General features: G+C 30.5%; 10 protein-coding genes and 1 pseudogene across 27 annotated transcripts; 2 read left to right on the top strand and 9 right to left on the bottom strand.

Moving 5' to 3' along the window:
• Nucleotides 1-5,671: 5,671 nt before the first annotated feature.
• Nucleotides 5,672-12,784, bottom strand: LOC113851087 (annotated as a pseudogene).
• Nucleotides 12,785-19,211: 6,427 nt separating this feature from the next.
• Nucleotides 19,212-20,769, bottom strand: LOC113849882 (hydroquinone glucosyltransferase-like). Its single transcript, XM_027480104.1, has one exon. The coding sequence runs from the start codon at nt 20,748-20,750 to the stop codon at nt 19,305-19,307; it is 1,446 nt and encodes a 481-aa protein (XP_027335905.1). The 5' UTR covers nt 20,751-20,769; the 3' UTR covers nt 19,212-19,304.
• An 11,125-nt stretch (nt 20,770-31,894) lies between these two features.
• On the bottom strand, nt 31,895-33,708 carry LOC113849884 (hydroquinone glucosyltransferase-like). The gene has a single exon (XM_027480106.1). The coding sequence runs from the start codon at nt 33,568-33,570 to the stop codon at nt 32,143-32,145; it is 1,428 nt and encodes a 475-aa protein (XP_027335907.1). The 5' UTR covers nt 33,571-33,708; the 3' UTR covers nt 31,895-32,142.
• A 6,169-nt stretch (nt 33,709-39,877) lies between these two features.
• Nucleotides 39,878-44,104, bottom strand: LOC113849531 (protein trichome birefringence-like 25). Of its 5 annotated transcripts, XM_027479496.1 has the most exons (5): nt 44,037-44,055; nt 43,892-43,930; nt 43,473-43,764; nt 42,527-42,810; nt 40,144-41,267 (listed from the first exon to the last, which is right to left on the bottom strand). In XM_027479496.1, the coding sequence occupies exons 3-5, from the start codon at nt 43,741-43,743 to the stop codon at nt 40,494-40,496; spliced, it is 1,329 nt and encodes a 442-aa protein (XP_027335297.1). In that variant the 5' UTR covers nt 43,744-43,764; nt 43,892-43,930; nt 44,037-44,055; the 3' UTR covers nt 40,144-40,493. The 5 variants fall into 5 exon arrangements, with proteins under 5 accessions (XP_027335296.1, XP_027335295.1, XP_027335297.1 ...); XM_027479495.1 differs by having other exon boundaries at nt 39,878-41,267; nt 43,473-43,930; nt 44,037-44,104; XM_027479497.1 differs by having other exon boundaries at nt 43,892-44,085.
• Nucleotides 44,105-47,117: 3,013 nt separating this feature from the next.
• Nucleotides 47,118-52,194, bottom strand: LOC113849738 (protein ENHANCED DISEASE RESISTANCE 4-like). Of its 2 annotated transcripts, XM_027479862.1 has the most exons (6): nt 51,991-52,194; nt 51,676-51,797; nt 49,176-51,477; nt 48,709-48,769; nt 48,400-48,623; nt 47,118-47,519 (listed from the first exon to the last, which is right to left on the bottom strand). In XM_027479862.1, the coding sequence occupies exons 2-6, from the start codon at nt 51,788-51,790 to the stop codon at nt 47,465-47,467; spliced, it is 2,757 nt and encodes a 918-aa protein (XP_027335663.1). In that variant the 5' UTR covers nt 51,791-51,797; nt 51,991-52,194; the 3' UTR covers nt 47,118-47,464. The 2 variants fall into 2 exon arrangements, with proteins under 2 accessions (XP_027335663.1, XP_027335664.1); XM_027479863.1 differs by having other exon boundaries at nt 47,481-47,570; nt 51,676-52,194.
• A 13,596-nt stretch (nt 52,195-65,790) lies between these two features.
• Nucleotides 65,791-66,180, bottom strand: LOC113851088. Its single transcript, XM_027481573.1, has one exon. The coding sequence runs from the start codon at nt 66,178-66,180 to the stop codon at nt 65,791-65,793; it is 390 nt and encodes a 129-aa protein (XP_027337374.1).
• Nucleotides 66,181-68,604: 2,424 nt separating this feature from the next.
• On the bottom strand, nt 68,605-73,790 carry LOC113849948 (jasmonic acid-amido synthetase JAR1-like). 3 transcript variants are annotated; one of them, XM_027480215.1, is made up of 5 exons: nt 73,581-73,750; nt 72,140-72,454; nt 71,937-72,038; nt 71,042-71,853; nt 68,605-69,426 (listed from the first exon to the last, which is right to left on the bottom strand). In XM_027480215.1, exons 2-5 carry the CDS (start codon nt 72,430-72,432, stop codon nt 68,885-68,887), a joined length of 1,749 nt encoding a protein of 582 aa, XP_027336016.1. In that variant the 5' UTR covers nt 72,433-72,454; nt 73,581-73,750; the 3' UTR covers nt 68,605-68,884. The 3 variants fall into 3 exon arrangements, with proteins under 3 accessions (XP_027336016.1, XP_027336017.1, XP_027336018.1); XM_027480216.1 differs by lacking the exon at nt 73,581-73,750 and adding an exon at nt 73,765-73,790 and having other exon boundaries at nt 68,607-69,426; XM_027480217.1 differs by lacking the exon at nt 73,581-73,750 and adding an exon at nt 72,615-73,068 and having other exon boundaries at nt 68,607-69,426.
• Nucleotides 73,791-93,718: 19,928 nt separating this feature from the next.
• On the top strand, nt 93,719-100,705 carry LOC113849781 (mitochondrial adenine nucleotide transporter ADNT1-like). Its single transcript, XM_027479942.1, has 8 exons — nt 93,719-94,097; nt 94,778-94,826; nt 94,966-95,129; nt 95,414-95,451; nt 96,873-96,985; nt 97,175-97,288; nt 98,140-98,484; nt 99,126-100,705. Exons 1-8 carry the CDS (start codon nt 93,937-93,939, stop codon nt 99,207-99,209), a joined length of 1,068 nt encoding a protein of 355 aa, XP_027335743.1. The 5' UTR covers nt 93,719-93,936; the 3' UTR covers nt 99,210-100,705.
• Nucleotides 100,706-103,759: 3,054 nt separating this feature from the next.
• LOC113850411 (protein SUPPRESSOR OF PHYA-105 1-like) lies at nt 103,760-111,548 on the top strand. Of its 11 annotated transcripts, none has more exons than XR_003502200.1 (9): nt 103,760-103,832; nt 104,288-105,743; nt 106,173-106,330; nt 107,135-107,981; nt 108,135-108,281; nt 108,486-108,803; nt 108,881-108,940; nt 109,616-110,050; nt 110,235-110,577. XR_003502200.1 is itself a non-coding variant. In XM_027480950.1 (8 exons), exons 2-8 carry the CDS (start codon nt 104,346-104,348, stop codon nt 109,808-109,810), a joined length of 3,138 nt encoding a protein of 1,045 aa, XP_027336751.1. In that variant the 5' UTR covers nt 103,760-103,832; nt 104,288-104,345; the 3' UTR covers nt 109,811-110,577. The 11 variants fall into 11 exon arrangements, 7 of the variants coding, with proteins under 7 accessions (XP_027336751.1, XP_027336752.1, XP_027336757.1 ...); XR_003502202.1 differs by lacking the exon at nt 110,235-110,577 and adding an exon at nt 110,802-111,548 and having other exon boundaries at nt 103,773-103,827; XR_003502201.1 differs by having other exon boundaries at nt 103,775-103,827; nt 104,283-105,743; nt 110,148-110,577.
• LOC113850413 (mitogen-activated protein kinase kinase kinase 7-like) lies at nt 110,104-115,203 on the bottom strand. The gene is made up of 2 exons (XM_027480959.1): nt 112,073-115,203; nt 110,104-111,257 (listed from the first exon to the last, which is right to left on the bottom strand). Exons 1-2 carry the CDS (start codon nt 113,970-113,972, stop codon nt 111,109-111,111), a joined length of 2,049 nt encoding a protein of 682 aa, XP_027336760.1. The 5' UTR covers nt 113,973-115,203; the 3' UTR covers nt 110,104-111,108.
• Nucleotides 115,204-117,470: 2,267 nt separating this feature from the next.
• LOC113850050 (formin-like protein 1) lies at nt 117,471-122,518 on the bottom strand. Its single transcript, XM_027480373.1, has 4 exons — nt 120,424-122,518; nt 120,040-120,239; nt 118,809-119,053; nt 117,471-118,660 (listed from the first exon to the last, which is right to left on the bottom strand). Exons 1-4 carry the CDS (start codon nt 122,361-122,363, stop codon nt 117,857-117,859), a joined length of 3,189 nt encoding a protein of 1,062 aa, XP_027336174.1. The 5' UTR covers nt 122,364-122,518; the 3' UTR covers nt 117,471-117,856.
• Nucleotides 122,519-123,580: the final 1,062 nt, after the last annotated feature.

The raw sequence follows: 123,580 nt of genomic DNA on the forward strand, positions 1-123,580 counted from the left end.
AATTTGCAGCAACGCACTCGTCACTCTTTTTTCTCTCTCAGTCTCTGCCCCCCTCACATCAACTTCACAACAAACACTCATTTGTGATCACTCCACTCTCACATGCTGTTACGTTGTATGGTTATTTATTCTTTATTTTTTGTGTTGGGTCAGAGATTAGTACACAGCATGTGAGCGAGAACAGTGAGTCCATTAGGTGTCGTGGTTGCTGGTTTGGGTCCCAACACAAGTTAGCTGGGCAGACATTTACATTTTGGTTTTGAATATTCAAGTGCTACGCATCAGAAAATGAAAAATCGATAAATGTGGAACTTAATGCACGTTAATATTTTAGTAAAAACTATTAATAACTTAATGAACGATAATAAATTAAATACTGTATTTATTAATTATAATGCATTTATTACAACGTTAAAAATTAAAAATATATAATTAAATAGGAATTTAAATGTTTAGCATTTTATAGCCTAAATTTAATTTATAATAATATTTTAATATAATTCAATTCAAATTTATATTAATATAATAATATAATAACTTATTACTTCACATCATTATTTATTATTATATGCAATGCTAATAATGCAATTAAATGCTATATTCAACTATTATAATATATTTATTAGGAAAGTGACTCGTGAATCGTACGAATAAATTATTATGTTATAATATAATATTATAATTAATAATTGTAAAATAAAAAATAATTATATAAAATATTTAAATTATTTTAAAATTTAAAATTAATTAGTATATATTAATATTATTACTGATAAAATAATTTCATAAATTATATAAAGATTTATAATATATTTTTAAATATTTATAAATTAACTCTAAAAGTAAAAGGATTGAACTCAAATATAATTTAAATTTATAAAATATAAATTTAATTCTATAAAGTTTAAAAATACTCTTATAATTAATTTGAAATAATTTAACATGTATACCTACATACCACAACATAAAGATTTTTTATAAAAGAAATAAATTTTAATATATTTAAAATATTTTAAGACAAAAATTATTGAAAGAATAAAATTATATTTCTTATTTTATTTTACAAAATTATATAGCACATAATTTAAGGATAAAAAAATTAATTCTTTTATTAAATAAGCTTATTTTATGTTTCTGAAATCACTGTTATGTATCAAGTATCATAATTTAATTTCTTATTATTGAATCATATATTTATCAATTATATATATATATATATATATATATATATATATATATGTCACATAAATTTCTTTATATTGTATATTAGTATATACTAATATTATAAATTATAATTTAAATATAAAAATATATAATAATAAAATTATATTATGTTGAATAATATCAAATATAATTAGATTAAAAATAAGATAAATAAATTTTCATATGCAAATTTTTATATACTTTATATATTTTAAAATTTCAATTAAGATTTAAATAGAAAGTAAAAAAGAAGAATAATTTTATTAAAAACAAAAATGAATCCTTATAGCAATTAAAATTACACATGTTGATATAATATAAAATTTATGAGTCACATAAAATATAGACAAATATTATGATAAGAACAACTTTATAATAATATTTAATTAGCATATGTTAATATTATCATTAATAAAAATATTAGTTATTTGAAAGAAAGAAATATAGTATATAACTTTATAAAGTATTTTTCTTTCATATTGACATTAGTTAAAAAAAAGTTATAATTTTTATAATAAATTTAATTTATAATTAAGAAATATTCTCTTGTAATGTATTGATATTATACAGATAGTCAAAAGTTTTCTAATTAATTTTATATGAACTGATTTAGTTACGTAACAAATATAATAATATTAAAAGTTAAAGTAATAATACAATGTATTCATTTAATCAACTATTCTTCATTAATCAAATATCAATTAGCAGATTTCAATAATAAAATTTAAAGTAAACCATTAATATGAAAATTCAAAATTATCGTAAATTTTGTAAGAATAAATGCATTAATATATTAATATTAAAGTTACAAATACTAAATTAATATTAATTCTTATTATTTTATTATTTTATTACCTTTCAAATATATAAATTAATTATTTATAATTTATTCATTCTACTATTTTTCATGAATGATCCTATATGTTAATATTAAGGTTAAAAAGAACATACAAATATATTAATATATATACACATTAAATAAAATATAATTTTTTTATTTTTATTAAATATTTTACATCCATATAGCTCTCATTTGATTATTTATAACAAATTCAAATGTAACATTTACCTTTAGAATATATATATATATATATATATATACATTGTATGAAACCCAATTGGCATCTAAATTTGCTTTAGTAATTTTAACTTTGAATAGAAAGGACTTGAATAATATTGTATCAATTTTAGGAGAAAATCCATTACTCACATTTGCCTATAAGAGTAGAAAATAATTTTAAAATATTATAGATTAAAATAAATATAAAAGATTAAATGAAATCAATATCAACACAATCAACTTTAGTTATCTCTATTTTCAATTGTTTTGTAGACTTTCCAATGAACTTTGATAGAAATATTTTCAAATATTGTAAAAAAAGCAGAATCCATAACATTAACATGCAGCTTAAACCTAAAAAAAATAATTGGTCATAAGTCCACTAAAAATTTAACTAAATTAGTTTTAAATTGAATATATAGTTTATAAGTAGTAATGTTTATACTTGAGAGTATAAATGATATATCTATAATAATTTTCACAAAAAAACTTATGTCTATTTTTTTTAGCTTCTTGAAACACTTGAGTCATATTGCCATCCCTTCCATATTCAATTTCAAAAACTTGGGTAAAAACAACAACAAACGCAACCTTTACAAAGAGAAACTTCAAATTATGACTTTTATATATTTTAAAAATAATTATATGCATTTCACTTCATTATTTTAATACAAAACATACATAATTTGTCTCAATTATTTTATGTATGGTCATGTTTTGAGGTTGAAGCAAATTATCTTTCATTGAAACAGAAGAGTACCCAGAGACATCTAACTTAATAATTGACTTATACTTGCATCATTCATATCTATCCTATACCACAAATTAGATAGCTTATAAGTTAACAAAAATAGGAAATATCATGCAAAACATAATAATGTCTCCATAAATAAAAAATAATTAAAATACTTACTTATTCTTGTAATCAATAGTCTCTTTTATGTTGGGATTAATATACAACTTTATCCCATTATAAACATTTAATATGCCTAAAGTTTTTGAAATAATCATGAAATATAATTTGTTGATAACTTATACTTGCATCATTCGTATTCATCCTATACCACAAATTAGATAGTTTATAAGTTAACAAAAATAGGAAATATCATGCAAAATATAATGATGTCTCCATAAATAAAAAATAATTAAAATACTTACTTATTTTTGTAATGAATAGCCTCTTTTATGTTGGGATTGATACAATTTTGTTTCATTATAAACATTTGATATGCTTAAAGTTTCTGAAACAATCAAAGTAACATCGTACATTTTTTGAATATATAAAAACTGCTAATTAAAAATAAATGTATTTAACTGATTTGAATTAAACTATTCAAGACGGCCTTAAAAGTACTATTTTTTGTTCTTATTTTTATAATAAACTTAATTTAAAGTTTAAGAGTTTATATAATTTTATCAGTTATTAATTTCTAATAATAAAATTTAAAATAAACATTAATATGAAGACACCTTTTGAATATATAAAAACTGCTAATTAAAAATAAATGCATTTAACTAATTTAAATTAAACCATTTAAGACAGCTTTAAAGGTAAAGATATATCAAAACTGCTAATTAGAAATGAATGAATTTAATTGATTTGAATTAAAGCATTCAATATGACCTTAAATAGTAATTATTAATTATTATATAAAGATTATTACGTTGAAGAGTCAAGGCAAATTATCCTTAAACTCATTGTAAATTTTCCTTTAAAACTCATCTACTTTTATACATATAAAGATAAAGATAAAGATAAAGATTAGATGAATAACTTTAAAATAAAATAAAGATTAAGTTACTTCACTTAATTTTTTTATAAAAATTGAATTCAATTGATCCCATCATCAATTTCAAAAGATGTTATTGAATATATTAAATAAATTTAAGCAAATAATTATTTGTGCATGCATATGGTAAAAGATAGAGAGACGAAGAAAAAAACAAAAAATAATCAATACAAGGAATGTATATTAATATATATAACAATAATATGTGTATATATATATAAAGTTATATTATACAATCTAATATATTATAAATTATTCCAAAATAAAAACTAATATTTATTATTTTTAATTACAAAAACAAAAAAATTATCACTATTACGATTGATAATATGATAGCAAAATGTTTATTAGATGTACATTTGACGGAAGGAAAAGAGTTAAAAATATATGATTAGTAATATAATGAAAAAAATAGAAAAATACAACTAATAAATATAAAAGTAAAATTTGTATGGATAAATAAAGTGGATTAGTTTTTTATATATGGTATTTAGAAAAAATATATACAAATATCATATTTTTGAAAAATTACAAAAATATGAGATTTAAAATTATTATTCACAATTTTTTGTATAGGTGCAGAAATTTAAAGATAAAAAAAGAGTCGACACCGAGCATTTTTGGAATTTTCCTATATTTTTATAACTTTACAAAAAAAAAACTCATTTTTGTAATTTAAAAAAATGCCTAAAGTGAAATAATTTTATACTAAAAACTAAATTGTAATACTGTTAATTTTTTTTATTCACTTTTATTTGTATTTTATAAATTATTGAAAATTATTGTTATTTTAGAAGTTTATCCGTAATAATTTATGTTTATTTGACAGAGATAATAAATAAGTGAGATAATTAATATTTCTTTCGTCTCATATTAGACGTTCTTTATCACTTTTTATTCATTATAAATTATTTATTATTTTATGAAATTTAAAAAGTATTAATTATTTTAAGAAATAATATTATCCATTAAAAATAGTTTTTAACAACTAACTAAATCAATAATTCTAATATTATATTTTAAAAGTAATTACTATCATTTAATTACTATAACAGTTTTAACACTTTTAATAAAGATATTTTAATAAAATAAATTTATTGTATTATAATAATTGATAAATTAGAGTGATCCATAAAATGAGATGAAAGGAGTACAAGTTAAAGACGAGTATAATAAAAATTAAACAATAATTTTTTTATAAGATTAGAATACCTATTTTGTTTCTTAATTTCTATGCACAATTTTAATCGTCAAACAAAAAAAAAAAAGAATCAATAAATATTATTTTTTTAATAAACATTTACTATTTTATATGCTTAGAATAAGCCATTGAATAAGACTTATCTAAAACACCATGAAATAGATTTCAGTAGAAGCGTAGAAAATCGTTGCCACTCAACTTCCTCCTAACTTACTTTTCATCCTAGATATTTTCTTGAGAATCGATGTTGATTGAATGAACTGTAACACAGACAAACTCTAATCTGAAACTAAACTCAAATCTTTCAGCTCTGCCTACAGTTAACCTAACGCACGCCTTGCATTCATAGCAACGTAGCTGTGGAAGAATGTGAAAAGGCAACAAGAGAGACGAGCAAGAAATAAGAAGCGACTTCAATCACATGGATGCAATTGTTTCACTCTTCCACTTGAGAGCCAATTCGGAGATTTGCTTTGTTGAAGAGCCATTCTCACCTAAAGCTCTTGCAGCTGCCACCTTAAGCTCTTTCATAAGATGAAGAAGCTTCTTCCCTTCCTCACCTTCCATAAGCTTCTTCACAGCACTCGCTATTTCTTCTCTTTCCACCAATCCACTCTTACAAACCTTTGGTCTAAGAGCCACTTTTATGACTTCTGTGACCAAAACAGCATTCATCTTTCTGCTCCTCATAGAGCGGCCAAGCCACTAAGGGCACCCCCTTCGCCACACTCTCAAGGATTGAGTTCCAGCCACAATGGCTCACAAACCCCCCAGTGGACCCGTGACTCAGGACATCGAACCTGTGGGGCCCAATGTGGCACCACCAAGCCCCTCCCTTTGGTTCTCTCCACAAATCCAATTGGCAAAAAATCCAAAGGGTCAGCGTGAGTATCCACAGTGAAAAAACAAGCACGGGGACTCGGGGCACTTCACAACCCACAAGAGGCTTAATGATTAAAATAAAACATTTTTAAAAAATAATTATCAAAATAAAATTAAATTAAAACTTATTTCCTATCTGAATTTTTTTTGCCATGTCAGCATATATTTCATATATCAATCATACAAAATTAATTTTTTTATTTTAAATTTAATCATTTCGTCTAAAAAAAGAATGAAATATGTTATACGTTGACATCTATCACTTAATTCATATATAAGAACAGGTGTCAAGATACTAATAATTTGTCTCAATTCAAGACAAAAACATAAGATCTGGACAAGTGTTTGAATCTAATTATTTCGTCCACAAATGAGATGAAAATGACACTCATTTTACCTGCATTTGAAACGAAAAACATGTAATTTCACCTATACTTCAGGCGAAAGTCCTTTTACCCACTGGTCCGCTTACGCTACACCCTTTTATCCAGGCAAATTTTTCTATATAATGTTTGAAATATCCATATCTAAATCACCGTGAAAGTGAAATTGAAAGGAACTCCTAAACGAACGTTTGAATTGAAGATTGAAAGGTTAGTAAATTTTGAAACTTTTTCTAATATTTTTGTTATTAAAAAGTTTTAATTATTATAAATAGAAATAGTTAAAATTTATGAATATTTAATAAATATATTTTTGCGTATATTGAAATTAAAAATTAACATTTTAGATAATTATAAAAAAATATAAAAGTTTAGTAGATATTTAATATAAAATTGTTTAATAAAAAAAATAATGTTATATTTGTTGTTAATATTTTATTATATATATATACGTGGAATATGTATTAAAAATATAACGGTTTTTATAATATAAAATAATGTGAAAAATAATATTATGTTTGTGTGTTACAAATAATTTATTTATATTATTTATATTAATAAATATAATTGTAAATAATTATTGATATTTTTTTTTATAAATGCAGGATGAATGAGATTATTATTATTATTGTATATTGGAATAGAAAATTTGTTGTTAGAAATGAATGTGTAATATTTGAAAGTAACAAAAGAATGATAAAGATAAGAAGAAGGATAAGTTATATGAATTTAAAAAAAAAAGATTCATGACAAGTTGAATCTTAGTAATAATCATGTCATATCTAGAATAATTTCTCGTTTTATGGTTGATTCAAGCGCTAAACAATACAATGCATTGGATATATATGATGATGAAGACAGTGATTGTATGATTAGTACGTATCAACAACAAAGTATTACAAGTCTTATTAAATTATATGTAGATATTGCATTTGGTAAGAGTTCAAGAGGTGGGTCGAACATGTTGGACTTAAATGTCACTGCCTAACCCTATGGAAACGGTCAATATAAATGTTACAGAAGGTATAAATTATATTATTATAATTTATTTTAAAATTTTTTTTAGTGAGAACACATATTGAATAAGTATTTGTATTTTGAAGAATGTGAAAATTTATACAGTTATGAAGATGAAGATGATGAAGTCAATAGTGATGATGAGACAGATGATATTGATGAAGCACATATTCCGTTAGACAGCTCGTCAGGTACAGACATTGATGGTGATTTTGATTCAAACTTAAATTTACAACAAGAAAATGTTGGAGGTAACATTTAAAAAGTATATTGATTAAATTGTTCATTTTATTTTAATGATGAATATTGTATATTTAAATGTAGTTGTGGGTAAAATATCTTTTTGGAATATAAGTCCACACTACAAATATATTAATTAGGACCACCCAGACCAAGAAATTGAAGCAAAAGAAATTAGTGAAGATAATTCATGGATTATTGGAGATCCGTTACATGTGAATTTGTTATTTGACTCAAAAGATGAAGTTAAAAATGCCTTAAAACAACATGCAATGAGAATATATCATAATTTTTTTGTTATTGAGTCAAAACCAATAAAGTTGCATGTGAGGTGTTTAAACCATAACAATGGTTACTTATGGAGAATAAGAGCATCATTGCTTAAGAATTCAATAAAGTGAAAAATAATAAGGTGTGGGGGTAAGCATACATGTCTCAATCCTACAATATCTCAAGACCATACCAAACTAGATTCGGATTTGATTTCTTCATGCATAATTGGTAAGTTTTGAATAATATCTTATTTCGTGATTTCTTTTCTCTATAAAGATACTTAGTTCAATTTTTATTTTTGTTTTGTGTATGTATGGTTAATCTTGAACTATCATTGCCTATAAGTCTAATTCAAGAAAGGATGACTCAATTTGGATATAAAATTTCATACAAAAAAGCTTGAAAGGCGAAACAAAAGGCGATTGTAAGAATATTTAGTGACTGGGATGAATCATATGCTACATTGCCAAGATGGTTAGAGTACATGCAATTTCATGCTCTAGGTTCTATATATAAGATTGAAACAAAGCCATTTGTTGTTGGATATCAGGACGACAACAAATTTAGAGTATTTGAGCGATTGTTTTGGTGTTTCATCAATGTAAGGAAGCATTCAACTTTTGCAAACCTATTGTTCAAATAGATGGAATATTTTTATATGGTAAGTATCGTCACACATTGTTGATTGAAACAACACAAGATAGGAATAATTGTGTCATACCACTTCTATTTGCCATTGTTGAAGGGGAGACTCTGTCAGCATAGAAATGATTTTTAGCAATGATTTGTCCACGTAACAAGCAAGACAGGAATCTGTTTAATATCTGATAAGCATCAAAGCATCAAAAGTGTTGTTTCAAACCCACATATTGGATAACAACCTCCTAATACATACCATGTTTACTACATTCGTTATATTGCGAGCAATTTCAACCATAGATTCAAGAACATTGAATTGTAAAAACAACTGATAAAATTAGGTAACATGATTTAATTCATATTTGACTTCCTCTTACTTTATATTTATTTGAATTGTGAAGTCATGTAGTATTTGTACATTGCAGCATATATACCTTCAAAGCTTGTATTTGAAGAGAAGTTGAGAAGATTCCACATTGAATCACAAAAAATACGGAGGTGGATCAACAACATATCGAAGGAAAAGTGGGCTTTGAGTCATGACATCGATGGACGCCGTTATAGACATATGACAACAAATTTGTCAGCGGCTGTTAACAAGGTATTGAAGGGAGCAAGAAACTTACCTATAATTCCTCTGGTCTAATGTACTTATGGACGAATAGTTGAATATTTTGTGAAGCGTGGAGAGGACGTAATGAATGACTTGAACCATACAAAGATATTTTGTTCAAAACTAATGCTAAAAATGCAGAAAAATCAAGAGGAAACATCTTCGCATCAAGTGAGACGATATGATATAACAAGAACAACATTCGAGGTTGAAGAAGCCTTTAATCTTATCACGCAAAGGGGTGGTAACAAATGGATTGTTGTTATGTGTAAAAAATATTGTGAATGTGGAAGATTTCAGGCATATCGATTTTTATGCTCACATGTGATTGCTGTCTGTGCATGGTAAGTATTGACTTTTGGCAATATGTTGATGATGTTTACTCTATGTAAAATGTCGTTAATGCATATTCATTACAACAGTTCCCCTTGAGAAATGATGGTAATATTCTTACACGCAATGAGTGGAAGTTAGTTCATGATAAGACAAGAATCAGAGGTAAAGGAAGACCAAAATCATCTCGAATTAAGAATGAAATAGATTGGGTTGAGTCACAATCTAGAACCCGATGTAGTAATTGTCATCAAATTGATCACAATGTACGTCAATGTACTTCTATATCACCTAATAAGTAGTATTGAGAATATTATGTATGAGACAACTATTCATTTGTTAACTATCAGCATGTGGGTTTGTAGTTTGTATACTTGGCATACAATGTACGTCACTGTACTTCTATATCACCTTATTTCTTTTTATAATAAGCATGAATCACATAAGTAAATGTTAATTGAACGAGGAATAACATAAGTAAATGTTAATCGAACGATGACTAAAATGAAACAAAGTACCATACGTCATAAAACTCTAGTAAAGGTACACAAAATATGTATAATTAGTTTATACAGAAAGTCAAGCTCTATCCTCGTGCGGCTGGTTGGGCTGATGTGGGGTCAATATGCACTCCCTAAGCCGATCTTTGGCTCCACGATGTGGGTTACGACGTACCTCTCCAGGAGAAATATCTAAGGTTGCTTCGAAGTCAGCATTCAAATATATTTCATGACTATATGAGGTATCATATGATGTTCCAGTAACAAAACTAGCATAAATTGACACAAGTCTTGCATCTTATCAAATGCAAGCTTATTTAACCATTTCATATTGTTTTTAATTTTTTAAAATTATTTTTAAGTTGTCTTTTAATTTACACCTCATTTTAGTAGAATAATTCTAAATGCAAGCTTAATTTTTAATATAAATATCACTATAAATATTTAATTTTATAAATTTTGTTTATTTTTTAATTTCTATAATATTACCCAAATTATTTTTATTATATTTTTAATCTAAATATTACTATCAGATTTTTTTCTACACAAGCTAAAAATGTAATAAATTTAATTCTAAAATTTCTATTTTTAATATTAATTTTACAATTAAAATTTTTCTCATTAATCAATTTATTTTTTATCTTTTTCTAATTTTTTTAATCAAAATATAATCACACAAGTTTTTCTATTTATAAAAAATATAAAAATTATACAAAATAATCATATTGAAAATGAAAAAACTTGGGTTGCAAATTAAAATACATAAAATCAGAATTTTCCTGTGCACACTTTTTCGGCAAGCACACTTTCCCGGCGAGATTAAAATACATAAAATCAAAATGAAGGTACCTGTTGTAGTTTTTCCAGCGAGCACACTTTTCCGGTGACGGAGGACCTCAGTCACAGTGGTAGGCTCTGCAGTGTGTGACATGGCTCCCGCAACCGCCTCTACCTTTCTTCTCCGCTGTGGATGACGGCAAAACAGGTTGTCAGTTTTGCTAATATCCTCAACCGTCCTGTCCAAGAACATAGCCAACCAGCAATGGAAGTAAATCAAATCACAGTTCTGCAACAGATTAAGAACGAAATGACCTTGCTCACTCAAAAATTCTAAAAACAAACAAGATAAAATGATGCTGTGTGAAGGAGAAATTGGCTATCGCTTCCATTTTCAAACCAGACAGGGGAGAGGGAGAAGGGGCTTTGACAATGACTGTTTACTTGGGTGCCACGTGGACCAATGAAGAACTTTCGTGCCTATATTTCGTCTGAATCAGGGATGAAAGTCACTTATTTGTCCACGTAATCTTGAATGGCAAAATAAAATTCAAAATTTTACCCTTTTTATTTTTCTTATATACGAAATATTTAACACGTGTCATATCTGTAATATTTCATTTTTTTAATGAATTAAATTAATTAAAAAAATAAAAAAATAATTTTATGTAACTTTTATACAAAATAAGTATTAATGTGATAAAAATTTATTCAGACAAAGAATTAATTTTTTTTTATTTTCTTTTAATAATAAATAATTAAAAAAAATGATTAAGGTCATTAAGCCCCACAAGAACCTTTGTTCACTCATCTCCAATCCCAAAGCAAGTTCTTCAATTTGAGCACGTGATAGGGTCCCACCGCTACCAAAACAGACGAATACAACGCTGCCACGTGGCTGCTATTCCAACCACTTCAAACATAAACACTGTTCCTCGGTTTGAGCAGTGCTTCGTTAACTAGCGGTCCAACCGGATAAACCGGTGGTTTACCCGGTTCATTCTTTAGCAACCACTTGATAACCTGGGGTTCAAGTTCTGGGAAGCTGTTTTCTATGATTCCTTTGGCCATACCGTAGCGTTGCAGTGGCGGATAAAATACTTGTAGGCTTCGTCGTTTCGATCATGAACCGGGTCCATCAAATCATTGCCGTGAATGGGAATGCAACAGGGGATGTGAACCGGTTCAGGGAGGTCCTTGAACTCGCACTGAACCTCTCGGTCGAGCTGGGGAAAGTAAAAGACGGAGGACAACAGCATGGACGAGGAAGTGAAGAAGATGTAAGAGGGGGTATTGAGTTCGCCCGCGACGTCGTAGGCGTCGAAGGCCGTGACGTGGTGAGTGGCGGTGAGGGAGAGGAGGGAGTGGCGGAGAGAAGGGAGAGAGCGTAGGATAGTAAGGGAAAGGATGTTTCCCAATTTGGTGTCGGGTGGAAGGTCTGAGAGAGAGACTTGGGGGAGGAACACGTGCGAAATGGCACGTGGCAATTAGGTGAACAGGGTGAATTGAGGCTTTGGTGGAGGGGTGCTGGTGGGTATGAAGAACTTGACGTGGAGGTTATGTTGGCGAGTGAGTCTCTTTGCGAACCCAATCATTGGGATGAGATGTCCCATGCCCGTGATTGGCATCATGGCCACTACGGTTGGAAGTTCTTGTTTTGTGTTGGCAAGGGCATGTTGTTCTGCCATGGAAATATTCTATGCTTTTGTTTGATTTAATTTCTTTATTTGGGTTTGGAAATGTTAGTTGAAAGCAGTGAAGGAAAAATGGGTAGTTTTATACAGGGAGTTCTGGGTTGATTAATCTGTGTTGAGTGAAACTAGCTAACTTAATTCGTTCTTAGCCTTACTTGAATTGCATTAAGTTAGATTTTTATTAAGAGTTTTCTTTTTGGCCTTAATACTTTTGCAAGTGTTTAAATTCTAATATTAGTCCAGGAAAATATCCTCTCAAAGACATTGGAAAAAAAACACGAGAGACAGTGTGACAAATGATGTAACGTACCAGAAAGAAAATAAATAAAAACAGACAAAGGGTTTAAATGTGTAGGTAATTATTGCTCAAGTTGTGTTCGTCATTGACAACTCCTACTGCCACCAGTACACTATTCTGGTGGGTCATGACAGGATCTTTCAACTTATGCTATGTTCATGATGGGAACAAATTGGTTTGGTGCTAGGGTTCCAACATGGTCCCCCAGCGTGCTGACTTAGTCCATCCATTAATATGGTTGACGTATCTTAAATTGCGTTATGGTGAGGTTCTGAGATAAATGAGCTAGCTTTGGAGAATCATAAACTATATTACAAAAAACTTATTTATTTTTTATATTAATTTTTTTTGTATAAAATCTTATTTGGACAGGACCAAATTCGGTTTCAATAGGGTGAAAGTACTTCAGTATTGACTAAGAACTAAATTTTTGAGGCCTAGGTTATAACAGCCCCGTATGGTGACTGTTGCCTCAAACATCATGGGGCGTTCCCAATCATGGTTATAATTCAGACAACAAAATGCTTCGTGGCTGCACTCAAACCAATCACATAGGTTGTGGCCATTGGTGCACAAAGTAATGTAAGAGAAGACTGCTTAACGTGGACGTGAGCCCACGGTCCTTTCTTGGTGTGGACAGTTTTAATAATTTGCCATATTTTTATAAAAAGAGTAAAATAATAAGTGTGTAACGTTTGAAAAGAAAAATAACTTAAAATTATTATTTTTAATTAAAAACATTATTTACTTATATTTTTATTCCGTATCTTTGGGCATATTAAAAAACATAAAGAAAAAAGTTAAATAAAAGACATACGTGTGCTATAAAATTAAAACTCTATAACTAAAATTACATTAGATTCACATTAACATTGTTTTGGAAAAGAGTAATAGGATGATTGACATTTTAGGTGAGCGTAGCTTAGAGAAGAGGGACTAAAAATTATGATTAATAATATAAAAAAAATTAACACAAAAATATATAGACAAATTTGAACGCAAAAATATAAGTGTGATTTTGCACGCTCACTTTAATTATAGAGTTAGATTTAAGCATAAGAAAATGTATTAAAAGTAGAAAAGTGTAATATTGTGTCTGATTTTTCTTTGATACTTGAACAAATTTTTATTTTTTCACTTATTATTATTTTATAAAATTAAATAATAAATAATATTTTTTGTCCGATTATCTTTAATGAATTAATCTTTATTTAGCATAGATAATAATTAAGTAAAATATTATTTAATACTTAGATCACTTCATATTGTTAAATGCCAAACTTTTTTTTTTAACAATTAGATCTCACTCAACCTGTTTTTAACTTACTCTACACAATACATATTTTCTAGAGAATCAATTTTGATTGAATGCTCTATGAAACGAACAAAAACTAACAAATCTTTCACCTCTGCTCTCAACCTAACGCACTCCTTCAATTCATTATTTGAAGCTACCGAAGATTGTGAAAAGGTATCTAATATCGTAATAAATTGTTGCTATAACAAATTGTTGTTAATAAGGCTTAACAAACAGTTTGTTATTTAAATTCAAGCTGCTATATAGAATATATAGGAGTTGTTATTTTAGATTTGTTATTTTTTAATGTATTTGCTAGAGTTGTTAAATTTTCCAGCAACAACTTCATGTATTTATATAACACATTATTGAGAAATACAACATCGGAGAAAATCATTTTACATGGTATCAGAGCTTGGCCGAAAACCTTGAGACCTGCACATGGAAACCCTAAGAAATGGTGGTGAGAGTACTGCGACATCTTCAGCAATTGAAGATGCTCAAAGAAAGAAAACTTCCCCATATGATCTCAACTCCAGTGACAATCCTGGAAACATAATTACTCAAGTGCAATTGAAAGGTGATACTATGATGAATGAGCTAGAGCTATGAAGAGGTCATTGAGAGCCAGAAAAAAGTGGAGTTTCATTGACGGAACCATAGTAGAACCCAAAGAAGGATCCCCAGATTTTGAAGATTGGTGCACTGTCTAAGCCATGTTGGTTTCATGGATCTTGAATACAGTAGAACCAAAACTGAGAACTTCCATATCATACTTAGAAATAGCCAAGGAGGTGTGGGATGACATTAAAGAAAGATTTTTTTTATTATGAGTGGACCCCGAATTAACCAGTTGAAATTAGAACTAGCACAATGTAAGCAAGGAGGGATGTCCATAATAGCCTATTATGAAAAACTGAAAGCACTGTGGGATGATCTCACAACTCATGAACCAGTTATCATCTGCACCTGTGGAGTTGCTGCGAAACTTGAGAAACGCAAGGAAGAAGAAAGATGTCACATTTTTTTAATGGGTCTCGACGACACAACATATGGACCGATTCGTTCCAATTTGTTTGCGTCTGATCCATTGTCTTCATTGAATAAAATGTATGCCATTCTTATTCAGGAAGAACGTGTGCGCAACATCACTCAAGAAAGAGATGTACGACCCGACGCTATGGCTCTCACCGTTGAAGCAAATGTAAAGGCGAGGGATCGTGACAACAGCAAAGTGACTTGCACTCACTGTAACCGAAGTGGTCATGAGGCAGCAGACTGCTTTCTGCTCATTGGATACCCAGAATGGTGGGGGGATCATCCCCGCAATGGAGACCGCACCGCTGCGCGCTGACGCCCACAAAATGGCAGTGATGGAACTGGCTCTTGCTCTCCTAAAGGCCCTATCTGTGCCAACTTAGCTCAAAATACAGGGTCTAATCTTGGTAATAATAATGTGGAACCTGGAGGTTTGAGCAACGAACAGTGGAAAACTTCAGTAGAAATGCTCAATTCATCCAAAGTCTCTCCAAATGAAAGCATGACTGGTAAGTCTAAAAATGATGCATGGATTCTTAATAGTGGGGCCTCAAATCACATGACAGGTAACTTACATCATTTGCACAATGTAAGAGACGTCTCTGGATGTTCTGTTGGGCTCCCTAATGGGCAATGTGCTCGCTCTACTAAGGAAGAAACAATAAAGTTTACTGAAAATTTACACCTTCAGCATGTCCTTATGTCCCTCAATTAAATTGCAATTTGATTTCTATTTCTCAATTATCCGATGAGTTAAATTGTAATGTATTCTTCACTGGAAACATATGTGCCATACAGGACCGAACCTCGAAGATGCTGATTGGAGTGGGTGAACGACGGGATGGACTCTATTTCTTTCAAGCAACCCCTAAGAAGACAGTATGCAAGGTTGAAGGAATGCATGAACTAGAAGTGTGGCGCATGAGGTTGAAACATCCTTCATGGAAAACTACTTAGTTTATTTCAAAGGACAGCAATGTTAGCAATTTTAATAAAGTTTGTGATACTTGTCAAAGGGAAAAGCAAACTAGAGACACATGTCCCTTAAGTATTAATCAAGCTTCTAATATATTTGATTTGATTCATTGCGATTTATGCATAACTCGCTCATCTTGTGGCGCTTCTTATTTTTTAACTATTGTTGATGATTGTTCGCGTGCAGTGTGGATATTTTTGTTAATTGATAAGAAACAAGTCACCAAAACGTTGACAATTTTTTTTTTTTGTATGGTAGAAAGGCAATTTGAAAAAAGGGTTAAAACTGTGCGCAGTGACAACGGAACAAAATTTATCTGTATGAAAATTTATTTTTTTGACCATGGAATCATTTTTCAAACTTCATGTACAGGCACACCTCAACAAAATGGGTGAGTCGAACGCAAACATCGTCACATTCTAAATGTTGCACGTGCCTTACGATTCCAAGAAAATTTGCCAATTAAATTTTGGAGTGAGTGTGTTTTAACAGCCGGTTATTTGATCAATCGAACTCCAACCACAATACTAAAAGGCAAGACCCCATATAAAGTGTTAAGTAAACAAGAGCCTTCCTATACACACCTACGTGTTTTTGGCTCTCTCTGTTTTGCTCACAATCATAATACTCTTGGTGACAAATTTACAAGTCGTAGTAGGCGATGTGTATTTATAGGATATCCCTATGGGCAGAAGGGTTGGAGACTTTATGATTTAGAAACTCATGAATTCTTTGTATCAAGAGATGTTCAGTTTTTTGAAAATCAATTCCCCTTCACAAATTCAGAAAACAACCTTAGTTCATCTCTTCTCATACCTACTGAGCCCATGGTCTTTGATGATGCAGAGGACTTGTGAGTTAGGGGGGCACAAGTCGTTCTATAATGGACGTTCCTGCTACTGTGTCAACATCTCCTGCAGTAGACATTAGGGACGCTGCTGTCTCTTTTTCTGCTGCTACTATGACTGAACCTGCAACTTCCTCCACTACTGTCGCTAAGTCTTCTCCTGTTGTTGCATGCACTGATGATTCTGCCCAAGACCTAGAGGCATAAGAAACTCTGAATTCCTCTCATGATACACCTCCTTCTTCACTTCTTTGACGCGGACATTGCGTCAAACAAAAATTCACCAGATTACAGGAGTTTGTCACTAATACTGTTCAAATATTGAGTCCATTCCCGTTTTCATCAGCTTCATCATCGTCTTCAGGTACTCCATATCCTATTGCTCACTATGTTAATTGTGACTGGTTTTCTATGCCCCATAGGCAATTCCTTGCAGCACTTACAAAAGAGCGAACCTTTGTATTTTAATAAGGCAATACAAGATCCTCGGTGGCAACAGGTTATGCAGGATGAGATTGATGCTTTCGAACGAAACGATACCTGGAGCATACAACAATTGCCTCTTGGTAAGAAAGCTCTTGGATGCAAATGGGTGTATTGTATCAAATATAATTCTGATTATACCATTGAGCGTTTTAAAGCTCGCTTAGTCGTTCTTGGAAATCATCAGAAGGAAGGCATAAATTACACAGAGACCTTTGCCCTAGTTGCCAAAATGATAACTGTACGCACTCTTCTTGCTATAGCAGCAGCCAAGTCTTGGGAACTCCATCAAATAGATGTACATGATGCGTTTCTCCATGGAGATCTCCATGATGAGGTGTTCATCCGCATGCCTCCTGGTTTTACCGTTTCTTCACCTCACATGGTGTGCAAATTACACAAATCTTTATATGGCTTGAAGCAGGCTCCGCGTTGTTGGTTCACTAAGTTGTCTCATGCTCTTGTTTCCTATGTCTTTCAGCAATCATGTCTTGATTATTCTCTCTTCACTTTGCATCGCAACGGCATTCAGCTTGCTATTTTAGTTTATGTTGATGATCTCATTATTGCGGGAAATGACTCTTCCGCCATCCAAAGATTTAAAACATATCTTAGTGAATGTTTCCACATGAAAGATCTTGACACATTGAAGTATTTTCTGAGCATTGAGGTTGCTCGTAGTCTTACGGGAATTTTCCTTTGTCAGCGCAAATATGCGCTTGATATTATCTCTGAGACTGGTCTTCTTGGCGCCAAACCGGCTGGCACTCTATTAGAGCAAAATCACCATTTGTCCTCAGACTCTGGCCCACTTCTTGATAACCCGGAGCATTATCGTCGCTTGATTGGGCACCTGATCTATCTTTGCTTCACCCGTCCTGAGCTATGTTTTAGTGTGCACACTTTATCTCAGTTTATGCAGCAATCTCATACTGTGCATTGGGACGCTGCTCTTCGGGTGGTTCGCTTTCTCAAAGACAATCTAGGACAAGGTATATTACTTTCAAGCAGCTGTGATCTCCAGCTTCACGGGTGGTGCGATTCTGACTGGGCTAGTTGTCCTCTCACCCGTCGCTCCGTAACTGGTTGGCTTGTCCAACTGGGCCAGTCTCTTGTTTCGTGGAAAACCAAGAAACAACATACTGTCTCGCGCTCTTCAGCTGAAGCTGAATATCGCTCCATGGCCACAGCTACTTGTGAGCTCAAATGGTTAAAAGGGATTCTTTCTGATCTTGGCATTGCTCACCCCAAACCTATGGTCCTTCACTGTGATAGTCAAGCGGCGTTGCACATCGCCAAAAATCCGATGTTTCATGAACATACCAAATATATTGAAATTGACTGTCATTTTGTCTGCAATGAGGTTCTACAACAAAATATCCTTCTCACTTATATCTCTACAACAGTACAGCTCGCAAACATCTTCACCAAGGCATTAGGCAAAGCTCAATTCGAGTTCTTGATGAGCAAGTTGAGCATTATGAATCTTCATGCTTCTACTTGAGGGGAGTAATATCGTAACAAATTGTTGCTATAACAAATTGTTGTTAAAAAGACTTAACAAATAATTTGTTATTTAAATTCAAGTGCTATATAGAATATATAGGAGTTATTATAGAATTGTTATTTTTAACGTATCTGCTAGAGTTGTTAAATTTTCCAGCAACAACTTCATGTATTTATTCAACACATTATTGAGAAATACAACGTTGGAGAAAATTATTTTACAGTATCCAACAAGAAATAAGTAGCAACTTCAATTAGATTATGCATGCTGTTGTTTCGTCCTTCCACTTTAGAGCCAACTGAGAAATTTGCTTGGTTGAAGAACCATTTTCACCAAAAGTTCTTGCAGCTGCCACCTTAAGCTCTTTCATACGGTGAAGAAGCTTCTTCCCTTCCTCTCCTTCCATAAGCTTCTTCACAACACTCGCTATTTCTTCTCTTTCCACCAATCCACTCTCACAAACCTTTGGTCTAAGAGCCACTTTTATGTCTTCTGTGACCAAAACAGCATTCATCTTCTGCTCCGCATAGAGTGGCCAAGCCACTAATGGCACCCCATTCAACACACTCTCAAGGATTGAGTTCCAACCGCAATGGCTCACAAACCCACCGGTGGATCCATGACTCAGGACTTGGGCCTGTGGGGCCCAATTCGGCACCACCAGGCTCCTCCCTTTGTTCCTCTCCAGAAACCCATTTGGCAAGAAATCAAGAGGGTCAGGGTCAGAATCCACAGTCAAATAAGAAGCATTGGGAATGTAATCATTGGGGCACTTCGCAACCCACAAGAACCTTTTCTCACTCATTTCCAACCCCAAAGCAAGTTCTTCTGTTTGAGCACGGGACAGGGTTCCACCGCTGCCAAAACACACAAACACAACAGTGCCACGTGGCTGCTCATCCAACCACTTCAAACATAAGCACTTATCCTCGGTTTGAGCAATGTCTTTATTAACTAGCGGTCCGACCGGATAAACCGGCGGTCTACCCGGTTCTTCCTTTAGCAACAACTTAATAACTTGGGGTTCAAGCTCGGCAAAACTGTTGGCTATGATTCCTTTGGCCAAACTGAACCGCTTGCAGTTACTGAGGAGCAAGTTATAGGTGTCGTCGTTTCGGTCTTGAACCGGGTCCATCAAGTCTTTACCGTGAATGGGAATGCAACCGGGGATGTGAACCGGTTCAGGGAGGTCCCTGAACTCGCTATGAACTTCTTGGTCGAGTCGGGGTAGGTAAAAGACGAAGGACAAAGCCATGGCCGTAGAGGTGAAAAAGATGTAAGAGGGGATGTTGAGTTCTCCGGCGACGTCGAAGACGTCGGTGCAGAAGGGGTCGACGATGAGGGCGGTGACATGGTGGGTGGCGACGAGGGAGTGGCGGAGAGAAGGGAGAGAGCGGAGGACGGTGAGGAAGATTAGGGTTTCGATTTTGGTGTTGGGTGGAAGGTCTGAGAGAGAGACTTGGGGGAGGAACACATGCGAAATGGCACGTGACAAGGAGCTGAAGAGGGTGATTTGGGGCTTTGTCGGAGGGGTGCTGGTGGGTATGAAGAACTTGACGTGGAGGTTGTGGTGGCGAGTGAGTCTCTTTGCGAACTCAATCATTGGGATGAGATGTCCCATTCCTGGGCTTGGCATCATGGCCACTATGGGGGGAAGTTCTTGTTTTGTGCTGATAAGGGAATGTTTTTGTTCTTCCATGGAAATATTGTATGCCTTTGTGGTTGTGGTTTGATTTGTTTATTTGGGTTCGGGAATGATGGTGATAGCAGCGTAGGAGAATGGAGGGGTATTATAGTATTATGGAGGGAGGTCTGGGTTCATTAATTTGTGGTGAGTGAAGCTATCAAATTTAATTCGTTTTTGGCTTTACTTGAATTCCATTATGTAATCAGTCCACGACAATATCTAAGAAAAAACAGTAAAGAAAAAGATAAAGAGACAAAAAGTGCTCAGTCGTGGGCTTTTTTGCGGGAAAAATTGAAAAATAATTTCTCTAAGCTGGAAACAAATATGTTTTCTCTCTCGAGTTATTCTTGTCCCATCACTTTTAAGTACGAATAAATACCCTCGTTTCTATTAAATTTAACAATATATAGCCCTTTTGATCTCTCGACAATTGAAGAAGATGGAAGAGATTAAAGATTCAAGAAGATGCCAAGTGCTTTTAGTCTATCCATTCTTACTTTCCAATAGCATACTTATTGAATGATCTCAAATGCAAGGAAGCCAATGAGCTAACGTATAACGTTGTTTAGCGAAAAGTTTTATTGGCATTTGGGGTGAGTGGTATGGGTAAAACCCAAGTTTTACGATTAATACTTTTACCAATGTCTGGTTTTCGAAAAACCTTTGCTAAGCGAGTTTCTTTCCTGTTTCAACGATTCAACGAAGATGCGCACCCTAAAAACGGAAAACCATTACTGAAGAGTGGACTTCTTTCCAACAAACAGCAAGTTTGATTCAAACAAAGATATGTCGGAATTAGCTCAGAATAAATGATAATAATAAATTAATCTAAAGATTACATTCCAAACAAAATTCAGTTTTTTTTTTTAATTTTTTTCAAACCTCAAAGCTTGGCCTTTTTTTATATGGTTTTGTTTTATTTTAAAATTATAATAATATGATATTTTTGATAAAATTATATTAATATGGTTTTATAAAATTGTCAGTGACATTTTTATCCGTCGGAATTATAATTACACTAAAACTCGTTAACAGTGAGTTTTTAAGAATTGTACAAAAAATTGCCATTGACAAAATTCAAGTGAAATTTTTTTTTCTCAATTAAAATTGTCATTGATGACTTTTCATGCTGAAAAAATAATAATAAAATCTCTAAAAACTAGTCATTAGCTACTTCTCAATCTTAAAAATAATTAAAAAATAGTAAAATATTTTTTATTTTTGTATCTATAAATATTGATTTCTTCGTTCTTAACAAATTGCAACCGAAAAAAAAGAAAGATTTTTATATAGAGGTTGAATTAATTCATTGAGAAAAATATGAGTGTGTCAATATTTATATGCTTTAATGGTGAAATTTTTATACAAAAGATGTGTTATTTATATGCAAAAGGTTAACATGTATATATATATATATATATATATATATATATATATATATATATATATATATATATGAGAGATAATGTATAATATAGAGAATAAACATATTAGCTTACTCAATATATTGAGGTTACTTGAACTTCAAAAAATAGTAGAAAGTCCTGAATATAAGTGTCCAATATTTATATTTGGTGGTTGCAATATCATAAAGTTTTAATATTGAAAGATGATGATGTTTAACAAATGTTTCAAATACATAAAAAAAATATCATCTTAACTCATGTCATTGAGTTATATGTTGTTTTCAAAATAATTACAGTTAACATTTATTAAAAGAAGATGATGAGAAAACATATGTAAGTACCATGTCAAAAAGATAGGTAAAATAGGATAAGAGTAACAATAAAAATGATGATAATGAATTTGAAGGTAGTATGGAAGCAATGAGGACATGGATGATGATGATGATAACAATGCCTATTTGTCAGTCAAATATAGGCATTGGACAACGTCCGTTTAAAGAGCCACCCTTTATATGTTTATTAAATATTGATGTTATGCATGCATATGAGATTCTTGAATATGTAAACTTGAGTATTTGTTGTTTTTAATTATGCTATTGATTAATTAAATTTTAGTCTTTTAATTAGTTTATATTTATGTGTGCATTTGATAGGTCATTGTAATTAAGATAAAGAATTATATGTTCAAAAGCAATTCAACGATAGAGAAATTATTATATAAATAATTAAGCATTAGAGTATATTAAATGGGATGGATTACAAAGTGCTCGAGTCAAAATCAAATATGTTTTATTATAAATGTGTGAGATTCAGATGGTTTTTTCGTGCTACTTTTAAAAAAAATAAATATATTTTGGAGATAGAAAAGTATAATGGTCTGCACGCGTGTGTAAAGGGCAAAGATTTATTAGAATCATAGGAAATGAGATTAAGACAGAATTGCATAATGTATTAAGCTAATTATAGAGTTCAACCCTTCCTTTAAAATACACCCCTACTTGACAAGATTTAGTCTCAATATGGATACATAACAACAAATATAATCATCAACTACAATTTAAGCACATGTAAGGAAGGAAAAGAAGTGTCAAACACTAACTATAATTTCCAATTTCATTTATATGTCTCAATAAATACAAAAATTTTGCATGCATCACATAATTACTTTTATTTGGAATTAGAACACATTTTAACAAAAAAAAAATTATATATTTGTGCATACGTTGTACTCTTATAATACTGTATTGTGTTAGTCACTTTAATCTAATTTTAAATTCTTCAATATTATTTGTTGTATTGGTTGGCGGCCTAATAACTCATCACACATATTTTAAATCACTGCACGATATGGATTAGTAGAACAAAATCACCAATTACCTCTAGACCATTGATCCAAAGTCAAAACAACATGAAAATATTTTTTAATATAATTATGCATTTTCTACGACATAGATGCAATGAGTGTCTTAAATCTTTATTGTTCCACAATTGCATTAAAAAAAAGGATAGTAAATTTACATTCAAAAAATTTTAGAAACCCAATCAAAGCTAACATTGCATAATATGTCATTTATTTCTTTCAGATATGCATTATAGACAAGTGATGAAGGCATAATTGTCTCATTTTATATTATAAAAAAATATAATAGTCATGACAAAAAAATTTTTTACCAAAACATTTATCAATTTCATAAACAATAATTACAAATATTACCTAAATTATTACATTAATATAAATATATATTACAATTTATTATATTTACTAACTAATTATACCATAAAAATACATTTACGTTATTTTTTAAAGTTATAAAATTTTAACAATATGTTAATAAATGTCAAAAATACTAATTACAAAAATTTTAACAAATTTAATTAATTTGAAAAGTTATAATAATAAAAAAATTTACTTATATCAAATAACGTGTTCATTTTTTTTTTCAATTTCTTAATTATATTAAAAAATTTCAATTAATTCTAAAAAAGATATTATAAATATTTGGATAAATGTGTTTTTTTTTTTTTGCATATTACTCAAGAATATTGATAAATGTAATTGATTTTTTTTTTTTTATCAAAACCAAATTATGAATAAAATTCTCTCTCTCTCTCTCTCTCTCTCTACCTTCTACTTCTACTTCAAACTTTTCTCAACTTCTTTTATGTGCATGGCTTCCTGTTGTACCTGAACCCCTATCTATAGCATGAAAGGTATCCAATGGTATTTGTTACTTTCAAGAGTGCTTCTTCCTTGCCTTCAAGAATGAAAATAGCAAAGATTTCACCCAAAAATCACTAATGGTGATTTTTTAGAGCATGCTAAGATTTTTGAAAAAATTTATTATATTATAGTTACGATTTAGATTCCTTTACCTAGTTAAAGTCGTCAATGATGATTTTTAAGGAGTTCAGATTTTATAGAGTTTAGCTCGCCATAAAAGATAGTTATAGACTCAAAGATTATTAATAGCGCATTTTCAAGCATTTATCACTTTGTTCAATCACATGTATGGTGATAATGAAATCCTTAATAATGCATATGATATTTTTGTTTATCAAAAAATTGGTAATGATATTTTTTTGAATCTATATATTCAAGTAATTTTACAAAAAGTTCACATTTTTATAATTTTAATTTTTATTTCCCATGTTTAAATTATTTTTCCCTTTTAAGATCTGAATTCTCTCGTGTTCAAGCACAAACATGATGGTCATATTAGTGTATTTTTACACTTTCACTTAAGTTAAAGTGAAATTTCACCCACTTAAGCGAAAGTATAAAAATACACTAATATGATCCTAACTTAATATGAGAGAATCCTTTCTCCAAAACTTATCTTTCCTTTTAATTTTATTTTTTTTATAAATTCTTTTTAAAGTTCACACCTAATTTCTTTCAAATATTCTTTCATTTTTATGTAGTAATAATAAAAATAATAATCTTATTCATTCCACATTTATCTAAAAAATTTCTAAAATATTATTCATCATATAATTTATTTTATAATATAATATAAATTTACTTAATAAATTAAATTATTCTAATTTAGTTAATAATATTTTATTTTTATTCAATTTATTTGTCAATATATTAATTTTAAAATGAATTGAATAACAATATAATATAAATTTATTAAATATATTCATCATATCAAATTAATTTTAACTAAAATTTAGTATACAAATTGCTTATTATATTATTCATTTAAAGTTAACTTAACTAATTAAATAGAGTACAATTTTATTGCATTTTAAAATAATTAAACTTTTTCCAATATCTTTAAATAAAATAACTAACTAAAAATATTATCAAAGTAAACTTATTCAGATATTTTAACTAATAAATATCAAAAAATTAATTAAAAAATTATAACCTACTAAATTTTCTCAAAATTCTTTAAATGATCTTTCAAATTTCTAATTTTTTTATCAATGCATCTTAACTACATCCTATTTTTTTTTTAAATAAAGGAGTTTTGCTATGTCAATTTATTTAGTAAATATAAACACAACCAAACATATAAATCAATTAATTAGAGTTGTTTGAGTTTAACTTTATCATCTTGAATTTGAATATGCATAGATGTAAGGAAAAGAAATTTAAAATAAATTAATTTAACAAATTATTTTAAAAAAAATATTGTAGCTTGGTTGGTGTATGAAATTAGAATTGAAGTTCAGAATTGTATTATAATTTCATTAAAATTAGAATTAGTTCATAATTATAAATATATGTTTGGTGTATTTAAGAATTAAAATGTAAAATTAGAATTATAAATTAAAATCAAATTTTATAGTATGTATGTAAGATTAAACTTTTAAAAAATAACGTATTAATTAAAAATACAAAAATGATTATTAAATAAATTATTAAAAATGATATAATTAAATAATATAAGTAAAAATATTGTAACATATTCTTTTATATTCACCGTGTAATCCTTCTCTTTCACGTAGATTGTTGCGAAGTTAAAAAAAATTGTTTACTAAGACATTATTAATTATAATAATTTTTATTAGTCCTGTAACGTAATTGCATGAAAAGTATACTTGTCTTTGTGTCTTTATCATCGTTCTATCGGCTCTTTAGGTATATTTCTTTGATTATACCATAAAGCTATTGTGGCCATTAGTTTTCTTTTCTTTGTTTCTCATGTACTTTTAATATTTCTTAAATTAATTTCTATCATTTCCTCTGACATCTAACAATTCAAGAAAATTATCAAATAATTTATTATACAATTAACATAAACAATATAATTTGCATCAAGTCCAGCAGAAAGTGCAAAAAAGTAATATTACATCTGATCCTTTTTATAAGAAACAAAAGACTAAATCTCCATGATCAAGGAAAATAATTAAATCACTTATGTTTTCTACAAATATAAATTTTATTTCAAAAATACCCATGATATTAAATGTTATAGTTAGTAATTTGTACAATTAATGATACTAATAAAAGAAGGGTATAAAAGAAATTTAACAATTAATGCTTCTTAAATCTATCATTTGTTTCTTATAATAAGGACCAAGGAAATGCTCCATTTTGTTCTTATAAAAAGGTTCAGAAGGAGTAGAACATAGTTTGCGACAAGTGTAGAAAGTGGAAAATAACATTAGAACATAGTTTGCAGTAAGTGTAGAATAGCAATACGATATAGTAACGTAAATATATTAAACATGTAACAAATGTAAAGAGAGAGAGAAAAAAAAAAAGACGTGAAAAAAAATAGGATGAACAATGTCACGACCTTTTTTTTATAAAGAATCAATGACGTCACACATCATTACTCCTAATATAAAAATTTCATTAACGAGATAGTTTTGGTATATTACAAATGCTAAGATTTTCTAAAAGAAACTTGACTTGAACATCTAAATCAACATATTGATAAAGCCTCAAAGATGTCTTTCCATAATACCAATATGTTATAAATATATGTATACATAATTTCAACAATTACTCCAAATGGAGCTCAAAATACAAAGTTATTGTATAAAAGTTACATCAAAACATCAAATCTATAACCAAGTGACTTAGGCTTACATTAAAAATCTAAACTACTAAAATTTAAGCTATATATATATATCCCTTGAAAGCTTTAGCCTTGACTACTCTTTAACCAGACTTCCTAGTAGGTAAATTGGATACTCCACTTGTCACTCCTGCTCACTTACCATAGTATGATTATTGCAGCACACACGCAACCATATAAACAAATACAAGGGTGAGCTTATACAAATAAAAATAATAAGTACATAATATAAGTATATTAAAATCATTAGTAAAATTCATGTAATTTACAGCAATCAACATGATAACTTCAATCAATTTATGCAGCATGTCCAGCTCATCTAATACAAATACAACGATTCAGTTTTCATCTAATTTCACAGCTTAATTAATTCAGAGGAACTGTTTCGGTCTAGGAGCGACCTATCCCAGTATCTGGGTCCAGGTAACTGTAGTTCAACATTTTATGCAACTTTAGAATGATAAAAATGAATGTGATGCAGTACAGTTAAATCAATATAAAACAACAAAGTTATATACAATTTCAGCTTCAGCAATCCAACAATGTATACATTTTTATCCAGCATTGGCAGCACACCCATACATATATTATCACAGCAAAACCAAGCATTTCACAGTATTAATTAAACATTTGAGCACTTATTGCATAATGAAATTAAGCCGCTTAAAACATTATTTAAGTATTTTTGCATATTTTAACCTCCTCAGCATATATAACACAACATTATAACACATCATGTTCTACCACAACTTTTCAAACAATTATCATACAACGGAGAAATATACTCGACTATACATACTTTAGGTGTTATCATAAAACTTGTTTGTACAACAGCTGGTCCTTAGCTACTCCGAGATTATCTATCTGATGGACCAAATCAACTTAGTTAAGCAATAGAGAAATTTACTCAACTATACTATTCTGGATTTTAAATATAGAATTTGACCATTCAATGACTTATTCTCGGCTATAACATAACTAAGTTCACAATTAACTTTGTAATTATTAGACGAATAAATCGGCTTATATAAGCTCCCCTTACTTGGAACGAATTTCAAGATCTTATTTCTCATGAGTCCTAAAGAGATAGATCAAGCGTTTGAGTATGAGATATAGCTCAAACGTTCCAGATCTACTCTGAACGACATGACATAAGTTTCTTGAGAAAGAGAAAGCAAGAAACAAGAATAAAAACAGAGAACTGAGCTCCAGAAACTCACCTAAATCTTGATGAGATAGACAATCTCACTTTAATCAGGAAGGAAGTAAGCTTCAAAAGGGTTTTCTCTTAGAAGAAGAAGTGAGAGAATAGAGAGAAAATGAGAGAGGAAAGGTGTTTGGTGAGAAAATGAACGTTTCTGGCGCTGAGGCTTAGAAACTCCCAGATTTTTGCAATTCTCGCTTGAGCGAGCTCCAACTCGTTAATAAGTCTGTAATTAGACCCTCTTTTACAGCCCATATATTCATATTTAACCTTTATTTTATTTGAATTTTACACTAATTTATTTATTAATTATGCAATTTGACATAAAGAGGCCGCAAGTGGATTTTGGATGCATTTTGGGCCCAAATTGATAGAAGATTAGAGCTTCGCAGCAATCAGCATGCCTAAACCCTTCCAACAAGCACGGTGGTGCTTAAGGCCTTGCACAGCCGTGCTCATCTGCGGAAAGCCCAATTATGAAGAGTTTTTAGGGTTGTCAAATCCTATAAAAGGGAAGATCTCAGGCATCATAAATGGACCGTTTTTATATCTTGATTTTGGCTCTAGAATACATCTAATCTCGTCTCTCTTGCACGGGATCCTTGGCACATGCTTGGTGACACTTTGAGCTTCAAGCGATCGTACTTGAAGACCGGGAACACATTTCACACTCTAGTTTGCTATTTCTTTTGATTATGGCTTTGTTTATGATTGTTTTAATTCTTTTCTTTAGCATGAGTAACTAAGTCCATAGCTAGGGCTATGAAAACTATTGTTCATGAATTTATGCAATTTTGATATTTGAATTTAAATTTGATTTCCGTTTTGTGATTAGATTTTATCCTATTGCGCTTCTTTCTTAATCCCAATTAATTATATCGTCAGGCGACCGTACCTCGGTTTATTAATAGATCTATAGGGTAAAATGAGACAAAGTATTAGGTGGACTAAACCAATCTTTCTCTTATAATCGTTATTAAATTAACAAATTCATAGGTTCCTCAAGCTTTCTCAAATTGATGTCTTGCATGGCCATTGGGGATATTAATTTAGAGAAAATAATATTAATATTACATGACCATTGGGTATTAATAGTATTTGTATGAATGATTGATAATCACAAGGAAATCAGATTTAGAGTTAAACAGAAGAATAACATAAAGGATTGAATGAGAAAACACATATGCCTTAGGTTCCTTTTCGATGAGTTTAACCAAGACGTGCATTGTATTCCTTACTCTTAGTTTCATAATTAATTTTATAAATTCTTGTTTTTAATTAATCTCGTATCTTTGAAGCTTAAACAATTGAATTAGAAAATTCTTAGTAATTGGAAAATAATTCTTGTGGGACGATATTTCGGGAACTTAATTTAAGAACCCTTTATTACTTCTCGATGAGTACACTTGCCCTCCGAACACTCGTCTAAGTGAGCAACGTTCTCGCATGAACAAGATCAGGTCCAGAGAGTCACCTAGTTTTCCTACTACTCCTCGCCTGAGCGAACTTCTCTCGCTTGAGCGAGATAGCCTCTCGCCTCAATGAGATTCCTTCTCGCCTTGGCGAGAAGACAGTTGGAGAGATCTTATCTTGTCTCGCTTGAGCGAGACACTCAGCATCCCAAACTCTCAATTCTTCCTAAAATGAAACAACACAAGTTCTTGGCTATAATTCTTAAGTTATCTCACTCACAACATACTTAAAACTTAATTCTTAACTTGCACAGTTAATCACTTTCAACAACACCATCATACCTTACTGCAAATACATTACTCTCTGTTCAACAATTATATAGTTCTCTCATAATTCAAGCATATACAACACTATTTAAAAGGAATAATGCTTATATATATATATATATAATTATATAATTATTTGATATCTAATCAAATTCTACTTTACTATTCTTACTCAACGATCAACCAAACGACACTGCAACTCAAAACTTCCATCTGTTAATTGCACAACTTATCTATTCACCTTTCAACATATGGAATTTCATACTGTCCAAGTGTATACGACATAACTTAATAAGAATAATTTATTTATAACTATATTGGCCTAACAAACAAACAAAAATTGAATAGAGAAAAATTACTTTTATTAATAATCAATATAAACGAGGAAGAAGAGAAAAAGAAATAAAAAATAAGTAGTATTAATAACTAACGTAAAAGTGGAGTTAGAATAAAAAGAAATATAAAAAAAAAAATAAAACATAGAAAGAAGAAGAAAGGGAGAAGAAAAAAAAGAAAGTACACAAAAAAATATAAACTATGTCATAACAAATGAAAGTGTATTTGTAAATTATAATATTAGAAATTTAAATTTTAAAAAAATTATTTATTAATTAAAATTAATCAAATTTAGTTATTATAAAATTTTATAAAATTAATTTATATAATTAGAATTTCAATTTTAAGTAAACATCTAAATATAATAATTAAAATTTTAAAGTTTAGTTTTAATATCAATATCCAATTCTATACTCAATTACATTCGGACTTATTGAGAAAATTTAAAAAGCCGATTAAAAACCCGCGTGCACACAAGGGAAGTTCCCCGTAAGATAGACCACCGGTTGTTCACTGGCTTCACAATACTACCAAGAAGTATGCACTAAGCTTCATTGATTTACAGTTCTATTGTTCGTTACTCTCTCTCCCTCTCAGCCACCAACACTTTTCTCCATTACTTTTGGTTTTTGGCGCAATGTGTTGAGTTAGTATCAATACTGTTTTCTTTTAAATTAAGTATATACTTAATAAAAAAATTATATTTCTCAAATACTCTATTTTAGTATATTATTTCTAAGTTTCCTATTTTGAAAAGAAAAAAAAAACTGATAAAGACGTGAGCCAACAGACATTTCTTGATCACCTAAAAGCTGATGTGGACAATTTTAGTTACTTGTCATATTTTTATTGGAGAGACAGGTTTAAGAGGATAGAAGCTTTTCATCCGAGAAAAAGTGAAATAATAAGTGATGTAACGTGATAAAAAAAGTTAAAGAATATAACTTTTATTATGTATCTTTTTGACACACTAAAAATTTATTAAGAAAAAACTTTAATAAAAGTAATATACATGTGCATAAAAATTAAAACTATATATCTATTAACACTATTAGATTCACACTAACAATATTTTGGAAAAGAAGTTATAGGTCGACTGACTATTTCCTAGGTGTGCCGCAGAGAAGAGGGATACAAATAAAATACAATATATGATTAATAACATAATAAATAATAATAATAAAACACAGAAAAAAATGTATTAAAAAAAAGCTGAAGGCAAAAATATAAACGTGATGTTGCTCACTTCAATCATCTCAAGAGTTAGATTTAAGCAAAAAATAAATAAATTATTTAAAATACATAAATGTGATTTGACACCTGAATAGATTTTTATTTTTTTCATTTATTATTATTTTATAAAATTAATTAATAGTTTTTATAATTAATTAATCTTTATTTAGCAGAGAATAATAACCAAGTAAAATGTTATCTAATACTTGATCACATCATATTATTGAATGCCAAATTTTTTTTTTCAACAACTAGATGTCACTCACTCTGCTCCTTAACTTACTTTACACAGTACATATTTTCTTGAGAACCGGTTTTGATTGGATGATCTGTGAAACAATTAAACAAACTCTAACAAATCTTTCACCTCTGCTTTTAACTTGGATACATAAATCGTAGCTACGGAAGAATGTGAAAAGGTAACGAGCAAGAAACAAGTGGCAACTTCAATTAGATTATGCATGCTGCTGTTTCTCCCTTCCACTTTAGAGCCAATTCGGAGATTCTCTTCGTTGATGATCCATTCTCACCTAAAGCTATTGCAGCTGCTACCTTAAGCTCTTTAATTCGATGAAGAAGCTTCTTACCTTCCTCACCTTCCATAAGGGTCTTCACAACACTCGCTATTTCTTCTCTTTCCACCAATCCACTCTCATAAACCTTTGGTCTAAGTGCCACTTTGACGTCTTGGGTCACCAAAACGGCATTCATTTTCTGCTCCGCATAGAGTGGCCAAGCCACCAAGGGCACCCCATTCACTACACACTCAAGGATTGAGTTCCAACCGCAATGGCTCACAAACCCACCTGTGGATCCATGACTAAGGATTTGGATCTGTGGGGCCCAATATGGCACCACCAGCCCCCTCCCTTTGGTTCTCTCCACAAAACCCTTTGGCAAAAAATCCAAAGGGTCAGCGTGAGCATCCACATCGGCAATGTAATCCTTGGGGCACTTCACAACCCACAAGAACCTTTGCTCACTCATCTCCAACCCCAAAGCAAGTTCTTCCATTTGAGCACGTGACAGGGTCCCAACGCTGCCAAAACAGACGAATACAACACTGTCACGTGGCTGCTCATCCAACCACTTCAAACATAAACACTGTTCCTCGGTTTGAGCAATGTCTTCGTTAACTAGCGGTCCAACCGGATAAATCGGTGGTCTACCCGGTTCATCCTTTAGCAACCACTTGATAACTTGGGGTTCAAGTTCTGGGAAGCTGTTTTCTATGATTCCTTTGGCCAAACTGAACCGCTTGCAGTGATTGAGGAAAAATTTATATGCGTCGTCGTTTCGGTTTTGAATCGTGTCCATCAAGTCTTTGCCGTGAATGGAATTGCAACCAGGGATGTGAACCGGTTCAGGGAGGTCCCTGAACTCGCACTGAACTTCTTGGTCGAGTCGGGGTAAGTAAAGGTCAAAGGACAAAGCCATGGCCGGGGAGGGGAAGAAGATGTAAGAAGGGATATGGAGTTCTCCGGCGACATCGATGGCGTCGGTGCAGAAGAAGTCGATGACGAGGGCGGCGACACGGTGGATAGCGACAAGGGAGTGCCGGAGAGAAGGGAGAGAGCGGAGGACGGTGAGGGAGATTATGGTTTCGATTTTGGTGTTGGGTGGAAGGTCTGAGAGAGAGACTTGAGGGAGGAACACGTGCGAAATGGCACGTGGCAATGGGCTGAAGAGGGTTGTTTGGGGCTTTGAGGGAGGAGCGTTGGTGGGGATGAGGAAGGTGACGTGGAGGCTGTGGTGGCGCGTGAGTCTTTTGGCGAATTCTATCATTGGGATCAGATGTCCCATGCCGGTGATCGGCATCATGGCCACTGTGTGTGGAAGTTCTTTTTTTGTGTTGGTATGGGACTGTTCTTCTTCCATGGAAATATTCTACGCTCTTGTGGTTTAATTTGTTTATTTGGGATTTGCCGTTTTGGAAATGCTGGTGGAAAGCAGTGAAGAAAAAAGGAGGGGTTTTATACAGGGAGTTCCGGTTAATTGATTTGTGGCGAGTGAAACTAGCTAGTATAATTCGTTATTCGCTTTACTTGAATTTCATTATGTTAGATTTTTATTATATACTTTTGCATGTGTATCAAGGTTCCTTCAAATGATGAAGGTAAGTTGTTTAAATGTGTAGGTGATTTAACAGGTCAAAGTTGTGTTGGTCAATAATTACCGCAGCAACCACTAGCAAACTCATTTCAACTGGTTTGGTGCTAGGGCTAACATGGTCGAACCACAACGTGTATACTTAGTCAATACAAATGTATTGTTGATGTTAACGGATCATAAATTGCATTATGGTGGGGTTCTAGTCATTCTAGAGAGGAAAATTAATCTGCTCCATTGTATAATTAATTAGTGCGTGTTTGCTAACACGGATTAATATGTGTATGCTCTTTTTATTTTATTCTAAGAATAAGTTCGTTCAAGCTTATGAAAATGAACCTCAGATTTTACATACGAGTGTGTCTCTCGTCATTTTTAAGAATCTGTTCTCATTTTTATTTAAGTATTTTTTGTTTAAATAAAACTAATTTATAAGAGTGATAATGACAATTGATACATGCATGGTGGTCGATCATTAATGCATGAGTGTCAAATAATTTGAGCTGCCAACTGTCGCCGCCACCGAAGGTGGAATAAATTGATGAATCCACATTAGATTAGTAGGCCATAGCCCTTTCAGTGGAAATCTCACTGGCTGCACAATGCTTAATTATATAGAACTGTGTAAATTGGGACAAATAATTAGATTTTTTCCACTACTGTCTCGGTTAATAATGCAAGTTCTGATAATCATCAGTGCTCCATGATTCTGTCCTGTAACATATACAAAGTGACATACTCTTGAAATTGTTGGCAGATTGCTCTAACTAGATAAGCCAAACAGTGTGATAAAGTTTAATTGTAGTTAGCCAGTACAATAAAATTCCTAATTAACTACAGAACCATCAATATCAAATATGCTTCGCGAGGTTCTTCAATAATGTATTAGAGTTATCCTCATGCGAGGGGAAGTTCATCGTGGGACTGGGAGTTGGAATTTTGATTCATGAAACAGTGCGATGAGAATGGGGGAATAAAGTATTCTTTTTTCAATAAGATTTATCATGCCATAGTATCATATTTATGGAGATCTGCTTTCATTTTATGACTTGTTGAGATAAGATATGGAACATGGTCAGGATCTATTTAAAATTAGGTATGATTCACCTTATTTGAGGAATAAGCTAAATTTAAGCTTTTTAAAGAGTTTAAAAAATTAAATAAGTTAGACTTGAATTTAAGAAAATGTTTACTAAACTGGATAAATTGACTTATTTAAGATTTATTAATTTTATAATAATAAATAAATAATTATTAAATATAAATCAAAATATATTTATAGTATTATTATTAAATAAATTAAAATTCTAACTTTTTAGGTTAGATAATGTTTTATAACCTTGACCAGCTCAATAATTTATTAAATATTTTAATATGAAAAAATAGGTTATTAAAAAAAGTTAACAAGTCAAATTTTAAAACATGAGCTCAAGCTTAAAATTATTAAATAGATTAAATTCACTTAGACAAAATTTAACTTAATTTAACATTTTCATTCTTAATTAAAATTTAAGTGAAAATATGAATATTGAAATGAATTATTAACCTAACTACCTGCATTAAATGAGAAAAATTTATGATTTGGCCAATGGCAGCAAGAGGATAATTTGTTTAAACTTATTAAAATAGAAGATTTGAACTTAAGACTTAAAATAATTTTAATTTTTTAATCTAACTTATTCGAACAATTTTTTATATAAAGAAAGACAATTCAGGGCATTCCACTGTAAAAGACAGGTTGGAATTGTACTCAATTCGAATGAGCATCAATTTTGTTCTGAGTTGATAGTTGCACCCCTTTTTTTATACTGCACCTCTTTATTCTTTTTTCTTTTTAATTTATTTTTTCAGAAATATCCTTACACACTCAAATGGAGCATCAGTACTCTTTTCTGCTTCCTCTACCATTGATTTCCTCTACATTAAGATTTGGATACGAAAAGATGTTAAGAATATGTGTTTTTAATCATATTTATCAAATAAATATTTTATTAATAAGGATATTTATATATAAAAAATAAAATAGGGGTGCAAACTGCAAACGAAAAAATAAAAAAGGTGTTAAAAGCAACCTTTTCTTTGTTTAACTCAACAAAATCCAAAGCCTTACTGGACACTTAACACTTTCTCTTGTTTCAATCCAACTATTTTTTTTTCAAATAAAAGTTAGATTATATATTTACTCCCTATGGAAGACATTTTTTTAAATTTAGTTACTGTAAGTAAAAAAGTTGTATATAAGTTTTTATAAAAAGATTATTTTTAGTTTTGTTTATGTTATTACACTATGTTTCAATATCTTTACCTCTTTTTCTTTTTCGATAAATGATTATTCAATATAACTTATTATTTACAAATTTTTTAAGTTTAAATTATCGTTTAATACATATATAAGATATTTTTTTTATAATTTAGTAGATAAAGATAAAAAATTATATATCAATTGATAGACGAAATTTTATTTACAATATCATTTCTATGATTATGTTTATATTTTCATACCATTATCAAATAATATTTTTTATTATTTTTAAATAGTATTTTAAATTATTTTAAAAATATATTTTACTTCATATTTTTTTATTCAAGAAAATAATTATAATTTTCTTATAAATATACCAAAGATACATATGAAGAAATTTTTTTATTTTAGATACAATTTAAAGAGATGAGAATTATTATGTGAATACTATGAAGCAAATAAATAGTAATATTTGAAAAAAAATTAGAGGTAATATTTATATAAATATGAATTAAAATACAATTTTTTAAAAATAAATTTAATATAAATTTAAAGTAAAAAAACTTTGACTTATATGATAAAACTAAATATTATGAATTAAAAAAGCATGAAGCATAATATAAGATTTTTTTTAAATAATTTAGATTACTTTTTTAAAAATATAAAAATTGCAAATAAATTTTCGTATAAGAATTAATATATATAATTTTATGACTAGATTTAAATAAAAAAACTAATAGAATAAAAGACAATTTATAAAAAAAAGGTGGCGGATGTTTTATTTTCTCTCTGTCGCACACTTTTATTATTTATTTTTTGCTGCAGCGTTCGTATTCTTGGGCTTATTTCTGATAGGGGTAATAGTTTTGGGCCTTGGGTTTGTTAAATACCCATGATATTTTTAATCAATCTAGAGGCCCAAACAAACAAACACAGGTTCAAAACCCGCTTCGATCACAGCTCCTTGACACCGTCGCTCATAGCCCAAATAACTAAATATCACCCAATTAAACCACTTATTAATTTGAATTCACATCTAACATCTAAAGATAAAATTTATTTATCTACATACTCATAATAGATTGATTTATATGTTTCTATCATATGTTTTATGCAATGTATACACACGCAAAACTAAAATACTATAAATAATTTCATTAACGAGTATGAAAATATTTTTATCAAAAGCCTACATAATAATTTGTTCCATTTATTGTTGAGCCATCTTTCTATATAATATATATATTTGAAAAAAAATCACTTACGAGTATATTTTGAGTATATATGTTGTCTAATAACTTTTTAAATATTAAATTTTTATTTATTTAACTATTAAATTATTTGAAGTTATATTGATATTCATGTATATTAAATTTTAAATAAATTAAATATTTATAAATATTTAACTTTTATATTAAATATTTGTTTGTATTTTTACAAAATGTAATACATTAAACTTTGTTGATAAAGTATCTAGTAGTTTTAAGATTATACAATTTTTTTAATTTTATATATTTAATAGAATTAATAAAATTTATTTATTTTTAAAAAGCTATCAAATAGAATAAATTATTCAAAACTTATTCCGAAAAAAAATTATTTCTTTCTCTATTTTGATTTTTGTGGAATCAATTACATAACATCAGTTCATATCAAATAAATTTTAAAATTATTTTAACATAAACTCATCCGGCATTGAATAGGTACTGTTCATTTAAATCAATTTTGCTTCGAAAAAAACGAGCTGTAAAAAGAGTCAATGCTCGAATTGAGAATGCAAAGGAAATTTTCGATTAAAAGAAAAAAATATTTATTTATTTATTTTTACCTTTTGTTCTGATCTTAAAAAATAATTTTTTAAAAAAAGCACACATAAATGGCTTAAATAAATGATTTCATTTCATTTGTGAAAAGTAAAGCGTGAACGAGAGAGAATCGGAGAAGGAAGAAGAAGAAGATGATCTATCGTAAGTGGAGTCTCCTTACCGGCCCGGTGGCTATCCTCGGCGGCGTAGTCGCTACCATCGCAGCCGCAAACATAATCTTCCTAAAAAATGTAAGTTCCCTTTTTTCATGTTTTTCAATTTCCTTGACCCCCCTCTGTGCAGTTAATTTACCCCCTTTTTGATTTGTTCCAAAGGAGCGATTTTGATTAATTTTTCCGGATTCGGGTGCCGATTTGTGATCTGGGTTTGGCGTAAATTTAATGAAGTACTGGAGGATTCTGAGATTAAATTTTGTGATTTGGCTAATTTTCATTATCTGTTATTAAATGTTCATTTAGTCCATTTGGTTTTTGAATGAAACTGAACTTTCGGTCTTAGTATATATATTTTTGCCTTGGCTAATGGATTGTGGACGGTAATATGTTTACTCCCGATCCAGAAGAATAGGGATTCCTCAACAGAAAAAATTAAACTCCTATTCTTGAGCTTTGTAATGGGGTTTGGGTGGAGTAGCCTGTTTCTTATTGATTGGTTAAAGAGCTTGCTTGGAGATGATTAATGTGCTAGCATAAGTGGTAATTAACATGGCTTTATTCTCTTGAAACCGAAGGACTAATTTACGCTCTGAATGTGTTTATCGAAAAAATTACTCTAAACAGATTTAGGAAGACAAGAGAATTGTGTTTGATTTCATTCTTGATTTTGTGTTGTTCAAACATACATTTTCTTTTGTAAGTGCAAGCTAACCCAGTCACTGAGGTTAAAATGCTAGGATTGTCTGATCAAACTCTGTCTTCACTTACTCAGAGTGAAGGGTCCCTCCCCTTCCTAAGGTGTAGCATGTGTGCATTGGTGTGTGTTTCTGGATGAGTGTGTTTTGTTGGTTTTATGTGAGTAAACTGCTGGCTAAAATGGGTAGGGTTTTCCAGATCAATTATCTCTAGTTAAAGAAAAAAGTCATAATGCCCCCATGAGCTTTGTCTGTGCCTCTGGAATTTTTCAGCCGAAACACATTTTTATTTCACTTTGCAATTGGCCGAACAAGGGACGATCCAATTAGCAGTAGCAACAGTAGTAACTGCTAGGTTGCATCCTACTACCTGAGGTCACTTAGATGGATCAACCAAGACTATTCGACCCTATGAAAAACCAAATTCTAAGCAAAAACCATTTGCAAGAATAGCATTTTTGGTGTTTTCTCCTAATGTTTGAAGGTTGAATTATGTCTCCCACGCTCTTTTTTGCTGCGTTTTGCCGGCTATTATTTTAAAAGAATTAAATATAATTAGGTGATTGTAATTTACTGATTTAATTGTACTTTACAGGATCCATTCCTTAAACCCGATGAGAGGAAGTTTGAAAATCGAGCTGCAACCAAGTAGGAGAAAAGATGTGCAGAAGTTTGCATTTTGATGTCATTGAATTTGAATCCTTTATTTTATAAGCTCTGTATACTGTTTTGCGAGACATGCTCTCTCTAGTTAATAATACTGAGATTCTGAATCAAGTCTGGACCCTGGAGCATGGACCCTAGTCTAGAACTAAGCTACCAAAGCTCTAGAAAACTGGTTCATGTTTCATAGATCCAAACTTGTCTCTTTTGTACAATGTCAACTGCAAATGTGTAATGTGATTTCTTATCTTCCATTTCTTTTCTTTTATCCTTATCAATTTACTGCTATTGCTTGCCTTTTTGGATTATTATGCCAAAATTCACACCTTTTTGGATTATATCTTAAAGGGATGGCTAAGTAAAATTTAAATGTGCAAGAATGATGTTTATATTTGAATATGTAATGAGCGTAGCTTCATGCACAAAATCTCCTATTAAAAATAAATTATACACATTTTATATTTTATATTGAGCATTTGGGGTGGCAGTAATCTGCTACGGGTTCTCTTATATACATTATTTACAAAATGGATAGTGATAATTACAAGTTGAAAATACGGTTTGCTATAAGGCAACAGCCAACAAGTATGGTTTATAAATGCCTTACATAGCACTAGGATGCCATTTCATACATGTTTTATTTACACAAACTCACGAAATGTTTCAATGGCCAGAATCTACTCTTTTAATTCCACCTATGTACTTTGATGCTATCAAGGTTGCAAGAAACTTGGCTGTTTGCACAGAAAAGTGCAGTCATACCACTTCAGAATTATTCAATTTGAGACTTTATTTCTTCATCTAAGTATAAGGAAAATAGGCAAGTCTTCCTTATAAAAAATGTGGTGAAAAAGAGACTATTTTATAATTGAGTGCTAAGGTTTACATCGTTGTACTGCAACAAACTGAGTACGTATCCCCTCTTTTGTGCTTTGCAAACTTTGATTACCCTATACAGTTCCATGTACAGAAAATATAGCTCAACCTAATGGCTTTGTGTATAAAACTGCCCTTTGCAAACTAATAAAAGGTATTGGAAGAAACTACCATGAACTTCAATAATCATAGTTGAAACCAGCTTCAAACCTTGATGATTACATTTATGACATTTTCATGCATTGACTAGCATTTCCATTATTATGTCATTCCACGAGTCAATTGGTCCTGGCAAACACCAATGTAGACAATCATTCTGAACCTTAGCATTCTTATCCTTTGCAAATGGATGGAACTGCCGGTAAGGTCCTGGATGCCCATCTGGTCTCAACAGTGAAAGAAGAGTTGTGTCCAAAAGTTTCAACTTCACCCTTTTGTCAGATCCTAAGGAAATAGCCTTCTCAAACTCTTCAAGTTCAATACCACGCATGATGGAATCTACATCTATCATATGTATCTGACCCTCTTTGAAAGGTACAGTTCTATTACAATACCCTCCACTAAACCACTCACCATTCTCAAAGTGGTCTGGTGTGGTGGTTCTGAAGAGAACAGTGGCTTTGTGGTTAGACTTTGCGAAGAAGTTGAACACTTCTTGTAGTACTTTGCGGTATGCATAATCAAATCCTAGCTCTGTTAAGTTCCTTCCAGGGCAGTAGTGGCAACCTGTGACTGTGCTGTTTTCATGGTATATTGCAGTCTTGAGAAACCATTTTCCACCACCAATTATGACATAATCAAAATTTTTGTATTGGTTAGTCCACTTGTTGTCAAGTTTGTCAAGATAAAGCTGTATCTCTGAAGAGGTAACTCCATTCATGTCCTCAAATATAGCTGCTTTGACAAGGAAAGGGGTCCAGATTACTGAAAGTGTGAAGTTGTGAGAACGGAATTTCCATATCTTTGATCTGTATTCCTTGTCATGGTAGACCTCAACAGCTGGTTCCACCTGCAGAAGAAAAATCATTGGAATTTAGTCTAATATCCAAATTGTAGGACCAAGTAAATGAGTATCAACAGACAACACACGTTGGTACAAATAGATAAGCCAGATATGTTTGTAGGGACAAAACTAATGACACTAATGAATACAATACAAAGCTAAGGGACAAAGCAACTAAAACACAGTGAGACAAGGTACTCAGGTTAAGAACAATAATCCCCCACCCCTAAACTCTCTTAAAAAAAATCTCGTTCAAAACATAAGAGCCTGTTTGTGTCACAGTTGAAAAATCATTGTTCACTCTTTCTATTGAAAAATACATGTTCCAATGAATAATATATATTTCAGATTAATTTATAGCCCCATCTCATTCATTTCAATGGTTTAAATCAATTTGATTAAAATAAACTTTACTCAACGTCAAATCAAATATGCGCTTAAATTCAGAACGTTATTATAAGTTATGGTAACAACAAATTGAGGAGGATCCAATGGCAATGCATCATTAGTGATGAACAACTTGTTTTACACACTACGGTAAGTGTTGCACTCATGGAAAGTAAAATCTCAACATTTTCACACTAATTATTCAAAGCTAATCTAAAAGGTTTGGTCTACGGAGTTCTTATGCAAGTCTCCACTTATTAAAGGTAGGTAGGTAAGTAAAGCTGCTTAGCCAAAGACATTATATTATTTGAAGGCAGTGGACCAACCTTATAATATAAGCACCAGCTGTCATCCACAAATGGAATCAACAGCTTTATTCACAATGACAAGGATAACTATAAAATGACATACAGTGCAAGCTGTTGAACCTTAGTGCTCTTAAATCACAATTTGAAAATAGCTAACAGGTGATTGATCTTGACCCTGATTCATAACCAATGTAGGTGCAACTATTTAGTATGTATCAAGCAGTCACATGACCTCATTTTTAAATAATTGGAATCTTGATGTTTACTAAATATAAATACAGTGAAAAAATCAAGATAATGTCATAAGACAAAACCTGTAATGGTGTTGTTTACAATTTAAACAGTTTTACTTTAGCAATCTGTAATGACATTAAATGTAAATATTTTACTAAAACAAAACTCTTCTGATTGGCAAACAACATTAGCAGCACCTGAAATACAACATATAAGTTTTGTTCAATGCCATGTATTGATTTCTAAAAAATTGGTAAGCCAAAAAAGGTGGAGTGAAGCACAAGTAATGTACACTTACAAAGTACTAATCAAGAATAAAATCTTTCAAACAAATACCTTTGAGAGAATGCAAAGTAGGGATTGCACTTGGTTGCGGGAGATGGAATCACCAATAAAGGACATTGATTTATTTCTCATAAGTTTAAGAAACTTCTTGGGATTGAACTTGGGCAATTTACAGTCTCGTGGGCTCCATCTCCAGTAAAGGTACCCTGAATCAGGGCGTCCATTTTTTATACAATTTTGATGAGGCTCAATCACATGGCAGCTCTCATTAGTGTATTCTGGACCAGTTAGGTCTGGCACCCAATCTCCCACAAAAAGATCACATTTTTCTGCAACTAAATATTTGTAATGCACATTACCATTACCAATTAAACACCAACATAAGTACTTGACATTACTTAAAATTTTATCTAACGTTTATGACTATACTTTTTTGCTTGAAGAAGAAGGCAATAACCAAAGTATCATCAGTCATCAAAGCAAAGACAAAATATCAAGATCAGAAATACAAGATAGAGGATTATCAAACAATCTGATACACTAGTAAATTAGAAGTGTCAATACTTGAACTCTCCATTAACTAGTTGTTTTACATAATTTGGCTTCTAAAGATTTCACACACTAATTAAAGCCCCACTCTTGCATCAATTCCAGGGAATTCACTCAAAAAGGAAAATAGTTAAACAAGTTATATTAGGTGAATTTTTGTTTCATAACCCATTTGAAAACTTCGGGAAGAACAACTGGTAGTTGGTACATTCCATGACACCCCACCAACTGAAACAAAATTCAGGGAAGGGCAAAAGATCTAAGTGGTTCCAATCAACTGAAATGAGAAGAAAGAAAGGAGAAAAGGGCCTTCTTTTATTTTTTATTTTTTTCATTTTTGTGATTTTGTCCACCATTTTGAAGCTTTGAAATTGAAATTAAGACATTGCAGTTCATGCATGTCTCAAAGTGAACAATTTATTCACCACAATCAATGAAATTCTCTTACCATCCTTAGAAATTTGGGTCTGGTTATTCCCTGGAAAGTCATCAGAATCAGAAACCTGAAGTGGGGAAGATAAAACAGGGGAATCTGCTTTTGCCTCTGCCAGAGGAGGAGGTGTTTCCACCACGATTGATGAAAACAAGCTGAATGAATCCCACAAGAGAAGGCGAATAACGAGACCCACCAAGAAAAATGAGACTGCAAACTTAACACAGAAATGGTTATGCTTTTGCATGGAAAATGGTCCCATATCAGACCTTATTCTCTTCACCATCTGTTATCAGAAGCAGAGTATCTGCGAATGAGAGGGGACAAAGATGGAACCAAAAGCAATTTCACTACTTTCTCGTAACAAACGGGACGGTGCTGTTGAGTAATTATTATAGGGAAATGGAAACTACGGATTATAATGAAAAAGGAACCTGTTTTCTGCATACTCTTTGTTGGGATAATAACGTGTGCTGATGCAACAGAGTTTATGACATGTCCCATGTGGGAGCCATAAATTGTGAAAATAAAACTAAATTAAATATCATTAAAAATTGAAAAAAAAAAAAAAAAAAGAACTTTGCATGAAGAGAAACATGTTCCGTGAGTCCCCAGCGAACTTCATTTGATAGAGAAGAATGTGTGTCATTTGGTCTAACTGTCTAACACAATTCTCTAAAGAATAAGTACAAATGTAAAAAAATTTGTCACATACAAATATAATAATTAATATTAAAATAAACATAAATTTGTAACTACTTAAATGTAAATTTAAGCATAATTTTAATCCATTTTCACTTGCATGTACACGGCTGTTTATTCAGATTTGGTGAATTTTATCATATTTTGAAACTATGATTTGTAGGACATGTAATTCTTCTCTCTCTGGCTCACAAACACACTCATAGCACACTAATAATAATAATTATTATTATTATTATTATTATTATTATTAGCTTGATGTTGTGCACTACCAACATTGCCTTTATTTCATTGGGGGAAACACGCTGCATGTCTTTGGTTGAGTAACATCAAAGGCATTGACTGTGCATCTGATTATTGAAATCACCAACTTTGTTCAAAGTCATCACCTTTTTCAAGTTTTACAGTGTATCAGCTATGTTATCACAGATCTTACTAATTAAGTACTTTAAACATATTAATTAAAAATCAATAAATAATTTTTCATTAAAAATTACATTTAAAATAAGTTATATTTTAAAATAAATATAATGATAATTTTTATTTTTAATCATTATTTTAAGAGTGTTTCTTAATTTTTTTTTTAACATTATTTAGAACCTTGTGTAATTTTTCTGTGGCTACAAACTTCTGGGCACAGATTCTGTAAATATTTGGGCTTATTTGGATGTCGGTGCTAATGATGTCCAGAAAACTTTTTCCTCCATTTAATGATTTAATTAACTTGAATAGCTTTATTTGACAAGCTTCACCCCCGATGTCATCTCGTTGCTGTCACTTTTGAAATGATTAAAACAATCTGATATGAAACGTTTACCTACTTTTAATGAATATTATGTGAGCGAGACTTAAGAGTTAAGTAGTTTGTTCATTTATTTAAAGACCAATAAGAGCTAAAAAATACATCAAAGTAGTGGTTGTCCAGTTTATTTTATTGAATTTTTAATTGAATAATTTTTTTTAATAATTCTTTGACTCTTATTAATAAATGAGATATCAAAATATACTCCTCAACAGTTAGTCCCCTATCAAACATAATTGTTCATAACATGCCTTAATGTCAAAATTTTGGTTAATGATACTACAAATTTGGCAACAGGTCACAACCCACAACTACACTTGTTATGTTCAGAATTCTTCAAATAACTAATTTAAATCACCATAAAGTTTTCTTGGGACAACAATAACAAAACCGAAAATTACTATAAAGGGAAATAATAAAAATTCAAAGGTTTCCAATCTACAGAATGATTTATTTTATTTTATTTTATTTTTGTGGATTTTAGCATTTTAAGAGTTTGGTATGATATGATGAACATTAATGGCCTCCATTAAGTTGAGTCTTTTTGGTGGGACCCCAAATGTTCTTTGCATTATCTTCTAATTGAGAGGAGGACAGAGCTCTCGTGCCCATTCACAAGGATCCTATCTCACTCCACATTTATTTTCTCCTGATCTACCCTTCAATGCATCAACCAACTAGTTCATACATCACTTTCGTGTTTAATTTTTTAGAAGAGGTAAAAATAAGGTTAGAGTAATGATATATCTGTTTACAATGTTTTTTTTATGTTATTAATCCTTATAATGTTATAGAAAAAACAAGATTTATTCAAATAAAATATTTTGAAAAGTTAACACGTGTTTTAATATAATTTTTCAACACATGCTTTACTATCATGTAAAATTCGTATGAAACACACTATGCCTATGCTTACGCATTTGCAGGAGTTCCAAATGCTGTTTTGAGAAATGAAGATTTTTTTTGGCCTTCGTTGGGATAGCTTGGTACCATGTGTTACCAGTAAGTACAATTTATTCCAAAAAGGTTATAAATTATGTGAATTCTCCTTTATCTTAATGGGTCTTATTTCATATTTAATAATATGTACAATAATTTTAGCAAACCACACAAAATTCTAAGTGTCTAAGAACACAGAGGGAAAAGAGGAACCTGAAAAATGGGTGTTTGGCTGGATTATCTTCATGGTTGCTAGTAACATAATCCAGAATATTGAATCCCAATGTTTAGAACGTAAGTTTTTGCCTCTCCTAAATCATATACGTAATGAAATAAAAGTAATTTAATACTGTTATAGGGATGTCTCATCCTGTAATCCATGTGAAACATTAGCATATGGGATAATGAAAAGTATGAACACTTGGAAAAAGAAGGAAAGAGACAAAAAAGCAAGAGGGCATGGAGATTAATATTCATGTGCATGTTTGATTCCATAAGGGGTATGGCTTATGAGTAAAGTAGAAGCAGGCTTATGAATCCACAAACACCCCAAGGCAAAGCATGGCCTCCAATGCTTTGTGCCTTGTGGAAAGCTTGTCTTAGTGCTTTTGTACCTCATTTCCCAATCATTGGTTTGCCCAATTAGTTCTTTTAGAGTTTTGCACTCTACCACTCAACTCCTGGCCCCACCAGTCAACAAACTACTCAGATTTGTTTGCTATTATTTCTATTTTTTTTATTTGCATAAATCAGGGTGTTTTACCTTCAAATTAAAATAAATTAATTTAAATTAACGGTACTTACATTTTAATTTATGTATTTTAGAAGTTTTTTCTCTTTATAAAAAGTTGAAGAATGGCTTACTGCTTTACAGGACCAGAAGCATCTAATGTCTGAATAATATGCACGGATATGAATGGTTAGTTGAATGAAAAAGAAATCCATACATAAGTTGATAGTCAAGTTGCTGATCACATCTATACAGGCGAAAATCAAATGAAGACCAAAGTATGACGGTAAAGGAATTCTTATATATTTAACCATTTAAAAAGAATTAGTGGAAGTGCATATTTAAGCATTACTAAATATACCCTAAATGGTATTATTTAAAAAAATGATAGAATGTAGATTCTAGAGATGTTGATTGATCCGTATAATACTTGGAAGTTGTTATTATAGCATATTAAAATATTAAGTATATGACTACCATGTTCACCAAAAATGCTTAACTACACACCTTATAAATTGATCAATGAATATATTACATTGTTTTCCAAATTGGACCACAAGCAAGATTGCGAGCACAATAATGTTTATGCTCTTTTTCGTATCCATATAAGAATTACAAAATTTACATGTTATATTAATCTATGATTCTGACGCAAGTCGTGCATAAATCATTTGGACTTTGTTAGGCAGCAGACGGAAGAAATTCAAGTAATCTTGCAAGCATATAAAAAGTTTCCCAATGATCTTATAAGAAATAACATTTCCAAATCTGCAGAAGGATGGAACAAAAATCTTCCCAAATTATAGCAGAACTTTTTATTTATACACTTCTCTGTTATGCAGCTGCTTTGGGTGCTTTCATGCCAAATCCATGCTTTGCTTTCTCCACTCTGCCAAATTATCAAGACAAGAGACTTAACAAACTACCTTAACTGCAGGTTCTTAAAGATTAATAAATTATGTAAGAAGACAACTGCCAGGATTATATTCACTGAAGAGGTAAAAGTAACAACTGAAACAAGGCAATAATTGGCTTACGACAATTTAAGGAAAGAGAAAAGCATAGACAATTCTGTGGTGATGAAGATATATAAATTCTTCTTTCTTAACCCTCATGCAAAGCATTTGTTGAATCATCATGTTATCATGAATTAAGTATTGCTAATGTTTCACAAGTAAAATTTAGTAGATGATCATTTGCAAGCATTAGATGTAACTAGTACTAGTTAGCTTGGTCACTATATGATAAAACATCATAAATGAATTAATAATTTAAGACTCTTTTCCAACAAAACTTATTCCCAACCCCCCCCCCCCCTTTATCTCTCTCTCTCTCTCTCTCTCCATTTCTATTTGAAATCTTCAATAGAATAGTGGAACCAACAACCCAAGTATCACACCAAAATGATGCAAAAATCCATGTGGCTGCCTGTTAAAAACCATGCACCCCCATCCCTGATAAATTCATATTGATTTGCAAAACATGCACTGTTTTCTCTAGGTCGGGAATCCTCTAAGCCAAGTCAAAAGTATCTAAAAGAGCCAAACAGGTATTGGGGAAAAACTCCACTTGATCTGCCAAAGATGACATGAAACAGTTGATGTGTGACTGCTAGGATAAAACAAACACGGGTCGTTACTTGTTAATAACAAGTATCCAATATTATATTATCTTCCAAGTAATAAATACAAACACAAGCGCATTGAAACAAAAGAGGTAGACAGTCATTAGATAAAATGGAACAGAATCATTAGAAACTCAGCACTTACGTTGGTGCAAGTTTGCCAAGGCTGTCTAACTCTTCTCCTGTGTCTTCATCCAGGACTCTCCCAGAAATTTCAATGATATAAGATCTATTGCTATCATGAGGAAGCCCTCTACGTGAAAGTAGATCTAAATCCTTTTGGTGAAGTTCCCTGCCGTTTACAAAAACAGCAGTATTTCCGCCAGCACATTTATCTGGCATCGGATAGCTGAACTCTTCTATGAATGGCTGCAAAGACAAATCAACTTATTATGTATATTGATCAGACTATAAGCATATGAGAAATGGATAGGGGCAGATTAAAATAACTTACCAGAATTATTCCAAGACATGGACCACCCATGACACCCCAAAATCCAGCCCGAAAATCATACCTAATGAAGCAGAAGTATAAAGGAAAATCAATTGCTATACCAAATTAGCCAGTAGCACAAAATTTATGATTTACTTCTAAGTTGTTATAACAGGTTTAGAAATGTTATGTACAGGACACCTGCGTTTATGAAATTTAATGTTATTAGGTCAATGAAAGTACTGCAAATGATAAGAACTTATCTGAGTTTACCGCATACAATAAGTTGACAAATTTTTATCAGACATGCAAGTTTAGAAAGTTTTGGCCCATATAAAAGCATATGACGCATTTCAAAAGCTTAACTAATTTTGATTCCCCTTTTTTTCTCATTCTGTGGAAAAATTAATTTTGATACTTCGTACATTTTTTTTCGTTTGAGTCTTTTTTGTGTCAGCCTAACTTGGTTAACTACAAGGCATACTAACCAGTAATTTCCTGGCTGGATTGGTCCAGCTAGCTTTTCAGCCTTCTTAATCACACGATCTGGTATGGGCTGTCCATTTACAGTAACATCACTTTTACTGTGATCATCGATTTGATTAGTTAGGGAGAAATCCCGGAAGCCTTTCTTGATAATATTTGCCAAAAATGATTCACCACCTTTGTTATTAGATCTAGGATGATCATGTTCTCGACTAGCATCACCAGAATCCTGGGAGACCACAGTGTTAGAATAATCATGGACATCCATCTCTGTTGCAAGCACTACCTCCTTCAAAGAGTTTTGCCTCGAAGTATTCTTTTCTATTTTTGCCTTCTCCTGATCTGAGCGACTACTTTGGTTGCCTTTCCCATGCCGATTTACCACGTGGTTATTACTAGAATAATCAAAATACTCTTGAAGAGGTGAGCCAGTAGGTGGAGGATATAGAGAGGCGTTAGTTGGCTGATCTATGGACTTGGTAGTTTCACTTGGTGCAGTCATAACTTCTGGACTATTTTCATCTTCAGAGGTGCTGGAAGATGAAGAACGGAAACTTTGCATCTCGTGGGATTTGCTTGAGTTCAAGCTTGGGTCCACAGCCAACACAGGAGATTCTCTATCAACCGACTGAAAATCATAACCAGAATAATCATCAGATGAGAAGTTCACAGCACTTGTGTTCACGTGACCATGGGAATGTAACACACGGTTATTCCCAACATCGTTGATGGTATCATCAATCCTTGTGGATGTGGTAGTTTCCCTCATTTCTGATTGAAGAGAAAAAACTAGCTTCTTGTTGATGACAGCAAAATTTATTTCTGAAGAACAAGCCCCACATCGCATTTTCTGCTGACGTTTTCTCACCATGACTAGTGCTTTTTTAGGCAGTTGCAGTAACTCAAAGCAATTTTGACAAGTGATGAATGGAGAACCGCCAGCTATAGGATGGCAATGGCGAATACCACCAGCAGGCATCACTTTTCGAGGACGGCTTCGGACAAAACCACTTATCTCGGAATTGTAGTCTTCAGGCCATCTTGTATGTAATTGTTTTTCATGTAAACTCACAGCAGGAATGGCAGTTCTAGAATTATGAGCATGCGGACCAACTGACCCTGGCATCTCATGATGGTATAACATAGGATCATTTGGGGCATGCGGAAATCTGCCATTAACGAAGGCAGCAGGTGGCACTGGCACTGAACCTCTTCTTCTGTTTTCATAGCAACGAAGACAAGAACAAGAAGGTGCATGAAGCATAGCACTATATGCATATGGATCATATGAATTTGGAGCAGTATCAGCATAGCGTTCAGGAAAGTAGGGATGCATTGGTTGGTTCAGGAATTGATGAGGTAAAGGATGTGAACCCCTCATCATTTGTGATGCAAAAGGATCAGCATATCCAGGCATATAATTTGGATTATGCATTGAAGGGTGGAAGTTGGGCATAGCCATTTCATGACCACTAGTATAAGCATATGGATCATGATGATAATTGAAATAAGAGGGACCTGCCATGTGTTTATTAGGGCCAAAGAATTGTCTTGAAGTCCTGTTCATCCCTGATGATCCATCCGGAAAAAAAGTATCAGTAGGGCCACTATAAGGATCTGGAGGAACCATCTTTCCATGAGGAACAACCTTTTCCTTCTGGTTATGAACCACTTCAGAAGACTTGTTCAGCTGGTTGGATAACTCATCCAGCTTCCTCAGAAGCTCAGCTCGATCTTGCTCGAGGTGCTGAACCCTGTTGACACCATCCATGTCTTTATAATTCCTCCATTGTTCGCCATGATTATAAGAAAAACTGGAATAGCTATTGGAAGTTCCCTCATCAGGGTAATTCAAAGTGGTAAATCTCACACCTTCTATCTCAGCTTGTGGCTTTCTCCAAAACCCCTCCATCCCACCTCTCTCCTCATTTGGCCAGTTAGACATTCTCCCAGAGAATTCAGACCCTCCCATTCGATACTTCTGCTCCTGCTTCACTCTTCCTTTTGATTTGCCTCCTTCATCTTTGTCTTTATTGACATCAAAACCATTCTCCAAAACCCCTTTCTCATCCCCATCCTTGGAATGATCCAGATACTGCTCGTGTCCTCTACTTGATCTCTCTGAATCCCTTCTTTGATCCTCCCCGGAGAAACCACCATTGGACTTAACATCAACATCTGAATTATCACTCAAATCAACTACCCCTTTCCCCAAGGAATTTCCTGATTTAGCATCATCCCCTCCACCCTGTCCCTCATCTGATGCCTCCCACATGCTACCACTTTCAGAACCTTTAAGCTTTGCTGCAAATGGAAACAAATCACAATAACAAATCAGAATATCCCACCCCTTTCATGCTTTTGACCTGTTAGTACAAAAGATCCAAACTTCACCAAACCCAAACACCAAAAATCTCAACACAAATAAAAAATTTCCAAGCAATATTAAATTAAACCACAGCTTAAGCTAAAATTAAGGAAATGAATATGAACAAAGGGTACCTCTAAGAACAGCATTGCAACCACCACATTGATAAACAGAGTAATTGGCAAGCTCGGGAAGCACATTTTGACACTTGGGGCACCTCACCAATCGCAACTTGGCCGTGTCCTCCATTGCTGAGCTGAGAGCAAGCACACAAAATCACAAAGGACTTCTAACCAGGCACCATCACCGAACACGGGAGAAGAAGAAACACTGAAGGAGGGTGAATCCTCACAAACTCGTATATTATCAAGGTAAAACTTTCAGGTAAAAGGGGAACGAGAAGTCCAAAAGCTTGGCTTCTTGAAAACTACGTCCGAAAATGAAGCTACCAAGGAAGTGGGGTAGGGAAGGGGTAAGGGAGAGAGTCTTGTATGCTTTTTCTTTTGCTGCTGAATTTTCCTTTCGGGTTTTCTTGGTTGTTTTCTCAGAATCCAAACAGCAAAAGACCAAAAACCCAAAAAGGGAAGTAATGGAGAGAAGCACAGTGGGGACAGATTTTCCTCTCAGAATCTTAGAACTTTGCAAAATTGAACCGCTTTCATTCCATTTCCAGAGTTGCTGAAAAATAGTCACTTTTATATTATGCCTTAAGTTGGAGAGAGAGAGAGAGAGAGAGAGAGAGAGTAAAACAGTAATTTAGGATAAAAGTCCAAGGTTGTACGGAGTGGCGTTTGTTTGGCTGCAAGAAGAAACAGGAACCAAATAATTGTGTTAAAATTATCTGTTAGTCCATGTTTGGGCACTGGGCAGGATATCACGTAAAATCACGTTTCAAAGCATGAAAATTATAATTTTTAATGTTAAAATAAAATTTATGTTTAACAGAATCTAACGTCAATGCAAATACATTTTTCGACTTAAAATATTAAAAACAAATACACTTTCTAATAATATTCATATTTTTTTATTAATTGATATTTAAAATTATATAATTCACACTTTTAATCAGCGAATTAAATTCACAAAATTAATTTTTTTTCATAAATTTTAACTAATAAAAAAAAGTGTGTTGGTAAATTTTTCGGTACTTCAAACGAAAAGAGAGTAAAACGACACCTTTGTTGGGAATATACTATTTGGCGCCACTGCGCTTTCGATTATTTATAAATTCATTTTCATGCCATCGGAATTGGAAAGAAAACGCAGCTTCTTCAAAGTGAGACTCGCTTTAGTTGAGTTTTAATTTCACGTTCAATATGCGGCAGGGCAATGGCTTTCTGTGCGTGTCAATTTGTCAAATGATCAAATCAAAATCACATCAAAAGGTTGGAATTAACTAATGAACATTTATTTTTTAATTGCCTCGTGTTATGCTTCCTTGCTAAAGGTGATTATGTGGTGTAAATTTTAGTTTAAAATAGATAAAACTTACTTTTAAATAACACTTTCTTTTCTGTGAAGTTATGAACATCGTTTAAAAATTATATCAATTTTTTATAATTTTTATTTATTAAATAAGAAATGTTATTTTTTATGTTTTTAAAAAATAATTTTTTTTTCATTTAGAACAAAAAATTAGGTGAAATATTATAGATATTTTTGTGTTATTTTTAATTAAAATCAAATTCTTTATCTTAATAATTCATTCAATAAAAATTAACATTAAAAATTAATACATATCATTAAAATAAAAGTTAAATTTTAATCAAATAATATAAAAAGTACATATGATACTGTACTTCAATTTTATTTTTTTCAATTTAATACTTATTCATAGAGTAGTAAAAATTTATTTAAAAAATAAAAGTATAACAAAATTGTTTAAAACTAAATAGTTTATTATTATTTTTTTAACAAGAATGATATATTTTAAATTTTAATTATCCGCATACATTGCTTGTAAGATTATTTCTCAACGTGCCTTAATTTTAGATATCATTGAAAAGTCAATTTTTGAACTTACATATCTTTTGTATTTACTATGAAACTTCCAAATAAAAAAAGAAAAAAAAAAAGTGCATAGGAAAATTAGTGTGAGGGATACCAACTTCTTAATACCTTTCTAAACAGTATGTTTTGAGAAATAATTTTTACACATTTAAATTAACTTATTTTTAGGTTTGTTAGTCTCAATCCTCTATTAATATTTTAAATAAAAAATATAAAATTATATATATCTATTATATTAAATATATAAAAAAATATAATTTTATCATTATTAATTGCTTTTTCTATTAATTTGTAAAAAAAAAGAGAGGGGGGAGCAACGATGCATGGTGTGAAAGGGTGGATTGGGGAAGAGGGAAGGCGCGTATGGAAAGATTCTAATCACTGACAAGTCTGAGTGACAGTGTTTATGACCAGTCTTCTCTCATTCTCTCTTAAATGCGTAAAAGGATACACGTAAGCGTGTGGGCCCCATCCTCTTCTTCTTCTTTCCGATTACCACAATCCATTTAACCTTTCCTTTTTTCTGTCACCTCATCTTCTTTGACTTTTTCTCTTCCAATTTATGGACATGCCATTGCTATTCACACTATCCTATTTTCAATTTAAATATCATATTTATGCATTGTGTTTTCAAGATAATAAAATACACATTTATTTCAATACACTTTTTACTCAATAAATTAATTACATTTTTAATTTATTTAATATTCTTAATGTGGAATTTTAATGCTGTAATAATTTATTGCTTTATTTGAATTTTTATTAAGAGGATAATAATTATCCATTAACTTTAACAAAAAGAATCAAAGTATGCTTAAATTTTTTTAAAAAAACTCATATGTTATTGTACAATTAGCATTTTTTAAGACAATATTTAATTAACTAAAATTTACGTTGAAATATATTAAAATACAATGATATGTATTATTAATATTTTTTAATCAATACCTTTAAGTGTACTATTCACTATTTATCTTATAATACGACAGAACCCTTACTCTTGAGAGTGAGTTATTTATTCGCACCTTTTTTATTTATCAATTTCTTATTTATTTAGATTATTGTTTACTTTATCATTAAAATTTAACCTAATAAAATATGAAGAGATGAAAGATAAAACGAGAGAGATGTTTTAAGTACTCGCTATATATAAGGTAATTAATTCAAAAAACAGTAATTAATGAATAATTAGATTCATTCATACTATTTAATAATTTTTTATAAAATATAAAATTAATTAATTTAACTATTAAATCATATTATATTATTGTGTATAACAAATTTTATATAATTTATACATTTATAAATAAATTATCCAAAATTTGATATCTATTTAAATTTTTAAAAATATTATATGTTGAAATAAAAGAGTAAAATGAATTATTTATTTATTGGATTTTATCATAAAATTAAATTATTTAACAAAATTATTTTAGTCAATAATTAAATTAATTAATCATGTATTGTATAAAAAATTTATTAAATAGCAAAAGTGTTTAAATTGAATACTTAATATTAATCCACTAGTTAATTAATAATTTAATATTTGGGAATGGTGTTATATTGCTACTAGTTTTAATCGTGTTGCAATGACATTGCTTGCGTTGTATGTGAAAGTGTTTATTGTAATGGAGGCAAAATCAGCTCGAAAATTAGCCTATAATTAAAGCACACCACCCAAACTCATCGTTTCTTTTTATCTGAGAGGTTTATTGCTATTATCTTGTGATTATCGTCAACTTTATCATATATCTATTTATCATTTCAAAGGTCACTTCCTCAGCAAAACAACTCAATTGTTATTAAAATATTGTTATGCACTCTTACACTTTCTTATTATGTAACATTTCCTCACAAGTTTGATCAATATTATAATTTTGAATATCAATTTAATTTAAAAGCACAGGAAAAATTATAAAACTTAAGCAATTTATTTATTAAAAACGTATTAACAATTTAAACTTATAATTATTTTGCTTGCACATTTTTTAATTGATAACCATTTTATTAATACCACACATTATTATTTATCATTCTCTTCTTGTTCGTGTTTCAGCAACTGGCAATCTTTATTAGGCTATTAGTTAAGTCAATCTATTAAATACATAAAAAATTGTTTATAAAATAATTCGAAAGTAAACTCTATAAAATAGCACCCGACGGCAATTCTGCATTCTTCCTATTTGTTTGTTTAATTTTTAAAATTAATCTATTTAAATATAAATTTCATGATTGAAAATAGTTCAAATGTCAAATTTTATTACATTCAATATTTTACAATTGATTATTTTAAAATTAATTCTATTTAACTTTAAAATAACAGACACTTTAATAAAAAAATAATAATAATTTGTCCCTTTCTTCTTGTATATATATATATTCAAAAAAATTATCGTGTTCATTGTTATATAGAAATTAATAGAGAAAGAGTATTTATTGATATTATAATTTAAATTTGAATACTAATACTATTAAATAATTTTTTATATAATATAATTAAATTAACTATTAAATTATTTTATATTATTTTTTAATTATGTGTATTAAAATTTTACGTAATTTAATTTGTAAGGTTATTATTAAAATTTTAATATTTATTTATTTATTTATTTTATAGAATTTTATAAAAATAGTTTATTTAATAAAAATTTTAGATTAATGATTAGATTCATTAAATCTTGCATCTTATTAACTAATATAAATGTGTAAAATCAATATGCATTGGTTTTTTCAAGGGATAAATCAACTCAACAGTTTGGCTATTGGCTGTAAAATCTCATAGTTGCGTTTTTTATGGGTTATCCCACTCACAAGTTCGGTCAATCTCATGAGTTTAGATTTTAAATATTAGAGTTAACATGTTTTGAAAATTCAGCTTAAGTTAGGGATGTTTAGTTTTAGGAAATGTTTTTTCAAGATTTGTAAGGGAAATATTGAAAATCACTTTTTTATTATTATTTTCTGTACAAATCTTACAAAACAGGAAAAATAAAATGATAGTTTTGTAATTTAAAATAAACACAAAAAATACAACTATAAAATGTTTTTAGAAATCCAAACAAAAGTCAATTATATATTAATAATAATACTTCAAAACTTAATCTTTAATACTTTACATATATTATATTATATTTATATTGATGTCTATTTGTCTATTTGAAATTATTTTATAAAATATACAACAATTTTATTTTAATATTTTATCCATAAACTAAGTTGACCTAATTTCATTTTATATATCCTTGAATTTTAATTCAGTCAGCTTCAAACCCAAAAAAGAAGACTATATTAAAATCACCACTCGTTTCAAAGTAAACCCCTAATTTTATTAAGCTTTTGTTGTCACTGGACGAGTACACACGTACTACAAAAAAGTAACATATGTTTAGGTATTCGAATTTTAAAAGAATAGCGTTTATTTAATAAAAATTATATTATAATTTTATATAAATATGATAATTAAATTGATAATATATCATAGAGATAATATATATACTTTTTTATATTAAATAAGAAAATATGCTAATAAACATAAGCTCAACTTCTAATCGTTGACGTATGTATAATAGGAAAAATATTATATTAAACATACTTTATTTTTGTAATATTATAATATGTTACAGAAGTGAAAATCTAACGACAAGGAAAAGAGAAATCATAAATATCAAGTCTACGTGCGAGGAGCAACAGATTTCTATCTACAAGTTTTAGTGATTAGTCTACTCTAAGTTTGTGTTTTAATGAACTAATTAAAAATTTTAAGAATTTAAAATTTAAAATTATAGTATTTTAAAATATTGTATTTAGATAGAATAATTAATATTTTTTAAATATTTTATTTGGATAAAATAATTGATTTACATAAATTCTTTTAAAAGAAGAAAATAATTATTATATTTGACAAAGTTGATTAAAATTGTAAAATTTAAATTATTAAATAATTAATCATAACTAAATAAAAATATGAAAATAATATATAAATAAATAATTTTTTTAAATTCTTATTCTTTTGCTAATATTTAAATTTTTTATTTTAAACTTTTTTTAATTTTTAAAAAATAAATGTCTTAATAATAATTTTAACTCATATAATTTTAAAATTTTAAAAATAAATGATCACTTGAAAGATCTCATCTAAATATATTTTTAAGATATATTTATATTTATATATAATATTTCTTAATATATATACTATTCTTTTTATATTTACACGTACGTTATATAGTCAAACACTAATCTTGACTCTTGAAATTAAATCAATTTAATTATAAAAATTTGTATAAAAAACTACGCTTAAATTTAACAGAATTATAATACTTTTTAAGAAACATTATTATATGTATTCATTTATATAAATCTTAATTACAAAATTTGTATAAACATTATTTACAGATCACAAAAAAAATTTCGCTTACTCTCGCATTGTATAAAAAATTATCAATGATACAAGTATTAATTTTTGATAATTAGTATCATATATAAAACAAATCCAACACTCACTGCCTTATTTGTCATTTCCACAAGCAACAAAAATTGCACTTTATTTTTGGGTCACTGCACAAAGAAAGTTCCCTAACGTAGAGTCTAGCCCAATATACTCAATTGAGCCCGTAAGCCCAACCATCAGCTTAATTTTGTATAACTGTATTTGTCTAGAATCTTGACCAAAAAAAGTGACTATTTTTTTTAGTTTAATTTCAGTGTTATATCAGTGTTTATACTGTTAAAATTAATTAAAATATATTATAAATATAATTTCTATATTAATTACATAAAAAATAATTTTTTTATTGATATGATAATATAAAAAAATTTACAAAAGTTGATGAAATTTAAAATTATTAATCAATTAGAATGTATAATCATACATGATGAAGTGATAATGAGTAGTTTATTGAAAGAATAAATGATATGGAATTCATTTAATTGCACGAAAACTATATAGTATTATTTATTTGTGTTTTGTATCAAGATTAGGTTTTATTTTTAATTTATTGTTTGACAAATCACACAAAGACACATTTTGTCAAATTTTCGAATTCTTATTTTTCGTCCCATCCAACATTCCTCGTACCGAAATTGCCTTGTAATCTATTAGTTAAACTTTCTACAAAATGTTCATATACTAAAAAGGATTTCTCTTTGGGAAAACTTCAACCCAAACTAAAACTGAAATCAATGGGAAAACTGAAAATTATACACTTACAGAACAAAAAAATATCATTAAGGACCATACACTATAGTTTAATAGTTTGTTATGGAGTCCATCTAATAACCCTTTTTCTTAACGTGTGTGTATATGCTATTCTTATTAATTATATGAAGTACAAGTTAAATATAGTGCAACTTTTTCATTATTGAAAATTATTTGTCCTATTTGGCTCATACAATTTTTTTAATTGAAGTTTCATTGACTTCTAATATATTTCTCAGATGGCCGTCTGTTATTCTCTGGCAAACTAAAATGAGCTTTATGACTTTCATATCTTGTGACAAAGATAGTTCCAAAATTTAATATTAAAAAATCTTGGAATTTCCTTAGCGTTTCACCTCTATAGAATAGTGGAAAAGTAAATCTCTGTTGAAGTAAAAGATAATGTAAAAAATAACGATATAAAAAAAATAGAACTACTCATGATTACAAATTACAAGCAAGAAATATATATAACAGGAAAATTTGAAGATAAAAAGTAAAGTACTTCTTATAGATATTATATATGGAACACTAATTGCAATCCAAGCAAAAAAACAAAGAAATTTGTTCCATATTCACGTAATTTTCTTATTTCCTCCACAAATAAAGTAATTTATTACAAATATAGTTAAGCCACTTCTCTTTTCCTTATTCTCATTTCTCTTCTCTTCATTGTTCTTCCTCATCTTCAATGAAAATTTGCTCAAGCTGTTGACCATGAAAGACCCTTTGGATTTCTCTGGGGTGCCAACTCTATGTGCCGTCAAAGAGACCATATCATGAGAATGGTGAGTGAATGTGGTGGTGGTGATGGGCTTTGATGATCCATGGAGAGAAGGGAATGCCATTAGATTTCGATGAATTAGATGATCAAGAGAGACTAATTCATACGAGTCATATAATGGGCTACCACAATCCCACATTGATATTGCTTTTTCTTCTTCTATCTCATTTTCTTTTCCCTTCAATAATCGTGCTGAATTCATGATCAATGTTTGATTTCCCTTCAAATCTTCTTGTTCTTCTTTTCCACTTTCTTTTTCACTCAAGTTTGCTGTTTTCATCTCGTCTTGTTTGGTTTCGACGGAGTTTCCTATAAACTCCCACATATATATATCTATGCATTTTGTTTGCGTTTGACTACAAAAAGTTTTGCACATATAAAATAATGCAAATTGTTGTATTTATTCGCCAGTTTGTTGAAGAAAATGACAAAATTACTAAATTAAAGGATTTATCTTTTTGCACATACAAAATTAATTTTTAAATAATAACAATAACAAAAAGTCTTATATTATTAGATGAGATCGGTTACTTATACAACAATGTTGATTAGTTTAAAACAGAATTTTTAGAAATGTTATTTATTTAAAATTTTCAATATTTAAATAATAAAATAATATTTTCTTACAAGTCAAATAATTTATTTAAAAAAAAAATACAAGGGATAAATAGAACTTTGAATTAAAATGTGAGTCACAACGAAAGAAAACGAGTGTAGTCGAATACCACTCAATTAATGCATGCCATTGAAGACTCACCATCTGCGAGTAATCTTCAAAGTTTTTAATTGCTCATTGCCATGTTAGGGTTCTTTGGCGTGATTGATGACTCAAATACATTGAATCCTCCGTAAATAGAAAAGAAAAAGCATGAATTCGCATTGAGTTTGATCTTCTCTCGTGTGGCACGGTTCTTTTTTATTGTCTTACTTTTTCAAGTCAGCAAAACCTTATTTATCATTTTAAAAGTAAAACTAAATGATTATTGTATACAAATTTATCAATACTAAGATATTATAGATCCCATCAAGGCTTAATCCAATTCATAAGATCGAATTTATGAAAATTTGATTGGATTCTAGATATAAGTCTTAGCACAACTTATTAATATACGAGGAATGTTATAAATACATTATTTGTAATATATTTCCTTTATTAGTTTAGTTTTTTTAAATAAAAATTTGTGTTTCATTTTAATTTTAATCAATATAAAAAGTGTTAAATATTATATTAAAAAAGGCATCGTTGTCTTCAAATTCTCTAACTAAGGTGACACATGGTGAATGAATGGTATAGTAAAAACACTTTTTGTGCTTTCTATCCCTTAATCTTAACTTTTCTTGCTTGCTAAACACGAGTATATCTCCCTTTTATTCTTCTGTTATGAATGGAAGGAACTGCTAAACAAAGTTCTTATAGACATGATAAGTTACAAATTAACTGATGGACGGAGTATTGAAAATCATAGCCATAATTCTATGAATTTGTAAGCTTAAAGGTTATTTTAAGTTAAAAAAAATTAGGAGGTATATTTTTAGATTTTGAGATTAAAAAAATATAGATAGAAATTAAGAGCTTGTTTTTTTTATTATATTTTAAAATAATACTTTTTAAAAATAAGATGAAAATAAAACTTATGTTAACAAACACTTTTTTTTTACTTTTAAAAAGAATTTTTAAAAAAAATAGAAAATAAACAAGTTATAAAAGTTCTTAAAACTAATTTTTTTTAAAAGCTTTTTAAAAATATTTCTTAATGAAAGAAGTTATTTTTCTAAACACATTTTGTTAAAATTTTGTTTGATTCACTTCTCTTTTCTTTTTTAAGACAAGAGAAGCCCAAAATAATTGAGCACATTAAAATCAAAGCTAAAAGCAGTTGAAACCAGTCATTTTGTTTCTAAACTTTTTAAGAAAGTTTATTTGCCCGACTATCTCCCTTTTATAAGAGAGAAGCTTAAAATAAGCTAAGGCAAACACAAAGGTACATATAATTTTTTTATACAAAACAAGATATTAATTAATTGTTAAAGCTCCTTCAATTGTGCAAAAAACACAGCGAGAATGGATACCTACAAAAGCACTCTAACAATTAAGTTAATAAAAATTCCGATAGAGTAATAGTAATAGTGGCATGAAAGTATGCATACATAGCTTAGCATAGGTTGTGCCATTTATAGTGTTGGGGTCATGGGGGTGTGAGCAAGTCACTACTTGGGTGACATGAGTCTACTCTTGTAGTACGAGTCTAATACTAGGTTATTTTTATGAAGTATGATATGAGTCTAATTTCTATCCTTAAAAATGGAGTAAACATAGGACTCAAATCATGTAGGTATGTTCCATTGCACTTGAATATAATTAATTCGATCCAAATTCCAACTTGAGCCTCAACCAATTGTTTTGTCCAAAACATTTTTCATTTGAAAAACAAAGCATTTAACCAATAGTATTTGTCACTTATTGTTTAAATATGCACGTTGATTTGGTTACATATTTTACTTTAACTTCTTCAATTATTTTTATTTGTTTATAATATAAAAGTTGAAATATGAGTTATAATATTCACATCACAACAACTCAATACCTCTGATCTTTGTCACATCATCAAGTTAACATATACATCACGACTTGGTTGAGTCTTTCTCGCTCTTTCTTCTTTATTTTTAAATTTCCTCTTTCCTCGTAAGTTTAGCACATGTTATTTAAAATCCTTCTATAATGAAATTGTCAATGTAATTACAATATTTTTCCTAATTTTTTTACTAATATTTAAGTTAGTTTCATTTCTCTGTAAGATTTTTTTATCTATATATTTTGTTTTTATTATTGTCATTTATCAATATTAAAATCTAAGTTGTTACACATCACCTCCTTCATTCTCATGTCACTAAAAAAATCATATGTTTTTAACTCTTTTTTTTTATCAGTTGTTGAATTATGCTGCATATGAGATTTAATTTTTAATTAGTAACAAGATTAGATCTAAAACTAATAAATCAATGGAATTCAATAACTTATTTTACTGAAAAAACAATACATCAAATTTACACAACCTAGTAAGCCATGCTAAATTAACAAATAGAGTACTAATATTTTTGCATTTAATTTTAATAAAATTAAATCTTAATTAGTAAACGTTTGATATAATCAATTTATAATAATTTAATATTTTTTTCATTCGTAACGTACTACTTACTATCTTTTTTAAAATTGGATACTTTTAACAATTTTTCTTGCTTATAACATCAAACAACATTCAACCATAATAATGAACATTGTACAGAAGAAAGTCACGAGTTATAGATACGGTGAAAGCATATTTGTGAAAAATAATACATAACATTTTACATATTGATATTGATATTTTTTTTTTCTATACTAAACAAGATCAGTCCTGTTAAGATGGTATGACCTTTATGGGTAACAAAATTTTAACTCTAAATGTTAAACATAATATATCTGAACTTGAAATTAAAAAGTTAAGTTTTAACAAGATTTATCATTGCTATTTATTATTTTATACTTTAGTTAATTACATATTTTAATTGTTTAAAAATTATATAACTTCTACACTTATATAACATCTATACAATGTACAAGTTTATGTCTAGTTAATCTAACATTTCGTTACTGCAAACGAGTGAAATGAAAACAAACGTGCTAAGAATAGAACTGGAATTGTTTGCAGAGTGCCTTGGGTTTCAGATGTCCACAATAATCCATGTCTATGCCAATTGATGTTTTGCTTTTGACATTTTCTACTCACATGGGAGAATAGAATACATTGCTGTTCACCATTGAAATACTAACTATCATGATTCAAACAGTAACTTGCACATGCCAAATTCACTATAATAGGAAGCAAGCAACAACGCCCAGTCCCACATCGATACCAAAATAAATAATGTGGAGTGATGTTATGAAATAACTTTTAGGAGATTTTAATTAATTTTAATCTTTATTTTTGTCCTAATTTTTTTTAAAAATTTAATAGGTTTTAGTATATAGACATGAAGTTGTGGCATAAATTTCGTATCATATGTTAATTTTTTTTACATCACGTTATTATTATTAGAAACAAAAAAGATTATGTTAAAAAAGTTAAGAATTAAAATAAAAATAGAGATTAAAATTTTATAAAATAAAAACATATTTCCCTTCCAATATATTCTACATCATTCAAGTAGTTATAACAAAAAATAAATAAATTAATTTCTCAGCCGAACGATATGGGGCCCTATTAATAGATGTTGCTAAATGTGGGCCATAATCTTCTAACATTCAAACCCTAGCACTGTTCTGCTCTTTATGGGGGGCCTTCTATTCCCTGTAAGGGTGGGTTTTCTCTCTCTTTGGAGAGAGATTTTTTATCCTCTTCAGTAGATTTTTTTAGAATTTTTATTTCTTTTATTTTATTTCTTCTGCCCTTTATTCAAACATCCCTTTTACCACATATTCTCCGTAGCAGTTAGCACTATGGTTACGAGGATTAAGTGTGAGCAATGGCAGGACAATGTTAATTGGGTCTTGGATTGACGAAGTAATTATTCGAGAAATTATGGTTGTTAATTTAAACAGATTAGAGCAAACATGCCTTGTAATCTGATGTTTATCGATCAGATACATTATACATAGTTAAATCATTAAGTGTTGTTGTATTGTCCTTTTAACTTTTCAAACCAAGCTCCTCTGATAAAAAAAAGGAAGAAGAAAAAAAAAAAAAAAAAAAGAATGTATGCGCACTGGTGCAATAGATGGCAAAAAAAATTCAAATGGCAGATAATAAGATTCGTACATTGTTAGAATAACCATAACCATGTTTAGGAAGAGTGACCTCCGAAAGGACAAATTATAGTAACTTCAGTATTTTTAAAGCGCTCTTAACTGGATCAGCTCTATATTTATGATACTAAAATTTGATGTCTAATTGAAAAACATAGTATTTGAATCTATAAGCATTCCATACGGGAAATTCACTGTAACAGGAATCAAACAACTTGGGCTCATCCCATATTGATACAAAAACAAAATCGTGGTAAACAATTGTCAAAATTTATTTGACATCATATATAAATCCTACATCATAGATTAACTAATTGACCATTGATAACAAAAATGATATTAATTATTGAGAAAACCTTCAGTCTGATTCTTTAAAGTTATAAATATTACTGTATTAATTCTTAAAAAATTGGACTAGCAATTATTTATTTAAATATTTAAATTGTTGTCACACAATAGTTTATTTTTCTTTTTAATTTTGATACCAAATGAATTCTTATGAATGACTAAAATAATGACAAAAAGAACTTTTGAGAGACTAATATGATAAATTAAATCTGTAAAAAATAATTTATTTACATTTTTTTTATCTTTGAAGAATTAATTTAGTGAGAAATTTAAATTTAAATTTAAATTTTAAAGCACGTATTTAGTGACCAAATATTTAAAAAGCTAATATGGTGACATTTTAATTAAGGCGTTTGTTATTCGATACTAGAGCATACTATTTAATACAATTCAAAAAATTTTATTTTTTGATAAAAAAATTCCATTTTTAATTCTTTAATTACTGCCCTAATGACATTGATTAGCAAGACTTTTTAATTAGTTTTTGAGCGATTAATTTGATACTTAAATTTTTGAAGGATTAATATACTTATAACGTTAGAGGATATCTCAAGATATGGCGTGAAAGGACACCCATGCTTTGCTACATCTGAAAGATAGGGTCCTATTTGCATAGGAGATGGGATGAATTCAGCTACATGTGGGTCATCTAAGAGGCTCTTGTAGGTACATTGGATGCAATGGACATTGGAAAAATCTCAATGACGGGTGTTTCATCCATGACTAGAATTACCATAACCATTGGGTTGTTTTGGCCAAAAGAAGAGAAGATTAGATTAGGGAGAATGTCCCTTGAATTCAAGACTGAAATTATAGTAACTTCAATATTTTCATAAGCATCCTACTGATATATTTATGGTACTCACTTTGATGTCAAACATATATTTGAATCTATAAAATTATATCAGAATTACGAAGGGCAAAACTAGGAACAAAATTAGAGTTACGAAACCCCATCTCTAAATTGGTCAAAACTCTCTTCTCTCTCTCTCTCTCTCTCTCTCTCTCTCTCTCTCTCTCTATATATATATATATATATATATATATATATTGATGCAATACATTACTTTTTTGAGCAATACATTAAGAATGAAGAGTAACTAACACACATTCTCATCACCTTATTTTATTCATGTGGGTACACTATTTCCTCCACAAACCAATCGATTATAAAAGCAAGAAAACCCAATGTTTATTTTCTTGAGCTTCTTTCCCCTCCCCTCTTTTATCACCTTCCTCTTCCACGTGATCTTCTCCAAAAATTCACTCAAACCGGTAAACTTGGAAAACCCTTTGGCATTTCTGGTTGAAATCATCACTTCATGATCAGGATCAGAGAGTTGAGTAGTTATGATATTCTTTGATCCACCAAGATAAGGCGACACCATCATATGCCTCTCAATTATATGAGAAAGTGAGACCAATTCACATGAGTCATATAATGGGCTTCCACAATCCCATACGGCAAATGCTCCTTTTTGTTCCTCATCTTCATGTTCCTTGAATAAAGTTGTTCTCATCTTGCATGGATTTCTTTTGGTGGTGTCAAAGATTGGTCTGAAGTGACTTTGCCTCACAGTGTAACCTCTATTCTTTGAGTCTCTACAAATGCTTAGATTCCTCCAAGACCAAGAGTCTTCCACTTTTATATTATGGTGACAAAGCTACTCCTGGCAACAAAATAAAATACCATGCTTATTTGGGAAATTTAAATCCTAAGATTCCTAACATAACATGTGCATGATGAGGATCGCTTTCACATTGGCATCTGCATCTAAAAGGGGGTTTTCTACAAACAATTGCCTCAAGTTTGTCCTAGAAAATGACAGATCCACTGATTTAAATATTGGTTTATGATTTAAAGTAAATAATCAATCGATATATTGTTGTGTCGAATGTGGACTCACATTTATACCACATCAACCAAAATGCAGTAAACACTACACGAGGATATATGAACAAAATCTCAAATTTCATTTAATTTTGAAAATAATATGCATATGAATATATTTTTTATATATTATAAAAAAAGGAATTTATATAAGCAGTTCTATTCTAGCATGTTAATTAGAAAGTGACTTACATTTTCATTCATTGTTTTTACTAATTTTGATTTTTATTCAGTTTCAATCTTAGGCCAAATGATTATTATTAGAAAGTTGCGAGGTTAAAAATTACGAATGGAATTAGTGCATGAGAATATACTGTACATAAATCATGACATGAAACTTTTTGCTATTATGTTTGTGCATATGCAATGTTTTCTCTACTTCTGTTTTGTTCATGTCATACTATTTAACATTGGAATTGACATATGGCATTATAACACGAGTCTCATCAAAGAGTTGCTTTTGTATTTCCTTGCCATTGATTAGCCTAGACAAACATAGTAATTCAATATTCAATTCTCCTATGGCAAAGAAGGTGGAGTTGCTAGAAAGAACAAAAAAATATCTGGAGAACACTAACAAGATTTCTCATTATGTTTATTTAGATGACATAAAGGTGACTATGAACTTTTTGCCTTGGCCTCTATACTCAATATGGGCCACTCCCCCATGTATTTATTTAAGATTCGGATCTTTAGCAGGTATTTTAAAAACTTAAAAAATGTCCAGAAAAGCTAAAAAAATTTCAACCTTCAAAATAGTGGTATATTTAATACCTAATACAATAAATTACATTAAATTCAATAAGCCTAGGGTTGTATTCAGAACTGCACTCAAATGCAAGATGTCTAAATCTGTTCATTTCATTTTAGACATTACATATATAAAGTATTTTTCCCCTTTTAAGCAGAATTTTGGCATAACACGCTGTTAGACTTACCTAATGACTAGAAGGTCACAAGTTTGAATCATGAAATCAATCTCTTATAAATAATAAATGACTTTTTTAATATATATTTAATGACATATATAATAAAAAATTATTAAAATCTATAACATTTAATATTGTCAATGTATTAATTTTTATAATATTTTATAATTTTAATAAAAATTTATTATATTTAAAATTATAGTGTACCCTTAAAACATATATAATTTAAAAAATGTAATAATAAAACTACTATAATAGACCATAATAAATCTGACCTTCTCTGACCTTTCTCACGGGAACTTTACAATACCAGGTTGCTCTTTACTCAAATTTTTTTTTTCATAATTACAACTTCACCCTTTGCTGCCACAGCCACTACAACACAAACCTACCACTATCTTCTTTCATTGTAAGATCCACCCGAAAGTTTTTTAGCATTATATTCTTACACTTCCTCTTCTATTCACATTAAAAAAGTCCCAATCACGTGAAAATTACGCTGATGATGATGGAGAAAGCTTATTTGTCCTTTTGCTTAAATAAATCACCAAGTGTTACCTTGGGGGGGATCCTGATTGGTCCATCAGTAGTTCCATGAGTGTTACGCCACAATTAAAGCCCACAATGCGTAAGGACTAAGGATAATTTCTGCACTTTGTATAAGAAATCAAGTTTTGACTCTCTACTTTTTGTTCTCCAATCCTTGGTTGAGATAAAAGCGTTTGAAAAGTGCATTTGTATATAAAAATAAATAAATTTAATTCCTTTTGAAATTAGTCATATTGAAGAACAAATATCAAGGCAGTAAGCATATTCTCAGGGTGAAAAGAAACCTTGTATACGATAATGTGGAAGATCACCACCAAAAATCCAAAACTGAAGAAATATAAAGGGAAGAAGAAAAATAAAGTATCTAAATCATCCTATGTGAAGAATATGAAAATTTTGGGAAGTGTCATGTTTGCTTATGTCATTTTACTTTTTTGTGACAAAATATAACTTATATGCATACAGTTCCGATGTGATGAGTTTAATCAATGTCACATTCAGTTTATAAACCATTTTAATTTATTATTATTATTATTATTATTATTTTAAATGTTTTGCTCAAAGGGTACATATTCATATGATCTTTCATCTTTATTCCCGACAATAATGGCCTTCAGTTCCAACATTATTGAAACAATTGTGATATCAAAGCCAACCATGTGGATTTCTATCCATTAAGGTCAACCATTGGTTATAATATTGTAGAAGGTGCAACAGAGGTGATGAAGGTGGCAGAGATGTACATGTACTTGGACTGAATAAAGAATTAAGTGAGGGAAGAAAAGTAGAAAGGAAGTAAAATGATTTTATTCAATTGAAAGGGAACTTTATAGATTGCTATTTCTCAAATTTTATTCAATTGAAAGCAGTACTAAAATAGTTCTTCACAGCATTGTCACTCAATATTTGCAACACTTTGATGTTTGTAGGACCTACACATCTTGGTGTCTTGAATTGACTCACAGCAGCTCCTAATGCTAGGTAATGTTCTAGAATCTTCTGAAACGTTCCTCTCCTAACAATTCGGAGTTCAAGTGCTCCAATGCAATTGACTCTACGAGAACTAGTATAGCCAGCATCAACAAAAGACTTGTCTAAACAGTTGCAGCATTCAAGAAGCACTTCATCACTTGCTTCACCACTTATTTCCAAGAATAAGACATAGTGTCCTGGTTCCTTTGATAAATCTACATGACTTGTGTAGTCAACAACTTCCAATTTCTCCTCTGCCAACAATTTCGATGCTGCTTCCACAGCCAAATGCAAATCATTCTCTGTGTTTTTGTCAGTGTTAATTGTAAGCACAACATTGCTACGCCGAACAAATTTTACTTCTGGGGTTGAATTATGGAACCCTGTCACCTTTATCACATCCCCTAGCTTGTACCGGTACAAGCCTGAAAATTGCCATAGTTATAATAAGACTAATGTTTTATATAGGTTAGTGGTTTGTTTGAAAATATTAATGAATAATTTATCATTTCTGTAGCTTATTAATATATCGTATCAAAATAAACTGTATTTATCTTATCTCAATAGTTTTTATTAATAAGTTTATGGTATAGATTATCTTTTAAAAAGAATGTATTAAATAAGCATTTTATCAAGTGGAATTTCCAAAATCAGCCCGAGTCTCAGAATTTGGATATATATAGTATTGGTAGTCTATCTATAGTATGCTACTGTGCACCAAGATTTTTACGTTTGAACATGTTTTCTCTCTAGATTAATATTATTACCATTCTACGATGACATAAAACTCAATGTAAATCAAGGGTAGCACAATTAATGTAAGTAGAGGGAGATATATAAAAAAAATGAACATTAAAGGTCACATGATTTACACTAGAACATTATGGAATGTTTTAACTCATGCTGTTGTCTCTATCTAGAGAAAAACGCTTACTTGTTATTCTTTTAAGAGGCATAAAACTCTAATCAATTGAAAAGAAAAATGCTATCAAAGTTTGAAAGTTATAAGCATTGCAATTGCATGTAAATAAGATAGAAATGAACATGCAGATAATTCCAGGCACAGTGAATTCCACAAAATCCAAAATTAGTTGCCAGCAGCTAAGAATAGACCTGTCTTGGAATGATACATACAATAACGTGATTAGGTATGTACTATGTTTCATTTGAAATCAGTAGGTAAAATTTTTTTCCTTAAGTTGGTCCCATGCAGGTCATGTCAATATGGATAAAAAGCAAGTAAGCATATCCTCCCTCACCGTCCCACAAAAAAATTGAAAACTGAAAAGTACTAAATCACTTACACGTCAACGCTTGCTACGAATAAGGATTTTGGCTAAAAGCTCTCAGAAAACGAAATCACCCATGAATAATCTCCATAATTAGCCACTAACTTACCAAATTATAATATTTAATTTCATTCCCAACATAGACTAGCCAATAAGCACTATTTCCATCCAAAATAAAATATTCTGAAATTGCTTTTACATTCGTGCCAAACCCCTCATACAAAATAATTTAAATAATACTACTTCTATTTTTATTTATTTCTCAAGATAAAACATTTATATTGATCAATAAATTTAATCATTATATCGATATTAATTGTTAAGTTAATCAATTTGTCTTCTGTTAATGATTTTTTTTACTTTGGACTATTAAAATAGTATAAATAATTTATACAAAAACATTAATAAAAGAATAACAATTTCTATTACCTTAAAGATGGACAGATGATAAGAATAACATTTTTCTTCTCTATCTGAAGAAATAAGAACGAAAATAGCATATATTATATTTACACTAATCACTTGAGCTGGACCCTCCATTTAATTTCTTCATCTTTTGCTATTAAATTGGCCGGTGAGGAACAAAATAGAATTAATCGGTTAAATAATTAATGAATTCCTGGGAACAATATGGCAGTACCAAAATTAGTCATTATGATGGAAGGAAATAGTAGTTGGTGGAATGGTCATGGTGATTACTGGTCCTAATTCATTATTAGAAGAAAAAGATAGCAAGGGAATAATGGAATACCTGCTGGATTGGTGATGAGAATCTCATACTCCTCACCAACCTTAACTTCAGTGAGGCCCACAGGCTCCGGATCCATACAGAGAAAAGAAGGATCTACCTTAGCTCCCTCAAAGTCTATGAGAGGGATGAATTCAAAATAACCAATTTGAGGTAGCACAGTGTATGTGGCCAATTCAGGGGGCAATGTTGGATTCACATTTGTTGCAATCCACCCTTCAGAAGCTCCATAGTCAGAAGTCAACAAAGGCAACTCTCCTGCATAATGCCTTAACTTTTTCAAATAAGACACCATTGACCCAGTCATGATGCCATAAACATACTTAACATTAGGAAAAAGCGCTGGTATCACTCCATACCAATTGCTCAGTCCCATGCACTTGTTTTGGATCAAGTTGGCCAATTCAGGATCAGGTTTCAGCAATTTAGACATAGCTGTTCTCATTGATGGAACTGTGATCATGCTATTAATGACCCCTTCTCTTATATCACCACAAAGCTCTTCCCAAGCTTGCTCAAAGTATCTGAAAGCATACACAATGCTATGTGCAAAAGTAGAAGACACCAACTGAACTTCTTCTCTAAAGATTAGACCACACAAGAGATGGCAATACAATGATTGGTGAAAATCATAGCCAAATATTACTTCATCAGGGCTACAACATGGAGACTGAATTGCCTTCATTGTATGATTGAACCCGGGGTTGCTAAACACATTGGTTGTGGCAGTTCCTGCTAACACACCCCCTTTGGTTTTGAACTGCTTGCTGCTGTAATTAAAGCTCAAAGCCTTGCCATTCTTTGTAGGAAATTCTCTAAAGAATTGACTTGTGTGAGAAAATCATTGTGCAAAGAACAAAGAACAATGAAGTTGAGATATAAATATAGAAATGTATACCTGTTCCTAAAGGCAAAAGAGGTGTGATATATCTGCACAGTGGTTTCAAACAACTCATCATTCCACGGTACGTATTTTGGCTTTCCTTGAGTAGTGCCAGAACTGCAAAAATACCAATTTTATTTTACTTTTTTCAGAATAAAAAACTTCTCAAAATTCAACTTCTACTTTGATTGAAAAATAAGCATGAGTTAGAGTGTAACCTCAGAGACATGGCTGTGATGGGTTTGGAAGTGAGAATAGGAGAATCATCACCATCAAGTATTCTGTTGATATAAGGTTCCAATTCTATGTGTGAGACAAGTGGAACACAATCCTTGAAACTCTCAGGGTCTGTCCTCCCATTAAGTCCCAAATTCTGCAAGTACTCACATGATGCGTTATCTTCCAAAATCCTTCTCAGTGTTTCCCTCTGAATCCTCTCAGCATCCTTTGTAATCCTCTCAAATTTCTCTATTACTTTGTCCATGTTAAATTCTTCCACTTTCTCCAACATCTTCACGGTTCTTCAGCTGCAGCTATTATTAAAAAAAGAAAAAGAAGTACTCAATTATATATAAAAAGGGTCATTCAGAAATGAGCTCTTGCTTATTATTATATTATTTATTGCCTCCATAAATGCTAGTCCAAAACGGTATAAAAAGAGGGGGGGGGGGGGGGTGGGAATAATTAATTTACATAAAGAAACAGTTCTGAAAAAGCCAAACTGCACCCTTCAATTACGGTTTAATATTATTTATTTGCAATAATAATATTAATAATAATAATTTTCTGGTGTTATTTTAGACGAATAAAAAATTGGAAAATGAAAGCAAGAGCAGGACAAATGCACATTCTATGGGTACTTTGAACCATTAAAAAGACCAAAACAAAGGCGAACTTGAACAGACGGTGGAAAATGATATAGAAAGTGAAAGAAAACAACTAAATTGGCTAGTGACGAAGCCCAAAAACGAAAAAACAAAGAGGGGAATGGAAAATAAAAATCATAATGAACACTATGAGCTTTGATATTTGGCTTTTCTTTTTATTCAAGTCAACGAAACCATTTGATAGAAGATTTGTTCCAAGCACCAAGATGAAAATTCGTCAACCATCAAATCAATTTCACGTCAGGCAGAAAAAATAAGCCCGAGAAATTTGAGGAAACAGAAGAAAATTCTACGCAAGATGTAATTTTTGAGTTACCGTACAACTGTGAGAGCATAAAAAGCCAAAAACACAAAAAGTGAAAGTGAAAAAAAATGTCAAAGGGAACCAAAAAGTAGTCCTTGAAGGGTAAAGAACAAAAAGTGGTGTTCCATAAATATTAGTTTTTGAAATACCCTTCGTACAGAACTAATTGAATTGGGATACAGATAGAACAAGAAGACAACTGAGAACCAGAATTGAACCCAAAAAATAGTTACGAATAGTGAAATATTTAAATGAAAAATATATATTTTAAAAAAAAGTCAACAAAGGCAAGTGATGTTTGGTTCCAAGAAAAACAAAACATAATTCATCTGGGTTTTCTAGTTTCTGGGACTTCAACAACCATGTCTTGTTGAACAACCCAAAATCCAGCGGAAGTAAAAAGAAGAAAAACAAAAGAAAGAAAGTTTGTGTTTTTTTCATGGTTAAGATACTAGAAAATGAATATACCTATCTAGGACAATTTTGCTGTGTGTGAGGATAGAAAGGGTGAGTCAAAACAGAAAGAGAAAAAGAGAGAGGGTAACAAATGGATCTGGTTTTGAGAACGTAGTTGTATTGCTATAGTATATTAGTATGGGAAGAACAAGACTCAAGAGAGAGGAAGTTAGAGAGTGCTGAGGTCAAGATTCACCTCGGGGATTGCAATTTATAGGCAACATCAATTTCAGTTTCACTTTGCTAAAACATTTCTATCATTTCTCATTTTCATCATTTTGCCCATGGATTCTGGACGGAATTACAACACAATCAGTGCTTGGATTTATCAAAATTCAATCAATTCAGCACCACTTCTTATTTTTCCTTTATCTATCTTTTCCAAAAAGAAATCTTTTTTTTTTAATATTTGTATGGGTTTTTAAAAGTTGAAGATCATGTTTTTTTCTTGTTATTTTCCATTTAATATTTTTATTTTTATTTAGTTTAAAATATATATCTTTAGATTAAAATACAATAGAAAATTAAAATAATTTTAAATTAATTATATTTTGATCTTCTAGTTAGTGTTATATGTTTTAAAAATTATTATTTATTTATTATTTTAAATACATTTTGTCAATAAAAGTTTCAAAGGTCATGATACTACAAAAAATTAACAAAATAAAAAATAAGTATTTAAAATTTTAAATTGTTCATGAATTGAGATTTGGAGAAGAGTGCTCAATATTGGTGGTAAGAAGATGGAAGAGGAAAAAGAAAAAATATTGATCATAAAATTTAAAGAGAAAAATCATAAATAATATGGTACATTATATGTGACACAAAATGATAAAATTTTTAATAAAAAAGATTTATTTAAAATATTTTTATAAGTTAGAGGACTAAAATAAATCAATAACATAAAATTAAAAAGACTAAAGTGAAAAAAATTAATTATAAAATTAAAATATATTTTAAAGTTGAAAGACAAAAATACTAATTTTATCAGTAGAAATTTATAAACATTTAATATATTTAAATTTTTGAAAAAATTATATTTTTAAAATTTATTATTTATTTATTATTTTAAAAACGTTTTTGTCAGTGAAAATTTCAAAAGTCACGTTGCCAAAAAATCAATAAAATAAAAAATAAATATTTAAAAATTTAAATTATTTATGGATTAAAATTTAAGAATAAGTATTTGATATTAGTGATAAAAAAAGATGGAATAAGAAAAATAAAAAATATTGGTGATAAAGTTTGAAGAAAAAAAGATGAACAATATCATAAAGTACATGTACCATAAAATAACAAAAGTTTTTAATGTAGTTAGAATTTTAAATAAAAAAATTATTTAAAATATTTGTATAAGTTAAAGAACTAAAATAAAAAAAATTAAATGATAAAATTGGAATATACGTTAAAATTGGATGACAAAAATACTAATTTTTTCTATAAAAATTTATAAATATTTAATATAGTTAAAAATATTTAATATTTTCTTTATAAATAAAAAGATTATTAAACTAGTCTGTAATATATTTAACTTCTTTATTTTCCTTAAAATTTAATCAATCAATTTATCTATATATAATGAATATATAAAAGATATTTTTTAAAAATAAATAAGTATTAAAAGATGAGGAAAAAGTATTTAATATATTTAAAGAAAAATATTTTAAAACTTTAAGCTTTCTGTAATTAATAATGTCAATTGAATGCAAACCAATTTTATAATAATAATAATAATTTTTTATTATTATTATTATTATTATTATTATTATTATTATTATTATTTATTTATTTAAGTTGTCTTAAAATGGTAAAAAAGTATTATTCAAATTTTTAAAACATAAAAAATTATTACTTTACTCAAATAGAAATAGATTATTTTAAATTATTTTTTGAATTATTTGCAAATATATTTTATAAAAAAATTATTTTACTTAAATTACAATTAATCACTAAATATGAGTGTCTCTTTTTAATATACAGATTATAATCATAATCATAATTCATCACATTACGAAAGAGTACTACTCCCTTTTATTAGAGTCAACTCTCGTCAGTCTAAGGTTAATATAATAATATCTTTTAAAATATTATATCTCATTGTTAGTATAAATTGTATAAATAAAATCTCTTTGCCTTAAAATTGACTAATATTTAAGATATTTTTACAAAAATTAAGGAGACTAATAAAAATATTTTATTCTTATTACTTGTTATATTTATTTACTAAAAAAATTAAGTCGTGCAATATTAAAAAATTGTTACATCAAATATTTTGAGCAGAATTAGAATAAAATAATATTTTTTTATTAAAATGTTAAAACCTCACTTAATTTAAAATAGAGTATTTAATAATCTTATTTATTAAAATAGAGAAATACAAAATTTAAATGCAAATTTTTAATTTTTTTAAGGGCGCGTGTTAAGAAGTTTAGAATATAAATTTTTAAAGTATAAATTTATTATTATCTCCAAATATTAAATAAATTTAATACATTTAATCTATAATGCTTTAGTGTATTTTTTTTTCTTTTTAAATTACATATATCTTTTACTAGAAACAATTATGTTTCACTTGAGTAGAATCACTTCATACAAAAATTTTAAATATTTAATATTTCTTAACATATATTCTAATATGCATGTTAAAAAAATTGTTTAAGCAAAACTTATGACCTAATATAAAATAAATAAATAAATAAATATATTATCTTGATTTTTTTTTAAAACAAAAGTATGTCATAATGATATAATTTGTTTAAAAGATAAAATTTATATGTTGTAGTTTAGGTGTTATTTACTAATTAAAATTATAATTTAATTTCAATAAAAATTTTATATTCAATATTATTATAAATAATCAATATAAAAATCTAATTTTAACAAAAAAAAATTATCATAAAAAACACCACTGCATTTAAAGTTTGTCTTCGTTCTCACGGAGGGAAAAGTATAGAGTAATTTTGACTTATTTAAACTAGTGATTAAGTATTACAAAATACTCCAAATATTACTCAAATATTAAAAAAATTTAAATTTTTTATGTAATAATTTGGTTATAGAATATTACTTAAGCTACTTCTTTGCAACGATTTGGGGTTGTCTTGATTGAATTTTGGGCTTCTTGTCTTTAAAAATATTAATCGGATTCGAGCTTATCCTACATGAAGAACGATAATAAAGATATATTAATATTAAAATGAGATAAAAATATCAATTGGGTTTTAGTCACTTTAAAGATTAGTTTACTTAAATAATAATGATTAATAAGCATCTTTAACAAGATTAGAATAAAAGCTCATATTCAAAGAAACTTCAAACTTTTTATAATTTGGACTAGTAAACATTCTGCATTTAATGCAGATAATATGCAAATAACATTATTTCAGTTAAAAAAAGTAATAACATTTGTGTGTTAGAAATTAAAACTATCTTTGATTTTAAACAATTAGTTTTTTAATTACTGGAAAATTGTTTAATGATTTAATTTGAAGTATTAGGTTATTTAGATTACCCTTATTTCAAAGCAAACAAAATTTGTTGAAAGAATTCACACATTTAGCATGAATCACTAACAACTCTCTCCCCTTATATCAAACTCTCAAGAAATTCTTTGTACTTAATTTTTCAAAGACTAGAAGATAAGTTCACATTAACTCTGAGGTTTAAGTCAAAAAACAAAACACTGAAGTATAACTGCCCGTGATAAATTAAACGTGTTATTTAGGACGTGCATGCACGATGAAACTTGTGAAATAGACAAATATAGTCTGAATTCAATTGAAGTGAAATGTCATAATTATAACTTCTTTTTATCGTTTGTCTAAATTGTAATTTTTCTTGAAAATAAAAAATATTATAAAATATAATACATTGATAATATTACATATTATAATTTTAATAAAAAAGATTACTATTTGTTAACGTGTACTTTTTAATATGTGAGAAAACTCTCTAACAAAATGAAATAGTAGAGAGAAGAAATCAAACTATCTTTAATATTGCTAGAGTTTTAGAATAATTTACCCAAAAACCTTTTGGGGATTGACTATTGGTCATATTGTTTATTATTGAAATAGAGTGCCTACTTACATTTTGGAGTCAAAATCACCACATCAAGTTCTTTATGGTGAAGTTCCTGATATTTAATGCCCAAGGGTCTTTGTGTGTTTATGTTATCGTTCTACTATTTCTTTCAATAGAAGTAAATTTGATCACAAGACCTATAAATGTATGTTTGTTGGATACTAATCAAGAATAAAAGGTTATTTAGCTTAGAATTTGAATACAAAGCAGTTGCAAGTCTCTAAAAATATTAAATTTGAGTAACTTTTTTTTTCTTACCTATTAAATGTCATAAGATCTACTAATTTTACACCTCTACAATGCACAACTTCAATTCTTACACAAACTCTTCTTCACTACCTACTAAAACGCCATTTTTTTTTACAACTAAACAATGAGCACACATTCTACAACTCAGAACTTTCTTATATTATTCAATCATCTCATGCATCTTTAAGGAGATCCATTTGACACAAATAAAGGCCAACCTACCTCGAGGATTATAATTGTCATACTACCTCACAACAAGCTAATAAAGGTATTTCTTATCTCATTCATTTATATGTAACTTTTGTTCAATTATCTCCTCCTTATATTATTTACAGTGCTTTTGTAATATTTTAATTTAATTTTTGAATAAATAAATTTCACAAAAATAGAAATAATAAAATTTTTCATTCAAACGGTTTCTAGTACATAGTTCAACAAAGTATTTCAAAATAAGGAGGGTTACATGTTTGAGACAAAACAAATGCTACATGACCAATTTAAATACATCAAATTTTCAAAAGATTTCAAAACAAGCATAGAGATTCACTCTGCATGCTTCTATATATTTCTAACATAATTCCAATAATTTATCAACTAACAAAAATAATAATTGTAATATTCTATTCTCATTCATACATAGGTGCACTCATTGCATCATCAAACAATCCAAACACACGTGCGCTCACTACACGTAGTCACGCTCACTGTGACACTATAATCACAGATTCTTGACACTCTCAACTTCAGGAACTTACTCAGTTCACACCATGGATGGTCGCCGAATAGTCCCTGCTCCACTGATATAACGTGTGCAATACTGAGCCCCCAAAGCAAAGGTGTTAGACAAAAGCCGAGTCAGGAGGAGAGTGTGTAGCCTGTGATGCACCCATGCTTACTGTTGGTGTCACCACCACCCTCTCTTCCCCAAGGTATTTTAACTACCTCCTATCTTTTATATCCCAAATATATCGCTGAACCATTTATAGTTTCTAACCACTTTAAACACATTCACATTCACAATTCATCATGCCTTCCACACACATATTTTATTTATCTCATATTATTCATTCTCAATCGAACACATACACCCATATTCCACCACACAATATTCAATTACACAATTTTCATCACAATCTCCCTACAATCATTTATTTCATCACACACAACCCCCCACATCTACCACATTATACTTAAACATCAATCACACTACATTTCACACGAAATTTTCATTACAATACCATTACAATCAAGCCATTCTCATTAGATATACATCTTCCTACGTCCTATCTTAACCATATTACATTATTTATTAATATAAATAGATTCAAGATACAAAGAGATAGGGTAAAGTCCCCCTTACCTTGGATTGAAAACCCAACGCAATCTAACGATAAAAAACATTCTCCACATGATCCTTCGTCCTAAATACATGAAAAACTCCATGAGAAATTGAGAAAATGAACGAAAGGGACGAAAACCGAAAACCCTAACTCATAAACTTACTTCCAAACGCCCCAAACACAACCACAACCTCCAATCTTGCTCCTCAACAGCTTTGGAGACAGTTTAATCGATGAAATAGGGTTGAAGGTTGAGAGAATCGAAGAGCGTTCGAAGAAAAGAATGGAAAATAAATTTCTCAAACCCTAAACTCTTCAAATACCCTTCTGGTGGTGATATTCTCGCTGTCTCCTCGCTACGACAAGACCCCTTCTCAATACAACAAAAATACTAGAGGAAATTGCACTCTAATTTTTACAGAATATCGCTACAGTAAGGCCATTTTGCTACAGCGAGACTGTACCTAAAAAATATCTCTTCTCTGTTGCTCTCTCGCTATAACAAGAATGCAACAGATGCAGTCCTCTTGCTACAGCGAGAACGCCCCTGCAGCATACACTTAACTTATATTTTCAATCCAATCAATCCAAATACACCCTGCCATCAATTCACAATCTATCATCCATAATTATACTTATATATATATATATATATATATATATTCATTTGCATATATTCATGCACGTATATTTATGTCATTACACACATTAACTGCACATTCAAATAACGTTCTACATCTTTTTCAATTATGAGTTTTCTTTTCCATTTCTTAGATCTTCATGTTTCAATTTTCAAAATTTTCAAATCAAATTTAGCAGAAGTTTAGAACGACATTAAAAACTGTAAACATGAATTTAATATAAGCTACAACTAATAACATAAATAAATATCATTTTATGTGTATTTTAATGTAAAATCAAAATATTATTATAATAGTAATAATAAATGTGACTGCATTGAATTTAATGTGTATATAGACATAATTTGTTGCTATTTTAGAATGAAAAATCAATAATAATTAATTTTAAATCTGTTTAGTTTTTATATTTGAAAATATTTTGATTCCTAAACAAAAAATTTATTGAATAATTTTTATATTTTTAAATGATAAACTCATACTTTTTCATTTAATTTTTATTTTATAAAATAGGAAAATTTATTAAAAAAATACGTAGTAGAATATAACAAAACTTATAAATGTACTAGAGTATATATATGGTTTGTGTTCCAAACAATGTTAGGACTGTAAATATAGTTTGTATACTTAAACATATATAGGGGCTTTCTATTTGAGTACGACATATGTATTATTTTAATTAAAGTGAGAAAAAAACATTCAAAGTCTCAAGGATTATTTAATTTTGTTTATAAAATTTATTTGAAAAAAAAAAAACAGTCTCCTTGATTAACAGGTGTTAAAGATTATTAGTTAATTATAAGGAATGTAAGTGAATTTAAGGAGGAAAAAGTCATGTTCCCAAACATTTGAAGTAAATAAAAAATCAATGAACTAATGGACATATTATTTTTTTAAAGAAAGACTTAGAGTAGGCCTTACAAGGGAGAAAAAGAGAAGTGATAAAAAAAAAGAAAAAGAAATAGAGTATCTTGCAAAAGATTGAATTCACTAACTCACATTTTATATTTCACAATTTAAATGCTAAACTAGGAATGGTAATGAGTAAGATATAAATAAGGTACTATATTACTCATCTCATTCCCGCGTTTTAAAAAAATATTTGTATCCAGCTCCATACCTGCGTGGATATAAACATTAATCTTTTTACCCATACTCTTTGGGTATCCGCATACCTATACTCATACTCATTACCCACGCTTGTTTGAGAAAAAAATATTTATAAAAAAATATGCTTATATAACTTTACATAAATATTATAATAATACAAAAATTCAATATGCAGTTGTCGAATAAGATACAAGTATAGATAAAAAAACAAATATTCAAATATTACAAGTGCTAAATGTATTTTAATATAACAATTTTCTAAATTAAAATTCTTAGAAATTATGAACGAAATTAAACACTTAAGTTATTTGTCAGTGATGACCAAACAATAACAGAGCGATGACGAGATAAATCTACATAATGGGTGGCCTCTTGCGTGAGATCACTTAGTAATCTTTTGTGACAACATTGACAACTAGCTCTAATGAAATTTGTGGGTACTTAGATACTCATACCCATTAAAATTTATGGATATTTACCTGTACCATACCCGTATCCATGTAGCAGGTAAATATCCTACTCATTGTAGGTAAATTTTGCTGATGCTCACACGTTGTCATCCTTATGCTAAACCAATTAAAGAATATGACTAATGTTTCTAAAAATAATGTAATTAAAATATGCTGATAATATAAAAAAATTAATAAATATTTATGATTTTTTCTTTAACCTTACAAAAAAATCACCAATATTTATTACATAATTTAAATTTTTAAATTTCGTATAATTATTTTAAAAATTATATTTGAAATAATTTTTAATTAATAGAATATAAAAATATTTACACTAACCATGTATCAAAATTAACCTCTTCTTTCGAACTTGAATTGACTAAATTTTATTATGGTATGTTTTTTGCAGATCTCGTGTGACAATAATTCAAGATTGAAAATATTTTCCTCGAAAAAAATGAGATTCTCCAAGAAAGCAAAAGAAATTAAAATTACAAAAAAAAAAAATTATAATTAGAGCTGTTAGTTACTACTACTTATACTTCAAGTGACTATCTACCATAAAAGTTATCCCATAAATTTTAATGTGAAACAATGAAACGAAGCCCAGAGTTCAATTCACTCTTTCTTGTATGAATCAAACACTCCAATTAATCAATTCGGAGTGAAAAGACGTAATAAATTACAATGATGTGTTATCTGATCATACAATAAGCAATACATGTATATACACACGTAAGGAATGATTTCAGCAAATAAAGATACGGTTTAGAGTTTAATTAAAAATGTATATAATATTTATAAAAAATTAAATGCAAATTAACAGATTATATTTATCTCAATTTTTATAAGATTAATATATATTATAAATAAAAAAGTTTTCTTTCCTATTTTTTTTTTCTTTTAAGATTTAACTTCCAAACATATATACCTTGTTTTTCAGCTCCCACAAATGTGAGGTTCATGCTTATGAATAATTAATGTCATATTAAAATTAAAAGAAAACTAGCTAAAACTATATAAAACCAAAAATGCCGTCGAGCGTATATTCTTAAACTATGCAAACAAAGCTTGAGATAATTCAAATTAAATACAAACTGAGTTATTTTAAAAACATGCTTTACTTAAGTATTTATTTAATAAATTCTTATAACTAACAAAAATTATAAACTATTTTCATAGTTATTTTCAAACAGATAAACTATTCATTAAGAGAGAGAGAGAGAGAGTTGGGTGACGGCATTAAAATAATTAGATAATTTGGAAAACGATGGATGAATTTAATTAATAAAACAGCAAAGCAATGCTCATTCACCGGAGGGAAAAAAACACTAACTGCTCATTTCAAGAAGATTGGACCACTAAACAAAATAAGTATCATTTTTCTCTTTCGTTTCTACCACTGTTTTGTTTAGTATGGGTAATTGTTCCTTTCCATATTTTAATTACACTCTTTGATTACCTGTTTATAATTAAATGCATATTCACATAATTAACCATGCTGATGACTCTTTCAAGACTAAAATTTATCTTTATATTATATAATCTGCAGTGTTATGTCGACGATAAATTTTATTTTTCCAAACATTTCCTTTTCATGAAATTGACATGTATTTCGATAACGGAAATCCATTGAAATGGGGTCGCTTAATAAGCAATCAATAATTAATGCTACTTGCCAAGAGCTTCACTAATCCTTAATTAATTAAATTAAATCATAGTTATTTGTTGGGTTTAGGTTTATATAAGAAAGTCACTAAAGACAAATTGTCAGCAAGTAGATGGCGACCATTTTTATGCCTTGCTCATGTTGTACATTTCGATACAAAGAAAGTTGAAGAATAAAACACAAAAACTAAGATCTCCACAAAGATTATCACAAGAATTGAGGGTAAACCTTCATTATAAAAAAGTAAACTACGTAATTGAGGGATAGCATAGGCAATTACAGTTACACACATGCCTATGAAAGTGATATTTTTATTTATTTGTTTATTTAGTTAAGCTGATATAATTCTGTGTCAATATATGTTTTTTATAATAGTTTTTAATTGCATATCAGTTACTAAGCAGAAGCATGTTGAAGGGAATTGGTTGCAGGCTTGCAGCTAAATTTGATCAACTGATGAACTTTATACGATTAATTAATTAATATAGTGATTATTTATACACTTTTTGTAAAATTTCAATTTCAGTTAACCACATAAAAATTAGTTATTAATTGTATCTAGCATAGACTGTCAGAATCAATTAGCAGCTAGTTAACATTACATTAATTAATTAGATTTTATATTCAAATTACAAATTCCCAGCACGTCTCTGTAACAATTAAGATAAGATGATCAATTCAATAATTCAATTCATTCTCTTCGGTCTTGACCACTCCATATGTTGATAAACTATATGCATGCCACGAGATTTCATCTTTAGGTAATGTTGATAGATGAACTCTTAAGTAAACGAGTGCTTGACCACAAACTTGGACAGTTATACATAATACATTTCAAATTTATATATTTTATGAAACATTATTAAGTAGTATATAGTTAAAAGCATGTTCACTATCTTAATTAATTTCTAATTAAGAAAAATGTCTAACATATATACCAACTCGTTACTTTATGTAATGCTAAGCAGTGTAAAAAAAATATTGGGTCTTATAAGTCACAGAAGATGAATTTTTTTAAATTTTTTAATGAAAATTTTATTTTAAATTTTCTAATAAGTGTCTTTAAAGCAAGGGCAATGGTTTGTATTTTTAAAATAATTAGACAAATACTAACCAGTGTCTTAATTAAGAACTTAAAAATAAAAAAATATAAAAAACACGCTTTTTGTTATTTTTAATACAATGTAACATAGGATTTAATAAAAAAATATTTTTAATTCCTTCAAGAATGCCTTAAAACCACTCGCTAACAATGCTAAAAAAGTTATTGAAAATTATGCTGAGAATGTATTAAAAATTAAAGTAAAATTATATTTATAATTATTTAAATAAAAAATTAGTAGTGTTTTTATTTAGAATAATATTTTTTTTTTCATAAAATAGTTTATATTGTGAATAAAGAAATAATTCTAAGGTATATTGAGATTAAAATGATTTAGGTTTCCTCAACAATTTGTTTGAATTGGAATATTTAAGGGGAGGAAAAAAAAAGTAAACTGATTATTTTATTTGTCTCATATTAGATGATATTTAGTAATAATGTACATATTTTAAGAAAATAAACTGGTTTTATTAATTATTACAATAAAATAAATTGGTTTTATTAAAAAATTCTAATTATTGCAGTAGTTAAATAATAACTAATCTTAAAATTATTTTAATTGATAATTCACAAAAAAAATGTATTTTTGATAAATAAAAGTATCATTAAAAATAATTAATATTTTTTTATATTTTAAAGTGATATATAATTTAAAAAAACTAAATAACATATAATATGAATTAGAAGATTACTACAAAATTTCCTTATACATTTTAAAAAAATGATTTTAGCATTGAAAGAGCCGAAGCTCAAAAGCCCAAGGCTTTTCTTATTCAAATTGCACTGAAAAATGAGGAGAGAAAATGTTTTTTAACGTGACGCCCACAAAAAATAAAAAGCCTGTGGGGTAAAGTGAGATGTTAAGGTGTCACCTCTTGACCCTTTAAAAAAAAAGAAAGAAGGGGTGACTTTGACCAAAACAAAAAATAGAAAGGGGTAACCGGATATTTTTATTTTATTTATTTATATAAATTTATATAAATCAAAATATTAAATTATATATTTTAATATTTTAAAGGTTACTAGTTTAGTTTTTATATCAAACCGTCGAGATGAATATCATCTATATCAAACTAGTGTTATATATATTTTTTAGCTATATAAATTATGGATTTTTTAACTATCAGTGCTCTAAAAATACATTGATTAAAGAATTAATAAATAATAATTTTTATAGAAATAAATGTATTTTTATAATTTTAATATTTCTTAATTTCTTAATTAATGTTCTAAAAACAACTATTACTATTTTCATAAACTAAAGAAAAAGATAAACTTTGGGGCTGACAGAATAACTTTTTTTTTTCTAAGAAAGTCAACAGTTGATGCATCTATAAAAAAATGATGAAATTATTTTCATTACCATGATGTGGTTACAACAAAGAAAAAATAGGCTCAACAGTCAACAGATATTTAATGAGCATGTGAGCAATTTAAACTAGATAAATAAAAGTCACATATTTTTAAAAAATTAAATATTAGTAATTAAAATTAGAGGAGTAAAACTATATACATTAAAGTGGAATTAAAATTAAAATAAAGCCTAAATTTATTTTTTAAAAGATTACACATTTTTCGCAACGTTTGGCAACCATATGAATTCAACAATAGAGTGTGAACTCTGAAAAATTCATAATAACGTTAATTGGTACATTGACTAAGAAAATTGTGACCAATGATTAAAAAAGAAGATAAAGTTATATTATAGTCACATAGCGTTGAATACCTTTATTCCTTGGAGTTAAAGAAAATGTTGATCAATCAATTAATTATCAACATTTGTGATTATTGAGATTAAGAAATGAGTATTAGAAGGAAGTCATAATACAAACTGTGTTTTATTCTATTTCGAAGCAATGTTTTGTCTTATTCAAATTTTCCACAATGATTATCACGTAAGTCATTAACAGATCAACTGCAAGTGGGATGGCATTGACAAAGACAACATATCCTCTCAGTACTTTTAAAATGTCATTTGTGAAAAATGAAATGAATTTTTTTGTTATAAATTATATGAATTTATGTATAAATTATTAAATTATCCCATTAAATTATTATAATAATTTAATCTTTTAATTTTTAAAATTACAAAAAATTCATCTACTAAATTTAGTTATTAATATTTGCATTAGTTTTACAATCTTGTGTCTTATAAATATTGGTTAATAAATTAATAAATAAATATTTCGTTGAAAAAAGTTGAAGTAGCCCGAAATCTTAGTAAAAATAAATTAATAATAATTTAATATAAAATTATACTTTTGTTGTTTAATTAATACCCTTAAGACATTAGACTTTTTTTTCATAATCTATATTTTAAAGAGGATAGACCTATTTAAATCATGATTAACAAGAGGGACTCCATAAATATACTCATAAAAATAAGTGGGTATAAAAAATTACGGTGACAGATCTATCATGTTCTAACTATACTTAATATTATTTCATTTAAAAAATTATATTTAATCAAACACCCACATGTTCATTGTTTACTTAAAACTTTTAAAATTCTCATTTACCCATTTTTTTAAAATTGAAGTAATTAAATTGTCTTCTATTTGATATTAAATAATCAACACATCAAATTTATTAAAAAATAACTCTTTACTCCCTAATCTCATATCTAATAAAATTGTTTAAATTTCTTTTATATTTCTTACGTAGACCTTTTAATACTTTTTTATGTTCTAATATCGTTATAAGTCTCCCAAAAATTTTAAGTGAAAAAATAAAAATTTAAAGATGTAACTGAAAAAAGACTAAATTTGTTAAATTTTAAAAATAAAAAATCTCCAGCTAAAAAAACTAGAGACCAAAATTACATATAGTTCAAACTAAAAAAATTAAATTAAACCTAAAACTTTCAATTATAGAAACACAGTTGGATTGACACATGAAAATGAATTTATTCGATAATTTTTAAGTTCTTGCATTGAAGCTATTGGAAATTATTAAAAGAAATATAGCAAACGTGTTACGAATTTCAAATCCTCACTTAAATTTCTCTTGGTTATAACGAGGGGCCATGCTCCTCAACTAAGCAACATTTCTGATCGCAAAGAAAATTAAGAACAATAAGGTCAAAGTTTGCTTGCAATTGTGGTAACACGACGAACAAATGAAGGACAAGAGCACCTGCATGAGCCAATTAATTAGCTAATCCTTAAATCTCAATTATATCATTGCTTTTTTATTCTTATTAAACAAACCAATATGATCATTAATTTTCCACTCCATGCAGGATTGTATATCAAACCTTGATCATTGTAGTGATAATTCCTAATTGTTGATAGTAAATTAGTTTAATCTTTAAAATTTTTTAAATAAATAATAGAGTGTTCAAAAATAGTTGTTAGTGAATTGAAACACTAAAAGCTGTAAAAAAATAAAATCAAGTTTACATTAAAATAAATTAAGTTATGACATACATTTTTATATATTAAAAAAAATTATTTACTAACAGTTTATTGCGAAACTTGCCTTCATTGGTATGCACTTCACCTAACATATATTCAATTATCAATATAGACATATAAATCTATAATAACATTATTATAATTTATAAAGAGGGTTGGAATACCTTTCTGTTGACTATATAAAAAAAATTTATATCCATTTAGATAGTCGGTTATGAATCTATCTATCTATATACATATATATATATATATATATATATATATATATATATATATGTGTGTGTGTGTGTGTGTGATATATAATATTTATTCTTCATAAAATTAATATTTTAGAATGTCAAAATGTCATTTATTAATTAATGTTTTTATTAAATTAATGAAAGACCGATGTTAAAAAATAAAAATGTTCTTATCCAATATTCTAAGACAAATGATGTCATGTAAGAAATTGTTTTGAGAAATGGTTCATTTTGAGGGATAAAAAATCTATGCAAATAGTTACCATTTGCATCATTGATAACAATCTATGATACTGAAAGACAGTTATAAAGGTAAAAATCTTGAAGATTAGTTTGTCCAATTGAAATCTGGTGTAGATTTTCAAAGAATGGTTGACAGGCTATTTTCAGATACAGAAGTTAGGAAGGGCTTCTGGGTCCTCTAATTAGATTCTATGGCCTAATACTTAACAACTGTTATGAAATTATTGATTAAGAAATATTTAATATATCATCTTAAACATTTTTAGTCACTTAAAAAATTAAGTCACATATCTATTAAAATTACTATGATTTATGATTTTTTTTTAAATCTAAATGTTGATAAAAATTTTAATCTCTGTCATATTAGTTATTACTTGATTAAAAAATTCAAATGAAGTGTAAAATTATAACTGCAACTTAGATATATAAATAATATGGTTTATATTGAATAACATAGGTCAAGAGAAGTGTATTCATGCATACAATTTTACACAAATTTCAAAATGTATATCTAATTCAATTATCATTGATTGAGTGTTGAATTTTTTTTTCAACAACACTGTTCTCTAATTCTCTCAATTTTCTTTGACATCTCATCATAATTTTATGGACCAACTCATTTAAAAGAGGGTGTAAGTAAAATGTAATCCAAAAGAGTATGAAACCAACGTTACTAATCGTAATTTCTGCAAAATATTCAAGATTTGTGTACTATGTAGTTGATAAGGCATTGAATAGAAGCGTACCCCCCACAGGACTAACATGCAACTTCTTTTACTGTGTAAAGCTATGAAAATTGAATCACTGATTGTAAATAGAAATAAGAGTTTGTCTGAGTTATTTTTTAAAATAAATAACTTGACTAAGATAAATTAATAAAATTAATATATCATATTTAAATTATTTTAACATTTTATAAAAACTAAAAATATCGTCAAGCACGTAAATTAACTGATAAAAATTGTTTTACTTTAATTATAATTTTAGATTCGAATTTTATGAGTGTGCCGTCCATATAACCCATGTGAACATAGATGAGCCACCATTGAAGGTGGAGAAAATAAAAGCTAGCTATCTTTTTCCTTACATTTTCAAAAAGAAAAATAATTATTGCAAGAATTAGTCCACTCATAGTTATAATATTTTAGTTGAAATCGACTATTTCGTTAACGGATCCTTTCTTTTAAATGATAGACATCCTTTAACAAATGCATCATGTTTGTGAGGTGGAGACTGCTTTCACTTAATTAGGCTCGTTTGTCAATCACAAAAATGAGCTAGTCTTAGCAATTCCTCTTTGAATCAGCTACTCATGATGATCGAAAATTTCGGAAAGAGAACATGTTTTGCATGAATACGACGTTAAATTGATTGTTGAAACAGTGAGAGATATCAAAATTCAATCATTTAGTCGGTGGATGGAGCATATTAAAGAATCTTGAGTTATCCACTTTTTGTTTCTTGTCGGTGAATGAAGGAAAATATATGTGTGATTATTATAATTGATCCTTCCCCTTAAGTTTAGGCTAAAAGTTGAATGAATACCCACAAGAAAATTGACTACACTGTACATCATCCCTTGCATCATCATCATCTGTAAATATCACAAGTGTTATTATTTTTTATTTATGATCTTTTAATTTCATATTAATTAACTTAATGTAAACAACATTTTTATTTTCTATGAAAAATAAGCAATTACAACAGGCAGCATACAACATATATAATCTTGAATGGAATCAAATACCCGATCTCGATTAAACTATTTTACCATCATTATTCATCTGTTCATCATTTACTACAGTTATAAACTTTATACTATTCATCAATCATCTAAACATTATTAATACATTGTCAACTTTATTAAATGCGTCCTGTATATAGTACAATTGATGAGCTATCTAAAAAATCATAATGATAGGTACATGACAAAATTTCATTGATTTGAGCATTAGAGTGTTACCTTTGTCTTTTCATTAAACATAAGCACGGGACTTTTGCATCTGAAAGAAAAACACTACCTAATCTTTCTCAACCGACCACTTGAGTGTGTTATACTCTTATATTATCAATAGTTTTTTTTATCAATTTGACTATTAAATTCTAATTATATATTACTTTAATTATCTTTATTAAATTTTATAAAAATTTAAAAATTATAATAAATAGATTATAATTATATATTACCTTAATTAATTCTGTTAAATTTTATAAGAAAAAAAACAATTACAACAATAGAATCAAAATATTTAACATAACTGCATTTAGTGAGACTCAAATTCAAAACTATATATTAAATTACAATAATATTTTACTAAATATTTTACATACTCATTGACATTAATATAATTAAAAAAATTTAATCTACTAGTTAATTTTAAAATTAAATTATTAAATGATGTGAAAATTTATAACTTAATTAATTTACAATTTTGACTAGACAATAAAGGAAAAACTCTATATGCCTTTGGCATTTGTATTATTAGTGCTAAAATTCCAAATATTTTATGTATGCATCGCTTTATGGGAACACCATGATAAGACATCACTTTCAATATTAGCCACACACACATATATATATATATATATATATATATATATATATATATATATTATTTTATTTTGTTGTTGTTGTTGGAAGTCCAATAACATTGTAAAGGAAGCTTATTGTATTGTTTATAGATAATTATAACGAAGGACACATGAAAAGTCCAACCCAATAAACAATTTTTTCATTGCTTGGGTTTAGCATTCATAGATTAGTTTTGCACCAAATAGTGCTTTGCTACATAGCCCGATTAGAATCATAAGACGTTGCCCAACTACACCCATTAGCAGAAAATTCTGTATGATATATAAAAAATATATCATACATAACTAAATTTTGTACCGTAGGATATATATATTTACAAAATATATAACATTTCATCATATATAATTTATAATATATTTATTACATAATTTCTTTTTAATGTTAAGTATATAAGGAAAAACTATTATTACTTACTTGAAAAATTAAACTATTGATTTGATACATAAATAAATTTATAATTAATTAAAAAATTAAATAAAAAACTATCTCGTAATATACTAAACAAGACATTATTTAAAATGATATGTATTTATGACATGTAAATATATTTAATGTAAGATATAAAAAATAAAATAGTCAAATTTTGTTAAACATTGCGATTTAATTAGGACATGTAAGGATAATTTTATATCTAAATAAAAAAAATCCTAAATGAATATTTTATTTCTTATTGTATTTTCTGAAAAAAATAAAAAGTATAAAAATTAAAAAATGTTAAAAGTTTAAAAATGGAAGTTAAGAAACATATAGATGGCATAAATGGAAATAAATATTACAATAAAATAAAAATTAAAAGATAAAATTAATGAGAAAATATCATGTGAGAATTGAAGTACAAGGATTTTGGTATATATTATATAGATTTTAGTATGTAAATTTTATTCTTTTGTTCGTAGATTTTGATTTTATTATTTGATAATAATTGGCATGTTTTAAAAATGTATCATTTATGTTTTAAATTTTTTTAGACCATCGTCTATAAATTTTTTATATATTTTTTAAATTCTGAAACGGTAAAAAAAGTTAAATTTAATTGTAAATGAAAAAAGGTAATTAAAAACAATGGTTACCTAAGGACTAATCTTAAAAAAAAGGGCTTATTGTATTTTTAGTCTATACTTTTTTTTTTACTTATCTATGAATTTGATTTATATAGTTCAACTGTTCAGGTATGATATGATTCTTTTAAATCTTAAAATTTATTTTAAAACTAAAGTTTAAAATTACTTTTAAGTTAAAATTCCATAAATAGTATTGTTGGATTTTGAGATTTAAAATAAAGAAAAGTAAAAAAAAAATCAATTTTTTTGTCATTGAATTTTTAAAAAACTATTTAGCCCAATTTATCCTTTTAAGGAGAAAAAGGGCAAAATAGGTTTCATCTTCACAATTTATTTAATTTGTACAATTAAATTTCTTATCCTATATTTTATCTCACGACTGATGATAGTGTACTGGGGATGTAACGTAAAATGAATTTATATGCAACAATAAAGAAAAATGTTAAGATATTTAAATAAAAATAAAAACGATTAAAATAGATTTTTGTTTTTATAGTTTTATTAAAATCCTTTATATATATATATTAATTAAATAATTACATGTTATATTATTTATAATAAGTTATTAATTTTAATATTTACAAGATCAACACAAAATAATTAAAAATATGAAAATTTAAATAATAAAAAAAATTAAAGATACGAATGGAATGAGGTGGGTATCACCTACCAACATACGTAACGGTACGTAGGATTCACAGAACGTAACGCCGTGAAATAATGTTTGTAGGTTCGGATCATGGTGATGCTGAGGCACAGAAGAAGAACACAGAACAAGAACAGTACCAACCTATTTATTTTAAGTTTTACTCCTGATTCATTTATAAGCTTATAATATTTTTTTGTATTATTATATATTAAATCTGTTAATTCTTTATGTGAAAGGTTATTATTTTATGTGTTTAGATTGATATATTTATTTTTTATAATGTATTTTTAGAAAAATTTTGTCTTATCCCATAATAAACTGAAACCAACTTGTCATGATGCAAAGATAATAATAATAGACAATCTTGTTAGTTCTTAAATACATGATAGAGATTTGAAGTTGAAATTTGTGTAAATACACAATCAATGATTTGCAACCAATCGTTAATGTTTTATGATTTTATTAGCAAATTTTCAACTGTAACTAATATATATATATATATATATATATATATATATATCTTAACATTATATAATAATATATTAAACAATTAAATAATATTTTAAAAAATAAAATTAGACAAAGTTTCAAATATACATAAAAAGACTACTGTACACATTTTATAAAATATAATGAATAATTCAATATAACAATTTAAATCTCACATATAAACTTCAACTTATTTAAAAATGTTTCTGAATAAAAAATATAAATACAAAAAACATTTTTTTCAAATTCCGTTTTAAACTGAGTTTTTATCGTTAATTTTTAGTCTATTTTGAGTAGTTCTTACCTTCAATATAGGAAGGTATTCAAAGTGATCGATCACCTGTCTCTTCCTCGTCTAACTGATCAAACAACTATCTCGTTGGATCCGATTTTAACAACGTTGCTACATACAAAGCCATATTATGTAATTATTAAGGTTTTAATAACTTATTTTATATAATATTAATTAAAACTAAATAAATAGAACTTTTTTTAAAATTATCTTAAATGTACTAAAATTATATAAATAAAATATTTTTAAGTCCTTTTAATTTTCTATTTGTTAATCAATATGTTTTAGACATTATTTAACATTTCTAATTTTTTTAAAAGTTAATTTTTGTATCGTTAAGGTGAGATATTTCTAAAATATGTAATAAATATAAAAAATATCATAGTATATGACTCTAATTTTTAATATCTAAATAACATAATCATTTTAATATAATGCTGTTTTAGGCAGTACAAAAATACTTGTACAATATTCTCTCCGAAAAAAAAAGAGATATAAATAGAATAACAGTGTCAAAACGGCGTCACTCTGTGCGCGCATTAGGAGTTGTTGGCATTGCTGTGAGCTCACTCTTTTCGCTCTTTCTCCGCAGTCACAACTCAAAGCGAGGGAGAGAGAGTGAAGTGATCGCTTCGCTGTTCTAATCGCCGTTTCATTGCCGGAAAATCTGAGATCTCTCAATCTCCGACGACCTTTGTAACTCTCTTTTTTCTTCAGTGAGTGTTAGGTTAGGGTTTATATATATGGCTTCGGAGGATGTGAAGACCGGGGAATCCGCGGTAACGAAGATCGTTAATCTGGCTGAGGAAGCGAAGCTCGCTAGAGAAGGTGTTGTCAAGGCTCCAAATTACGCCCTCGCTAGCATCTGCAAAAGCCTTGTCGCCGGTGGAGTCGCTGGAGGAGTGTCAGTTCCGTTTCTCATTTCCTAATTAATTTTTTAATTAAATTTTATTTATGAATATGTCGATGAAATTTATGTATAAATTGTTGATTGTATGTATTTGTGGTTTGATTTTGATGGATAATGTAGTGTTGGATTTTCATTGTCAGGGGACAGTGGGGATTGATGTTTATGGCTTTTGTGATATCATTTCTTTGGGTTTAATTTCGTTGAATGATTAATACTTATTAATCTGGCTTTTGTATTTGGTGAAGTAGAATGAGTATACTATGCGTTAAATATAGGCGTTGTTGTTCATTTTGGAAGTTGCTAGTTCTTTTACTTTTACTTGGTCTGGGTTACTTGTGAGGAACCAATCAGAAAATTGGGGGATTTGAAACAAGATTCTGTGTGCTTTTTTTTTTTTTTTTTGTATGTCATATATCATGAAAGTCACTAAAAATCTTCATTCCCTTAATATCTTGATGGTACATTGCCTTGCTAATGTTACATTTCCTGCCAATTAAAGAATGCATGCTAACTTTGAATTTCATTTTCATTTCAGTAAATTGAGCTGTAATTACAATTACAATAATCCATAATCCAAATTTATTGGAAACTCGTTCTTGCTGAAAATTCCAAGATTTTTTTTGGTGTTGTGCCGAGTTTTAATTTTTAACCAAGTTTTTGTTGTGTCTATGCAGATCACGTACTGCAGTTGCTCCACTGGAACGCTTAAAAATTTTGCTACAGGTTAGTTGATTTGGTTGTTTAGATCTACATGGATTAGCTATTATTTATCCTTGCTACTGTGACTATATCTGAGCATGTTTGTTCAGATATATCCTATTTCTACGTATGATGATGTGTATCTGGGTGTTGCTATTTGCAGGTCCAGAATCCTCATAACATTAAATACAACGGAACAATACAAGGCCTAAAATATATATGGAGAACTGAAGGTTTCCGTGGACTATTCAAAGGGAATGGTACTAATTGTGCTCGAATTGTCCCTAATTCTGCTGTGAAGTTCTTCAGCTATGAGCAAGCTTCTAAGTAAGTTTTCTTTAGATACAACATAATGTGCTGATTGCTTTTTGTTTAGCATTCTTTTTGTTGGTTTTCATTCAGGTGCCCAATTATAGCGAATACCAATCAACTTACCGTGAAGGAAAATTGGCTTCTGCAACCTCTTCGGACGTTTTCCTTTTCCTGCATCATTTTATTTAAATAGGGTCACCACAGTGGCTAACATTTTAAAATTATTTCATCGCATCTCACTTCATATATTTTAAACTTTCTTTCCTGTTTTTTCTGACCATTCCTTCCTATTCTGACAGGGGTATACTGTATATGTACCAGCAGCAAACTGGAAATGGTATGCTCATGTTTTCCATTTCAACTAAAGATTATTTGTGTTTAGATTGGCTAGTGTCTTATGACGTGAAGCAAGGGCAAGTATTAATTTGATTGAGAGTTGATGAAGTGGACTAGGAAGCTTCCTTGGCAACTCTTTTTGTTTTATTATTCTTGTACTTCTATTCATATATCATAGTAGTTAATCTGGATAGCGGCGCGAAGCGGCCAACCTCAAAAATGCTATAGCGTGGATAGTGGTAGTGGGCTGACTGCTATTCTAAAGTTTTAATACACATACATCCTAAAAAATATAAAATTAATAAACAAAGTTGGAACAAAACAAAAAAGGAAAAATCAGATCAGAGAAGCAAATAAATAACAAATAGCAAATGGTGCAGGAGCAGCTATTGTTTCTACTTGAAGCTTTGAAATTTGAAACAGAGCAAAGTAGGAGAATCAAAATAGAAGAGAAAAATAGAAAAAAAAAAGTTCAGTTACCGGAAAATGTGCAACTTTGCTGGAAAGATGATTGGAAAGCATCTCTGTTGCATCAAAAGTTTTGCCGAAGATGAAGGCCATCAGAAGCAGTAGAAACGTAGAGAACAAAGTTGAAATGAGAGGAGAAATGAGAGGGAGAGATGAGAGATGAAATGAGAAGCTAGGGATTGCAAAAGAGGGAGGGAGAAGATCAGAAAATAAGGGGGGCAAAATCCCAAGATTGCCCCCCTTATAAGTTGCCCAATGTTAAAAAACAGAGGGCAAATTTGAAATTTCAGATATGATAAATAGCTGCGACAACCGAGATTTCTGCCATTTTTGGCCGCTATTTGTGGCATAACAGCTGTTCCTCTGAAACGCGATGCAATTGCGTCTGCGACACAATTGGGTCTCCATAGTGGCGCCATGCCACTCCGCTCCCCTCTTCCGGGATAGCTGCTGCTAGTGCTGCTTTTGACTACTATATCATATATTATATGTTTTCTCCTTTATTATAATGACTGCCTGACTGGTAACTTATGTAATTAAGAGTTAAGGGTTTCTCTCCTTATAAATATCATCCTAGTGATGAGAATGCTTGGCCAGTCAGTCAACATGTGATTATGATTATGAAACAATATAGGTTTTGAAGCTCTTAATTTATGGCAATTGCTACAGCTATGTGGAGAAAGGGCCTGTTTGTATACTTAAATTCTGTGCTGAAAAATGAATATTTTTGACCCAAAAATGATTTAGTGATGTCACTTCAACACATTTTCAGTAATCTTTTCCTTTTCTAAATTAGTAAGTTACATTAGTGTACTCTAGGATAACCTCATTAATTCTGGTAAATGCCAATAGTCTTATTTTTGAAACAAACTTCATCATCCATTTTAAATTGACAAAAGTTTGTTAGTATAGAAACCCTTCTGACTGGCTAAGTATTTTCTCAATTTTTTGCAGAGGATGCTCAGCTGACTCCTCTTTTACGTCTTGGAGCTGGAGCATGTGCTGGAATAATTGCTATGTCTGCCACTTATCCAATGGATATGGTTCGAGGCAGGATTACTGTACAGGTATTTTTTCTTTCATTTTTATTTTTTCCAAATGTTTGCTTTGCTCGTTGTGAGTTAGAATGGTAGCTGAAAATGCATAAAGATAATACATCCTCTTACAGCTGTAACATTAATTGGAGAAAAAAAATGTCATCCATGATCTTTGTTGTGTCAATTGTTGACAAATGTATTTTTGCCTTGTATTTGCAGACTGACAAATCGCCTTATCAGTACAGAGGAATGTTCCATGCTCTGTCTACTGTGCTTAGGGAAGAAGGTCCTCGTGCTTTATATAAGGGCTGGCTTCCTTCAGTTATTGGAGTTGTGAGTAAAATTTCCAGAATATCTCTTTATAACGATGATAATTGTGTTCATGATCCTAAATATAGATCTATAGCAAATGTGAAAATGCTTTAACTACTGTCTTCATGGGAAGTTCTCGCTGCCTTTGTAGCAGCATATAGCCTGCAGTTTGGGGAGGGAGAGAACTCAATTTCCAACAATGATAAAAAAAAGTGGTATAAGAAACTGAATTTCTGCTTAGATTGCTTAGAAGTATAGTTTTATGCATCTTATATTCCCTACTTTTTTATTGGGGACAATACATAAATCATGTTCTTGAACCTATTTACTGTAGGGTCTGTAGATCCATCTTCTATTCATTTAGTCATGCATTACTGTTGATTGCATGATTAGGGTATTTAATTAGATAGCGCCTCACAACATTATACAAGGGAGTGAAGATTGCATAATTCCCTAAAGGTCCAGAAATGGCAAGCTAATGAATTACAGGTTCTCTACACGAAAAGTTAATATTCTTCAATTTTCCAAACTTGCTTCCTAATGAATTATGATAGCTATTGCCACTACTTAGTCTGGTGATAAAGTTTACCTGGTTGTGGGTGTATGTAGGTAGATGTCTATCATTCTACCTATTACTGCATTACTTTTGCTGCAAATAGTTTGGAGCAAAAATTGAGGCAAAATCTATCAGTCCAGTTACACCTAATATTGGTGCAATTAAGTTTATAGAGATATTATAGGTTACTGCTCTGCAATGTTCCCTGTGTGCTTTATGCTTGAGAACTATAATTGCTCAAGTTTTGTTGTAATTGCAAGCCCTCTTTTTGTGTGATTCTGTCATAATTAATAGTTTCCTATTCTCTTTTCCCCAGATTCCTTATGTAGGTCTCAACTTTGCTGTCTATGAGTCTCTAAAAGATTGGTTAATTAAATCCAAACCTTTTGGTCTAGTAGAAGATTCTGAGTTGAGTGTGACAACACGACTGGCCTGTGGTGCTGCTGCTGGAACTGTTGGACAAACTGTTGCTTACCCTCTTGATGTCATTCGTCGAAGAATGCAGATGGTCGGTTGGAATCATGCTGCATCTGTTCTAACTGGTGATGGGAGAGTCAAAGTCCCTCTTGAATACACTGGAATGGTTGATGCATTTAGGAAAACTGTTAGGCATGAAGGATTTGGTGCTTTATACAAGGGTCTGGTGCCCAACTCTGTAAAGGTCAGTCATCTGATGCTCATGAATTGTATTGTAGACTTTTTCTTATCCGAGGAAGCCAGTTTGTATTTCCTGCCATCACTTCAGAAAGCTACTACTGTTTCTTTTTATCACTGGAAAAATTTGCAGACACTTTCATGTCACATGATTGATTGCTCTGTAGGATTCTCTCAATCATACACTGCTGACGTTACCACCCTGATAATAACTGTAACCATAATAAGTTTACCTGATTAGCCAAATGCCAGCATTACAACACACATTGCCTGTGGCTTTAGTCAAATATTGAGATTATATACTGGTTGATGGTCAGTTCCCAGATTAACTTGTAAATAAAGATAACTACAGACATGCACAATAACTGAACTCAGGATTGTTTATGAATTTTTCAATGTTTGCATTGGTCTCAAAAGTTTCAGTTGTTGAAGAACCATGCCTCTTTGAGTTGATAATTTCATTTGTTTTAACGACTGCTGGGTGGTCTTTTCAAGCTCAGTGTTTAGAAATTTTCTGATTTTCTTTTCACTGTAGTTCTTGCAAATGTTAATTAAACTAGTGTTCTTTGTTGAATATAGTTTACCTGAAGTTATCATCATTCAATGGCCTTGTTTATAACATTAATTGTCTCACTTGATGTTTTGCAGGTTGTCCCATCGATAGCAATTGCATTTGTAACATACGAGGTGGTGAAGGACATTTTAGGAGTTGAGATCAGAATATCAGACTAAAGAGACCGCATGATATCTGTTCACCCGGTGTGGTTTTTCTTTTCTTTTTCTGTAGGCAAGGGGATGCAGAGATGGTAACTTACTGTTATTTTCTTGTTTTTCATCTCTCCAAGGATGAGTTTAGAAACTCTTAGAGCTAGTTTCTATAAATTTATTCCCTTGTTCCTATTTGTTTTCCTTGTGAACGTGCTGTAGTTTTCAGGTTATTCATCTTCTATGTCAATAAGTGTTGTGGAAAAACAATGCAAGGACATATATATGTGCCTAGCTTTCTGCGCTAGTTGAAAAATCATTTTTCTTAGTGGAATTTGCATTAAATATTTGCTTGCCCTCCCGCCCCCTACCTATCATAGAAATAATACTTTTTTAATGAATGGGTTACAACATTTGCATTGGTGTGTCTAAAAGGACAGGTTAATGCAATGAATAATAATCTCATTTTACTTGTTTAACCATTTTGTCGTGGGTTTTGCCATGAAAAAATAGGACCTTTTAACATTTAGTTATTACTGCAATTTAATTGATGAGATCACGTTTCAATTCATAGAATGGAGGCACACGCACTATGTTCTATTACTCTTCTTTTGGGAGTCAATTAGAAATAGCAGTGTTAGACAAACACATTATTACTCCTTTGTTAGCTATTTAAGTGTTAAGTACGCCTTATCTACCCATTTATGCTTAACTGAATTTTGTTACCCAAACTATTCACCATTCAAAGACGAAGCTAGGACGTCAAGTGCGCAATGGAGATTTAGGCACAAATAATGTATAGTTGATAACTATATATAATAGGAACAAGTAGTCATTTTCTCTTCATTTCTAGTCTAACATAACGTGTATCGTCTTTTGGTATTTTGATTGCATGATGAAGGACATCTGAAATGCAAAATGTCAGATGAGCCCGTGGGTACAAGAGCCGACTATTAAGTGCTGGTCCGTCATAATCCTTTCCGTCCCACTGATCCAAAGCTTCTGATGGTATTGGCACAACAACATGTTGACCAACGTTTGAAAACAAATTTTGTGGGGACGTTCGTGCTTCTCTCTCTGATGTCTATCGTTGGAGTTCTTTGTCACGTTGATGATGACCTCTCCAGCTTGATCTCACATATCTCTCAATTTGTAATTTTGATGTACAAGCTGTAGCTCCTGCAACCGGATGCACTTACATTACGCTCACTCTCCTTAAATCTACGCAGTCATCAATCGTGATTGAAATTGACACTTGCATTATACAGGCAACATGTTTAGCTGGGCTAGAGACGCGTTTGTCTCATACAAGCAACATGTTTAGCTCACTCTCTCCTCTTCGTACTCTATCATCCTTTTTATTTCAGTGTCTCTTTCCCCTGCTCTACCATATAACCTATATTGAAAACAAATGTATTATGAATTCCAAATTAATTAATGTGTGTCTATGCATATTCACCAATAAAACTCGCCTTGGGAGAGGATTCCCCGCATACATCACGGGATTTATTTGAATCTACATTATTGATACAATTTATTCGCACTTCTATTTTTCCACTTTGATTTATCTTTTTTTTCCAAATATGAGGTTTTAATCTACCCTTAATTCTTTGTTTGGTTCATAACACAAGAAGTAAGAAAGGGAAAGAGTTAAGTAGTGGTTGTCGGGGAGGTAAAGAAGCTGGCTGACAAATGCATGGCGCAACATGTAATAGTCTAAGGTTAATGGTAATGTACGTGAAAGAATAGATCAGATCCAAATGTGAAAGAATCTTTGTTGCTTTCTTAAACAAGGCTTGTCATCAGTTAGTCCCAAAGACTTATTTCCAATTTTCTTTCAACATTTTGTCTGATATACAGTAATCACTAAATATAGATAATAATTGACTGATAAAATATGATTATTTATCTTCCCAAAAGAATTTACTCACAATATATGTTTTAAATTCATATTATTGTCTAGTAAAAAATATATTAAATTTAATATTTTTTTTGTAACTTTAATCTCACAAAAATTAAAAGAGTTTGAAGGTAAATATTTTTTTTATTCTCTTCTATTAATAAATTGTAAATTTATAATTAGATAAAATATTTAGTTATAATAATTTTAATAAATAATTAAGTATTTATAATAAAATATTATCAAAATAGAATTTGTTTCTTATAATATTGACCATTATATTAAGGTATACTTTTATTTTCTCTATTCATTATAAATAGTAATAGTTTTATACTTTATTAGAATCATTTTATTTTATATAATCTTTTTTCCCAATTTTTTTAAAAATTAATGTTTCATTATAATAAAAGAAGTTTAGTATTAGTTATAAATACTGATGAGCAGTGATGGTCTAGCTTTAAATTAAAGATCTTCGAAAGGTGGGTGAGAATACAGAAAAGTGTGTCATATTTAGGAGCATGATGCATAAAACTAAATTTGATATCTAGAAGATGTTGAATAGATTACAGAGAAACCGTGTCAGATTATGCTTACAATAAATAATTATTTCGAATGTTACAAGTTTTTTTTTTAGAACAATGTCAATCACAAGTTGTAACCGTGTGAAGGGAGAAAATAATCAATTTAACTAAACTTTTGTATTTAATTAAATCCTTAATCAAACAAACAAATGAATAATTGAAAATAAAAATAAAAATAAAAATGGAGTCCATGATCTTGGTTAAATAAGGACCTACCATGAAAATAGTGATGACATGTCTATTAAATTTTGAGAGACAACTTCCTGATTCTTGAGACCTAAAGAAATGTGCACTTTGTTCTTTGTTTAGTATGAATATAGACTTTCTTATTGGCATTTTTGCATCTAAGGAGAGGTGAGATTGGAGTAAGATTACTTCTTTTCTTCCCCACCATATTTGTAATAGGATAGATAATACCCTTCAATCCTTTGCCTTTTTGTAATCGAAATGCTTTCCTTTTTTTAATCAGTGATTTATTGTTCCTAATTTGCAACTATCGCATATTTTATCCTATGCTAATTACCTTTCTTCTTCTTTTTCTAGGAAGCTAGTAATTAACCTTTAAAGTATTTGCATGGATGCTGCTATTTATTAGATATAATACACTGTGAACTAAAAATTAAAATAATTATTTTTGCTTGATCGTGCCTTAAATAAAAACATTTATATGAGTGCTGCTATTTGATATGAAAAATGACAAACAAAATTGTCGTATTTACTATTATGTATTATTCCATTTATATTAATATTTTTTACACGCGCGACACGAGTGTAGGGTTGCCCTAGAGGATGTGGCCACAAGTGGAGCCACGACACATAACTCAAAACCAAACTATTGCAAACCCTCCTTTTACGCTACCCCTTTAAATTGACACTAATGTTGACATTAATTACAATCAAACCACCACTTCCGCCGCCACATGCAACCCTTGACGGCTTGACCTTCGAATCCTTTCTCGTGTCACCTTATTGGGCAGATGTCATTTTCCTTTCCCCATCAAAACATTGCACTCAAAATAAATAATTACATTTACATTCATATATATATATATATATATATATATATATAGGTTAACCTTTAAAAATATGTTGTTATTTGTTAAGTTTAATCAACATAGATTGTACCATTCTTGAGCCTTCAATTTAACTCTTTTATCAACCTTAATTCTCTTTCCTCTTTTGCTATATCATTATGATATTTATATTGAATAGATTAAGATTTCATTTGTTTTAAAATTTAATAAAACTGTTTGGGATAAAATTTTGGACAAATTACATTTCTATTTCTCTTAATTTACTTAATAATTATTAAGAAATTATGATATATATATATATATATATTTATTCGATATCAAATTAATTATAATATATATCTAAAATAATTTGTCTCAAAATATGCTCTAAAAGATGGGTCTTAACGAAGGAAATTGTTTCTAAAGATTATCCTAAACACTGAATAACTGTTTTCTAATTACTCGTAAGTCATGTTTAAGAAGCAACCGCCGAAATTTGCTAAAAACATTAAACACCGATACCAACCAAGATCAAACTAGTGGTTGAAGTTTAAACCTAAGCTCCTAAAGTATTTTTACTAATTATATATATAAAAAAAACGTTAGCTTTGGAGCTTCTTGGTTTAAGTTTTGAGTAATCTTTTACCAATCTTTCACTTAAGTAACATCACAAATAGAGTGAACTCCCAATCAACTAGGCTAATGAAAAGACCATACCAGCCACTATTTACATCAATAAAACTTCAACAAATTGTTTGCCAAAAAAGAAAACTTCAACAGATTAATTAATTTTTTGAAGAAAGATTAAATCGTTGACTTAGACAATAAATAATTGTGGGAGAATAATCTTAACAAATATACAGAAAAAAAAGTTGATAAAGTTAATATTAATTTATACTCCAATGTGTGTAGCTGGCGGCAGCCACAAGAGAATAATATCGTGGCTGTACTTTTTGCCTCAGACGTGGACACTCCTAAGCTAATTAATGAAAAAAAAGAAAAATAGTTAAATTGTGTCCATAATAATTGTAATAAATATCTAACACAAACACTCTGAATTCAAGTATTTATATTGGTTTTCATTATATTTAGTTTGACAGTGTTGGGGGCAAGATATTTTTGGCTGCAAGGAACTCTAGTTAGCTTAGCTGGTGAGGTAACCATGTTCTTCATTTTATCCATTCTGGTCTCTAATTTCTGCTTTGAAGTGCCATTGTTATGATCTTTCTCTCATTGGCTACTACTTTTTTCATTGGTATTATATGTATTGTTGCTTCATACAAAATGGTTGATTTCATCTTTTCTTCATTCAACATGCCAATTCTATTTCTTGTTACCAATTTTTTTTTTTTAAAAAAAAGAAGTTTAAAATACATCTATGGTTCTATGTTTTGTTAATCCTTTGAAATTTTCAGAGGAAAAAAGAGGGTATTTTGCACCCCATTTGTGCTATCTGAATAGTTGAAGTTCAGATTTAAATAATTCTCTTTTATCCTAGCAGTGGTAACGTTTTCACTTTTCAGTCATATTCATGATTTGTCTCTTTATGTTGGCGGTTTTTCTCTGTATGTGTTTATTTTAATCTTGTTTATCTAAATTTTCTTAGTGCAGGACTTTTTATTTGCTTGAAGGAACTGCATTTGGATTTGCATGAATTTGACTAGAAGACATGACAACAGCAAATGGTGGGGCAGGGACTGAGGAGCACAAGAGAAAAACCAATGATCCTTTTCTCAAGTCCCCTGGGCACCAAAATATGCCCAAATCACCTAGATTGTGCACACCTATAAGGAAGGAATGGCCAGAGAGTTTGCCAAATGACAATACAATTGGTAATGAGGATAATGGATTGAATAGATATGTTACTTCCTTAGCTGGATCTGGACCTCCTGGTACTAATTTTTGTTCCACAATTGATTCTGAACACATTGTTGAAGAATTACCTGTTAGGAATTATAAGAATCAGAATATAGATGTAGTTAACCACCCGCATAATTCAAGACAGCCTCTGAGGAATCAATTGGCTATTGAGTCTAAGTATAATAGCTTGAGTAGAGAAATTGTACCCAAGGTTGAATTACAGATACCACTCAAATTAAGCAAAGGACTAAAGGGAATTGATTCCGAAATTTGGGGCCTGAAATCTCTGCCACTGAAAGTGTCTGCAGATATAAGCAATAGGAATAAGACTATCACCTCAAGCAATGCACATCTGAATAGCAGTAAAACGCATAATACTTTGTCTGCATATAATTGTCCTCAATTGGTTGCAGAGCAAACAGTGAAGGGAAAGGGTGTTATTTGCAAAGATTTAGACAAAAACTTTGGTCTTGGAGGAGTGCTTATGAGCCAAGAGGATGAGAAACCTGCTTTTGCAACTAAGCTTCAACATGACACGCTGCTGAGACCAAATGTGGTTGATAATAACCCTTCCTTAAAAGAAACAGCCGTGATGTGCGCAGAATCTTCTAATGATGCACTCAACTTAAGAGAGTGGATTAAGTCTGAAGATCATATAATGAAGAAATCAGTAAGGCTACAAATATTTAAGCAGATCTTGGAAATGGTTGATTTTGCACACTCCCAAGGAAATGTCTTGAAAGATTTGAAACCATCTTGTTTCTCTTTACTGCCTTCAAGTAAAATTAAATATATTGGTTCATATGGCCACCGAGAATTAGATAATGAAGTCATGAAGCGCAATGTGACTTGGAAAAGGCCTCTGGAACAGGATATCGGTGCTTGCCAAAGTTTGAGTACAAAGCAGCAAAAGCTCTGTGAGGAGACAGGATCTTTTAGGCAGCAGCATCACTTCACCTGTATTCATGGCTCCAGGACAATGGTGAATCAAACTGACTCTGACACAAATGGATCCATGGAATCAAGGAACAAAGAAAGTTTGTACCAAAATGATTCTAGTCATCAATGCACTTACACTGATGAAAAGCAGTATATGTCTGTAACCATTCAGTTAGAAGATAAATGGTATTGTAGTCCAGAAGTGCTAAATGGTGGACCTTGCACATTTTCATCAAATATTTATAGCCTTGGAGTTCTTCTTTTTGAGGTAAGCAGATATTTTGTCTCACACATTTGTTATTTATCATAGACTTTATCCTTCAGTATTTCCTCTTGATAGCCATTAACCAGCCAAATTATTTTCTTGGACTTCATTAATGAAACTAACCAGAGTTTTACTATACACCATTGTTTATTTTTTCCCTGTATGTTAATGAATGTGATATGAGATTTTTGGCCACTGTAACCTAGCAAGAGATTACTTCCAAGCAAGACATATCGGTTTGACATACCATAACAAACCTTTGGAAATGATATTGAAACATATGAGTTACAGAAATTTATTCAAACTACCTGGATTAGAGTAGTTAGATATTGTTGATCTTTTTAACTATTTAAGTTGCTTCTAGTCATTCTCTAAGGTTAACTGTTTAAATCTGTTAAATTTTTTTAACATTTAAGTGGATGCTTCTCTCAGTTGCTGTGCAACATTGAATCATGGGAGGCACATTCAACTATGATGTTGGATTTGTCTTGTAGAATCTTACCACCAAAATTTCTATCAGAAAACCCAAAGGAAGCTGGTTTTTGTCTTTGGCTTCTGCATCCTGAGCCATCTTCTCGCCCCATCACCAGGTGACACAATATGCTCCTGTTCTTCTGCTTAGTGATATCTTTCTGTCTCATTTGAATCTGTAAAATTTCTCATACTCAGAAGGTGTATACAAGTTGCGTAATTGTTGTTGTTTTTATAAGCTTTTATTTGGTGATATCTGTTGTTAAAGGTCAGGTTTTTTTTGGTCAAGGGTAGCCTAATATGAATCACGATAGGTGATGATACCATTTTAAATTTGGCCTAAAGTTTAATTCAATCCTAAAAACTTGCTTGTAAGATTAAGATTATTTTAACCTTTATAAGCTCTTGTTTGTCCATATTTGTAGTCGACGAGGGACTTTAACAAAATTCATTAACATGATAATGTCACTTGATGTTCTTTTTGTACAACTGCAACTTGTATACAATAAAATGAAGCTCGTTCTTAACTTTATTTGACAGCCAGATGGCTGCTCTTATTGTTCATAATGCTTGACAAACCAAATAACTGAAAGGGAGAAAAGGATAAGGAGTGTTTCTAGAATGGATTTAAGCTCAATAAAAAGTTGGCCATGTATCCAATTGTGTAAATGAGACTTGGAAACTGATTGCAGCCTATTAAATTTTGCTATTAGCTGCCTTTGTTTAGGACATGCTATTCAGGTTGGCCTTTTGGACTTCTTGGCCCTTTGTAAATCAAGATAACTGTTCTCAAATTCAACATCATTTCTTCATTTTCCTTAATATGTTTAAATAATCATATGGCTGAAAGAATATTGATGTTGATGTTTAAAGGAAAACCTGTTTCTTCTATAATTCTGTAATTCTCCCTTTATCTATAACAGGATGATTTTAGAATCTGAATTCATATGCGAATCAGAGGAATCAAGTTCTGGAGAAGATGTTGTAGTATCTGATGATGATGAGACTGAAACAGAGCAATTAATACACTTTCTAATTTCACTCAAAGAAGAAAAGAAAAAACAGGCAGCCAAGTTGGAAGAACAGCTAAATTGCTTGAATGAAGATATTAAGGGGGTTGAAAGAAGTTATTCATTTGGAATAGATTCAGTATTTCACATAGCACAAATGAACAATCCTGAATTGAGAGGAAATAGTTTACATTTTCAAGACTCTTCCATCTCAGATATTAATACATCTATTCCACGATCATTTGTTGATGAAGAAAGATTCATGAGTAATATAAATCAATTAGAGAATTCTTACTTTTCGACAAGATTCAAAGTCCTTGCAAAAGAGGCATCAGCTGTTTTAAACAATGATAAAAATGTGGTGGAAAGTAGATGGAGGTTGTCTCATGTAGAGAATGTTAATAAGGAGCCTAGAGGAATTCAGAATTCTGTTGGTTGCCTGGGATCCTTCTTTGAAGGTTTATGGAATTTTGCTCGTTACAGCAAGTTTGAAGAGTGTGGCACATTAAGAAACAGAGATCTTCTTAGTTCTGCTAATGTAATGTGTGCTTTAAGTTTTGATCGGGACGAGGATCACATTGCAGCAGGTGGAGTTTCAAAGAAAATAAAGATTTTCGATCTCAACTCTATTTCAAGTGATTCTATTGATATCCAGTACCCAGTAGTTGAGATGTCAAATAAATCAAAGCTTAGCTGTGTTTGCTGGAACAGTTATATAAAAAATCATCTGGCTTCTACTGATTATGATGGTGTAGTTCAGGTGTGTAATCCTTGCAACATTAAAACTAATTGATGAAAATCAATTTTAATCATATCCTTTCATTCATACCAACCAAGCCATCATTGCTTTAGATATTAACTATTTCTTTGGTTTCATTGCCATTAATAGTATAATATGTATGGATGAATTCAGATGTGGGACGCAGACACTGGTCAGCCATTGTCTCAATACATGGAGCACCAAAAGAGAGCTTGGTCTGTTCACTTTTCTCTGGCAGACCCAAAAATGTTTGCTAGTGGAAGTGATGACTGCTCTGTCAAACTGTGGAATATCAGCGAGGCATGCTTTCTTTTATGCATTTAATAACAAATATTACTAATTTATATACTAAAACCTCTTTCATGTTCTTTTTCCCCTTCCTTGGGCAAAAAAGAATATTGTGCAAAGAAACATAACTATGTGACAGGAAAGATGATGTTGAACGTTTTTGCTTCATAGCACGTAATAATTGTCTCAAATGCTGTTTTTTTTTTTTTTTTTCAGAGAAACTCTATGGGAACCATCTGGAACCCTGCCAATATATGCTGTGTTCAGTTCTCTGCTTACTCAACAAATCTTTTATTTTTCGGATCAGCTGATTACAAAGTATATGGTTATGATCTTCGTCACACAAGAATCCCTTGGTGCACATTATCTGGTCATGGTAAAGCTGTTAGCTATGTAAAATTTATAGATGCTGAAACAGTTGTCTCTGCTTCCACTGACAACTCTTTGAAGCTTTGGGACCTGAATAAGACCAGCTCTTCGGCGTTGTCATCTGATGCTTGTGTCTTAACCTTTAAAGGTCATAGTAATGAAAAGGTTGGTTTCTCTTCACATTTTACCTCACTTTTTGTCTTCTTTCATTTGTTCTAACTTATTTATTTGTTCATCTTCAGAATTTCGTGGGATTATCTGTTTTGGATGGATACATTGCATGTGGTTCAGAATCTAATGAGGTATAGTTGTTGTTTTATCATAGCCTTGACTTTGCAAAATGCTGATTTTGTCATGAGGCCAGCAAAATTTTTATCTGCATGTGGGCAAATAAATTAGTTTCTTTATTTTCTTGGGAATTTTCTCGTGTTACTCTATGGTTTCTTAGGATCCTGATCACAGAATGGAGTTACATATAGACTAATCTCACGTAACATTGTTTTTGGTTTCATCATTTATATGATTAGATGTGCTTATGCACATCAATAAATGGTCTTACTTATCTCACATGACATCAAGCTTTGTTATTTCAATCCTAATGGATTCTTTTTTGTAATTACAACTTAAAATTTTATGCTGGTAATTAGTTAGGAGGTTTAACTTCAAGCCAAAAGTTATGCGTAATGAACAAATAGGCAATGAATGTAACTGCTCTGAACACCAAGTTTATACTTTATAATCCATGGAAGATGCTTGGAGTTCATATTTAGGTCCTGTTCCTAATTTAATGTGTACAATCGTAGAATATAAATATCATCCATTCTTACAAATTAAGACTGATAAAAAGGAGAAGTGATTCATATTTATATCATGCCAATGATATTTAATGGAGCTTACTTCTCTTAATTGAATTTTCCTGCAAATGTGGAATAATAAAATACAAATTCTAATTCATTTTAAACATTTCTACCTTTCAGGTATACTGTTATCACAAATCTCTGCCAGTGCCGATCGCTACTCATAAATTTGAGTCAATTGATTCCATTTATGGTCATCCAAATAGTGGTGATAATAGGGGACAGTTTGTTTCAAGCGTTTGTTGGAGAAAGAAGTCTAACATGCTTGTTGCTGCCAACTCAGTTGGAATAGTAAAACTATTGCAGATGGTCTGACAGAAAGAGGAAATATTTGGTTCATACTGGAACCTGTAAAGCAGTTCAGTTCCTGACACCATGATATTTTGATTTAGTATCTCTTTCAAAATACTAGGCATAATTTTTATTTGAGGTGAACACTCGGTCCAGTGATTCATTCAGGATTCGATGATTAATGGAGAATAAAGCATAAATGGGGTCATGGTTTGTCATTGCTTCTGAGGCAAGCATCAATGTCTCCTTAATTTCCATGCATAGGTAATCTTTTCAGGAGCTTGTTTTTAACAATATGACATGAGGAGCACTTTTTTCTTAAAATCTGAACCAAAATAAGCTGAAGAAGAAATGTATATAGCATGTACAAATGTAGGCGTTTGAACTGAAGCATTGATGAAGCTGGAGCATGCAAATCTTTTTAAGATATCATTACTTCTGTATATAGCACACCTTCCACAGTGCAAAGCTACAAGCTGGAGGCACCTGACAGACCTTGAAACCAAGTCAAATTTGTTGTTTTACAGCATAACGTCTCGCTCCTAAACATCCAAGCTCCTGAGACTGCAGTCTGTTAAGCAAGTGAGGGACATATTATTAAAGCAGATCTGGATTGAGCGCAGAGATACATACTAATTACCTTAACTTCCAAATCACTTTTAATTTATCAAAAAATGTACAGGATCTGCTCTATGCTTTGAATTTGCTTGAAAAAGCTAATTGTAGTTGATATAATGGTTAAAATATTAATTGTACATTTCATTTAAAATTGTGCAAAAGTTGCATGTTTATTCTTATTGGTTGCCAACTCTATCCCTATGTCACTCAGAATTCATTTTCTCTTTTGACATCTTTTCCTTTCACAGAACATTTTTATTAGTCACCTGAAAATGAATATCTCATTGAAAATTGGTAAGGAACGCGATCTTTAGTAGAACTGCTAAAACCTTTCCTATTTTACATTTTAGTCTTCTGTTATTTTTTAAGTACCATAGTGTTGTATTTGATTCTCCAGGTTCTATCTCCACCCAGTTACTAAGGATAAGGAAATGGTGGATAAAAGTTTTCATGCATTGAAGAGACTTTTGGCTGTGGCATGAATACAAGGAGTCAGTCACAGTACGTTTTGCTGTTCCTATCCTTATTCACAAACTACTCACTTCAAGAATGCCTTAACTTCAACTACTCAGAGTTAATTTTGTGAATCCTTCCTGGCAAATGAGAAGAGTCTTGAGTTTATAATTACTCAAGGTATCTACTCAGTGTCTGAAGTCAGACTAAAAGCCAGATTGTATCTTGAAAATTTGATGGTGTTCTGTGTTCTAAGAAAGCTCAGAGTCTGAGACATGACCAGAAGAGACTCTTCTTATTGTCCTTGGACTTGATATCATGTGGTTATCTGAAGTAACCCTCAGACTTCGTGCTCGAGGGGACATTTGTGGAGGTCTGGCTGATCTCCCTCGTGGTGTACCTGCATTGAAAAAACACATGATGATGTTAAGAAACAATTAGCATTCACATAAATTTTATTCTATATTTATTTTTTTGGTTTTGATCGCTGAGTGCGAAGGTCCTCAAGGGGCAGATCTTTATTTTGAGAAATGTAAGTAACATGTTTTCTAATAATCTTTTATTATCTGATGAAATACAAGTGGATTTCACTACAAAGGAAATAAGAAAGAACCACATCATTCAGTGTGATTCACTCGTATTTCATCCTGTTAATAAATATTGTTGAAAAGAGTGTATTATACAGTGTATTACGAACATTTTTCTTTCACTAATTTCTTTTGTGTATGTCAATAAATTTGGTCAAATGTGTACATACTTTGTTTCAAGACATGGCAGTTCGTGGAAGTGCTTTATTTGGGTTTGCTAAATTCTTTGTAATGCTATATGCCATGTCAGACACCACAAGTGGTACTTGTTTTTTCTTGAAAATTCTCTATCCACATGCTGTTAGAATAATTGTCTATTATGATACGTTTTCTGGCAACTTCATTAGACGTAAGAGTTGTTTACTTTTTACATTAATCATAGCTAAAATACTTATGTAATTTTATCAGATTCCTCCTGGCAGGCATTTTTGTATCCTTAGCATGATGAAGTTTGCAACTATAGTACCAGAAAATATGTTGAAATAGAAAAAGAAACTAAGTGAATTTGTAAATCTAACTAACATGCCATTATTTTACTTCTATAACATTAGCTTCTTAAGCTCCATCAATTGCAGTATTTAAGAATTCCATGGTTACTAACAAGAGAAAAAAAAAATCAGAAGGTAACCTGGTTGTTTGGTGATCTTCAAATCTAGAGATTTCCTGTTCAAAGTAATCTTCCTGTTCATACCATCATGTCCAACCAAAACTTTCCTCTCAGTTGTGGATGGAAATGGCTCATCCCCTGAAGTAACAAGTTCATCACCACAGGCTGAAGCATCACTTCCCGATTCAGAGTTATCCTTAGAGTGTGTACTTATTTTTTCTCGCTCTATAACTTGGTAGGCAAAGATTTGAAACGGAATGATTGAAACTGGTGATGATTCAGAACTTCCCCAAGAAGGAAATTTCCTCAAAAGTACTGACTCTATATCACAGTAATCTACTGGTGGCATTGGTGGGTCTGGATGACCGTTGTAACCAGGATTCATTGCAAGAAATCTTTTTATATAACGAAGAACTCTACATATGGAAGAGAAGCTCGGACGCTGGCTTGGGTCAGTATGCCAACATCTCTTTGTCAAGTTGATAACATATTTTGGTGAATTGAGCGGGAAAAGTGGTCTCTCTCCTGCCCTTATGTTTCTACTCATTTTCTCCCCTTGAAGATGACTATCTTCAAAGGGGACTTTGCCAGTTAGAAGCTCAAAGCAAACCATTCCAAAACTGTACACATCGGATTTCTCCGTGTACTTGGTGTTTGTTACACCTCCTGATTGTTCTTGCTCTTCAAGGACTTCAGGAGCATACCAGATGAATGGTAGAGATCCATTCTGATTTGTATTCCCTTTCTGGCTCAAGTCCTTCACAGAAGGTAGACCGAACCCTGATACCTTGACATGCAAGTAACCTTCTTGGGAATGACCTCTAGGGGTAACAAGAATGTTTGAAGGGTTTAGTTCTCCATGATATACTTTCTTTGAATGCAGATACTCCATTCCTCTGGCAATCTGAAGCATATGATCAACTGCCACATGAAGCAAGAACGGTAATCGCTTCCTTGGGCCATGAATATCTTTGATGTGTGCGGAAAGGGTTTTGCTCATCAGTTCCATCAACAAAAAGCATTCTTTTTTCTCCTCATCACTGAAACCACAAAGGTAGTCCATTATATGTGGGTGGGAAAGAGATAAATGTTCTCTGATCTCGGGTTCAAAAGCTTCAATGTCTCCATAAAAATGTCTTATGACAAAGTTTTCTCCTAACCATTGAATCTCCTTGTACTGACTCCCATTCCCCATTCTTTTCCTCACCTGGTAGTCCTTAGACCCCACCAAGATTGAACTTGGCAGGAGCTTCCCTTCCAGTGACTCTGATCTTTCCAAATTCCTCAAAAGAAGATCTATTAATTTCTTCTCATACTTTGTTGTACCTGCCAGTTTCTTTTCCTGGATTTTGTTGGAAAGGAACCATCTATCTTCCTTCCAAACTGTATCATAACGGTTGCATAAGTCCTGAGTAATGAGGTACTGCTTCCCAAATTTCCACTGGAAAAGCTTCATGTCTCTATATTCTTTCCTGTACTTATTGGAGTTGATCATCCTCTTCCTTTGCGTGTCATCTTGATCCCACCCCGAGGTTTCTCCCGCGGATTCAATAGCTTCGATTAAAATTGGCATGCAACAAAGCAAGTTGTGTATATGAAACTCAACACAATCTTTGTTGTGAAACAAGGTAATGGCTTTAGCCCACCAGTCCTTTGTTTCCAAGCAATGCCTAATGTAAGCTTCTCCTTCTCTGAAAATCCTATGGATCTCTCTCAAGGGCTGTTCAAGAGCCTTCCACTTTGCATTCTTCTCTTCAAATTTCAGGTTCTGTGTAATCTCATCTGCAATAGACTCATATGCAAAGGTGAACACATGCAGCAGCAAACAACATTGCCTCTGATTGATTTGAATGCTCTCCCGGAATACCATCATAGCTTTCAAACTCCCAAGTGCCTCTCCAATCTGTCTAAATTGTTCCATAGCTTTGGTTTTGATCTAAAACAATCCCTGTAAAGAAGGGGGGTGAATCTGAATATTTTTTATTCACAAAGGAAACCAATGTAATTCATCAATGAGTTATAGATTCTAACCAGATAGGAATGGTGGAGACCAATCATAAAATGAAGCAAAGAATGAGATTGAGATCAAGCTCCTTCTAGTGTAAAGCTGATGCAGATTAAAGCACTTTCAATATGGTACAAAACTAACGCAAAATTATTTCCTTCCATGATGTGATAAAAAATTGAATAGGAAGAAAAATGACTTCTGGGTTTCCTATGCAAGATGTTATGCCACCACCTTTCCTAGAGAATCGATCAATCTTGGCATAGGAACCAAAAACGAAAAACAAAACAATGAAGAAATGAAAAAAAAAATTGAAAAAAAGGGCCTTTGGTATGAAGTTTGTAATATTAGTTAACCAACAAGAAGTTTTAAGGGAAGTTGTGTGTGCAATACAAGATTAGATTGTTTTGCAAACATGGTCATTCTCGCGAGTTTTATGGGTCTTAGTTGTTTGAAATGACCATTTCTTTCTGCCTACTGCTCAGTTAATACGTGTCCCTTTCATAATCAATCATCCAACTCTCCTACTAAGATTCTTGCCATGCCAATTGCCAAAATTTAGGAGGCCTTTTAATAATTTATCAATTACAAAAAATGTTTGATAGAATTGCAAAAAAATTATCAATTTTAAGGTGATTAATACGTTAAGAATGAATAATTATTATCTTGGATGATATTTAGTACGTGTCTATATATATATTCTTAATTAAAACACATTTGTGAATGAAGTTATTCAGAACAGAAATCTTGAAAAAAACTCTTCTAGTATATTTTCTTTTATCGGAATTAGGCACTGTCAGATGCTACAATAGTCGCATATATCTTTTCTAAATGCCTGCATGCATGTATCACAAAAGGAAGGACTTTTTTTCCTGCATTGGTGCAATTTCATTACAAATTTATAAGATTAGAGTAATTTTTATTTTTTACATAAATAGAGTAAATACTTCTTATATCTAACTATGTTTTTTTTATTAAAAAATAATAAGTTAATCATGTCTAACTTTCAATTTTTTAATAAAATAAAAAATCGTACATGAAAAGATATACGACTTTATTTATTATAAAAACATAGTCATATATTACAAATACAACTTTTATCTTTTAATTACAAAATATAAACACAGTCGTATCTAAAAAACTACAACTGTTTACATAAAAAAAAAAAAAAAAAAAAAGTCACACTAATCTTATAAATATATTATAAAATTATATTGTACAATTAAAAGCAAAAAAGTCCAAAAGAAGCATGGACTGACATGTATAACATAGCTGTTTTTAACCTTTTCTTTATCTCTTTGTCTCGGTACTCTCCCCATGTTCTCACAAATATTGAAGGTGTCATTCCCTGCAGGGTATGGATTTTACTGTTACCTCTTAAAGCATAATATTGAGTTTTGTGGTTGTGGACCACCCTATATATCCCACCCTCTAGTCACTTTTGATACTTATACATGGGATTTCTGCACTTGTTTTTTTTTTCTGCTTTTCTTTGTTTTTAAAGGATAACAATAACGAAACCAAATAATTGCCCAGTGTTTTGTACAGTGATCAATCAACTTCACAGTCCATGTCACCCACTGATCAATAATGTTGAATTTGTTTGTATTACAAGATCTGAGCTGCTTTCAACTCAATTGCGTTTTGCATTAGAATTTAGCAACTTCCAAGTGATTAAAGAATACAATAATGTGCTGTTGTATCATATGATCTATTCATCTTTGATTAATTTAAAGCGCACAATAATGTTTGACACACTATAATTTAATGACCCTTATGTTACTTAATTTAATGACTCTTTTAATTATGATATAGGGTTGTAGGATTGAGAATATAGATGACAATTTGTATGTCATTCTTCACTCAAGTATCTCTGCAAGGACTACTTCATTCAGGTTTTATTTGAATTTTATTTCCTATAAAAGACAGCGATAAAAATCAAATAAAAAACCAAAAACAAATTTTTCTGACTCTGTAAGACTCTGGTGTGATAAAAACTTGTTTTCTTAATATTTGATATATAAAGTGTATTTTTAGTCTTTTTAAATAAAACTAATAAATTATTTTTACAACATTAAATTTAGTAAAGGTGATTTAAATTTATTATATAAGGAAATAAAAGAGAAGCGGATACAAGGTTTCTTTAAATTATAGTTTTGGTTTTAGATAAACTAATGAGATTTTTTTTATAAAAGAAATAAATAAATTGATATAATTTTTAATGCAATATTTTATTTCATCAGCCCACTTAAAATAGTTATTTATTCTAGATAATACCTTAGACAAACCAGTTAATATAATGTACCATTTAACTTGGCTACTTGTGACAAATAAAATTTTGTTGGCCCTAATTCTTCAATCTATTTATGACTTTTATGTAAAATAAAAAATTACATTTCCTAGTTGATTGGCTGAACATTTACACATTTGGTATAACATTTTTTTTATTATACTTGTTTGACTTCAATGCTTCATTGTCTGTCTATTTTTCCAACAAGTGGTGCTTAGAAAACTTGTACATTAACATTAACATGTTTTCAATTGGAACCAGCTGAGGTCATAGACAACGAAAGACCAATGTCTGGCTTAATTTTTATCTATCTCTTACTCTTATTATCCTTGCTTTGGTGTTCTTCACATGTTTTCTGTATGCACATGTTAATGTCATACAGATACTGCTCTATTTTTCCGTTTACTTCCCAAATCTGTCAACTAAACTACATTTTCTCAGCCCTGGCCATCACGTGCTTGCAATTGTACATAACAGGGAATATGCCTTCAATTGAAGAAATAAACAAAACTAGCACAAAAATACAAACCCTTTCCCTTTCCATAGCATATTTGGTCGGTCTCACAATTTTAGTAGACTTCATTTCCCTTGTATAAAATAAAATACACTTTTTAAGTTTAAAAAAAAATCCTATTTCGCTGATCATTTTTATTCAATTATTTCATAAAAATGTTTTCTAGAAGTTCTATGCTCTTTATGTTATACCCTTCAATCTTTTTTATAAAAATATTTTTAATTAAACTACTCATTAAAAAAATTATTAGAAGTGATTGATGAATTGATTTTTGAAATATTACTGACAGCATTTCAAAATAAAAGACAAATGAGTGAAAACATGATAAATACTTCTAAAACTTTATAAAAGATTTATATTAAAGATCCACAAAAATCTCTTAAGAATTTTATGAAGAGGAAGGAAACCGGACGGCACATGCTTTTATACTTCCTATTTTTGTTAAAATAAATACCTTCATTTTATATTTTATAATTAATATCATAATCGTGTTCAAATTTAAGATCTTAAAAATAGGTAGATTAAAGATATGCATCACCTCAAAAAAAGGTTCATGTTTTGTACTTAACTGTCGTCACTACTATAATTAGTATATGTTAATGACAAGTTAGAATTCAGCTTACTTAACTGGCCCAACCCTTAGAAAGGAGTAGATTGAGATCCCAGAATGGTTTCATGAATTAGTGTCTTATATAGAGGATTTTGCAAGCAGGTGCAATCTCCAATTGAATAGCTTTGTACATATGATAACCTTAAATTAAATATCCTATTCATACAGGCAAAGCTTATTTTTCCCAAAGAAAATCTTCTACTCTATATATAATCTATTATATATATAACTCAAATCTTTTACAGGGATTTTTACAATTTAACAAGAAAAAAAAAATCACTTGGGCCAGAAACATACATGCACCCCAAGACCCGTCAAAATCACCTGGTTCCAGGTTGTTCATAACACAAGAAGATGCAGCCAAGTTGTGTGATACATAGCATAGGCTAAGGTGATGAAGTGTCATCGTCTGAGGAATTGTATTGTCTCCTTCCATGTAGTCCAGGAAGAGGTTGTGGAAGCATTGGATTCACTGGTACAGGGAATCTATGTGCAGAACTAACCATTGTTCTCTCATTTATCATACCAACTTCTTTGCACACTCTATCAAGAACTGTTAAGAAGTCTCTTACTACCATAAAGATTCTAAATGGATGAGCTTCTTCCTTTGACAAGTTCCCATGAAAATATTCTGTGATCTCCTTCACAAGGGATAAGGCAACACTTTCTTGGGCTTGAACTTTTAGAATCTCCTCTTCAGCCATTCTCATGAACTTGTTCATTGACTCTTTGAATTTCTCACTGCTTTCATCTGATCCTGATGTTTCATTTAACTTCACAACCTCTCCTATGTGGGTGAGTCCTTTGGAAAGTTTTGACACCTCACTGCTGAGGACTTCAGAATCCATAGCTGCGGCCTTCTTCACATTTGCTAGCTCTGAACTCAAGCTAGATACAACTTGCAGGCCGAGCCGTCTACACTTGGCATCTTCGTTGAGATTTGTGCTTGGAGTTTGGTTGGTGCCTGAGAGACGTGCGCCTTCAGTTCTGATAATTTCCTGGACGACGAAGTGTAGTAGAGTGGTTTTCCCGTCTGCACCTTTGACATCAACCAGCTTGAGAAGTGTATCAAGCTTGAATGCATGTGCGTCACCACGGTTTGTCCCCACATTCATGCGGTTCCCAGTTTTAAGCACAGCCTCTAGGAGCTTCAAGAACATTCTACTGTTTCGCAGCTCTTCACAGGCAGCCTGCAAATGCAACAATCAGAAAATGTACAAAACTAAAACTCAGCATGTACAAGAGAAACCTCCAGAGAACCACATGAGGACATTGTTATCAGATTCTGCGAGGCCTCCATCAGAAATGAATATGCTTTGGGAAAAGAGTGATGAATACCTCCAAAGTTTGAAAGGATTTTCTAAGATACTCCACTTCCGACTCAAAATTGGCTATGTAAAGCATTGCTTCCACCCTTTTAAATGCGAAAGGAACATCAAGCACTGCCTTCAAAAATTTCTCGGCAGGACCAAGCTTGGCTGGAGAATCATCTTTATGTTCCTTCAATTTACGTTCTTCTTCCTTGCTAGGTGCCATTTTTAACAAGCTTTCAAGTAGTTCAGTTCCAAGGGTATCAGTAACACCTATCAAAAGGTAAAATAATTTAGTTATATAATATGTACATAGACAAGTAATAAAAATTGGAAGGTGGTGGATAGATTTAGTCATTGTGTCAATCAGCACATTCTCATGAACACGGGGAACAAGCAAGCTATTACAAACAAAGCTGTAACAACTAGCAAATCATTTTCTTTGCAAGAGAAATAAATATAGAAAGAACACCATGAGCGAGAGACAAGATGAAACCTCTCTCAATCGGTACTTGGTAAACCTTGAGAATCACATAAAAGATAAAGGACTAACTGCAGCATGTATTTATAATCCACCCTACTAGAGGACATGAATAACTAAACTAAATTATCCTAAATAGAGCAGAATAACTCAACTAAATCATCCTAAATAAAGCAACATAACGACAAAACAAAATTATCGGTATCTTCATTAAAGCGGTATGCAATAATCCCAACCAATCATTAAAATTTATATTTATACCCATATCTAACATACATATCTACCTCTCAGTAAAGATCTAACTTCTACAATGAAACTAAATCAAAAGATGTTGCCAAATTAGTGTCAACACATCTGTGTTTTTTTATATTTATACCTATATCTAACATACATATCTACCTCACAGTAAAGATCTAACTTCTACAATGAAACTAAATCAAAAGATGTTGCCAAATTAGTGTCAAGTGTCAACACATCTGTGTTCTTTTCCCCTTAAAAATTTCCCACTGTATTCAGTACCTGTTTAAAATGCCCAACTATCAACTGCAAATATAACTAAGACTGATATGCCGGGAGTGGGTAAAGATTTTATTTCAAATGATTATAATCAAGAGACCAAAATGAGCAAGAATTTAAATGTGTCGGTGTGACCACACCACCTAAACAAGAAGTTGTTCAATTTCAATGAAAGGTTCAGTCAACAATTACCAAAAGAGAAAAAAAATAATTGAGCAATTAAAGTCATGATCTCAAGCCTATAAACCAAGGGGAAAAATACCTTCTAACAGTGCTTCACACACTTCTTCTATAGTCACATTAAGCGCTCTTAGCAAGATAGCAATGTTTTGTGACTTTTTAGGATCCAATACCCTATCCTCCTGATTTTGCGGGGCGAGAACTGATCGTGGAGTAGTATCCTTGGGCTTTGGGTTTGGTGTGTTCACTACAAACAAGGTCTCGATCATCTCCTCATTCAACCTACACCCAACTCAATTCAAAGCGCTTAATTCACGAACAATGATTGCAATAATGTACACATGAATTGAATCATCAAACCACTAAAACCATAATATCCTAAGCATAGTAATAAACCATCACATAAATTTAAAAAGCCAAAAGCTATAACAACAGAACAAGACAGTAACATAGTTGAAGATCTTACTTAAAAGAGCTTGACCTCAACTGATCCCACACCATTTCACGATCAGAGCTAGCCCTCACTTTGTCCCAGTGCAAAGGCTTCAACTTTGGTTTAGAACTCTCCTCAGAGTTCTCCTCAACCACCCGCAAAGAACTTGCAGGTGGCAACTCAACAGGAGAAACCTTGGCATCTGGGGTTTGCAACACAAAAGGCCTTGAAGGAGGTGTCAACACTGGCAGCCTCGAAACGGGTTGATCCACTGGTGTCGCGGGCGACGGCACTTCCCACTGTTTCCGCTGCCGTGGCACTGGCGGAGGTGGTGGTGGCGGCGGTGGAGGGGCTAAAACACTAGGAGATGGTGCAATGGGTGTTGGAAGAACCGGAATTTCCCACTGTTTTCTCTGTGACAACATCGGTGGAGCTGAAACAGTTGGGGATGATTCACCAATGGGTGTTAACAAATCCGGAATCTCCCAATGCTTCCGAGCAGGTGTTGGTTGGGTATTTAATTCTCTCTCCGGCGATGAAAGAGGAGAATGCCTATCCCGATCTGAAACATCTGAAATAGTCGGAGACTGATCCAACCCATGATGCAAGTTCATCGCTTTCTCCGGCGACGGCAGAGAAAACGCCGAAGACGAAGTCACAGACTTGCCACACGAAGAAGCGTTCGAAAGTCTCGGCGACCCATCATCATTTTCTTTCACAGATGATCGAAAAGATTGTGACTTTTCAAGTGCAACGCTTGAAAGTGTCAGTGACCCATCTGGGTTTTTCTTTGGTGACAGCGCGAGCGGTGACAGCGACGGTGACTGACACTCCCTTCTCTCCGGCGTCGAAGACATTGAAGAAGACTGAACGTGCTGGTTGAAAACCGGTGACGCAAGTCGCGGTGATGAGAATGTAGATGAGGAGAGTGTGCTTCTACTGTCGAGGGGTTGCGCCGGTGGAGGCGGCGGAGGAGAATGGTGGGTTACTGCATTTTCCGGCGACTTGGGTTGTGATCTTCTGGGGCTTATGCTCACCGGCGGCGAAAGAGAAATGGAATGAGAGCAATCCGGCGAAGCAGAAGAGGAAGATGAGTACGAAGAAGAGGTTGATTCACTACTGCTACGACCCACGAAGTTCTCTCCGGCAATGGTGGAGAACACTCGCCGGGAACACGATCCAGTTCCGATGGAGCCTTCCCGGCCGTTCAAAGACCCTCTCGGCGAGTAAAACTCTTCCTCCTCCTCCTCCGCCATCGCCGTCACCTCATCACGGAGCCTCGAAGCTTGTCGTGCCAGCGGCGGAAGCGGCTGAAGCTCCGGCGAGTCCATTTTCCGAGGATTCATGGCGGCTCCGGCGCGTGGGTCGGAGAGATCGTCGACGCCACTGCGGGAGTTAACAATGGTGCCAAGGTAGAGAAACTCAGAGCTCGTGGAAGATGTATTCCTGGTTTTTCGTCCACCGGCGCCGGCGGTGGCTTCACGAGGGAAGAGGCGGATACTACTGTCGGATCTGAGGGTCTTCTCGTCAGCAGAGTAGCTTTTGCGTCTCCGGCGGCAGTAAACGAAGGCGGAGACGGCGACGACTAGGAGGGCGCAGGAAACGGCGGCAATGGCGACGGCGAGAAGCTTGCCGGAGCTGGATTTGGATTTGGGGGTTTGAGGGAGGATAAGAGAGGAGATATTGGCGGGGAAAGAAGCAAAGGCTGAAGGAGAAGGAGGCGGTGGTGGTGATGGGTATGTGGGGAAGAAGGGTTTTGAAGAATCATTAGGGGGTGTTGTTGATGAAAATGGGTACTTCGGGTTTGGTGGTGATGGAGAAGGGGAAGGTGGTGGTGGATTTGGTGGCTGTGAGGGAGGGAGAGTACCCTGTTGGATAAAGGGTTGGTGGAGGATTCTTCTGTTGTTGGTGGTTGATCCTTTGGCTGTGGCAAAGAGGACGAACAGTGTGATGGTGAAGAAGAGGTTGCACATTGTGCTGTGCTGTGTGATATGTTTTCTCTCTCTTTCCAAATGTGGGTTGAGAGAGAGAGAGCGAGAGAGAGAGAGAGAACAGGTGAGTGAAGGAGAAGGAAGAAGAAGATTAAGGATTGTAGAGTGAGAGTGAGGAAGAGAGAGAAAGAGAGAGTGAGTATGTGAAAAGGTTGAATCAGGTCAGATAGACAAAAAGGGAGAAAGTAGATAGTAAAATTTAGGTTGTGGTGGATCCAGCTAAGATTCTGCTTTTTCTTGTGTTTTCATGTTTCCACTCCCTTATTCTCTTTCTGCACTCTTCATCTTTTAATTATTATATTTTTTTCTTCATCTCTTTTTTTATTAAATTCTATAAATTAATAAAACAATTAAAAAATTATTTTTTAAAATTATCATGACATTATAAATTATATATAATTAAATATTTTAAATTGTTGTAAAAGATATGTATGAAATAGTTCTTAATTTTTGAGATAATAAATATTTTAATTTTTAATAAAAAATTCTATTTTATATGCTTAAATTTAATAATAAATACTGAAGTTAATAAAAATTTTAATTTTATATTAATAAAAAATATTCAATTTCAAAATAAACTGTTGACACATTTTATTAGTTTTAACCTAAATTCAAAAGTCAAGTCAAAAATATAGTAACAAAGTAAATAATACTGATCAATAATAATAAGATAAGGGAGGGCAAGCCTTTTAGCCACAAGTGTTGCGCCAGCTGCATTAAACTATTTTTAAAAATTAAAGCTGAATTAAGCTAATTAAAGTTTGTTGAGTTGATTGAGTCAAAATAAATTTATTTCTAATTTTATACAGGGAATGAAATGTTCTCAATATATACTCTTTGTCAAAGACTTTTTTTTTTTTTTCAAAAGAGAATGTTAACAAGTGGTTTAGCAAACATGGATTAAAAGTTTAAATGAAAAAATATAAATGAAATATAGCTAATACATTCTTATAGTGATTTTTTAATGCAACCTCGCTATAATTTTAATATTTATTAATTAAAACATTATCAATATTTTAATTATTTTGTTCTTATTTTTAAATGTTTTATATCCTTGTTATAAATTATACAAATTTCATATTAAGACTAATAATAAGTTTAATATAAACAACATTATTAACTATATTCTTTAATCTTTATATTATCATCTTAAATGAACAAATGAAATTAACCACTAACCACAAAGAGAAAAGAAAAAA

This window comes from Abrus precatorius, unplaced genomic scaffold, assembly GCF_003935025.1.
Source record: "Abrus precatorius isolate BTA unplaced genomic scaffold, Abrus_2018 Scaffold9, whole genome shotgun sequence".
NCBI classification, from domain to species: domain Eukaryota; kingdom Viridiplantae; phylum Streptophyta; class Magnoliopsida; order Fabales; family Fabaceae; genus Abrus; species Abrus precatorius.

Excerpts from the sequence above, each read along its gene's own strand:
- LOC113849882 (XM_027480104.1), bottom strand. The coding sequence starts at position 20,750 with ATGGAAGAACAAAAACATTCCCTTATCAGCACAAAACAAGAACTTCCC.
- LOC113849884 (XM_027480106.1), bottom strand. The coding sequence starts at position 33,570 with ATGGAAGAAGAACAGTCCCATACCAACACAAAAAAAGAACTTCCACAC.
- LOC113849531 (XM_027479495.1), bottom strand. The coding sequence starts at position 43,743 with ATGGTGAAGAGAATAAGGTCTGATATGGGACCATTTTCCATGCAAAAG. Across the intron at positions 42,811-43,472 it reads GACCCAAATTTCTAAGGATG|TTGCAGAAAAATGTGATCTT; the intron begins GTAAGAGAATTT and ends ACAAATATTTAG. Across the intron at positions 41,268-42,526 it reads TACTTTGCATTCTCTCAAAG|GTGGAACCAGCTGTTGAGGT; the intron begins GTATTTGTTTGA and ends TTTCTTCTGCAG.
- LOC113849738 (XM_027479862.1), bottom strand. The coding sequence starts at position 51,790 with ATGGAGGACACGGCCAAGTTGCGATTGGTGAGGTGCCCCAAGTGTCAA. Across the intron at positions 51,478-51,675 it reads TTGCAATGCTGTTCTTAGAG|CAAAGCTTAAAGGTTCTGAA; the intron begins GTACCCTTTGTT and ends TTCCATTTGCAG. Across the intron at positions 48,770-49,175 it reads ATCCAGCCAGGAAATTACTG|GTATGATTTTCGGGCTGGAT; the intron begins GTTAGTATGCCT and ends CTGCTTCATTAG.
- LOC113851088 (XM_027481573.1), bottom strand. The coding sequence starts at position 66,180 with ATGAGAACAACTTTATTCAAGGAACATGAAGATGAGGAACAAAAAGGA.
- LOC113849948 (XM_027480215.1), bottom strand. The coding sequence starts at position 72,432 with ATGTTGGAGAAAGTGGAAGAATTTAACATGGACAAAGTAATAGAGAAA. Across the intron at positions 71,854-71,936 it reads TCTTTTGCCTTTAGGAACAG|AGAATTTCCTACAAAGAATG; the intron begins GTATACATTTCT and ends TCAATTCTTTAG. Across the intron at positions 69,427-71,041 it reads TCTCATCACCAATCCAGCAG|GCTTGTACCGGTACAAGCTA; the intron begins GTATTCCATTAT and ends GGCAATTTTCAG.
- LOC113849781 (XM_027479942.1), top strand. The coding sequence starts at position 93,937 with ATGGCTTCGGAGGATGTGAAGACCGGGGAATCCGCGGTAACGAAGATC. Across the intron at positions 95,130-95,413 it reads AGCTATGAGCAAGCTTCTAA|GGGTATACTGTATATGTACC; the intron begins GTAAGTTTTCTT and ends CTATTCTGACAG. Across the intron at positions 96,986-97,174 it reads GAGGCAGGATTACTGTACAG|ACTGACAAATCGCCTTATCA; the intron begins GTATTTTTTCTT and ends TTGTATTTGCAG.
- LOC113850411 (XM_027480950.1), top strand. The coding sequence starts at position 104,346 with ATGACAACAGCAAATGGTGGGGCAGGGACTGAGGAGCACAAGAGAAAA. Across the intron at positions 106,331-107,134 it reads TCTTCTCGCCCCATCACCAG|GATGATTTTAGAATCTGAAT; the intron begins GTGACACAATAT and ends TATCTATAACAG. Across the intron at positions 108,941-109,615 it reads GTGGTTCAGAATCTAATGAG|GTATACTGTTATCACAAATC; the intron begins GTATAGTTGTTG and ends TCTACCTTTCAG.
- LOC113850413 (XM_027480959.1), bottom strand. The coding sequence starts at position 113,972 with ATGGAACAATTTAGACAGATTGGAGAGGCACTTGGGAGTTTGAAAGCT. Across the intron at positions 111,258-112,072 it reads GAAGATCACCAAACAACCAG|GTACACCACGAGGGAGATCA; the intron begins GTTACCTTCTGA and ends TTTTCAATGCAG.
- LOC113850050 (XM_027480373.1), bottom strand. The coding sequence starts at position 122,363 with ATGTGCAACCTCTTCTTCACCATCACACTGTTCGTCCTCTTTGCCACA. Across the intron at positions 120,240-120,423 it reads TTGAGGTCAAGCTCTTTTAA|GTTGAATGAGGAGATGATCG; the intron begins GTAAGATCTTCA and ends AGTTGGGTGTAG. Across the intron at positions 118,661-118,808 it reads AATCCTTTCAAACTTTGGAG|GCTGCCTGTGAAGAGCTGCG; the intron begins GTATTCATCACT and ends TTGCATTTGCAG.